General features: G+C 43.4%; 3 protein-coding genes and 1 non-coding gene across 6 annotated transcripts; 3 read left to right on the top strand and 1 right to left on the bottom strand.

The window, feature by feature from the left end:
• The first annotated feature begins 38,453 nt into the window (after positions 1-38,453).
• On the top strand, positions 38,454-86,627 carry FBXO28 (F-box protein 28). Of its 2 annotated transcripts, XM_063708326.1 has the most exons (6): positions 38,637-38,938; positions 55,020-55,129; positions 58,630-58,768; positions 77,721-77,916; positions 80,374-80,452; positions 81,934-86,627. In XM_063708326.1, exons 1-6 carry the CDS (start codon positions 38,672-38,674, stop codon positions 82,025-82,027), a joined length of 885 nt encoding a protein of 294 aa, XP_063564396.1. In that variant the 5' UTR covers positions 38,637-38,671; the 3' UTR covers positions 82,028-86,627. The 2 variants fall into 2 exon arrangements, with proteins under 2 accessions (XP_018886460.1, XP_063564396.1); XM_019030915.3 differs by lacking the exon at positions 80,374-80,452 and having other exon boundaries at positions 38,454-38,938.
• Positions 86,628-99,675: 13,048 nt separating this feature from the next.
• On the bottom strand, positions 99,676-100,294 carry LOC101150651 (zinc finger protein 706-like). Its single transcript, XM_055372280.2, has one exon. It carries the CDS (start codon positions 100,229-100,231, stop codon positions 100,001-100,003), a length of 231 nt encoding a protein of 76 aa, XP_055228255.1. The 5' UTR covers positions 100,232-100,294; the 3' UTR covers positions 99,676-100,000.
• Positions 100,295-104,134: 3,840 nt separating this feature from the next.
• On the top strand, positions 104,135-104,260 carry LOC115932309 (small nucleolar RNA SNORA72). The gene has a single exon (XR_004068599.3). It is a non-coding gene; the product is annotated as a small nucleolar RNA SNORA72 (small nucleolar RNA).
• Positions 104,261-107,375: 3,115 nt separating this feature from the next.
• DEGS1 (delta 4-desaturase, sphingolipid 1) lies at positions 107,376-117,965 on the top strand. 2 transcript variants are annotated; one of them, XM_031001778.3, is made up of 3 exons: positions 107,376-107,981; positions 114,115-114,857; positions 116,859-117,965. In XM_031001778.3, exons 1-3 carry the CDS (start codon positions 107,900-107,902, stop codon positions 117,003-117,005), a joined length of 972 nt encoding a protein of 323 aa, XP_030857638.1. In that variant the 5' UTR covers positions 107,376-107,899; the 3' UTR covers positions 117,006-117,965. The 2 variants fall into 2 exon arrangements, with proteins under 2 accessions (XP_030857638.1, XP_030857639.1); XM_031001779.3 differs by lacking the exon at positions 107,376-107,981 and adding an exon at positions 108,329-108,345.
• The last annotated feature ends 26,214 nt before the right edge of the window (positions 117,966-144,179 follow it).

Here is a 144,179-nt window from a genome sequence, read left to right on the forward strand (position 1 = left end):
ACTTCGGCCCTCCCTTTGCCTACTGCTGTGATTGGAAGCTTCCTAAGGCCTCATCAGGAGCCAAGCAGATGCTGGCATCATGCTTCCTGTACAGTCTGCAGAACCACAAGCCAATAGAACCTCTTTTCTTTATAAATTACACAATCGCGGGTACTTCTTTATGGCAACACAAATGGACTAACACAAATGGTGATAGAAATAAAAACTAATTTGAAACCACAATGAAGAAATGAATGAAGAAAGCAAGTAGGAAAGCCATGTACCCTCCCTAAGAAAACCGCTTGATGATGAATAAAGAGAAAATAGAACTCATCCAACACATCAAAGCCAAGTGGGAAGGGGACCAGAAGTGAAGCCAGGGAAGAAAGACCAGCACTTGAACATATAATTAGATTTGTGAGGAAGAAGCATGGGTCAGTCACCAAGGACTGTCAATTTCATCATCTTCTGGATGTTTCTTGATTTTATTTACTTTTCTCCAACTTTATTCCTGCTATCTCAATTATGGCAACCAGCATCACCCTCCTGTGATCCCTCTGATAAAATACCGTTGTGGTTTTTCATTGCTGTTAGCATAAAACCAAGTAATTTATCAGGAAAATGATATGACTTATTTCCTTCCTTCCTTCCTTCCTTCCTTCCTTCCTTCCTTCCTTCTTTCTTTCTTTTCAGAAAAAAAAAATTCCACCCTGTCGTCCAGGGTGGAATGCAGTGGCACAATCTTGGCTCATTGCAACCTCCACCTCCCGAGTTCAAGCAATTCTCTTGCCTCAGCCTCCCGAGTAGCTGGGATTACAGGCACCTGCCACCACAACCAGCTAATTTTTGTATTTTTAGTAGAGACAGGATTTCACCATGTTGGTCAGGCTGGTGTCAAACTCCTGACCTCAAGTGATCCACCCGCCTCAGTCTCCCAAGATTTCTATTTTAGAAAGGGAATCTGGCTGCTGTGGAGAGTGGATTGAAAGAATAAAGCTAGAGCAGGGTGACTGTTGCAGTAACATAGGAGAGTGCCACATTCACCTCATATGCTCAGCATCCAGTGAGTGGCTGACGCGGCAGATGTTCAATGACTATTTGTTGATCAGAGCCACTTATGCCCTGAGTGCATGATACTATATCTATTGCTGGGAATAATTTAGTAAAAACATGTGATTGCTATAGCCAATTAGAAGAAAATAATGATAATAATTGCAAACATTTACGTAACTTTTCATGACACTACACTAAGGGCTTTACGTACATTAACTCAATCTTAAAACTCTATGAGGTAAATACTATTATTAACGTTGTTGAAATTGGGATTGTATTTAAAGCATTTCATCTGGAGGGGCTAGCAACAACAACAGATACTAACTGGTAATTTCGAAGCCATGGAGGTGGAAGGAGCGGGTAACTGTTGACACCAAAACTAAGTCCCACCAAAGAACTGACTGACCTCATTCTGAAGATGTTGCTGGACTCTTTAGTAGCTACACTGTCCCGGAGAGATTCTAAGAGGGTAATAACTGCTAAAACCATGGCCATATGTCATACCAGGGCCTTGCTTCATAGAAACCATGTCTCCACCTCCTTGAGAACGATATTCTTACTGCACCCTTTATTCTTCCCTGTCTTGACAAACACTTTGCTCTGAGTTACAGAGGAGCTGCAGATAAGGGTTCCTCAAACTGAACCCCTCTCCACTCTCCTAACCAAGGTCATAGGAAAAGTGGAGACAGACACACAAATGAAGAGAGGGAGATTAGAATAAATAGTGGACCGGACACAGTGGCTCACTCCTGTAATCCCAGCACTTTGGGAGGCCAAGGCAAGCAGATCACTTGAGGTCAGGAGTTTGAGACCAGCCTGGCCAATATGGTGAAACTACTATATGGTCTCTACTAAAAAACACAAAAATTAGCCAGTTTTGGTGGCCAGCGCCTGTAATCCCAGCTACTCAGGAGGCTGAGGCAGGAGAATCGCTTGAACCCAGGAGGCGGAAGTGGCAGTGAGCCAAGATCATGCCACTGCACTCCAGCCTTGGCGACAGAGTGAGACTCTGTCTCAAAAAAAAAAAAAAATAGTGAATTAAAATAAACCAATTAAATTCCATTTATCATTATGACCAATAGATACCATTACTTTATTCACTATGCACAGGCACTGAAACAGGCCCTAGTGAAACAGCAATGTTAAGGTAGCACTGTCCTCAATAAACCCAATCTGTTGGGAGTTTGCTGTCTTCATTTGATTTTTCTTCAGAATACAGCTCTTTTAGAAATGGGGAACAAAGAGACCGATGGAGGATGGAGTGCTAAAATGCCTAGGGTGCTCTGCTGGCTCACACTAAACTCTGCTGAACTTTGCTTTGACAGCTTATCAGGTACACTATTACATGTACTTGATAACTGCAGGTACACTACCATGTGTGCCTGTAGTTTCTAGCACATCACCTTTTCTCCAAGAAGTTTAAGCCATACTCAAATGGCTAGTGATAAAATTTAGCACAGCATAACCTCAAGCTGGGACCAGGGACAGCCAAAACTCGACCTGAGAAACTCTAATTCCAAGAACATTTGGGGGAATTCCTGATCATGTTAAGGGAAAAAGAAATGGTTTCTGAAAAGAAAGAGAAAAATAAAAGCCCAAAATCAATAGTAAATGGGGAAACATAACTTCAGTAACTGCCTAAGCAATCTTTCATTGGCTTATAATACCGTAGCTCTAGGGTTACTCAGAAATAGAATGATGGCATGTTCCTATGGGTTCCTTGAGGAGTTCATTCTTTCATGTAATTAGTTTGCTTACTTATTTGTTTGGGTGTGCATTTAGAACCTGTCTTAGTCTAAAAAAGATTTAAGGTAACATGCTACTATAATATCTTCGGAGAGAAATTGAACAATCTATGTGGTTCTCTTTGCCCTCATTAAAAGAGATTTCTACTGACTGGAGAAAAAGATTATCTAAGTAGGAAAGTAGTACAATACTCTGGTATGCCAAAATAACATTAAGAAATTCTCTGCATCGAAACAATGCCATTTGGCCGGGCACAGTGGCTCATGCCTGTAATCCCAGCACTTTAAGAGGTCGAGGCAGGAGGATCACTGGAAGTCAGAAGTTCAAAACCAGCCTGGCCAACATGGTGAAACCCCATCTCTACTAAAAATACAAAAATTAGCTGGGCTTGCTGGCACACGCCTATAATCCCAGCAACTTGGAAGGCTAAGGCAGGAGAATCTCTTGTACCTGGGAGGCAGAGGTTGCAGTGAGCTGAGATCGTACCTCTGCACTCTAGCCTGGGCAACAGAGCGAGACTCTGTTTCAAAAAAAAAGAGAAAAAATGACATTCAAAATATGCATTTTGAAGCCAATATTTTGCAGAGGAAAGAATATTATGCGCTATATAAATACTTAGAGGAAGTCAGATTATTATTTTTATAAGCTACAGAGATGAAGGTGATACTGTCAAGATGCCTTTTTGGTATAATGACATGTGAAGCTTTGTGATAGGAGCTGTTTATTGCAAGAATTTAGAATGTGGCCATAAAATAACCCACTAATGGCAAACTACAGATATGTCAAGAAGACATTATTTTTCACTAGAAAAAAAAAGGGTGAGCCCTTTCTAGCCTGTTAAGTGTATTGATGGCTTTTTGGCAGAACTTTATTATTGTGAATCTCTTTCACTTGAAAAGCGTATTTCCGACATTTGTCACCTTGACTCCTTGGGGAGATTATTACACTGGTGGATTTTTAAGCTTGCTTTACAGGATATAAAAGTGTAGAGGATTAAACCATTTTTCCTTGGTCACTGCTAAGGGGACAGGCTAGGAACCATGAACTTAGATGGCGGCAGCCCTTTGCTGCCACCTCAAATTTCAAGCTTCAATGACATTTCAGAAAGCCTAGGAAGCTTTTAAATGTAAATGGGAAGAGAAATCGATTTTTGGCATTCCTAAGCCTATAGCAGGTCCTTCTAGATTCTAATAGAAATCTCAGTTTCAATTTTCAACATTTTGGTTTTGTTTAAAACTAATGCTGCACATATTTTCACTAACCATTAGTATAAGTAAGGTTTGGTGGAGAGTAAGCGGTCTCCATCAACTTGTACAGGTGGAAATGGACCTGAAGATCGTTCATCCAGTCCACGAATATTTACAGAGCAACAGTTGTGTAGTGCCCTCCTAAATTCCAGCATAATCAAGTGCCAGCTGTTAAGCAGCCTTCAGGCCAGTGGGGAAATAAGATAATCACATACAAAAAACGAAATAAGAACATAGGTCTGTGCATTCTTAAATGATCAATGAATGGGGCAGCCATTAAGTAGCCATCAACTGGTTCATTCTTTTCTTTTTCGTTCTTTTTTTTTTTTTTTTTTTTTCCTGAGACGGAGTCTGGCTCTTGTTGCCCAGGCTGGAGTGCAATGGCATGATCTTGGCTCACTGCAAACTCTGCCTCCTGAGTTCAAGCGATTCTCCTGCCTCAGCCTCCTGAGTAGTTGGAATTACAGGCGCCCGCCACCATGCCTGGCTAATTTTTGTATTTTTAGTAGAGACGGGGTTTCATCATGTTGGCTAGGCTGGTCTTGAACTCCTGACCTCAGGTGATCCACCCACCTCAGCCTCCTACTTTTCTTTTTTCTTTTTTTTTTTTTTTGAGACAGGATCTCATTCTGACACCTAGGCTGAAATGCAGTGCCACTATAGTGGCTCACTGCAGCCTCAACCTCCCATGCTCAAGCAATACTTCTGCCTCAGCCTCCTGAGTAGCTGGGACTACAGGTGCACACCAACATGCTTAGCATTTTTTGTTTGTTTGTTTGTTTGTGTTTTTGTTTTGTAGAGAAGGGATCTCCCTATGTTGCCAAGGCTGAGCCACTAACTTTCTGAGAAGGGAGGTATCATTAGAGGATAGAGAGACATCATTACTCAGTGGAACCCGGCTTCCTGTATTCAAATCTTGGCTCAGCCATTTGCCAGCCCTATGACCTGAAGCAAGTCACTTTACCTACCTCTGCCTTGGTTTCTGATCTGTAAAGAGCCGAGGTAAGGGTGGGGATAATGTAGAAGCAAAAACTGACACTTTGCATTGTCTCCAATAAGATCAAATGTCTTACATTCCATAGTGAGGGAAAAAAAAACCAGAATGCTTTGAATATGAGATAAACCAAAAATAAGTCACCCTGTCTCATTCTGATCCCCAAAATAAAATCTTGAATATCTCCACAAACTCCTTAAAAAAAAAAAAGAATCTCTTGTTTTTGCTATGTTGGTATCTGAAGACGATGTCATGACTTTCATGAACAGAATGATCATGTGAGAAAGTTGTTCCTTTTCCACCATAAGCAGATATGTAAACTTTGTACCTTTGTTAATTTTGTAGGTTTTATTACTTTAAATGCCTGTATTTTGTATTTGGTAAGCCCGAACTTCTGAAGTCTCACTCTGTTATATTCTTTGCAAGTGAACTTTCTTTTTTCCTTTTTCTTTCTTTTTTTCTTTTTTCTTTTTCTTTTTTTTTTTTTTTTTTTTTGAGATGGAGTCTCGCTCTTGTCACCCAGGCTGGAGTGCAATGGCGTGATCTTCGCTCACTGCAACCTCCGCCTCCCAGGTTCAAGCGATTCTCCTGCCTCAGCCTCCCGAGTAGCTGGGATTACAGGCGCCCACACCCGACTAATTTTTGTGTTTTTAGTAGAGATGGGATTTTGCCATGTTGGCCAGGCTGGTCTTGAACTCCTGACCTCAGGTGATCTGACTACCTCGGCCTCCCAAAATGCTGGGATTACAGACATGAGCCACCGTAACCGGCCTTTTCTTTCCTTTTCTAAATGCTTCTGCCTCTGAGTCTTCCCTTAAGTTATGACAGTACCTACCTCCTAAAGCTATTGTAAGGATTGAATGACTAAACGTTTATAAAACACACAGCACAGGTGCAAGGGTTTTGTTAAATAATAAAGTGGAGGCCAGGGGCAGTGACTCACGCCTGTAATCCTAGCACTTTGGGAGGCCGAGGTGGGCGGATCACTTGAGGTCAGGAGTTCAAAACCAGCCTGGCCAACATGGTGAAACTCCGTCTCTAATAAAAATACAAAAAAATGAGACAGGCATGGTGACAGGCGCTTGTAATCCCAGCTACTCAGGAGGCTGAGGCAGGAGAGTTGCTTGAACCTGAGAGGCGGAGGTTGCAGAGACCCGACGTCATCGTTGCGCCACTGCACTCCAGCCTGGGTGACAGAGTGAGACTCTGTCTCAAAATAATAATAATAATAATAAAGTGGAGAAAATTAGAAGGCTTCCCGGAGAAGAGTAGATTTTACTTGGTCCAGAAAAATGAGTAAGATTTAGATGGGATGAGGAAATGGCATGATGACGAGGATGTGACAGCGTGACTAAGGAACACTGAGTAACCTCGTTGGAACGGAACAAAGGACTCACTTTGAGTGTGATGAGAGAGATACCATTGATGGGAGTTTCCAGTTTTGAATTACACATTGAAGGGCCTGTTCTTGTTGGTGAAGATAATAGGGAGTCAGTGACATATTTCTACTCAGTGACATGACTTGGCCACGACTCCGCTGTAAGCAGAGTTTTCTTCCACAAATGCCTCTGGAAGCCAGAGCTTCCAGAAATCACAGAAATTTAACTTTATTTTGCATGCTGCCTGCTGCCTTTGCTGAAAATGAAGCACAGCACTGCTTGCTGCCTGCTCCCTCCAACCTCCATAATGTCAGTGGCTGCTGTTTCCTGCAATCTGCTTAGAGGCCACAATTGAAGTTATTTTGTAAACTAATTAGAGAAGCCACAATTAGCTTCTTGCTTATGTTCTAGCAGCATTTTTTTCTGCCCATTGTATTTGAGGTCAAATCACTTCAGCTCATGATACAATTTCTGTTAGCACATTGAGTGCTGCGCAACCTTCACTGAGAACTAGTTCCAGAACTCTACTGCCACTGATCACAACACTAACCAAGAAGAGAAATTCATTTATGGGCCAGTCTAGACAGCATTGCTAATTCTCTGTAAAGTATTGGTGTGAAGCTTGCTTTTGTTTTGCTTCTTCACTTTGTTTTCTAGCATCTGAAATTCTATACTTCCTTTTTGATTTCTAATTTTTAACAAAAATCGACCAGACGTGGTAGCTCATGCCTGTAATCTTAGCATTTTGGAATGCTGAAGTGGGAGGATCGTTTGAGATCAGGACTTTGAGACCATCCTGGGCAACATAGCAAGACCTTGTGTCTACTAAAAATTAATAAAATACAAAAACAAGAAATTTAAAAATTCAATGCAACAGAAGACAAAGAGCCTTTCACAATTTTCTGCCAGTCAAAATATTTGTTGCCAAAATCTTTGACCCTACCTGAATCTTCCAATCCTTGGTGTTTTTCTGTCTCTGCAAGGGAGTCCAGAAGCTCTATGGGTGTGTTTCAGGGAATGTAACTATTCACCTGTCGCAATTCCAATTTACTTGGTAGCTAGATTAAATCATTTAGTCAGCATGGTATTGGGAAAAGAGCACTGGGTTCCTGTCCTGACCATGATACTCACACGTTACATGTTCTCAAACAATACACCTACATTCACTAAGCCTGATTTTTCTCATCTGTAAAACAAGAGGGTTGAACTAGACTAGACAACACCTAACATCCTTTCCACTATTAAAATTCTACAATCCATGATCTCATATGTATTAATTAATCAAGATTCCCTAAGTCAAGTCATCACACTCTGGGATACACTGATTGTGATAGAAAACTTCTGACATAGCTCCCAATGTTCCATGACTCCTGATGTTCATTCCCTTATGTAATCCCCTGCCCTTCGGTGTGGGCTGGACCTGGCAACTTACTTCCAATCAGTAGAATACAGCAAACATAATGTGATGTCACTTTCATGAGTAAGTACAATACTACAATGCCAACTGATGCTAATCTGATGCTAACCACCTGGGGTTAGAGCAGACTCCACAGATGTAAAAGCACAGTCCCCAGACTGCCAGCATGTCAGGCACCAGCTACAAGTTTAGGGGTCCCCAGGCCACCGTCACTTTTGAACAATGAGCTACAAGTATGGGGAGATTTCACTCTCCCCACCACCAGGGTCAATAATTTACTAGAGCAACTCACAGAATTCAGGAAAGTGCTACACTTACAATTACAATTTTGTTAGAAAGGATACAAATCAGAACCAGCCAAATGAAGAGACACACAAAGCAAGGTCAGGAAGGGTCCCACACAGAGTTCCTGCGTCTGCTGTCTGTGGGATCAAGACACATTACCTTCCTGGTACATCAATGTGTTCACCGGCCAGAAAGCATACCCAAACTTCAGTGTCCAGAGTTTTTTATTGGCATTCCATTATGTAGGCATGATTAACTGAATCACTGGTCATGTGATGTGATTAAACTCAATCTCCACACTTCTCTGCTCCCTGGGGTTTATGCTGAAAGTTTCAACCCTATAATCACATAATTGGCAGTGCTAGAATGGCCAATCCCTATGCTGAAACTATATGAGGACCCATCATGAGTTATCTCATTAGCATAAATTGAGGTGTGGTTGAGGGGCCCACCATGAGTAACAAAGACATTCCGAGAACTCAGGAAATTCCAAGGATTTAGAGGTTTTCTCCCAGGAACCAGGAGCAAAGACAAGACTAACTTTTTATCAAACAACATTAGGTCCCAAAATATTGTGACTTTTGTCTTGCTAGTAGAACAACTCTTTAACTGGCTTTGATGAAGCAAATGGCAAGGTATTGAGGGAAGCCTCAGTCAGTGATGCTGGAGAAACTGAATCTCATCAACTGTGTGAGTGAGGTCGTGAGTCTATCGTTCCCCAGCTGAGCCTTCAGATGAGGCCCTTGTAAATGAAAAATAAAATGCTAAGCGCCCCAGCTGACTGAATGGACCCCTCCTCTCAGCCAAGGAGATTTCAAAGAAACCTTTAAAAAACTAGTTTGGGCCATGATGGGAAGTTGGGGGTCAGATACGCCTCATTATACTCTCCTTTCTTTGGAATTCAGGCACAACTGACCATCATTAATATTAAAGCAGAGATCTTAAGACTGACAAAACAGACTCTTTGTAGCAAGAAGATGCCAAATTCCAACCTGACTCTAGGATAGCATCGTGACAGCAGGCCCTGAAAGTATTTTACCCTAAAGTATATTTCCCTGACTTTTTTTTTTTTTTTTTTTTTTGAGACAGAGTGTCACTCTGTCACCCAGGCTGGAGTGCAGTGGCATGGTATCTCAGCTCACTTTAACCTCCGCCTCCTGGGTTCAAGCAATTCTTCCACCTAGGCCTCCAGAGTAGTTGGGATTACAGGCGTGTGTCACTATGCCTAATTTTGTATTAGGCATATTAGCTAATTTTGTATTTTTAGTAGAGACAGGGTTTCACCATGTTGGCCAGGCTGGTCTCGAACTCCTGACCTTGTGATCCACCGACCTCAGCCTCCCAAAGTGCTGGGATTACAGGCATGAGCCACTGTGCCCGGCCACCCTGATATGTTTTCAATGGCCCTGCAAAGTTAACTTGTGTAGGGGAAATCTACATTCTGTAGAGAATCCTCTTCTCTTTCCAGGTCTGTTTCTGATCCTGAAGAGATTAGCTGGGCGTTTAGCACCTTTTGAAAGTCTGAATAGAAAAATATTTGGCTGGGTGCGGTGGTTCATGCCTATAATCCCAGCACTTTGGAAGGCTGAGGCAGGCAGATCATTTAAGGTCAGGAGTTCAAGACCAGCCTGGCCAACATGGTGAAACCCCGTCTCTACTAAAAATATAAAGATTAGCCAGGCATGGTGACACATGCCTGTAATCTCAGCTACTTGGGAGGCCAAAGCAGGAGAATCACTTGAACCTGGGAGGCAGAGTTTGCAGTGAGCTGAGATCACGCCATTACACTCCAGCCTGGGCAACTTAGCAAGATTCTGTCTCAAAAAAAAAAAAAAAAGAAAAAAAAAGTTTGCCATCTATTTCTTGTAATGGTGGCCACCTATGAGACTTCTTCTATGTAATAAGAACCTTGGTCTTCACAGCCCATTGTCTTAACCCAGACACTCCTTTCTATTAATTCCTAGTCTTTAGATATTAATTTAACTCTTTCAATTTATTGCCAATGAGAAAATCTTTGAATCCTCTTACGACCTGTAAACTCCCACTTTGAGTTGTCCCACTTTTCCAGATTAACCAATACACACCTTACATGTATTGATTTATGTCTCCTTAAAATATATAAAACCAAGCTGTAACCTAACAACCTTGGGTACATGTTCTCTGGACCTCCTGGAGCTGCGTCACAGGTCATGGTCCTCATATTTAGCTCAGAATAAATCTCTTCAAATATTTTACAGAGTTTGGCTTTTTCATCGACACCCTTGATTTCAGTCTTGTGAGAACTCCTGAAGCAGAGGACCCGGCTAAACCCTTCCCAGTTTCCTGATTCATGGTAACTGTGAAATAATAATTATGTGTTGTTTTAATCTGCCAAATTTTGAAATAATTTGTTATACAATACACATAACTACTACACTGGCTCTATTATGACTAAAAGCCAGTGATGTCCTGAACACAGAGAATGGGAAAATTAAAGAAATAGATTTTCTATGCTAATGCTAAGTGAATGATAAAATGAGATGGATTTGTTTAAGCAGACAACTACCAGGATTCTGAACTTCTTATCTTAGAAACAAAGTTGGAAAAGCTTGGCAATAAATCCTAATGTTAACAATGTTCATCTTAAACTGTATGCCAGGCATGGTTCTAAGTACTTTATAGTAATTATCTCATTTAATTCTCAAAATAATTCTATGAGGGAGTTACATTTATCATTCCTATTGCAGATAGGAAAACTGAGGCATGGAGAGACTGAATGACTTACCTTAGATCAAATAGGAAGTAAGCTGTAAAGTGAAGATTTGAACCTCTAGTGGCCAGAATTCAGAACTATTGCACTAAAATACTACATTACACTGCCTCCAATAAAAAAAACTGCAGGCTGGGCACTGTGGCTCACACCTGTAATCCCAGCACTTTGGGAGGCCAAAGTAGGTGGATTGCCTGAGCTCAGGAGTTCAAGATCAGCTCTACAGGAGATGAAACCCCAGCTCTACAAAAAATACAAAAATTAGTCAGGTGTGGTGGCATGCACCTGTAGTCTCAGCTACTCAGGAGGCTGAGGCAGGAGGATTGCTTGAGCCTGGGAGGTCAAGGCTGCAGTAAACAGAGATTGCGACACTGCACTCCAGCCTCAGAGTGAGATCCCATCTCTACAAAAAAAAAACCCAAAAAACGAAAAACCTCACACTGCAAAGCCTCACATTAATTTCCCAAAGTTCCACTTTCAAAGAGTTGCTTCCCCTAAGGTTTAACTACTATTCATATGTCATTGTTACAAAAGAGGATATAAAGTATCTCAATAATTCTACAGTACATCATAATTAAAATAAAATCAATTGAGTAAATTGGAACAAGGAGAATATAAAAATTAAAAAAATAGAATGAAGCTCAGAGCAAAATGAAAGCTATGAGGGTTTATTCACTGGAGAGATAGAAATTACAAAGTTAACTCTGAATGTTCAAGATTCCAGGCAAAGAAAAAATATATATGATCAATTACATGGTCCACAGTGCTCTCAAAAGATTAAAGAAAGTAGTTGCACAGGAAAAAAAATATATTATCCCTAGTTGAAACCAGAAGAAAATTTTTCCTGTAGGCTCCCACAAAGGAGACACTGTGTAATACAGTCATCAACCACCTCAAAAATATCTATAGCATGCTGAAACAATGCTATCCAGCTTCCTGCTGATGGTCCAACACATGCACAGATTTTAGAATCATTAGAAATATTGATGAAATGCCTAACTTATCTTTTTTTCTTTTTAAATTTTATTTCTCAATTTTTTTATTCCTCCTACTCTCTGATACCTGCTCTTTTGTGGTTTGAACATTAGTGGAAAATCTGTAAAATTTGGGGCTGAAAATGAAGACCAGGTATAAAATCACCATAGCCACTAAAATGGCTACAACGAAGCAGAAAAGGAGGGGGAATAAAAGGAGGGTGTGGTTCCCTCAGTAAAGAAACTGCTTCCTTCATGCTGACAAACTAACCCTCATCTCTCTCTCTATATATATATGTTCTGCATTCTGTTATCCCCCCAGTCAAATTTATTATTTTTTTTTTAATTTTTTTTTGAGACGGAGTTTCACTCTTGTTGCCCAGGCTGGAGTGCAGTGGTGAGATCTTGGCTCACCGCAACCTCTGCCTCCCGGGTTCAAGCGATTCTCCTGCCTCAGCCTCCCGAGTGGCTGGGATTACAGGCAAGCCTCACCACACCTGGCTAAGTCTGTATTTTTAGTAGAGACGGTGTTTCTTCATGTTGATCAGGCTGGTCTCGAACTCCCGACCTCAGTGATCCACCCGCCTCGACCTTCCAAAGCTCACGCCTGTAATCCCAGCACTTTGGAAGGTCAAGGTGGGCGGATCACCTGAAGTTGGGAGTTCGAGACTAGCCTGACCAACATGGAGAAACGCTGTCTCTACTAAAAATACAAACTTAGCCAGGTGTGGTGCCGCATGCCTGTAGTCTCAGCCACTCGGGAGGCTGAGACAGAAGAATCACTTGAACCCGGGAGGCAGAGGTTGCAGCGAGCAGAGATCACGCCACTGCACTCCAGCCTGGGCGACAGAGCGAGACTCCACCTTGTTAGATATGAGTTCTAAATTTCTTTTCAAATAATTAATATGTCAGTATGTTCAATTCTTTGCCTTCTACTTTTAAACTTAACTTCCTCGTAAAGCAACCTTTTTCGATTACCCTCCACCCTGACTCCTTCCAATTACCTACTCCACCCTGACTCATTCCAATCACCTGCTCCACCCTAACTCATTCCAATTACCTGCTACCTGCTCTGCCCTGACTCCTGCCAAAGCACTCACCCTGTCATTCTCTTTAAATTAGCCAATCCGAATTAGTTTAGCCTGTGTGGTCTAACCCTAGCCAACAGGGGAACGACACAGCAGCAGGGGCCACATGTGTCAGGGATAAAAACCCCTTCCCCTCCCTTGTCCAAGTGTGTGCTCACCATTGTTCCATCTATAAGGGTGCACCCTTCTATATAGAAGTACCTTGCCTTGCTGAGAATTAAAAAGAAAATTTTATACTCGAGTGTTATTCCTTTTGTGGCACCAAAACTTTATATATAACACACGTCAAAAAAAAGAAGACAAACAGGGTCCCACTCTATTGCACAGACTGGAGTGCGATGGTGTCATCATAGCTCACTACAGCCTTGAACTCCCAGCCTCAAGTGATCCTCCCGCCTTATCCTCTCAAGTAGCTGGGACTACAGGTGTGTGCCACCACAGCTGGCTAATGTTTGTATTTTTTGTAGAGGTAGGGTTCTCACTGTGCTGCCCAGTCTGCCTCAACTCCTTGGCTTCAAGTGATCCTCCCTCCCTGACCTCCCAAAGTGCTGGATTACAGGCATAATTGCATCTGGCCCTAGTCAAATTGTAAATATGCTATTCAGACACACTAGATTCAAACACTTATAGCTTCTTATTTTGAAGTTGCAATATGATACTTATTCTTTGCTGTGAAATCTAAATCCTATAAAACCACCCTCCACAGCCCAGCAGGAGAATGTCCTGCCACACGTAGCTATTTGAAGTCTCTGGCTCGCCTATTTGAGTGCTCATTATTTCCTAGATTCAAATGGCCTTATAAATGCACCTATTGTATGATTACGGAAGAACTATTAAAAATAATTCAGGAAGCCAAAGGTTATAAAACAGAGACATGAGTAATTGCTTTGGTCTGTGATCTTTAAATGGCATCCATAAAAGACCAAGCATTTAAAGTGGGGCAGGATAAGGCAAAACACAGCACAACTTCCCAGAATGTCCTTTAGCAGATCAATGCTTATGGCTGTCTAATTTCATGTATTATTAGAATAGACAAGTGAAGGCCGGGCGCGGTGGTTCATGCCTGTAATCCCAGCACTTTTGGAGGCCGAGGCGGGCGGATTCCTTGAGCTCAGGAGACCAGCCTGGCAACATGGTGAAACCCTATCTCTACTAAAAACACAAAAAATTAGCCAGGTATGGTGGCATGTGCCTGTAGTCCCAGCTACTCAGGAGGCTGAGGTGGGAGAATCACCTGAGCCCAGGAGGTCAAGGCTACAGTGAGCCGAGATCATGCCGCTGCATTCCCACCTGGGCAAATGGAGTGAGACCCTGTTTCAAAAAAAAAAAAAAGACAAGTGAGTCTCAAAGGAAAGAACTAACCATGAAGGGGACTTCTCAGAACCTGGAGAAGTGGACTATGTACATTGAAATCACATTATAATGTTATACTATTATTTATATTGGTTAAAGGAAAAATGCATATTTTCATTGTAAAAACTTCTTCTTCCTCTTTTCTTTTTTTTTTTTTTTAGATGGAGGAAGTCTCCCTCTGTGGCCCAGGCTGGAGTGCAGTGGCATGATCTTGGGTCACTGCAACCTCCGCCTCCTGGGTTCAAGCAATTCTCCTCCCTCAGTCTCCCGAGTAGCTGAGACTGCAGGTGTGCACCACCACACCCGGCTAATTTTTGTATTTTCAGTAGAGACAGGGTTTCGCCAGGTTGGTCAGGCTGGTCTCAAATTCCTGAGTTCAAGTAATCTGCCCACCTCAGCCTCCCAAAATGCTGGGAAAGGTGTGAGCCACCATACCTAGCCCTGTAAAAATTTCTAAAAGTAACATTTGCAAAAAAATAATCTTGGCTGCTGAGAATACAAAGAAACAATGATTCTCAGAGTCACAAGAAAGCAGGGGAAATGAGGGTGTGCCTCTCTATGGATACACTCAGCACCTCAGGACAGGACCTGAGATATCTATGATTATGAAAGATAACAGGGGCCATGCACAGTGGCTCACAAACACTTTGGGAGGCCAAGGCAGGAGGATCAGTCGAGCCCAGGAGTTCAAGACCAGCTTGAGCAACATCACAAGACCTCATTTCTACAAAAACAAATTTTAAGTTAGCTGGGCTTGGTGGTGTGCACCTGTAGTCCCACCTACTCCAGAGGCTGAGGCAGGAGGTTTGCTTGAGCCCAGGAGTTTGAGGTTGCAGTGAGCTATGATCACAACACTGCACTCCAGCTCTGACACCACAGGTGACAGAGTGCAACCCTGTCTCAAAAAAAAGATAATGAAGAAGGTATAAAAGAAGACATGGACTTAAAAGTTGAGAAAATTGGCCGGGCGTGGTGGCTCACATCTGTAATCCCAGGACTTTGGGAGGCCGAGGCAGGAAGATCACGAGGTCAGGAGTTCAAGACCAGCCTGACCAACATGGTGATAACCTGTCTCTACTAAAAATACAAAAATTAGCCGGGCATAGTGGCGGGCGCCTGTAATCCCAGCTACTCAGTAGGCTGAGGCAGGAGAATCGCTTAAACCCAGAAGGCAGAAGTTGCAGTGAGCCAAGATCATGCCACCGCAGTCCAGCCTGGGTGACAGAGACTCCGTCTCAAAAAAAAAAAAGAAAAAAAAAAAAGTTGAGAAACATTGTACCAGCCAGTGGGCCATGTCTAACTCATCTTCCTTTCCCCCAAGCCTATAATTCCATTTAACAAAACTCTAGGACAAATAAATCTAATCTATGGTGATGGAGTGAATATCAGCGGTTGCTTGGGGCAGTGGCTGTGGGAAATGGAAACTGATTGGAAAGGGGCACAAGGAAACCTTTCGGGGTAATGAAAATGTCCTATATCTTGAGTATGGTGGTGGTTGTATGAGGATATATATTTATTATTCATCAAACTGTACCAATAAGTGTGTACACTTTATTATATGCAAATTATACCATTATTAAAGTTTTTTTAAGACTATGTTGCCCAAGGTGAACTTGAACACCTGGGCTCAATCAATCCTCCAGCCTCACCCTCCTGAGTAGCTGGGACTACAGGCACATGACACCACGCCCATCTATTAAGTTGATTTTAAAAGGAACCACAACATGTTCAAAAGAGAACCCTTGCCCTAAACCTGCTCCTCAAGTCTTCCCCATCTCAGGAAATGTCAACTCCGTTCTTTCATTTATTTAGATCTTGGAGTCATCTTTGACTGCTCTGTCTATTTAATCTACATTTTCTTTATTTCCATTCACATTTGAAGGACACCCAGACTCTGATCTCTTCTTAGTACTTTTCCCTCTTCCATCCTGGTGCAAGCCACTGTCCTCTCACTGATGCAGGAACCTCTGAACTGGTCTCCTGCTTTCATAGCCTCCTGGCTTCTCCACTATTCTCCCTGCCATGACCAGAGTGATCCATTTGCAATATTTTTGCTCACATGACTCCTATGCTCAACACCCCCCGTAGTTTCCTTTCTAATTCAGTACAAATTCCAGAGTGCTTACATGGCCTGCAAAACAACCTACGTGATCTGTCCCCAACCCTCTCCCTCACATTCACATATTCTCTCCCACCCTCAGCGCACACACCTCTACGCTTCTCATTACAATTCTCTGTGCTCACTAGGCTCACTGCCCTCTACGCTGTTTTTCAAACACACCAAGCACACTTCCGCCTCAGGACCTTTGACTTGTGCCTTTGCCTTCAATAACATTGACATCCTCCCAGATATCCCGAGGCCTCATCAGAGAAGCCGTCACTGACTGGCCCATATAATAGCATTCCTTCTCTCTCTCTATCCCTCAGTCCTGCTTTATCTTTCTTCATTTAACTTGTCTTACATATTGTATGTGTTTTTTCTCTCCCCTAACTAGAATGTATTTTGTATGTTTTGTTTGCTGCTGTATCCCAAGAGCCTAGAGCAATACCTGGCACATTAAAGATGATCAACACATTTTTGCTAAATGAATTAATGAGTCCATTTTTCTTTCCTTTCAAGTCCTGACCATGAATATTTTAAAATTGGCCTGACTAAAATGTAACTCTTGGCTGGGCGTGCTGGCTCACACCTGTAATCCCAGCACTTTGGGAGATCAAGGCGGGCAGATCACCTGAGGTCAGGAGTTAGAGACCAGCCTGACCTATATGGTGAAACCCTGTCTCTACTAAAAATACAAAAATTCCCCAGGTGTGGTGGTGGACACCTGTAGTCCCAGCTACTCAGGAGGCTGAGGCAAGAGAAAGAGAATCACTTGAACCCGGGAGGCGGAGGTTGCAGTGAGCTGAGATACTGCCACTGCACCCACCCTGGGTAACAGAGTGAGACTCTGTCTCAAAAAAATAAAAAATAAAATAAAAAATAAAAATAAAATGTAACTTTTGATTATTCTCATTGTGCTGAAACCTGTGCCTCCTTTAGTCTCTTTTTCCCATTTAAAGGCCTCATCCTTCACCTTCGTGCTCAAAAGACTGGAAATCATCCTTGATTCCTCTCCTTACCTCATCTACCGCATTCAATCCATCAAAGATGTTTTTATTAACAGATCTATCTCCAAAATACATCCTAATCCAACTATTTCCTTATATCTCTACTGCCACCATCCTAGTGCAAGCCAACATTGTCTCTGCCCTGGACTATTAAAATAGATTCCTGACTATTCTACCGATATCCTCTTCCAATTCAATATCCACACAGAAGCTGGTGACATTTTCTTTTAGTGGTTGTTGTTTTTTTGTGGGTTTTTTTTTTTTTTTTTTTTTGAGATGGAGTGTCCCTCTGTCACCCAGGCTGGAATATAGTGGCGCAATCTTGGCTTACTGCAACCCTCGCCTCCCAGGTTCAAGCAATTCTCCTGTCTCAGCTTCCCCAGTAGCTGGGATTAAACATGTATGCCACCACACTCGGCTAATTTTTGTATTTTTAGTAGAGACAGGGTTTCACTGTGTTGGCCAGGCTGGTCTCAAATTCCTGACCTCAGGTGATCCACCTACCTTGGCCTCCTAAAGTGCTGGAATTACAGGTGTGAGCCTCCATGCCCAGCCGCTGGTGACATTTTCAACTCAGAATGTGTTATTTCCTGATGAAAAGACCACAAACTTCAGTGTCCAGAGTTTTTACTGGCATTTCATTATGTAGGCATGATTGATGTAGGTCATGTGCTGTGGTTAAACTCAACCTCCAAACTCCTTGCTCCCTGAAAGTTGAGCTGAAAGTTCCAACCCTCTAATCACATAGTTGGTCATTCCAGCATGGCCAATCCCTATACTAAAACTATACAGGGGTCCATCATGAGTCATCTCATTAGCATAAATTCAGGTGTGGTTGAGGGGCCCACCAAGAGGAACAAAGACACTGGTATAACTCAGGAAATTCCAAGGATTTAAAGGTCATCTCTCAGGAACCAGGACCAAAGACCAGAAAAATTCTGTATTATACAACAGACCAACTGTTCTGGTCTGAATGTTCAGCTGCCTTGAGCCCTTAGAATAAAATGTAATCATCTTCCTATGACCTAGAAGACCCTATGTAATCTATCTCTTGCCTATTACCTCCCTCTCATTATCCTCCACCCCCCTGGCTTTCTTTCAGAAGCACCAAATTCATTCTGACCTGGTATTCTCTTGCTTGAATCCTGTGATGGTTAATTTTATGTGTCAACCTGACAGGGCTACGGGGTGAAATGGCCTTTTGAAGACTCAGTGACTCAAATGTCCATGGTCTGCCCTCCTACAACTAAAGGAAAATGCACTTATAAATATAAAGAGATGGAGGAGATGTATTAGAGAAGGTTTGCAAGTATTCCTATTGCAAGTAAACATGAAACTACTTTACCAATTTCTACCAATGTTGAAATATCTTATGTTCCAGTATTAGCCACTCTGACCTTAAAATATTCAAACTCTTTAATTCATTAATGTCTGATATAGTTTGGACATTTGTCCCCTCCAAAATTCATGTTGAAATGTAATCCCCAATGTTGGAGGTAGGGCATGGTAGGAGGTGTTTGGGTCATGTGGGCAGATCCCTCATGAATGTCTTGGTCCTGTCCTCATGACAGTGAGTGAGTTCTCACAAGATCTGGCTGTCTAAAAGTCTGTGACACATCCTGCCCCCCTTGCTGCCTCTCACTCTTGCCATGTGACGAGGCTGCTCCTACTTCACCTTCCACTATGATTGTAAGCTTCCTAAGGCTTCACTAGAAACAGATGCTAGAGCCATGCTTGTACAGCCTGCAGAACTGTAAGCCAGTTAAATCTCTCCTCTTTTCTTTATAAGTTACCCAACCTCAGTTTTTTCTTTATAGCAATGCAAGAACAGCCTAACACAATATCACTCCTGAGAAATTATTCTAAAATAGTTTTAATTTTTAATTTTAATCTATAATGTAAGTAAAAAATTAGAAACAACCAAAGTGTCCAATATTTGGTAAATGGATGGGTTAACTGTAGACATTTTTTTTTTTTTTTTGAGATGGAGTCTCGCTCTGTCACCCAAGCTGGAGTGCAGTGGTGCCATCTCGGCTCACTGCAACCTCTGCCTCCCAGGTTCAAGCAATTCTCCTCCCTCAGCCTCCCGAGTAGCTGGGATTACAGGCACATGCCACCACACCCAGCTAATTTTTGTATTTTTAGTAGAGACGGGGTTTCTCCATGTTGGCCAGGCTGGTCTCATACTCCTGACTTCAAATGATCTGCCTGCCTCGGCCTCCCAAAGTGCTGAGATTACAGACATGAGCCACCATGCCCAGCCTAGACATTTAACATTATAATTACCAATTGCTGTGGTCTGAATGTCTATGCTCCCCCAAAATTCATATGTTGAAACCTATTCCCTAATGTGATAGTATTAAGAGGTGGGGGTTTGGGGGGGTGATTAGGTTATAAGGGTGGAGCCCTTAGGAATGAGATGAGTGCCCTTATAAAAGAGGTCCAAGGAAACTTATTCATCCTTCCCACCAGGTGAGGACACAGCAAGAAGGCATCATCTATGAAATAGAATGAGCCCTCACTAGACATGAAATCTGGTGGCACTTTGATCTTGGACTTTGCAGCCTCTAGAACTGTAAGAAAGAAATTTAAATTGTTTATAAGCCACCTCCTAGTTCATGGTATTTTTATTACAGCAGTTTGAATGAACTAAGTCACCAACCTTATACAACATCAAGGAAAAAAATATTTCTAATATGTTATATATTTTTTAAAAACCCACCAAAATGTATTTATTTACTTTTTTTTTTTTTTTAGACAGGGTCTTGCTGTGTCACCCAGGCTGAAGTGCACAGGCACAATCATGACTCACTGCAGCCTCAATCTCCTGGACTCAACTGATCCTCTTGCCTCAGCCTCCTAAATAACTGGGACCACAGGTGCTCGCCATAATGCCTAGTTATTTTATTTTATTTTTTTTTTAGTAGAGACAAGGTCTTGCTATGTTGCTCAGGCTGGTCTTGAACTCCTGGGCTCAAGCAATTCTCCCACCTCAGTCTCCCGAAGTGCAGCTGAAATTTATAAATTTTTGGCCGGGCCCACGGGCTCAGGTCTGTATTCCCAGCATTTTGGGAGGCCGAGGCAGGTAGATCACTTGAGGTCGGGAGTTCATGACCAGCCTGGCCAACATGGTGAAACCCTGTCTCTACAAAAAATACAAAAATGGTACCATGCACCAGTATCCCCAGCTACTCAGGAGATTAAGGCTGAGAACTGCTTGAACTCAGGAAGCAGAGGTAACAGTGAGCCGAGATTGTGCCACTGCACTCCAGCCTGGGTGACAGAGTGAGACTTTGTCTTAAAAAATAAATAAATAAATAAATTTGTAAATGTTTATGTTAAAAATATGTAAAATGAAAGTATAGTATACAAGGAAGTGCAGAGAAGTGAAACTACTGTATTAGAACAGCAAAAATAGAGGTAGTTTATGTTTTTTAATTTTTTCTTTAATGCTGGTTCAATAAATTTTTACAAGAAAAATTTTATACAAAACACAATGATGTTTACTCTCAGATCTTGTGGGTACTATTCAGCAATGTATGCCTGAAGACTGGGTTTTCGAAACCTGCTGAACCTAAGAACTTCCTGAAGTTCTTGTTAATATAGGTTCCCTGGATGCACCCCAGATGCATTGAATCCACGTCTCCAGAGAAGGTACCCAAGAATCTTTGTTTTTAATAAGCACTGATGATTTGGCAACCACTAATTTCGGGCAGCAAATGACATCATTGTGACTTGAAAGAGCCAGTGTCTACCAATTGACTTGCACCCATAAGTATATGTTTCTCATGCCTCCTTATTCCCTCTTATTAAAGAACCTCAACCTTGTTCTTTTATGAGCTCAAAGGATAGCAATGTTCTCAAGTAATACATGCTAACAGAAAAAAAAAATTAGAGCCTGCCTTGGGTTACTCAATGAATTACAGGTAGAGAGCAGACCAAGATATTGTTTATGCAATCTGCAGGCAGAAAAAAAGAAGCTATTTTTTTAGTGGCATTAAAATGATTGCAATGATAGACTGGGAAGAGGGTAATAACAGAAGAAGGAAGTAGATAGGAACACAAAATCAAGCTTCCTATAGTCAGAGGGAAAGATGCCCCTGTTCCTTCATTTTCCTTCCCACCCTCAGCCCAAGTTAAGGGTGAGTGGCTACATAGTCAGAGTCTGTCCAGGAGCCCAGCTCAAGTTTTGTTAGGCTAAATGCTGTGAAGAAGCTCCCAGGGGGAAATGGTGGCCATATATTCATTTCCAATATGTGACAAGGTGGAAGGGTGTTTCCAGAACCCGTCAAATGAACTGTGAAGATATGTACTGGGAGAGTCAAGAGAAAGAACAAAGTACAAAACAGGTCAAGTGACTCAGTGGTTTGGTTCTTGAGTGCATACCCCCTTTTTTAGGCAACAGCCAAACTGATGATGAGAGCAGCCAAGTTACTTAGCGCCCCTATATTAGTCTGTTCTCACACTGCTATAAAGAACTGCCTGAGACTGGGTAATTTATAAAAGAAAGAGTTTTAATTGACTCATAGTTCCACATGGCTGGGGAGGCCTCAGGAAACTTTAATCATGGCAGAAGGAGAAGCAAATAAGTTCTTCTTCACACAGCGGGAGGAGAGAGAAGAATGAGAACCAAGCAAAAAGAGAAGCCCCTTATAAAACCATCAGATCTTGTGAGAGCTTACTATCACAAGAATAGCAGGGGGGAACCACCCCCATGATTCAATTACCTCCCACCAGGTCCCTCTCACCACACATGCGGATTATGGAAACTACAACTCATGAAGAGATTTGGGTGGGGACACAGCCAAACCATATCAGCCCTCCACTGTACTGGACAAGAGCCTCCCCCTACTATGCATCTTGCTGGCCCAGCCCATAAGATTAAGAACCTGCCTGCCCTGGTTTTCCACTTAACTCTGCAAGTTCACACTTAATCCAGCCCAGAACATTACTAGCTCACCTAGGAATTCTCATGCATGCCTTTTTCTCATCAGCCTCTCCCCATTCACCTCCTGCTCTCTGAGATGATTTCTTAAACCATAGTTCTGCCAAATATTGCTCCAACCCACCAGACAAAATGTCCTTTGATAAGAATATCATGGTCCATGTACCACTGCACCCCAGCCTGGGTAACAAAATAAGAACACTGTCTCAAAAAAAAAAAAAAAGAAAGAAAAAGAAAAAAATAATGGTCCAGTTCGTGAAACCCCTGGGTTAATGGACTGCTGGCTCCTCCATCCTAAGGAGCAGTTTCTCCCACTCTGGTTCCACCCAGTGCCTTAACCCGAACCCTTGACATTATACTCAAGCCACCATAAGAGATGACTGATACACAAAGGACATCAGAATGATGCTCAATGATCGTAACTGCATGCATGCATCTGAAATTTTGTAATAGTGCTGAGGATAAAGACACCTTTACAAGGTAACAATTGTTTATTTCCTTCAGAGACAATAATGCCTCAAGAATCTCAGAACCCAAGCAGAAAGGCAGGCATGTGGCTCTTTAAAAGTTCTTCTCCCCAGTCTCCTACTTCCTGAGATGCATTCAAATCTGGTGAATGGGGTCTGAACCACAATTATTAGTTCAGAACCCATCATTTAAATTCAGAAATATTCCTGACACCCCCAAGTCTTCAGCCTTTGCCATCCAGTTTTATCCTATAATATTAGTTCTCCCATTCCATGCCTCCAAATCTGTAATCCACCCTTCTCAGTTCTTGGCATCTTCTGTTCTGACATGCGACAAGTTGGCTTTGCCCCTTGACTCTGTCCTCACTTCCTAATCTGGCTCTGATGTACTTCTGCTGCACCTGCTTCCACTACTGATACCCTAAAACATGCCTCCTCCAATGGGCACAAGACAATGACCAGGGGACAGTAAAGACATCAGAAATGCTGTGTGGTGTGTTTCTATGCAAAGTTTGCAGACTTTTCTTCTTTTGAAAGCTGCAGAATCATTCTGGCTTATTGTTTATGGCTTAGGACTCCAAACCATGGTGTCATATTTAAATGAAACCTAGAAAAAAAATGAAGCAGTTACTAATGAGAGTTGTCATCTCCAGGACCATAATTGCTGTCAAAGACTCCATAGACAGGAATCTCCAGTTAGTCTTAAATCAGAAACACTTGATCCTGAAACTGCACAGATTAGGATTTCATTTGTGGAAAAGTATCCTTCACAGTGCTCTGTGAAGGGCTCTGGCTCACACAGCTGACAGCTGCTCTATCCACAAATGCCCAACCCCTGAAGATGGCAGGCAGTGATGCTGAACCCTCATTGTTAAAGAGCTGAACAAACACCTCACCCCCATTCCAGACCAATGGCTAATTAACTTTGAACACTGCCCATTGTGCATCATTATAGTTTTATCTAATTCATTAGATATTTGCAAGCCTCTACTATGCCAATGTACCATGCCAGGTACTTGAGGCATACAAAGATAAATGGGACAAGTTCTCGGCTGGGCGCGGTGGCTAACACCTGTAATCCCAGCACTTTGGGAGGCCAAGGCAGGCGGATCACTTGAGGTCAGGAGTTTGAAACCAGCCTGGCCAACATAACCTGGTGAAACCCCGTCTCTACTAAAAATACAAAAATTAGCCAGGTGTGGTGGGCCCCTGTAATCCCAGCTACTCAGGAGGCAGAGGCAGGAGAATCACTTGAACCTGGGAGGCAGAGGTTGCAGTGAGCCGAGATCGTGCCACTGCACTCCAGCCTGGGCAGGAAAAAAAAAAAAAAAAAGAGAGAAACAAGTTCTGTCTTGAGAAGAATTATAAATCCAAACCTAGATTTTAAAAATCAAACATTTATCCATTAGAAAAAGTCAAATGATGACCTATCTCCCTCAAAGCTTTATGAAAATCACTTAAGTAGAGGCCAGTGTCTGAAAGTAAGAGGAAAACGGCAAAAAAAAAAAAAAGTAAAAAGAGTTCTGAAATATTTACTGCTCAGAAAATCTGAATTACAATGGTACTATGAATTTGATTACACAATTACGCAATTACCACAGCTTTTTTACAGATTTGGGGGTAAAACATAAATACAAACAGAGCCTACAGTATGCCTGAGAAACAGGTGTGGAGCTTATTTACCATGAGATTCTCAGAGTTTCTGATTTGGTAGATCTTGGGTACGGTGCAAAAACCTTAACTTTTTTTTTTAAACAAGATCTTGCTGTGTTGCTCAGGCTTACCTCAAACTCCTGGGCTCAAGGGATCCTCCCACCTCAACCTCCTGAGTAGCTAGGACCACAGGTGTGTGTCACTGCACCTGGTTAGAACCTTATTTATTATTATTATTATCATTTGTATTTTCTGTAGAGACGTGGTTTTGCCACGTTGGCTAGACTGGTCTTCAACTCCTTTCCTCAAGTGATTGCCCACTTCAGCCTCCCAAAGTGCTGAGATTACAGGCATGAGCCACCACACCCAGCCTAGAACCTTAATTTTTAACAAATGCTCCAGATGTTTCTGATCCAAGTTTCTCACCAGAATTTTGAGAAATACTGACCTTTAGCAACAAGAGATGGACAGATAATGCCCAGCTGGCTCAAGACTAAATTGGTATATTGAGATTCAAATATCCAAATGCCCTGCTGTCTACCAACTCCTCAGCCCTTATTATGCTCCATTAAAATGTTCTCTGACTAAAGGCCATTACCCTAAGTGAAATAAATCAGAAACAGAAAGTCAAATACTACATGTTCTTACTTGTAAGTAGCAGCTAAACAATGGGTACACATGGGCATACAGAGGAGAATAATGGACACTGGAGACTCCACAAGGTCGCAAGGTGGAGACGGGACAAGGGTTGAAAAATTACCTATTGTGTGCAATGTTCTCTATTTGGGTGATGGGTACACTAAACGCCAGAGTTCACCACTATACAATATATGCATAAGAAATCTGCACTTGTACCCCCTAAATCTATAAAAAAATAAAAAATAGTTAATTTTTTAAAAATAAAATAAAATGTTCTCAGAAAGTGAGAGAAGGGTCCTGTAGCAAGTGAAAGATGCCGACACTCAAGATGCATTTGCTTTATGAAGCTGGGCATGGTGGCTCATGCCTGTAATCCCAGCACTTTGGTAGGCCGAGGCAGGTGGATTGCTTGAGCTCAGGAGTTCGAGACCAGCCTGGGAAACATGGCAAAACCCAGTATCTACAAAAAAATACAAAAATTAGTCAGGCGTGTGGCATGCACCTGTAGTCCCAGCTATGCAGGAGGCTGAGGTGGGAGGATGGCTTGAGCCTGAGAGGGGGAGATTGCAGTGAGCCAAGATCGCACCAACTGCTCTCCAGCCTGGGCAACAGAGCCAGACCCTGTCTCAAAAAAAAGAAAAAAGAAAAAAAAAAGATTCATTTGCTTTATGGAAAATCCAATTCTGCAAAAAAGTGAGCCATGGAAATATTTGGGTAAAGGACTTTCCAGGCCAAAAGAATGATGCTGAGGAGGGAGAAAGTTTGGTGTGAGAAGGAAAGAAAGACAGTGAGACTGAAGCAAAAGAGAGATGAGGCATAAACTATGAGGTCAGAGCAAACCCAGAAGACAGACCTTGTCAAGTTTTACGTGTCTTTGTGAGGACGTTGGGCTTTTATTGGGTGGAATGGGAACCACTGAGCAAAGAGATGTGATCAGACTCATATTACAATAGGATCATTCTAGCTGCTGGATTGAGAATAGATTGAAAGGGGGTCAGGGAGGATGCAGGGACATCAGCTAAGAGGCTGTTACAATAACCCAGGCACTAGATGATGGCAACTTGGTCAAGCAGCAGAGATGGTAAGAAGTGGTAAGATTCCCAATGTGTTCCCGAAAGTTGAGCCTATGGGATTTGCTGACGGACTGGATGTGGGATGTGAAAGAGAGGAGTCAAGAATGACTTCAACTAAGGAGGATGGGGTTTCCTTGTGGGGTAATGAAAATGTTCTAAAATGGATTGTGGTAATGGTTGCATCACTGTGAATATACTAAAAGCCAGTGAATTGAACACTTCAAGTGGGCAAACTGTTTGATACATATTATATCTCAATAAAACTGTTTTTTTTTTTTAAAAGAATGACTTCAAGATTTTTGGTCTGAGCAACAGGAAGAGTGAAGTTACCCCTCTACTGAAATAAGGAACATTTTGAAATGAGCCAGTTTAATGGAGCTCGGTTGGGGATACAGCAAGTTGGGAGATGCTAAATTTGAGATGCCTATTAAATATCTAAATAGAGAAACTCCTTAGACAGTTGGATATTTGAATCTCAAATTCACAAGAATGGTCTGGGCTGGAGATATGTTTGTTTTAAAAGCCAAGCACGGTGGTTCCCACTTGTAATCCCAGCACTTTGGGAGACCAAGGTGGGAGGACTGCTTGACCTCAGGAGTTTGAGACCAGCCTGAGCAACATAGCAAGACCTCATCTCTACTTAAAAAAAAAAAAAAAAAAACAAATTTGGTGGCACATGCCACGTGCCTGTAGTCTCACAGTCTCTGCTATTTGGGAGGCTGAGGCGAGAGGATCACTTCAACCTAGGGCATAAAGGCTGCAGTGAACTATGATCAAGCCACTGTTCTCCAGCCTGGGTGACAGGGCAAGACCCTGTCTCAAAAATAAATAAATAAATATTTTTAAAAATTATAATAAATAAAAATTAAAAGGACTAGATGAGATCACCTAGAGAGTCAATGAAGGCAATAAAGAGAAGAGGTCCTTCTGGGCATGGTGGTTCATGCCTGTAACCCCAGCACTTTGGGAGCCTGAGGTGGGTGGATCACAAGGTCAGGAGTTTCAGACCAGCCTGACCAACGTGGTGAAACCCTGTATCTACTAAAAATGCAAAAATTAGCTGGGTGTGGTGGCGTGCGCCTGTAATCCCAGCTACTCAGGAGGCTGAGGCAGGAAAATCGCTGGAACCTGGGAGGCGGAGGTTGCAGTGAGCCCAGATCACACCACTGAACCCCAGCCTGGGTGACAGAGCAAGACTCCGTCTCAAAAAAAAAAAAAAAAAAAGAGAGAGAGAAAGAAAGAAGAAGCCCAAGGACTGGACCCTGGGGCACAGCAATATTAAGAAGGAGGGAGATGTTTTGGTTGCTATAGGCTTGTAGTATGATTTGAAGTCAGATAATGTGATGCCTCTAGATTTGTTCTTTTTGCTTAGGATTGCTTTGGCTTTTCAGGCTCTTTTTTGATTCCATATGAATTTTAGGGTTGCTTTTTCTAATTCTGCGAAAAATGACATAGTACTGGTATAAAAGTAGAAACACAGACCAATGGAATGAAACAGAGAACCCAGAAATAAAGCCAAATGCCTACAACCAACAGATCTTCAACAAAGCAGACAAAAACACACACTAGAGAAAGGACACCCTATTCAATACATGGTGCTGCGATAAATGGATAGCCACATGCCAAAGAATGAAACTGGATCCGTATCTCTCCCCACATACAAAAATTAACTCAAAATAGATTAAAGACGTAAATGTAAGACCTGAAACCATTAAAATTCTAGAAGAAAACATAGGAAAAATTCTTCTGGACATTGGCCTAAGCAAATAATTTATGACTAAGAAAACAAAAGCAAAAGCAAGAAAACCAAAAATAAATAAATGAGACTTAATTAAACTAAAAAAGTGTCTGCCCAACAAAAGAAATAATTGACAAAGTAAATAACCTACATCTGACAAAGGACTAATATCAAGAATCCACAAAGAATTCAAAAAACATCAAGAAAAAATCCCATTAAAAAGCAGGCAAACGACACAAACAGACATTTTTCAAAATAAGATATGCAAATGGCCAAGAGGTTGGGCGGGGTGGCTCACACCTGTAATCCCAGCATTTTGGGAGGCCAAGGCAGGCAGATCTCTTGAGGTTAAGAGTTCAAGACCAGCCTGGCCAACATGGTGAAACCCCATCTCTACTTAAAACACAAAAATTAGCCAGCGTGCTGATGCACGCTTGTCATCCCAGCTACTTGGGAGGCTGAGGTGGGTGGATCACTTGAACCCAGGAGGCAGAGGTTGCAGTGAGCCAAGATCGTGCCACTGCACTCTAACCTGGGCGACAGAGCAAGATTCCATCTCAAAAACAACCAAACAAACAAATGGCCAAGAAATATATGAAAAAATGTACAGCATCACTACTCATCAGGGAAATGCAAATTAAAACCACAATGAGATACTACCTTACCTCAGTCAGAATGGCCATCATTAAAAAATCCATGGCCAGGCAAGGTGGCTTATGCCTGTAATCCCAGCACTTTGGGAGGCTGAGGCGGGCATATCACTTGAGGTCAGGAGTTTGAGACCAGCCTGGTCAACATGGTGAGACCCTGTCTCTATTAAAAATACAAAAATTAGCCAGGCACAGTGGCGAGTGCCTGTGGTCCCAGCTACTCAGGAGGCTGAGGCAGGAGAATCACTTGAACCCAGGAGGCAAAGGTTGCAGTAAGCTGAGATCGTGCCACTGCACTCCAGCCTGGGTGACAGAGCAAGACCCTGTCTCAATAAATAAATAAATAAATAAATAAGTCCAAAAATGATAGATGTTGGTGTGAATGCATTGAAAAGTGAACATTTATACACTGTTGGTGGGAATGTAAATTAGTATAGCCTCTGTGGAAAATAGTGTGGAGATTTCTCAAAGAACTAAAAGTAGATCTACCATTCAATCCAGCAATCCCACTACTGGGTATCTACTCAAAGTACAAGAAGTCATTATATCAAAAAGACACCTAAACCCATATGTTTATTGCAGCACAATTTACAACTGCATAGATATAGAATCAAACTAAGTGTCCATCAACCAATGAGTGGATAAGTGTATACTACATTTATATCCCATGGAATACTACTCAATCATAAAAAAATGAAATAATGTATTTTGCAGCAACTTAGATGGAACTGAAGGCCATTATCCTAAGTGAAGTAACTTAGGAATGGAAAACCAAATACTGCATGTTCTCACTTATAAGTGGGAGCTAAGCTATGGGTACACAGCAGTGTAATGGACATTGGAGACTCAGAAGCAGGGAGGGAGGTGAGAGATGAAAACTTACCGGCTGGGTACAATGTACACTATTTAGGTGATGGGTACACTAAAAGCCCTGACTTCACCATTATGTAATTCATTCATGTAACCAAAAACCACTTGTACCCTAAAGCTATTGAAATTAAATAGTAATAATTTTAAAAGATGCAATTGATTGATAAAGTATAAGATTGTCTTGAAAACTTACATTTGTTACAATAATTTCAGTCTTGTGTAAAGCTGCTAGAGCTAGTCCACTGATTAAAGACTCTCTAGGAAGTGTTACCATATCAACAAATGCAATCAGATCTAAAAAGAAAAAAAAAAAGAATGAGGGAGATGAAGAGAGGTAGAGGAACGGCCAGTGGAATAGAAGGAAAATCAGGATGGCATATTGACCTAAAAGCCAAGTGCAGGAAGTGTTTTAAAGAGGGTAGAATCATCAACTGTGTCAAATGCTCCTGACAAGTCAAGTAAGATGAGTACTAAGAATTGACCCTTAGATTTAGCAATGTGGAGGTCCTCAGAGAACTTAATAAGAGCCATTTTGATGATATGGTCAGAGTAAAAGCCTGATTGAAATGGGATCAAGAGAGAATATGAGAAGAGAAATCGGAGGCAGCAGCAAGAATGGCCAACTCTTTCAAGACGTTTGGCTGCGAAGAGAAGGAGAGAGATGGGGTAGTAGCTAGAAGAGTAGATGAAGCAAAGAGATGTTTTCCTAAGATGGGAGAACTAATGGCATGTGTATATGTGGAAGAGAAATAGAAGCAATCAGAAGAAACATCCACAGACTCTTACATTTACCCATCAGTCTGCACCTACCTATGTGCTCTGCCTCCTCTTCTGTTACTTCAGATGAACTTTTTCAGTTCCCAGCTAACACCCGCGTTTCCACTTGCATAAAAGATCCTGTCCTCTCTACTCAAGAAATCAGCAATTCCTTCTCTCCCACTAAAGTTTCCTTGTCTCCCACTAAAATTTCTCTCTTTACCTACTATTTTGACATTGAAATAAAAAGTCAGGTCAATAGTAGGATGGGGGATTGAAGGTTTGAGAAGAGAGGAGAAGATGTAAAATAATCATTTAGAAAAAGAGTAGAGGAAGTGAACTTGGAAAATATGCAGTGACTTCAGGGTAGCAGTAGAACCCACTGGAGGGTCACAATTACAAAGTTAAAGTGAAAACAGTCATCAAGGTTGCATATATTTTGGTAGCCACTCTCAGCTCTCTAATGCAGGAAGGAGTAAGTAGAGAGTTGGATTTAACAATATTCTTACCTGGCCGGGCACGATGGCTCACACCTGTAATCCCAGCACTTTGGGAGGCTGAGGCAGGCAGATCACCTGAGGTCAGGAGTTCAACATGGTGAAACCCCCTCTCTACTAAAAATACAAAAATTAGTCAGGCGTGGCGGTGGACGCCTGTAGTCCTAGCTACTCGGGAGGCTGAGGCAGGAGAATTGCTTGAACCCAGGAGGCAGAGGTTGCAGTAACTGAGATCGCCCCACTACACTCCAGCCTGGGCAACAGAGTGAGTGAGACTCTTTAAAAAAAAAAAAAAGACTTAATAACTGTAGCAGGGAATTGGAACAGTGAGGGACTGGCTAGTAAGAAGTAAAGAAAACTCTAAAGAATAAAAGAATAACAAATAAAGTAGCAGCCATATTCTTTGAGCTGGGATAGAGTATCCAAGGAAAAGGCTCCCCAGGCCCAGGACCCAGATCTTGGAGGGCACAGGTATGGCTCACTAGGCAGCAGAGAAGTTCCTGTGGTTCTGTGCTGGCAGAACTGGCTGGAAATCTGCCCTTTGGAATTTACCAGAAATCTGTCCTCTAGGATGTCAGGGAAAGCAGGTCATGGAGAGGTGTCGCACCAGACACTTTACTACAAAGCCATTCAAGGGAGAAGGTGATGCCAAGGGAAGCTGCTGGTCAATGGGTGCTACTGACTACCCTGCCAGGCAGGACATGGTGCTGGAGAATCTGCCCGTGTGCTGCAGGAGCTGCCAAGCAAGCACACCGTAGCCAGGAAGCAAAACTCTTTGCTCTTGCAATGTCTGCCCAGAGCCCTCTACTGACATAGCTTCACACTGCGCCAGCTGATAAAGAAAAAAACATTTAATGGGCCCGTTAGTATTTTCACAAAGCAAGCAAAAAAGGGTGAATTTAGAGCTCAGAGGCAATTAAATGATAATTGACACAAACATTTTTTAAATAATTAAAAGCAAAAACAATCACCGCTGGTCTACAGAATTAAAGTCCAAAATCCTGTGCACACATGCACTTCTCTCATCTTTTGGATGTTTACCTAATTCATGCTATTTGCTTTTACTGTTACCTTTGTTTGAAATGTCCTCACACCCTTTTTCAACTTTTAATTAACAAAACCACTGCAAGTATCCCAACATCATCATCCTTCTAAGTCAAGCTGAAAAAGAACCTTCTCCATGAACCTTTCCCTGGTGTTCCCATAAGTTTTGTTTACACACCTTTCCAATGGCAGAACAGAGGCAGCTGAATCACATGTCCAGAATAGTCCAGGAAATTAAGCTTTTCTTCCTGAATATACAACTTTAGGAAAACTGCACATGAGAAAATAAGGAAACACCAGTCCAGTCTGCCAGGTCAATGGAATAAATTCGGGCCATCAATGTGGTGACTGGTACTGCAGCCAGATTCATATCATCCCCAGGGTGGGAAATGTTGTTTATATCTTAGTATCTTCCTAGAGTTACCCATGTAGCAATCAATAAACACTTGCTGAATTGAAAGTCTAGTGGACTACCTTTTTCTGGAGTCAAACTTTAAATTTTAAAAAATTTATCTAATCATAAAATTTCATATATTAGTCATGATAGAAAATGTCTTATCTAGTCAAAAGATGGATCTTTAGGCTGGGTGCAGTGGCTCATGCTTGTAATCCCAGCATTTTGGGAGGCCAAGGCAAGCAGATCACTTGAGGCCAGGAGTTCTAGACCAGCCTGGCCAACATGGTGAAACCCCGTCTCTACTAAAAATATAAAAACCAGCCGGGCACGGTGGCTTGTGCCTGTAGTCCCAGCTACTTGGGAGGCTGAGGCACGAGAATCTTTTGAATCTGAGAGGTGGACGTTCCAGTGAGCCAAGATCACACCACTGCACTCCAGCCTGGGTGACAGGGCAAGACTCTGTCTTAAATAAATAAATAAATATTTAAAAAGATGGATCTTTAAAAACACAGTTAATTGCAATCCATAGAAACTTCAAATCTCTTTTTAGTTAGGATATGAGCTCTTCCTTCATTCTTTCTAAATATATTACAAATCTGCTAGCAAATAGAAAAATAATATCTAGTTTTAGCTTCTTTTTTAATATATAAAGCCCATCTTCCTATGGAGGTACCATTGAATAGGCTAGATCACCCCTCACCATGCCCCACCACACCCAACACCCCCCATCTCCTCAACACACACCCTAACCAGGGAAGCAGAAGAATAAGAGAGTCCTCATTGTAGTAAATTGATTTTAACACCTTTAATCAGACGCATTCAAAACCCCACCCATTTGCAGTCTCAGTTCATCCTCATTTCAACTGTGTGATATAAGAGAGGTAATATTCTCCCCTTTTACAAATATGAAACTAGAAACACACAGATCTTAAGAAGCATGTGTCCATCTCATACCCGAGACCACTGTCTTGCAAAGGTCCTATTGTAGTCTGTTGGCATAAAACTATATTTAGAACCTAGAACTACTCTTGAATTCAAATATTTGTATTAGTTACAAATAATTGTTGTGATTGGAAAGCATATCCAAAACAAGCACTGATTTTAATAATTGAAACAAATCCAGAACAAACATTGATTTTAATAATTGAAACAAAGCAACCATTTGCTTTGAAATTCTGTTATTAAAAATATGTACAGGCTCACACCTGTAATCCCAGCACTTTGGGAGGCTGAGGCAGGCAGATCGCTTGAGCTCAAGAGTTCCAGACCAGCCTAGGCAACATGGTGAAACCCTATCTCTACAAAAATACAAAAATTAGCCAGTTATGGTGGTATGCACCTGTAGTCCCAGCTACTTGGGAGGCTGAGGTGGAAAGATGGCTTGAGCCCAGGAGGTGGAATTTGCAGTGAGCTGAGATCATGCCACTGCACTTTAGCCTGGGTGAAGAGTCAGACCCTGTCTCAGATAAATAAATAAATAAATATAAACTTAAATAAATTTTAAAATGTAGGAGATATAAGGGCACAAATCCAATATACATAAACAGAACCATTTGAATGAGCTACTGGCAGGAACTGGTTTAAATTGTTCCCTACATTGTATTTACTCTATTGTTAGATCAATATTATTCTATTCAATGTATTCTATTGTTAGGTCACCTAATCTGGATGTTAACTAGCTGTCCGCCAGTGGAGAGTTAAGGGAGTGGGAAGGCTTTTCATGTGTCCACTTCAAGCAAACAAGTAATGATTGGATTTACAAAATAAAGTTAGAGAGTGATGATTCATATTTTAAAGGATTTCCTATGGGTTTCCTTTAAATGAGTTTCCATAATGAATTTAAAGCATGATTCTATTTACAAAAATTATATTTCAACCTAACCTATCAAGAAGCCATCTAGTTTTAATTAAAAAGGTAGAAAATGAATTTAATTAAGACTAAGTTGTAATGGGTTCTATGAAGAGATAGCAATATCATAGAAGAAAAGTAAAATTACAATCTATTAGTGGAGTTAAAACTAACATATTATAAATATGCAAACATGTCAGAAAGAGTCAATAATAAAGCATATGTTGAATGCTAAACAACCCAAACTAGGAGAATCAAAGGAACAACTTCAAAACTTTTGCAACAATCGTAGGTAAAATGATAATTGTTCACATGCCAAGTGAATGGGGAAAGGATGCCAATTCTGACAAGCTCAACACCACCAATTAATTTCTTTGCTTCAGTTGCCCCCACTTCCCTTAACCTTTAGTCATACTTAGTTTTTTCTGCAGTTTTCACATCTACTGTGCAAAAATTAGATTCCAAAAGAAAGCTACAAAAGAAAGGACATATTGGAAGCTTTAAGAATAAGACCAAAGCACCAGGGAGAAGAAAGCTTCAAAATTTAATGATTTGGCAGGCATGGTGGCTCATGTCTGTATCCCAGCACTTTGGGAAGCTGAAGTGAGAAGATTGCTTGAGCACAGGAGTTCAAGACCAGCCTGAACAATATAGTAAGACCTCATCTCTACAAAAATTTTAAAAAGTAGCCAGGCATGGTAGTGCACACCTGTAGTCCCTACTTGGTAGGCTGAGGTAGGAACATTCCTTGAGCCCAGGAGGTCAAGGCTGCAGTAAGCCATGATCATGCCACTGCACTACAGCCTGGGCAACACAGTGAGACCCTGTCTAAAAAAAATAGTGACTTGTATACCTTTATCTTTGTCATAGGATAATATAAGTATACAAAGATACAGAAAGTTTAGGCAACCTTTAAATTTTTTTTCTGAAATAATTACAAGATAGTACAAGGAAGACTCTGGTATACCCTTCAACCAAACTCATCAATTAATAACATTTGCTGTATTTGCTATATTAACCTCATTCTCTATCTATTTACTTGAACCATTTGAAAGTAATTTGAGGCATCATTTCCCTCTACCCATAAATACAGAAATACCTCTGAGATATTAAGAGACCACACAGGCCACCATAATAAAGCAAGTAGTGCAATAAACCCAGTGACACAAGTAAGTTTTGGTTCCCAGTGCATATAAAAGTTATGTTTATATAAAACTGTAGTCTATTAAGTGTGCAATAGCATTATGTCTAAAAAAGATATACTTTAATTTTAAAATATTTTATTGCTAAAAAATGCTAATCATCTGAGCCTTTGGTGAATCATAATCTTTTTGCTGGTAGAGGGTCTTACCTCAATTTAACAGCTGCTGATCGATCAGGATGGTAGTTACTGAAGGTTAGGGTGGCTGTGGCAATTTTCTAAAATAAGATAGCAATGAAGTTTGATACACTGATTGACTCTTTCACAAAGATTTTTCCACAGCATATGATGCTGTTTGATAACATCTTGCCACAGTAGAACTTTTTTCAAAATTGGAGTCAATCTTCTCAAACTCTGCCATTGCTTTGTCAACTAAGTTTATGTAATATTCTAAATCCTTTGTTGTCTTTTAATAATGATCACAGCATCTTCACCAGGAACAGATTCCATATGAAGAAATCACTTGCTTTGCTCATTCATAAGAAGCAACTCCTCATCCATTCAATCCATTCAAGTTTGGCTTTTTTTCTTTTCTTTTTTGAGCTGGAATCTCGCTCTGTTGCCCAGGCTGGAGTGCAGTGGCACGATCTCAGCTCACTGCAACCTCTGCCTCCCAGGTTCCAGCAATTCTCCTGCCTCAGCCTCCCGAGTAGCTGGGATTATAGGTGCACGCCACCACGCCTGGCTAATTTTTGTACTTTTAGTAGAGACGGGGTTTTGCCACATTGGCCAGGCTGGTCTCGAACTCCTGACCTCAGGTGATCCACCCACCTCGGGCTCCCAAAGTGCTGGGATTACAGGTGTGAGCCACCGCACCCGGCCTCCATTCAAGTTTTATCATGAGATTGCAGCAACAATTTAGTCACATCTTCAGGCTTCACTTCTAATTCCAGTTCTCTTGCTATTTCCACCATAGCTGCAGGAGAGGAAGAGAGATGGGGAAACAGCAGCCAGTCAGAACACCTACATATATTGATTAAATTTGCCGTCTTATATGGGTATGATTGGTGGCACCTCAAAACAATTACAATAGTAACATAAAGATTACTGATCTGCCAGGCATGGTGGCTCACTCTCGTAATCTCAACACTTTGGGAGGCCAAAGCAGGCAGACTGCTTGAGCACAAGAGTTCAAGACCAGCCTGGGCAACGTGGCAAAACCCTGTTTCTACAAAAAAAAATCAAAAATTAGCCAGGTGTGGTGGCACACACCTGTAGTCCCAGCTACTCAGTAGGCCAAGGTTGGGGGATTGCTTGAACCCAGGCGGTGGAGGCTACAGTGAGCCATCATCCTGTCATTGCACCCTAGTCTGGGCAACAGAGCAAGATGCTGCCTCAATAAACAAAAAAAATTACTGATCACAGCTCACCGTAACAGATATAACAATAATAAAAAGTTTTAAATATCAGAGGAATTATCAAAATGTGACAGAAAGAAACAAGGTGAACACATGCTGTTGGAAAAATGGCACCAAGAGACTTGCTCAAGGGTTGCCACAAACCTTCAATTCATTTTTAAAAACGCAATATCTGAGAAGCACAAGAAAGCAAAGTGTAATAATACAAAGCATGCGGCCGGGCGCCGTGGCTGCCTGTAATCCCAGCACTTTGGGAGGCCGAGGTGGGTGGATCACGAGGTCAGGAGTTCGAGAGCAGCCTGGCCAAGACAGTGAAATCCCGTCTCTACTAAAATACAAAAATTAGCCGGACGCGATGGTGGGCTCCTGTAATCCCAGCTACTCAGGAGGCTGAGGCAGGAGAATTGCTTGAACCAGCTGACATCGCACCACTGCACTCTAGCCTGGGTGACAGAGCAAGACTCCATCTCAAAAAAATAAATAAATAAATAAAGGAAAATAATAGAAGCATGCTTATCATTCAACGTGTATTTCCTAAAGACAAAGACATTGTCTTATATGACCATAATACAATTACCCAAATCGAAAAATTTAATGATTACAGTATCATCTAATATACTGTCCATTTTTAAATTTTGCCAGTTGTCACAATAACGTTCTTCATAGTTATTTCTTCCTTAATCCAGGATCCCATCCAGGATCACCCATAGATTTAGTTGCCCTGTCTCTTTAGTCTCCTTTAATCTGCCACAAACCCTTAGTCTTTGTCTTTTGTAACGTTAACACTTTTGAATAATTTATGGGCCAGTCATCTAGCGATGTCTACTTCAAACGCAACTCATGTGCTTTTTTTGCATGAATACTACATTATGCTGTGTCCTTTTCAGGGTATTATATTAATAGGCATATGACATTGGCTCCTCCTATAACTGTGATGTTAGTCTTGATCATTTGGTTATGATGGTGTCCACCAAATTTCTCTATTGTAAACTTTTTTTTTTTTCTCGCTCTGTTGCCCAGGCTGGAGTGCAGTGGCAGGCTGACGGTTCACTGCAGCCTCGAACTCCTGTGGCTCAAGCAATCCTCCCATCTCAGCCTCATGAGTAGCTAGGACCATAGGACCTAGCCACCACATTTGGCTAATTTTTTGTATTTTTTGTAGAGATGGGGTTTCTCCACATCTCCACTTCTCCAGAAGTCTCCAACTTCTGGGCTAAAGTGATTCTCCCGCTTCAGCCTTCCAAAGTGCTGGATTACAGGCGTGAGTCAACACGCCCAGCCTTGTAAACTATTTCTTTTCATCTTTGTAAATAATACATAATTTATGGGGAGTTATTTTGAGACTATGTAAATATCATGTTCCTCATCACGTTTACCTCCTAGTTTTAGTACCTTTTGATGATTCTTGCCTAAATCAGTTATTAGAATACGATTCATATATGATAAAATTCATTAAAGTATATAGTAATTCAGTGGTTTTTGTATATTCATACGGTTGTGTAACCATCACCGCTAATTCCAGAGCATTTTTATCACCCCGAAAATGAAACCCTTCACCCATTAGCAGTCATTTCCCCATTTCCCCCAGCCTCTGGCGACCACTAATCTACTTTTTATCTCTATGGATTTGCCTATTTAAGACATCCTATATAAATGCAATCATACAATATGTGGTCCTTTGTGTTTAACTTATTTCACTTAATATGTTCTCACGGTTCTTTCATGTTGTAGTTCTTATTGATATTTCATACCTTTTTATTTGCCTAAATCAATCATTTCTATGATTCCTAAAAAATGGTGATAGTCTAACTACATTATTTCCATCTACACTTACTAGGCAACATCTTTATCATCCATTGTCGGGAAGCCCTTTAAGAAAACTGCACAGTGAAGTTCATTTTAATAAATAGGGTTTCCTTGCTCTCAAGTAGTTACTAATCTTAGACAAAAGGGTCTAGGATGACCACCTTTCTTGAGGTTTACATGATCTTCCCTGACTTCCACTTGAAAGGTACCCTGTGAGTCTCTCTCCGCGTGTTATCCCACAGGCTCCTCCCCACTCCTCCAGGTACCCCGTCCCCAGCGGCTGCAGGAGGAGGAAGTGACGCACCGGAAGTGTCCCTGTTCCCCTTGCTGTGGGGGTAAGGAATCAAACCCCCAAGATGGCGGCGGCGGCGGAGGAGCGGATGGCAGAGGAAGGAGGCGGCGGCCAAGGCGACGGCGGCTCCTCTTTGGCCTCCGGCTCTACCCAGCGACAGCCCCCACCGCCCGCGCCACAGCACCCGCAGCCGGGGTCCCAGGCGCTCCCAGCCCCCGCACTGGCTCCGGACCAGCTGCCTCAAAACAACACGCTTGTGGCGCTGCCCATCGTAGCCATCGAGAACATCCTCAGCTTTATGTCCTACGACGAAATTAGCCAGCTCCGCCTGGTGAGGCCCCCGCAGAACTCCTGCCTCCCTCTCCCCCGGCCGAGGTCTGGGAGAGGAGGAGAAGGGAGCGCGTTCCCCGGGAAGGGAGCCCCCCGCGAGCCCCAGCCGGCTACAGATCCGGGAGGGAGCCGCTCCCGTCCCGAACTCTCCCTTGGCGTCAGTCAGCAGGAGTGGGCTGGTTCCCGATTGCGTCCTAGCTGCGGAGCTGGGGTTACTTCCTGAGGGGACTTCGCCTTGGGGGCTCCTTGCCCCCCGCCCGGAAGCGGGCCCTCTACGGGAGGGGTAGCGGAGTTGGTCTTCCCACCTTCCGCCTGGCCTGAGAGTAGACCCGGAGAGGTCATGTCGCCTGCCTTTTGTATGCCGCTTCCAGCCCCCGGCCTGGGTTTGGGGAGAAAACTCAGAAGTAGGCAGATGATCCCAGCCAGGTTTGGTTTATCTTGCAAGAATAACGAATTGTTCCCCACCCCAACCACCCAAGTTTTCTTGTTCGAGAAGATTGAGTAGAGTAAGGTGGCTCAGTGACCCCAAACCAGGTAGAGGTTCCGAAGAATTCGAACGTGTTTACTTAGCCTTAGCCCCAGCGCCCTAATTGACCACTAAAGTAGAGCCTTGGGAAATGACCATTCCTGCTTTGCCTCATCCTACCGCTTCCCACCGTAGAGAAGCAACTTACATCTTGACGGTTTTTTTCTCTTTTGCAATTTATTTTTAACTAGTGATTTACGCCCACCCACCTGCTTTAGGAGAGGTTTCTTTATACCTTAAAATCACAATAGGTCAGTCCATGATTTTTAAAAATAATAAATTTGCCATTGGGGTTTTACTTCACTCCAGAGGTTTGAAGATGTGGTGGTTGTTAGTTCAGTTAGATATTTTGCTGCCTTTCAATGAAATTATCTTTAAGTGGTAAAGAAATTGAAGGAGGTGGACATTTTGAAGTGATTGCAAACCGATTCTATGGAGAAGCTAAATCTGTGCTGGGAATTGTTTTTAAGAGGACAAAGACATATTTCTGAATGTGCTGTGTATAACATCTTTTTATTACTCAATATGCTATATTGTAGGCATACACCTCCAGTTTCAAGTGGATTATAATTACATTTTTAAAGGAAATCATAACATTTTTAAAAGAGAACTTATAAATATTAATTCAAACTGATGGCCAATTTTTTTTCTAGTCAACACAGCAGTTCAACCATGCCAGTCTGCAGGATGGAAAATTTCTTCAGCTGAAAATAGATATTTCACAATTGATTGCCTCTGAATTTCCAAAACGTTTTCATTCTAGAATTTCATGTAGAATCTTAAATATTCCTTCAGATTTTTACAAACGATGGCGTTTAATCAAAATTCGCGCTGTACATATACGGTGTTTGGAAAATTGGGCATATAACATTTGATTGAATTGAACCATTCAACCAGACAATGGCTTTGTAAATCTTGGAATATTCACAGTTCTGTTTTGTAAGTGTTGAGAAAAACTGAGTTTTATAGGTTTGTTGATCATTTTACTATTTTAAAAAAATGTAGTGGGGAGGGGGGAACCAGCCTGTCCTAACTAGAGTTAAAACACATCCCACAATTTATGAATAAATGACATCTCTGTCAGGTGAGATATTCAGCTGCATTGTTAATTTTTAAGCAGATTTCTGGCCTTTTAAGGTTATAAATTTATAATTTCAAACTCAGATTTTTCATAAGGAGTCCCTTCAGTACAACTGCCCACCCCCAGGAAAAGATTCTGCCCCGTTTTACATGTGCAAATATGATTTTTAAGTAATGGGGAACTATTTTTCTTTACTTAAGGCTAATGGGTAATTCTTGAATAGATTAAATGGATAATCTTTTATGGGGAGTTGGAAGTGTCTTTGCTTGGAAGGTACAATTCAAGTAACGTTATAAAAGAAAGATGTTCTTTCTTGCCACTAGGTGTCAGCATTAATTTAATTATGATCTTTTCTGAAATTGGCAGTCAAGAGAGTGCCTAGGTGAGCTGTACATGCCTTCTTAAGTAGCCATTTATACCTAAAGAATCGTTTGCAAAAAATCAAGGGACTTTAGTATATGCTGCTATCTGACATATAAGTTACATAGTTCTCTTCATTGTAAGCATATTTTTGAGTGGAATTAAGGCTGGATATGCTTTGAAGGGGGTAATATTAAGAACAGAATTAGTTTTCATAAAGCTAAATGTCAGTTGTTAGGTAGCTGGTGAGTTAGTTTATGTATTGTTCAGGGACTTTTTTTCTTCCTTCTCAGTTTGCTTGTCTTATTGGAACCTCAGTTACAACTATGCTTAGCATCTAATGTAGACAATAGGTACACAATCCATATACTTACTACTCTGCATTTTCTTTAAAAGATTTGCTCTAGGTTGAAATTGCTACAATAACATTCTTCAGTTATTTGTACTGTTTAGTTGATAATAGTCTTTGCTTCCTCTTACCATGAATAACTGATTTCCAAGGGACTGTGTGAATGCCTTATTAAATTGGATTTTTGGCTGGTCGCGGTGGCTTACACCTGTAATGCCACCACTTTGGGAGGCCGAGGTGGGCAGATCACCTGAGGTCAGGAGTTCAAGACCAGCTGACCAACATGGTGAAACCCCATCTTTATAAAAATACAAAAATTAGCCAGGCATAGTGGTGGGTGCCTGTAATCCCAGCTACTCGGGAGACTGAGGTGGGAGAATTGCTTGAACCTGGGAGGCGGGGGTTGCTCAACGTGAGCCGAGATCGCCGTCTCAAAAATAAAAATAAAAATAAATTGGATTTTTTTTTTTTTTTTTTTGAGATGGAGTCTCGCTCTGTCACCCAGGCTGGAGTGCAGTGGCGCCATCTTGGCTCACTGCAGCCTCCACCTCCTGGGGTTCAAGCGATTCTCCTGTCTCAGCTTCCTGAGTAGCTGGAACTACAGGCACACGCCACCATGCCCAGCTAATTTTTCGTATTTTAGTAGAGACGGGGTTTCACCATGTTGCCCAGGCTGGTCTCGAACTCCTGAGCTCAGGCAATCCACCCACCTAGGCCTGAATTTATTTATTTTATTTTATTTTTTGGCCATTGACTATTGATCAAAAGATGTATCCTGAGTCTGGTGGTTTCACAGAAATTACTCCTTAAATATTTAACTCCTCCAATGTAAAATTATTTGGCTGAACACAACCTTTGAAATGACAAAACATGTACTTTGAGTTGTTTTTCCAGTAAAACAGACAAATTTGTGCTGATGCAGCATTAGTATGTCACCCAGGCCCCCTTGGCAGGTGGGTGAGAGACTTTGAAACAAGTGGCAAAGGTTAAGAAGTGAGATCCTGGCCGAGTGCGGTGGCTCACGCCTGTAATCCCAGCACTTTGGGAGGCCAGGGTGGGCGGATCACTTGAGGTCAGGAGTTCGATACCAGCCTGGCCAACATGGTGAAACCCCATCTCTACCAAAAATATAAAAAATTAGCCAGGCGTGGTGGCACACGCCTGTAATCCCAGCTGCTTGGGAGGCTGAGGCTTTGAACCTGTGTAACTTTGGGTTATGAGCATTATATTCTTACCTACTGAAAAACAAGTATAGGGAGCTTTTTAAATTATTTATTTATTTATTTTTAATTTTTGAGACAGGGTCTCCCTCTGTCGCCCAGGCTGGAGTGCAGCGGCGTGATCACAGCTCACTGAAGCCTTGATTTCCTGTATTTTTTGTGGAGATGTGATTTCTCCATGTTGCCCAGGCTGGTCTTAAGTTTAAACTCCTAGGCTCAAGTGGTCTGCCCACCTCAGCCTTCCAAAGTGCTGGGATTACAGACGTGAGCCACCGCACAGTATAAAAAGGGTAAAAATTTTTTTTTCTATTTATTTAAAGTACAATATAAAAAGGGAAAAAAATTTATCCTGTTTCAAACACTGCATTATATAATTTTACCTGCCCTACCGGAGGCTTTTAAAAGATGTTTTAGAGAGATACTATCAATTTTTTTCCTCTGCGATTCAACTGGAGCTCTTATCATTTTAATTGGAATCATATTAGTGGTTCAGAACATGAATTTGACTAAAGGTTAAGTTGAGAATTCTTGCCTATTTTCTGGAATGAAATTTTCCAGTCAGCAACAAAATACATAAATACGTGCTTTTGTCTCAAGATATTTCTCTAGAGCACTTTAGCTAATTAAATCTATTACCTATTTATAGTTCCTTTCACATCTTTTCTTCAAATATGTTAGAAAATTTTAGTTATGGAGTGGGTTGGTTGGTAGGAAATATGAAGGAAAATGAAGAACCATTACTTCTTTTTTTGTTTTTGTTTTTAAGTAGGCAAGCTGTCTTCCTTGTATCTCTCACTCTGCACAAGAGTTCTCAGTTTTTTTGGTCTGAAGACACCTTTACACTTTTAAAAGTTATTGAAGACCCATAGAACTTACCTTGGAAAATTCTAGAAAACACAAGAATACACATAACATATTCCATTAGCTGTCAGAACGATAATGTCAGCACATGTCATATTGCTTCTGGAAAATTCCACTGGATACTCGTGAGAGAATGAGTGGAAAAGGCAAATAACTTCTTGGTACTCTGAGAATAGTTTGGCCTTGCAAACCTCCTGAAAGGGTCTCCAGGACCCTGGGGATCTCCCACTGCCCAGACCACACTTTGAGGACCACTGCTCTGTATTGCTCTATTCCAGAGAATACACTCTGTTGCTGATTTTTTCTTTTTTTTCTTTTTTTTTTTTCTTTTTTGACGGAATCTCGCTCTGTCGCCCAGGCTGGAGTGCAGTGGCGCGATCTCGGCTCACTGCAAGCTCCGCCTCCCAGGTTCATGCCATTTTCCTGCCTCAGCCTCCCAAGTAGCTGGGACTACAGGCACCCGCCACCACGCCCAGCTAATTTTTTTTATTTTTATTTTTAGTAGAGACGGGGTTTCACCGTGTTAGCCAGGATGGTCTCGATCTCCCAACCTCATGATCTGCCTGCTTCGGCCTACCAAAGTACTGGGATTACAGGCATGAGCCACTGTGCCCAGCCCCACTGATTTTTTCTTGTATTTTTCTCCCACCGTCTCTTCAGGCTGTTGATTTTATTAATGAGTGCATAAGTACAGGTAAGAAATTATAATCTCTTGGGGGCAGTTCGTTCTTCCTGTTCTCACAAAGTAAAGAGGTTCAGTCAGTAACTCTGTCCACTGTATCGTCATCAAGAGAAAATATACATACCTTCCTTGAGCACACTTACACAGCATCAGGATAACAAATGCAAAGATGGTAAATATGAGTGTTGAGGTTAATTAGGACTTAATCAGGAAAGACCTCCTCAAGATAATAAGTTTTTATCCAGTTAATAAAGGTAGAAGAGCATTCCCAGCAGAAAAAAACGATGTGTAAGGTATTGAAGTGATTGGAGAAGAATGACTTAGAGGGATTCAGATAAACTTGAATTTGGATATGTGAAATTGTTAATGTTCTAGATGAGTGGTCAACCGTCCTCTTATCTCCCCAGCTTTTTTATTTCACAGACGAGTCAGATTTAAGAAACTGTTTTTGAGAACCTCCAGGGTTGACATCTTTTGGTGGGTGGAGCAAATAAGGGCATTTTAAAAAACAAAACAACTTCCGTCTCATATCATCATCATTTCTTAAAAGACACCAGATATATCTGCATACCTTGATAAACTGAGTAGTATGAATTCTTACAAAACTGAAGAAGATACTATGTTAAAAGGATGACCTGTGCATATAAATCCAATTTCATAATTTTTGAGACTGGGAGCAAAAGATAACCTTTAATAGAGGTTTCCCTTAAACACCTACTTCTAGCATCTTGTACTTAAGATTGATTGAAACAAACATCAAGCTCTTCAGTTTCCCAAATATCTTGGGCCTCTGCAAACACATGCTTTTTCCTGTTTTCCCTCTCCTAGAAAATATTTGTACCTTTGGCATATACCTCATTCTATAATTCTTCTCTGAACTTTATGTAGGTAATATTTCTAAGTTTCCATTGCATCATTATTGCACTTACTACATTGGAATTATCTTTGGAGGAGCGTGTTTTCCAATTACCTTAGTCTGTGATGCAATATAAGTACTCAGTAATTATTGAATAAATGAAGTAGCTCTTAAAAACCATTCCACTGCTCTGAATAAACAATAGAAAATATATGTCATTGTAGGGCTGGGCGTGGTGGCTCACGCCTGTAATCCCAGCACTTTGGGAGGCTGAGGCAGGTGAATTACCTGAGGTCAGGAGTTCGAGACCAGCCTTACCAACATGGTGAAACCCCGTCTATACCGAAAATACAAAAATTAGCTGGGCATGGTGGCGGGCACTTGTAATCCCAGCTACTCAGGAGGCTGAGGCAGGAGAATCACTCGGACCCGGGAGCCAAAGGTTGCAGTGAGCCGAGATCATGCCATTGCACGCCAGCCTGGGCAACAAGAGCGAAACTCCATCTCAAAAAAAAAAAAAAAAGAAAGAAAAGAAAATGTATGTCATTGTAAGGTAGATGTTTTCTATATAAACTATAATAGTGTTACAAAATCAGTTGCTTAATATTTACTTCCAAGAGAGGAGATTAGAACTTTTCTTTTTTACATTTTTCATTCACCCTAGAATGTCTTTAACATTTTACAAGACCATTTTAAGAAAATGAGTGACTAAAGAAAACTCTGAGGAGTTATTAAAATTGATTGATACACTGATCTGAAGCCAGTATGTAATTAACAAGATAGCCATTTACAATAGTGCATCAGGGTTCCTTTGTTTTAGTCAACATTTAATTGATTTATTAATGAGAAAAATAATGGTACAGATAATCAAAAACTGAGAACAATCCAAAAGGCTTTTTTATGTGGTGGTTAGGATGCATTATAGGAATCCTAAGAAGAAATTCTTCCTAATTGTTATACTTAGACTGAAATTAAAATGAATTTATATTTTCTTTCCAAGTGAATATCTAGGGTATATACACAGAGAATCTAAAATTTGTTGTAATTCTACCAGCAGATAATTGAGAATTTCATATACATATATATGTGTAGTATATTCACAACACACACAATGTAGTAATACAAGTGGTGTGATCTTAGGCAGTCTGTAGAAGAGAGTTGCTCTGTCACCCATGCTGGAGTGCAGTGGTGAGATCACAGCTCACTGCAGCCTCAAACTCTTGGCCTCAAGCAGTCCTCCTGCCTTGGCCTCTCTAGGTGTTGGGATTGCAGACGTGAGCCACCACACTTGGGCAAATAGAACTTTTTTTTTTCTTTGAGACAGTCTCAAGGCTGGAGTGCGATCTTGGCACACTGCATCCTCCACCTCCCAGGTTCAAGTGATTCTCCTGCCTCAGCTCCAAATAGAATTTTTTTTTTTTAGACTGAGTCTCGCTCGCTCTGTCGCCCAGGCTGGAGTGCAGTGGCACGATCTCGGCCCATTGCAACCTCTGCCTCCTGGGTTCAAGTGATTCTCCAGCCCCAGCCTCCCGAGTAGCTGGGATTACAGGCCTGCACCACCACGCCTGGCCAATGTTTGTATTTTTGGTAGAGACAGGGTTTCACCATCTTGGCCAGGCTGGTCTTGAACTCCCGACCTCGTGATCCACCTGCCTTGGCCTTGCAAAGTGCTGGGATTACAGGCGTGAGCCACTGTGCCTGGCCCCAAATAGAATTTTTTTTAAAGATTAAAGTATTCTTTTGGAAGAGGTGGCAAGTTGTATCCATATTTAGGTGAGGGAAATTAAGATGAGTTCACTGAAAACACAAACAGGACAAGAGAAGAGCCAGAATGGTTGTGATTCGTTCATTATTCATTTTTTAAATGATTTTTTCGTCCATCATTAACTTTTTGCCACATTTGCTTTAGCTGTTTCACTTTTGTGCTCATTTTCTCTCTCCTGAATGTGTGTATGTGTGCATCTATCCCATGAACATACTTATTTTACCAAACCATTTGAAAGTAAGATGAAAATACTGATATTTTGCCCCAAGTACTTTTCTTAATGTGATCACAATATCCTCATTTCCAGGGGATTTAACATTACAGTTTGTATTCAGATTTCTCAGTTGTCCCCAAAATGTTCTTTATAGCTCTTTGAGGCGGGTTTATTCAGTCAAATTAAGGTTGGTCTCTAATCTAGAACATTGTCCCCACTTTTTTCATTCTTTCATGCCATTGACTTTTCTTTTTTTTACAGCCCCCCTCCCCCCCAACACACACAATGAATGCCATTGACTTTTTGAAGACTAGGCCAGATGGCTTGTAATGGTTCTGTAATTCACATTTGTCTAATTTTTCCTTGTGATTGACTTCAGGATTTTGAACTTTGGAAGGATTATAGGAAGGTCTTGCGCTAGCTCCATCTGTCTAACCTTTAGCAGTGTGGTGAGAATGCCTGTTAATGTCCTTAAAAATCCCTTATTACCTCAAGAAGTCCTACCTTTTAGAGTAGTGCCAGCAGTTCTATAACAGCACAGTATCAGCTGGGACTCTAATCAATTTGAAATAGGATAATTATTTCAGGTTATATAGCTGTGGGTCACCAAGTTTAAAATGGCACAAATTAGAAGACCTGGATTCTTAGTTTCCCTTTTGCTGCTGAATAGCTGGATGACCTTGGACAAATCACATAATTTCTTAAGGCCTCAGCTTTCTCACTTTAAAAAAAAAGGATAGGTTCTGATGTCTTTAAGTTCCTTTCAGTTCCGGAGTCTTAACAAGAAGCCTAACCAGCTTGTGATCATTTAAGAACTGTAGAGTACCAAATTAATACATTTTATTTATTTATTTTGGTTCTCTGTTTATCTTACACAATGATGAATACATTTTAAAACTGGTTCCAGCTGGGCGCGGTGGTTCATGCCTGTAATCCTAACACTTTGGGAGACCGAGGTGGGTGGATCACTTGAGCCCAGGAGGCTGAGGTGGGAGGATTGCCTGAGCCCCAGGGAGGTGGAAGCCTCAGTAAGCCATGATCATGCCACTGCACTCCAGCCTGGGCAACAGAGGGAGACCCTGTCTCAAAAAAAAAAAAAAATTGGGTTCCATTACAATATTTCCATGATTCTAAGATATAAGGGTCTCATATTTAACATTTTTGAAATCAGTGCATCTTGATCAATTTGTATGTATATTATCGTGGTGGTGCCTTTTTTTTCCCAGAAAAGTTTTTACTAAGTTGGTAACGTGTCTCAAAGTCTCTACAGCATCTTAAAATCGAAGGAGTTGAGCATACCATATTTCAAGGCATCTAAGAAAAAAATGCTGCCAATTATAATTCTAAGACATTATATATCGTAGGTCTATTCCACTGTCAAATGTTTAAAAATGTGCATCTTAGAATCAGTTAAGACTTAAATAAATAAAAATTTTTTTAAAACAATCAGTTAAGACTTGAGGCCGGGCATGATGGCCCATGCCTGTAATCCCAGCACTTTGGGAGGCTGAGGCGAGTGGATCACCTGAGGTCAAGAGTTCTAGACCAGCCTGATCAACATGGTGAAACCCTGTCTCTACTAAAAACACAAAAAATTAGCCGGCCGTGGTGGGAGGTACCTATAATGCCAACTACTTGGGAGACTGAGGCAGGAGAATCACTTGAACCCGGGAGGCAAAGGTTGCAGTGAGTGGAGATTGCACCACTGCATTCCAGCCTGGGCAACGAGAGCAAAACTCCATCTCAAACAAAAAAGACTTGATATTAAAGATTAAACAGGAAAATCACATTTCACAAATGTATAGCCTGTGTGTCTTGCATTATTAAGAAGGACCATGGTAGCACAACAAATCTAAAAACAAAGAAAATTTTTCATTACTGACCACAACTAAGAAAACTACATTTATTCTCTTACAGTAGAACAGTGAGTAACAGGAGCCCAAGCTATATCTTTGTTCTTCAGTGATTTATTCTATTCATTCCCTTTTGTTTTTATAGTATATACTTTTCCTAATCTTTCAGTGCCCTGGTAGTTTTTGACATAGTCATCATCTTTAGGCTCCATATATTAGGCTTCAGGATTTTATTTTACTGTCTTGGGTAAATTGCCAAATTGTTAGGATTTTTGTTTGGTTGTAGTTACTAGGGAAATAAAATTTCTTCCCTTTAGCTTTGGGAAATTATTAAAATACTCCTAAATTTAGAGTTACACTTTAAATGAGATAATTTGAGTTACAAGTTAGCATACGTTATCAGCAGCTGTCATTAAACTGCTTGTCCTGGGGAAATTTAGTATATTTCTTTTTTCCAGATGTGACTTCTTTCTGAATCCTAAACAAAAGTTATATGGTCTCTTTTGTTGTTTTGTTTCGTTTTTGAGATGGAGTCTCGCTCTGTCACCCAGGCTGGATGGAGTGCAGTGGCGCGATCTTGGCTCTCTGCAACCTTCACCTCAGGTTCAAGTGACCCTCCTGCCTCAGCCTCCCAAGTAGCTGGGATTGCAGGCGCCCGCTACCATGGCTGGCAAATTTTTGTATTTTTAGTAGAGATGGGGTTTCACCCTGTTGACCAGGTGGTCTTGAACTCCTAACCTCAGCTGATGCGCCCAGCCGAAAGATGTATGATCTCTTGTGTTTTTGTGCTGTTGGTTAGTCAGTGCTTCTTGAACATTTGAACATACAGGAAAACTACCACATTAAATACTGTTCTTTCCTTACAATATTGCCTAATGTTTAAAATAATTTTTCTTTTTTTTTTTCTTTTGAGAGGAGGTCTTGCTATGTTGCCCAGGCTGGAGTAGTGCAGGTGTGATCATCATACACTGCAGCCTCAAACTCCTGGGCCCAAGTGATCCTCCCACCTCAGCTTCCCAAGTAGCTGGGAAGCTGGAACTACAGGCTCATGCCTCTGCACCTGGCTGTGCTTAAAATCTTTTTGATGTTGGCTTGTGTAGTGTCATTCTAATTTGTCCATCTTTGTGACCTCCTATTCTCTAATCTTTTTATCAGCTTTTAATTATAAATGTCAGTTGAGGCTCCATTTATAGGCCTTTTTTTCTTATCTTTCACTTCATTTGGGGTTCATGTACATTTATTTCACTATCTCCAGTGAAATTTCCAGAACCACGTCTTTAGTCCTGGTATGATAGCGCTTGCAGAAAATGACCAGCCAGCTCTCCCAATACCAGATCTTTCAAAAGATGGGTGGTCTTTTCCTTTTCTTTTCTTCTTTTTTGTTTATTAAGTCCAACTTCTGCAGAAGGGTACTCATTCTCTTTTTTTTTTTTTTTTTTTCTGACACGGAGTCTCGTTCTGTCATCCAGGCTGGAGTGCATTGGTGCAGTCTCGGCCCACTGTAATCTCCACCTTCCGGGTTCAAGCGATTCTCCTGCTTTAGGCTCCCAAGTAGCTGGAATTACAGGTGCCTGCCACCACACCCAGCTACTTTTTATTTGGGGGTTCACCATGTTGGCCAGGCTGGTCTCAAACTCCTCACCTCAAGTGATCTGCCCACCTCAGCCTCCCAAAGTGCTGGGATTACAGGCGTGAGCCACTGCTCCCGGCCATTCATTCTCTTTTTAAAGTTATTTATCTGATTTCTAGACTCAAAACATGGGAAATTTTATTCCTCTCAGCTTGGCCCACACATCTCATCTGTCTTCGGAAGTAGTTTGCTTGCTAATGGTTTGTTCATTCCAGACTTTGTGCCTTTGCATACACCATTACATCTAACTTAGCAATCTTTGCCCTCTCCTCCTTCAAAGCCTAATTCAAATCTTTTGTCATGTGAGATCTTCTTAATTGGGCCTATCTGGTTATTCTTATTCTCATCATCCAGCCAGTACTTAAATACTTACACTAGCCAGCACTCGTATTCGAGTTTATAGATTATTGAAAGATATCTAAACCCTAGAAGTTAGCTAGATTCAGTGCAGCAAAACTAGTAAAATAATTTTGACTGAACCTTGAAAATTGTTACAGCAGTAATTGACCTTAATTTTTGTCTTTGTAAATATATTGCTGCTAAAAATTACTTCTTCTCAGAAATTATCAACAAGGTTGTAGAGTCTACAGAGACAAGAAGTGTTTTTCTACAAGGTTGTGTTAGAGGGTACTTCAGTTTATTTTTAAGTCCACTATCTACTCATCTGATGATTTAACATATCAAATAGGCTGGGTGCAGTGCTCAACACCTGTGAACCTAGCACTTTGGGAGACGAAGGCAGGAGATCACTTGAGGTCAGGAGTTCAAGACCAGCCTAACCAACATAGTGAAGCCCCGTCTCTATTACGAAAAATTAGCCAGGTGTGGTGGCAAGCGCCTGTAATCCTAGCTACTTGGGAGGCTGAGGCAGGAGAATCGCTTGAACCCAGGAGATGGAGGTGGCAGTGAGCCGAGATCACGCCACTGCACCCCAGCCTGGGCAACAGAGCAAGACTCCCTCTAAAAATAAATAAATAAGTAAAATAAAATATCAAATAGTTTTAATAACAAAACATAGTTTTTATAGTCCCCAGTTTTTATTCCCCAGAGGCACCACTTTCAAGTCTTCTGGCTGATTTTCTTCTATTTGATATTATCTGTTAACTTCCTAATAAGTTGAGAAGTTAGCCCTGTTGCCCTCATTTCACACACACAGACACTCCCTTTTCTTTCCTTCAATAACATAAAAGTTTTTTTTTTTCCCCACATGAAGTTCAGTACTGGTGTTTGTGGTCATGTGATTATTCAGGACTGGGGCACTGGTTCTCAAAGTGTGGTCCAGAAACCCCAGAGAGGTTTCCAGGATCCTGTCACAGGGTCCATAAGATCTAAAGTATTTGTGTGTGTGTGTGTGTGTGTGTGTGTTTTTTTTTTTTTTTTTTTTTTTTTTTTTTTTTTTACAGTACTAAGGTTTTATTTATGTTTGGCACGCTTATTTTTTCCACAAGTATACATGGAGTTTTCCAGTAGCCACATGACGTTTGATGACATGATGGCATCACACTGATAGCTAATGAAACGTGCACTTGTGTGTTCTTGTGTTTTCCAGAATTTTCTGAGGTAAGAATACCTCAGTCGATTGAATGCAGAGACAGGTATGAAAATTGACCTGTGTTCTGTTAAACCGCATATCAAAAAGCCTTTCAGAAATGTAAAATAAGGCCAATCACTAAATGTTTTGTTTTGGAAAAAAGTTACTTTTCGTTAAAAGCAGTTACATATATTGATATGTATTGTGTTTATGTCTTTGTTTTTTTCAGTAGACACTGAACAAATACTGATAACTGGTTTAGTTTAGTTAGAAATAGATTCTACCATATTTTAACATATTATTGGCCAAGCAGGGTGGCTCACCTGTAATCCCCGCACTTTGGGGGGCCAAGACAGGCAAATCACCTGAGGCCAGGAGTTCAAGACCAGCCTGGCCAACATGGTGAAACCCCATCTCTACTTAGAATGCAAAAATTAGCTGGGCGTGGTGGCACGCAACTGTAATCCCAGCTACTCGGGAGGCTGAGGCAGGAGAATGGCTTGAACCTGGTAGAGGGAGGTTGCAGTGAACCGAGATCACGCCACTGCACTTCAACCTGGGTGACAACGAAACTCTGTCTGAAAACAAACAAACAAACATTATTTATTAGAAATTACTTCGTACTTAAAGTTTATTGTGCTTTAATTTTGAAATTGAAACGAACAGTTTTCCTTAATACCCTTTTAGGAAGTTATCTGATTTTTAATATTAGAATATTAAAGCCTTCTTGAGCTTCAACCCAGTTTGCCAGGATTTTTGTCAGGCCTGTGTTCTCAGGAGAAAACAAACTTACATCAAGAGTTTCATCAGCATTTCGTTTCAACAAATATTTGTTGATCGTTTGTGCTTGGGTGCTGTGAGAGATGGAAAGAAGCATAAGACAGATCCTAACTGTCCATGTCTTTTTTTTATTTTTTTATTTTTTTATTTTTTTATTTTTTATTTTTTTAACTGTCCATGTCTTGTACTGCAACATCTACCCCATATGGTGAGAATTAACCTTCAGGTTGATGACTCAGTTGCTGCAGAATTCTTAGAGATCAAATCACAAATGAATTCTGTATACTAGATCTAATTAAGATAAGAAAGATGCTAGGATATCTCAGAAATATAACAAATGAAACAAAGTTTTCAAATTAGTACTAAGATAAACAAAGTTTATTTAACAATTTTATATAGCACTTTAGAGTTTACCAAGTGATTTAGTGTGTGTTTCGTTTAATCCTAATGATATCCTATGGGTTAGGTATTATCCGTGTCTTACAGGTAGCTGACTCAGGTTTTCAAATGTAAGATGACTTGGACAAGAATGCATATAAGTTGTACTCAAATTTAGCTGTTCTGACTTCTGATCCTGTGCTTTTACTGTATAAAAACACCATATCTGGCTGGGCATGGTGGCTCATACCTATAACCATAGCACTTTGGCAGGCCAAAGCAGAGGATTGCTTGAGCCCAGGAATTTAAGACCAGCCTGGGCAACGTAGACCCCCATCTCTACAAAATTTTTTTTAAAAATTAGCTGTGCGTGGTGGTGCATACCTGTTGTCTCAGCTACTTGGGAGGCTGAGACAGGAGGATTGCTTGTGTCCAGGGATAGGATGCTGCAGTGAGCTGTGATCGTGGCACTGCACTTCAGCCTAGACAACAGAGCAAGACCCTGTCAAAAAAAAAAAAAAAAAACTATATTAAGGATTCAAAGTAGTTGGTGTTCTGCTACACATGCTAAGATATTTTGGGCCGAGCGCAGTGGCTCACACCTGTAATCCCAACCCTTTGGGAGGCCAAGGCCGATGGATTACTTGAGGTCAGGAGTTCGAGACCAGTCTGACCAACATGGTGAAACCCTGTCTCTACTAAAAATACAAAATTAGCTGGGCGTGGTGGCACATGCCTGTAATCCTAGCTACTCAGGAGGCTGAGGCAGGATAATCACTTGAACCTGGGAGGCACAGGTTGCAGTGAGCTGAGATCACACCATTGCACTACAGCCTGGGTGACAAGAGTGAAACTCCATCTCAAAAAGATATTTTGGAGGATATACAGTGTCTAATATAAAGGCCTTGGCCATCATAAGCTCTCCATAGTTAAGCCAGATCACTAGAAGAAATAAGTAATAATTCTCATTCTGGTTATAGATCATATAAACTTTGTAAGAGGTTAGACTCAAATGGATACATTTCTGACTAAAAAGGAATTTTTTTTGTTTCAAACTATTAAAAAACCTTTAAATGTATTGTTTTACTGATCTTCAGGACTATAGTCTGTGACCATAATAATGGGAATACATTCAGAACATCCAACAAACACCTAAAGTAAATGATACTTTTTTTGCCTGCACATAGTATTAATTTCTTAATGAGGTATTTCAGAAATTACATGGTGTGAGGCCGGGCGCGGTGGCTCACACCTGTAATCCCAGCACTTTGGGAGGCCGAGGCAGGCGGATCACAAGGTCAGGAGATCGAGACCATCCTGGCTAACACAGTGGAACCCCGTCTCTACTAAAAATACAAAAAAATTAGCTGGGCGTGGTGGTGGGCACCTGTAGTGCCAGCTACTTGGGAGGCTGAGGCAGGAGAATGGCGTGAACCCAGTAGGTGGAGCTTGCAGTGAGCCGAGATCGCACCACTGCACTCCAGCCTGTGCGACAGGGTGAGACTCCATCTCAAAAAAAAAAAGAAATTACATGGTGTGAGAGATTCACCCACAGATACTGAATCAGAGTTACATACAGCAGGCCAGCTGTGGTGGCTCACTCCTGTAATCCCAATATTCCGGGAGGCCAAGGTGGGCAGATCACTTGAGGTCAGAAGTTTGAGACCAGCCTGGCCAGCATGGTGAAACTCTGTCTCTACTAAAAATACAAAAATTAGCCAGGCATGATGGCACACACCTGTATTTCCAGCTACTGGGGAGGCTGAGGCAGGAGAATCGCTTGAACCTGGGAGGCGGAGGTTGTGCTGAGCTGAGATCGCGCCACTGCACTCCAGCCTGGGCGACACAGTGAGACTTCGTCTCAAAAAAAAAGATATATACAGCAAACTGAGGAATAATAGTGGGATACAGAGAGCTTTAAGCCATCAGTTATGAGTCTCAGTTGTCTCTTATTAATTTGGTTATTGATTTTTGTTGTTCTTTTTTCTCCCTGAAGGTTTGTAAAAGAATGGACTTGGTCTGCCAGAGAATGTTGAATCAGGGATTTCTGAAAGTGGAGAGGTACCATAATCTATGTCAGAAACAAGTTAAAGCACAACTCCCAAGGTATGTTGTGGGTGGCAATGACAATGATGTACTGTTGGTTTTGTTTGTTTCTTGACTTCTTTTTTTCAGTCTCATGGTTTACATATTGCTTCCCAAGTTTTTATACCAAAGGGCACAAAGATCACAATGTGATTTCTGCAGTGGTTTGTCCATTCTCACCGTTAGTGATCAACATTTTACTGGAGGTTCTAGCCAGAGAAATTAGGCAAGAAAATGAAATATGAGGCATCCAAATGGGAAAAGAAGAAATAGAACTCTCTGTTCACAGATGATATGATCTTGTGGATAAGGAGTGCACTAATTGATTATTAAAGCTAGTAAACCAATTCAGCAAGGATATGGGATATAAGAATAATATACAGAAATCAATTATATTTATATACACTAGCAATGAACAATCCAAAAAGGAAATTCAAAACATTTTATCATAGTTTCAAAAAGAATAGAATACTTAGTAATACATATAACAAAAGCACAAGACTTGTATACTAAAAACTACAAAACACCATTGAAAGAAATTAAAGAAGACTTAAATAAGTGGAAAGGCATTCTGTGTTCATGGATTCGAAGACTTCATGTTGTTAAGATGACAGTACTCCCCAGATTAATCTACACATTCAGTGTGATAGGGGTTGACAATAAGGTACAATATGTTTTGTTTGTTTCTTGACTTCTTTTTTTTTTGTAACCCCTGTCAAAAATTCAGCTGTCTTTTTTTTTTTCCCAAAACTTGATACACTGATCCTAAAATTCCTGTGGAAATACAAGAGTCTGACAATAACCAAAGCAATTTTGAAAAAGGAGAGCAGTATTGGAAGACGCACACTTCCCACTTTCAAAACTTAGTACAAAGCTATAGTAATCAAAACAGTATGACACTGGCATAAGGATAGACCTGTAGATCAAAGAAGCAGAAGCAAGAGTCTGGATAATAAACCTTATATTTTTAATCAGTTGATTTTAACAAAGATGTCAAGATAATTCAATGCAGTAAGAATAGTATTTTCAACAAATGATGCTGGGACAACTAGTTATCTTGAAAATGAATGAAGTTGGACCTCTTCCTCATACTGTATATAAAAGTTAACTCAAAAGGGATCATAGACCTAAGTGTAAATGTCAGCACTATACTATATAACCCTTAGAAGAAAACATAGTAGTAAGTCTTCATGAACTTGGATTAGGCAGTGACACCAAAAGCACAAGTAGCAAAAGAAAAAATTAAGCAAATTGGAGTTAAAATGTAAAACTTTTGTGGCTCAAAAGACACCGTTAAGAAAATGAAAAGACACCCCACAAAATGGGAGAAAACCTGCGTAAATCATGTATCCAGATTATATGAGGAACTCTTACAACTCAACAATAAAACCTATTTTAAAAGTGGGTAAAGGGGCCAGGTGCGGTGGCTCACACCTGTAATCCCAGCATGTTGGGGGACTGAGGTGGGTGGATCACCTGAGGTCAGGAGTTCAAGACCAGCCTGGGCAGCATAGTAAAACCCTGTCTCTACTAAAAATACAAAAACTACCTGGGCGTGGTGGCGGGTGCCTGTAATCCCAACTACTCAGGAGGCTTAGGCAGGAGAATAACTTGAACCCGTTGGCGGAAGTTTCAGTGAGCCAAGATCGCGCCACAGCACTCCAATCTGGGCGACAGAGCAAGACTCTGTCTCCAAAAAAAAGGACAAAGGATTTGAATAGACACTTCTCCAAAGAAGATAAGTAATAGCCAACAAGCACATGAAAGGTGCTCAACATCATTATTCATCAGGGGAATGCAAATCAAAACCACTACGAGATTTATATCCACTAGCGCTTTATATCCACTAGGATGGCTACAATGGAAAAATGTTGGGGAGGATGTGGACGAATTGGAACCTTCATATATCAATGTTGGGAATGTAAAATGGTGCAGTCACTTTAGAAAACAGTTTGGCTGTTCTCAGGCCGGACGTGATGGCTCATGCCTGTAATGCCAGCACTTTGGGAGGCCAAGGCAGGTAGATCACCTGAGGTCAGGAGTTCAAGACCAGCCTAGGCAACATGGTGAAACCCAGTCTCTATAAAAATATGAAAATTAGCCAGGCATGATGTCGAGTGCCTATAATCCCAGCTTCTTAGGAGGCTGAGGCAGGAGAATTGCTTGAACCTGGGAGACGGAGGTTGCAGTGAGCCAAGATCGTGCCATTGCACTGCAGCCTGGGCAACAGAGTGAGCCCGTCTCAAAAAAAAAAAAAAAAAAAAAGAAAAAGAAAACAATTTGGCTGTTCTCAAAAAGTTAAACAGAGAGTTATTGTCTGAGCCACCAATTTCATTCCTAGATAAGTACCCAAAAGAAATGAAAACATAATGTTTGCACAAAAACTTGTACACAAACGTTTTTAGCAGCATTATTCATAATAGCCAAAAAGTGGAGACAATCCAAATGTCTGTCAGCTGATGAGCAAACAAAGTATGATATATCTGCATGATGGAATATTATTGGGCAATAAAAAGGTACATGCTACAACAAGAACGAACCTGGAAAACTATGCTAAATGAAAGAAGCCAGAAACATAAGGCCACTGTATGATTCCATTTATCTGAAATGTTCAGAATAGGTGGATCCAGAGAAACAGAAAGTAGATTAGTATTGCCAGGGGCTGGGAGAATGGGAGTGGCTGATAATGGTTACAGGAGTTAATTTTGTGGTAATGAAAATATTCTGAAATTAGATAGTGGTGATAGTTGTACAATCCTGTGAGTATACTAAACACTAAATTTAGTCCTCTTTAAGATCATTTTATTATGTCTGAGTTATTTCTTAAATTGTTAAAAAGTTTAAAGGAGTTAAATTTTATCATCAAAAGCATATCATCTCCTGCCTATATTTCCATGTGTAATCCATTCATTTATCTAATTTCTTTGGTTCTAATAGCCACTAGATTTGATAACCAAAAAGCTTTATTTTTATTTTTGAGATGGAGTCTTGCTCTATCACCCAGGCTGGAGTGCAGTGGTGCAGTCTTGGTTCACTGCAACCTCCGATGCCCGGGTTCAAGCGAGTCTCCTGCCTCAGCCTCCCTAGTAGCTGGGACTATAGGCATGCACCATCACGCCTGGCTAATTTTTTAGTAGAGACGGGGTTTCACCATGTTGCCCAGCCTGGTCTCCAACTCCTGACCTCAGGTGATCTACCCGCCTCAGCCTCCTAAAGTGCTGGGATTACAGGCGTGAGCCTCCAAGCCCGGCCCCAAAAAACCTAATTAAAAAATATATATATATATATATAATTTGTTTTGTTTGTTTGTTTTCAAATATTTTGTCAATGAGTACCAGTCTTTGGTAAGGATTTCTAGGCATAGTGATTCATTCATCATTACAGTTAAATTATGACCCAACTGTAGATTTCTAAATTAACATGTAAAAGACTGTTTCATTAAGCCATCTTGATTGCTTAATATTTTAGTCCACAATACTGCTTTAATGGTTGCCTTGCTTTTATTATTATTATTATTATAGGAGAGAGTCAGAAAGGAGAAACCATTCATTAGCTCGTCATGCAGACATTCTTGCTGCTGTTGAAACAAGGCTGTCACTATTAAATATGACTTTCATGAAATACGTGGATTCCAATCTCTGTTGCTTCATCCCAGGAAAGGTAAAATAGAATTGCTTGCCTAGAACAGCTGGACTGCCCTACATAAACTTATTATACAGTTATGAATTTTTGATTTTAGAAATGTTAGAATTGTTTCTACTTCTCTGAATGAGTTTCTACTAATGAATTTGTTTGGTTTCTGTAGTTATCAATATAAATATGTATCATTTGTATGATCTTTATATTTAAAATTCTAATTATGAAATAGTCGAAACCCTAATATTCTTTAGAGAAGTTTGTTAAGAGTTCATACTCAAGAATAAAATTTGAGGTTTTACTGGTGGTTATGATGCCAGAGATACAGCAATGAACAACATACATATTGTCCCTGCCTTCAAGACTATTATAATTTTGGGGAGGTAGAAAAGGAGGGACAAGCTGGTTTTTGTTTTGTTTGAGAAATGTTTCATAAAGACAACTTTATAAACTTTCAGATTTGACAAGAATAAACAATTGCTATTTACCAATATTCCCAGAACTAAATAACAGTCCTTTTTAACACAGAAATAACTATATTGTGGCATATTTACCATTACTAAGTTAATAAAAACTCCAACATTCAACATACTACTTATACCTTCAGTAGTACCCTACTCCTTGAATTAAGTGTAAATTGACATATGTCTGTATCTTTTTATATGGAAATGGTAGAGATATAATTAAAGGTCATTTTGCTACTTGGTTGATGCTGGCAAAAGTTTCCCATAACATGGTTGGAAATAATTAATATCTAGTAAAATTTGAATGTTTGCTTTTTGTTATTTCCAAGGATAATTTACATTGGCAATATTTAATATGTACTTTGTCCATTTTTAGTCTTCTTTGACATTTATTTTTGGGGGGAATCCCATTTCTTATGATTGTATTTGAAATACTTTGGTATATCTCACTTTCTTTGCATTATATACATTTTCTTTAAAAGATCTTGTTGCATACCAACACATTACCTGCTAATGCTTTTTGTAGGGTGCTGTAAGAGGATGACCAGTTAGAAACTTCAGAGTGATTCTTATGCCAGATTTTTCTGAATCTGACTTAAAGGCCTTAACTTTTAAGTGTTCCTGAGTTCTTTGAACTTAGCTTGTTTCATATAGCATCATAGTTTTTATTGCATATCTCGTTAGAAAGATGAATATCTAAGAAACATCTCACAGTTATCATAACTTCAAAGAGAGTTCAGTCAGTTGTTAAGTAACAGAGTTGAATAGTTTGTGACAGAGTTCATGTGGCCTACAAAGATTAAAATATTTATGATCCAGGCCGGCTGTAGTGGCTTGCACCTCTAATCCCAGATACTTGCGAGGCTGAGGCAGAAGAATCGCTTGAACCCGGGAGGTGGAGGTTGCAGTGAGCCAAGATCACACCACTGCACTCCAACCTGGGCAACAGAGCAAGACTCTGTCTCAAAAAAAAAAAAAAGAAAAAGAAAAAGAAAAATTTAGTATCTGGCCTGTACAGAAGAAGTTACCAATTTCTGTGCTAGTTGATCAGGCTCACGTGTTTGGAATGGTGATGTTTACAGTCTAAACAAATAATGTTGCCAGGTGCAGTGGCTCACACCTGTAATCCCCACACTTTGGGAGGCCGAGGCGGGCAGATCACAAGGTCAGGAGATCAAGACCAGCCTGGCCAACATGGCGAAACCCTGTCTCTACTAAAAATACGAAAATTAGCTGGGCATGGTGGCATGTGCCTGTAATCCCAGCTACTCAGGAGTCTCAGGCAGGTGAGTCACTTGAACCAGGCAGTCGGAGGTTGCAGTGAGCCGAGATCATGCCACTGCACTCCAGCCTGGTGACAAAGCAAGACTCTATCTCAAAAACAAACAAATAATGTTAAATCCACTGGAGTCCTGTCATTTTTGGAAACCATTTGTTGACTTCAGTTTTTTGTTTTTTTCGTTTTTTTTTTTTTTTTTTGAGATGGAGTCGTGCTGTGTCACCCAGGCTGGAGTGCAGTGGGGCAATCTCAGCTAACAGCAACCTCTGCCTCCCGGTACAGGTGCATTATTTGGATTGTTTTATGAGTGTTCCCTTTTTTATACTTCTCATGCTTAAACTTTTCACATCCTGTCTGCAAAATATAAGGATGTGGCATTTAATTTCCACATGCTGAAGTAAGAACATTATACAAAATAATTTTCAGTCTAACATATAATCTTCATTTAATATATGGTGTTTATGATAAGTTGTTCTTGTTTTCCCTGAGATCTTGCTTCTGGGATATACTTAAAAGTTTAGGCCGGGCGCGGTAGCTCACACCTGTAATCCCAGCACTTTGGGAGGCCAAGGTGGGCGGATCACGAGGTCAGGAGGTCCAGACCATCCTTGCTAACATGGTGAAACCCCATCTCTACTAAAAATACAAAAAAAAACAAACTAGCTGGGCATGGTGGCGGGCGCCTATAGTCCCAGCTACTCGGGAGGCTGAGGCAGGAGAATGGCATGAACCTGGGAGGCAGAGCTTGCAGTGAGCCAAGATCATGCCACTGCACTCCAGCCTGGGCGACAGAGCAAGACTCTGTCTCCAGAAAAAAAAAAAAGTTCAGAAGCTTTTTTGTTTTTGTTTTTGAGATGGAGTCTCGTTCTATCGCCCAGGCTGGAGTCCATTGGTGCAATCTTGGCTCACCGCAACCTCTGCCACCCAGGTTTAGGCGATTCTCATGCCTCAGCCTCCCAAGTAGCTGAGACTACAGGTGCACACCACCACAGCCAGGTAATTTTTGTATTTTTAGTAGAGACGAGGTTTCACCATGTTGGCCCAGGCTGGCCTTGAACTCCTGATCTCAAGTGATCCGCCTGCCTTGGCCTCCCAAAGTGCTGGGATTACAGGTGTGAACCACTGTGCCTGGCCACAGAAGCTTTTATACTTTGTTAAGAAAACTAACTTTTGTGGTTTTATATAGACTACATTCATTTTGTCAAACTTAAGGTCTACAGTAAGCATTTCATTCACTTAAGTGAATCTGAGTAGTAGCAACATTATAGTTTAAATTAGATAGCCAAATATGTACCAAAATTTTGGACCTTTAAAGTAATAGTTGGGACTGGGCACGGTGGCTCATGCCTGTAATCCCAGCACTTTGGGAGGCCAAGGCGGGTAGATCACGAGGTCAAGAGATCGAGACCATCCTGGCCAACAAGGTGAAACCCCATCTCTACTAAAAATACAAAAATTAGCTGGGCGTGGTGTTGTGCACCTGTAGACCCAGTTACTCAGGAGACTGAGGCAGGAGAATCGCTTGAACCTGGGAGGCAGAGGTTGCAGTGAGCCAAGATCATGCCACTGCACTCCAGCCTGGCAACAGAGCGAGACTCTGTCTCAGCAAAAAAAAAGAAAAAAGAAAAAGAAAGACAGAAATCCACAAGAATGGTAAGATTAGGAGAGAAGACAGTAGCAATAAAATTTTGAAAGCTATAAAGTAGAGAAACAAGTGGTAACTGATTTAGCAGAACTGAGAAAGTTAAATCCTACACTGACAGTGGGGAAAGCCAAGAGGAACTCCTTGCACAAAAGAAAGCTCTAGAGTTAAAAGCTCCAGCCAGACACCTGTAAGAGTGGGACTGATAACAGGAAGGTTGGTTGAGAATCTGTAGTTAAGAATGATTCAAACCTACAGGTTACCTCTCCAATTGCAGGCAAGCGAGATCATTGCCCTTCTACTCAGTGAAAACCAAAGGCTTATTCACTAGAGGGGTTAAAATGGAGTCCATTGACAGGGGGACTATATTGATAGGGCATTAAAAGCTGTCTAAAGAATTCAGACAACCTGTAATCCCAGCACTTTGGGAGGCTGAGGCGGGCAAATCACTTGAGATCAGGAGTTCAAGACCAGCCTGGCCAACATGGTGAAACCCTGTCTATACTAAAAATACAAAAATTAGGTGGGCGTGGTGGCAGGCACCTATAGTCCCAGCTACTCAGGAGACTGAGGCAGGAGAATCGCTTGAACCTGGGAGGCAGAGGTTGCAGTGAGCCGAGATCACACTGATGCACTCCAGCCTGGGCTACAGAGTGAGACCCTGCCACAAAAAAAAAGAATTTAGACAGGTTACAAGTTTGCTATTATCTAGGACAGGAATCAGCAAACTTTTTTTGGTAAAAGGCCAGATCATAAATATTTTTGGCCTTGTGAACCTTGTGCTCGCTGTGACAGCTATGCAATTCTGAGAAACAGCCGTGTGCAATATGTGGTAAATGAATGCTTGTGCCTGCGTTCCAGTAAAACTTTATTTACAAAACCAGGCCTAGGCTAAATAGGGGTATAGTTGGCCAACCCTAAGTACCACATTGATATTCTCTTTATCTTCTCTCAGAACTAAGATGTTATAGAATGTTGGCTTACTCCTGTATACATTTCTCAAATCTTCTATCTAACACATGGAAGTTACACTTTTTACAGTAAGCTCATATTAGTATCAGCAGTTCACATATACTGACACATAACCGTATGTGAGCATTGAGCAACCAACCATTCATAGAGATGATAATGAAAAAATAAAACATGTGGATAGTCTCTGCTCTTCTTTTTTATTTTTTGTTTTTTCTTTTTTTTTATATTTTTAGAGACGGGGTCTCACCATGTTGGCCAGGCTGTCTTGAACGCCTAGACTCAAGCAATCCACCCACCTCAGCCTCCAGCTGGAGTCTCGGCTTACTGCAACCTCCGCCTCCTGGGTTCAAGCAATTCTCCTGCCTCAGCCTCCTGAGTAGCTGGGACTACAGGCACGTGCCACCATGCCCAGCTAAGTTTTTTTGTATTTTTAATAGAGACGGGGTTTGACCGTGTTAGCCAGGATGGCCTCGATCTCCTGACCTTGTGATGCGCCCGCCTTAGCCTCCCAAAGTGCTGGGATTACAGGTGTGAGCCACTGCGCCCGGCCGAGTCTCTGCTCTTAACTGTCACTAGTAGCCCTGGTAAACCTTTTGTTCTTATTGAAACACAGTGGTCCCCAAAAATTAGGGTTTTTACAGTATAATTGACTACATAAGGCCATGAAGCTATATTTCCCTGAACAGATGTAAAAATCTATATATTAGGCATTATTGGCTTGTATTTATTTTTCTGGGAAAGAAAATTGGTGGTGGTAAATTTTTTTATTCTTTTTTTTGTGTGTGTAAATTTTTATTCTCTTGTAATTTCAAGTTTACACAAAAATTACAAGACTAGTACAAGGAGCTCCCATATAGCTTATTTGCAAATCTAGCAGTTATTTACCTTTCATCCTGTTTGCTTTTATTTTCTCTTCATAAATACATTTTGGCCGAGCACGGTGGCTCACACCTGTAATCCCAGCACTTTGGGAGGCCAAGGCGGGCAGATCACAAGATCAAGAGATCGAGACCAGCCTGGCCAACATGGTGAAACCCCGTCTCTACTAAAAATATAAAAATTAGCTGGGCTGATGGCACGCCTGTAGTCCCAGCCACTTGGGAGGCTGAGGCAGGAGAATCACTTGAACCCAGGAGGCGGAGGTTGCAGTGAGCCGAGATTGCGCCACTGTACTCCAGCCTGGTGACAGAGTGAGACTTCGTCTGAAATACATACATACATGCATGCATACATACATACATACATACATACATTTTGGCCAGGCGTGGTGGCTCATGCCTGTAATCCTAATACTTTGGGAGGCTGAGACGGGCAGATGGCTTGAAGCCGCCAGGAGTTCGAGACCAACCTGGGCTGCAAAGTAAGACCCCCGTCTCTAAAAAAAAATTAATTAGCTGGGTGTGGTGGCATGCACCTGTAGCCCCAGCTACTTGGGCGGCTGAGGTGGGATGATTGCTTGAGCCTGGGCAGTCAAGGCTGCAATGAGCTATGATCATTCCACTGCACTCCAGCCTGGGTGACAGAGCCAGATCTTGTCTCAAGAAAATAAAATATAAATACTTTTTTTTCCTGAACCACTTGAAAATAAGTTGGAGATACTGTGCTCCTTAGTTCCTAAATATTTCATTGTATTTCCTAAAAGCTAGGATACTCTTACTTAACCACAGTACAGAGAGCAAAATCAGAAATTTGTAACACTGATGTAATACTGTTCTGTAGTTGACAGTTCATATTCAAGTTTCATCACATATTCCAATAATACTCTTCCTAGCAATTTTTTTTGTTAATACAGAATGTAATCGAGAACCATGCATGGACTGTAATCTTATATCTGGAACAGTTCCCTAGGCTCTCTTTGTGTCACTTGATCATCACATTTTTGAAGAACGTAGGTCAGTTATTTTGAGGGATATGCTTCCATTTAAGTTTAATGCTTACAGAATGTTTTTGTTTCTTTTAAAGTTGATTTTAATGTGGCGATACTCTTAAAAATCAAGATTAGTTGGGAACATTTCTCCTTTTACTATGCTTGTCCCAAAATAAATATATACAGCCATGAGCCTTTAAAAAAAATAAAAGTCTGCTTTCATATTAAAGAGAATATAACAGGCCGGGCAGGATTGCTCATGCCTGTAATCCCATCATTTTGGGAGGCTGAGGTGGGCGGATCACCTGAGGTCAAGAGTTCTAGACCAGCCTAGCCAACATGGTGAAACCCCATCTCTACTAAAAATACAAAAAATTAGCCGGGCATGGTGGCACGTGCCTGTAATTCCAGCTACTCAGAAGGCTGAGGCAGGAGAATCGCTTGAACCTGGGAGGTGGAGGTTGCAGTGAGCCGAGATCGTACCACTGCACTCCAGCCTGGGCAACAGAATGAGATTCTGTCTCAAAAAAAAAAAAAAAATATTCTGAGAAATAAGAAAAGATATGCCAGCCTGGCCAACATGGTGAAACCCTTTCTCTACTAAAAATGCAAAATTAGCCAAGTGTAGTGGCAAACACCTGTAGTCCCAGCTACTCAGGAGGCTGAGATAGGAGAATCGCTTGAACCTGGGAGGTGGAGGCTGCAGTGAGCCGAGATCAAGCCACTGCACTCCAGCCTGGGCGAGACATAGTGGGGAAAAAAAGATACAATCGGCCTGGCACGGTGGCTCACGCCTGTAATCCCAGCACTTTGGGAGGTCGAGGTGGGCGGATCATGAGGTCAGGAGATGGAGACCATCCTGGCTAACAGGTGAAACCCTGTCTCTAATTAAAATACAAAAAATTAGCCGGGCATGGTGGCGGGTGCCTGTAGTCCTAGCTACTTGGGAGGCTGAGGCAGGAGAATGGCGTGAACCCGGGAGGTGGAGCTTGCAGTGAGCCAAGATTGCGCCACTGCACTCCAGCCTGGGCGACAGAGCAAGACTCTGTCTCAAAAAAAAAAAAAAAAGATGCAATCATGCGTCATTTAGCAAAGAGGATCCATCCCAAGAGATGCATTGTTAGGTCACTTTGTCATGTGAACATGCATCATAGAGTGTATTTACACAAACCTAGACGGTTCTTACACACATAGGCTATATGGTATAGTCTATTGCTCCTGAACTACAAACCTGTACAGCATGTTACCGTACTGACTATTGTAGGTGATTATAACACAATCATATTTGTATATCTAAACATAGAAAAGGTACAGTAAAAGTAGGGTATAAAAAAATGGTACACCTGTATAGGGCATTTATCATGAATGAAACTCAGTTTCTCTGGGTAAGTCAGTGAGTGAGTGGTGAGTGAATGTGAAAGCCTAGGACATTACTGTACACTTTGTAAACACTGCATACTGAGGCTACATTAATTTTTTTTTTTTTTTTTTTTTTTTTGGATACTGGGTCTTGCTGAATCACCTAGGCTAGAGTGCAGTGGCATGACCACAGTTCATTGTAGTCGTGACCTCCTAGGCTCAAGACAATCCTCCCACCTCAACCTCCCAAGTACCTGGGACTCTACAGGCACATTAAATTTTTTTTTTTTTTTAAGTTTTTGGGGCCAGGCATGGTGGCTCACGCCTGTAATCCCAGCACTTTGGGAGGCCGAGGCAGGCGGATCACCTGAGGTCAGGAGTTCGAGACCAGCCTAGCCAACATGGCAAAACCCAGTCTCTGCTAAAAATGCAAAAATTAGCCAGGCGTGGTGGCGTGCACCTGTAGTCCCAGCTACTCAGGAGGCTGAGGCAGGAGAATCGCTTGAACCCAGGAGGTAGAGGTTGCAGTGAGCTGAGATTATGCCATTGCACTCCAGCTTGGGCGACAGAGCAAGACGCTGCCTCAAAAAAAAAAAAAAATGGGGAGGCAGGCACGGTGGCTTATGCCTGTAATCAATCCCAACACGTAGGCCAAGGTGGGAGGATCATTTGAGCTCAGGAGTTCTTTAAGTTTTAACTTCTTGACTTTTTTGTAATAACACTTAGCTTAAATGTCGTTTTGTTATAATATTGATGAGAAAAAAAAATCAGGCTGGGCTCAGTGGCTCACGCCTGTGATCCCAGCACTTTGGGAGGCTGAGGTGGGTGGATCACCTGAGGTCAGGAGTTCAAGACCAGCCTGGCCAACGTGGTGAAGCCCTGTCTCTACTAAAAATAAAAAAATTGCCAGGCACGGTGGCTCCCACCTGTAATCCTAGCACTTCGGGAGGCCAAGGCAGGTGGATTGCCTGTGCTTAAGAGTTTGAACCGGCCTGGGCAACATGGTGAAACCCTGTCTCTACTAAAAGTACAAAAAGCCAGGCTTGGTGGTGTGCGCCCGTAATCCCAGCCACTCGGGAGGCTGAGGCATGAGAATCGCTTCAACCCAGGAGGCAGAGGTTGCAGTGAGCCAAGATCTTGCCACTGAACTCCAGCCTGGGGGACAGAAAGACACTCTGTCATAAATAAATAATCGTGCCACTGAACTCCAGCCTGGGGGACAGAAAGAGACTCTGAAATAAATAAATAAATAAATAAGTAAATAACAGAATGAGACTCTGTCTTAAATAAATAAGCAACCAAGCAAGCGTGCGGTGGTGCAGGCCTGTAGTCCCAGCTAAATAAATACATATATTAGCCGGGTGCAGTGGTGTGGAACCCAGGAGATGGAGGTTGCAGTGAGCCAACATCGTGCCACTGCACTCCAGCCTGGGTGACAGAGTGAGACTCTGTCTCAAAAAAAAAAAAAAGAGAAAGAGAAAAAAAAAATCAGTTCCCGGCCAGGGCCACTGTCTGTTGAGTTTGTGCATTCTCCATGTATCTGCATGAGTTTTCTCTGGGCACTCTGATTTCCTCCGACATCTCAGAGCTGTGCCTGTTAGGTTCATTGACATGTCTTAGTGGTCCCAGTCTGAGTGAGTGTGGGTGTGAGGGTGCCCTGCAATGAGATGGCATCCTGGCCAGGGTGGATAACGACCTGGTGCCCTGAGCTGCTAGGATGGGCTCCAGCCACCTGCAACCCTGAACTAGAATAAGCAGATTGAAAAATGAATGAATAGGACGGGCGTGGTGGCTCACGCCTGTAATCCCGACACTTTGGGAGGCCGAGGCGGGCAGATCACGAGGTCAGGAGATCGAGACCATCCTAGCTAACACGGTAAAACCCCATTTCTACTAAAAATACAAAAAATAAATAAATTAGCCAGGTGTGATGGCGGGCACCTGTAGTCCCAGCTACTTGGGAGGCTGAGGCAGGAGAACAGCATGAACCCGGGAGGCGGAGCTTGCAGTGAGCCGAGATCGCGCCACTGCACTCCAGCCTGGGCGACAGAGCAAGACTCCATCTCAAAAAAAAGAAAAAGAAAAAGAAAAATGAATGAATAGCCAGGCATGGTGGCTCACACAGTAATCCCAGCACTTTGGGAGGCTGAGGCGGGTGGATCACTTGAGGTAAGGAGTTTGAGACCAGCCTGGCCAGTAGAGACAGTGAAACCCCATCTCTACTAAAAATACAAAATTTAGCCAGGCATGGTGGCATGCACCTGTAATCCCAGCTACTCGGGAGGTTGAAGCACAAGAACCACTTGGACCCAGAGATGGAGGTTGCAGTGAGCTGAGGTTGCGCCACCGTACTCCAGCCTGGGAAACAGAATGAAACTATGTCTCAAAAGAAAAAAAGGAATGAATGAATGGGCCAGGTGTGGTGGTTCATGCTTGTAATCCCAGCACTTTGGGAGGCCAAGATAGGAGGATCACTTGAGACCAGGAGTTCAAGACCAGCCTGAGCAACATAGGGAGACCTCGTCTCTACAGAAAAAAAAAAATTGCCAGGCATGGTGGCACACACCTATGGTCACAGCTACACAGGATACTGAAGTGAGAGGATCGCTTTAGCCCAGGAGGTCAGGGCTGCAGCGAGATGTGGTCATGCCACTGCACTCCAGCCTGGGCAACAGGGCGAAGACCCTGTCTCAAAAAAAAAACAAGGCTAGGTGCAGTGACTCACACCTATGATTTCAGCACTTTGGGAGGCGGAGGTGTGTGGATCACGAGGTCAAGAGATCGGGACCATCCTGGCCAACATGGTGAAACCCCATCTCTACTAAAAATACCAAAATTAGCTGGGCGTGGGTGTGTGTGCCTGTAGTCCCAGCTACTTGGGAGGCTGAGGCAGGAGACTCACTTGATCCGGGAGGTGGGGGTTGCAGTGAGCCGAGATCGTGCCACCACTGCACTCCAGCCTGGTGACAGAGCAAGACTCCATCTCAAAAAACAAAAAACAAGCCCTCCTATTTGTTATTGTTTGTTTCTGAACTACATGTTGGTAGGAGGTGCTCCTTAAAATTTTTGCTTTACAAACATGTATTCCCTGAAGTAACCCACACCATGATGACTGCCATAGCTCACTGATGGACCAAAAATTGGATACATTATCTTATTTGTTTTTATTAATCTTTCTTAAATGTGTGTATAGTTCACATTTATTTCAGTGTTTGATATGAGAAGTGTTTTAGGGGCCGGGCGCGGTGGCTCACACCTATAATCCTAGCACTTTGGGAGGCTGAGTCGAGTGGATCGCTTGAGGTCAGGCGTTCAAGACCAGCCTGGCCAACATGGTGAAACCCCATCTCTACTAAAAAATAGATAAATAAATACTAAAAGTAGCCGGGCGTGATGGCGGGCATCTGTAGTTCCAGCTACTCGGAGGCTGAGGCAGGAGAATCGCTTGAACCAGCGAGGCAGAGGTTTCAGTGAGCTGAGATCGCGCCACTGCACTCCAGCCTGGGCAACAGAGCAAGACTACATCTCAAAAAAAAAAAAAAAAAAGGAAGTGTTTTAGGTCTTCATTTAGAGGTTTGGTGGTTTTCATGACCAGAACTATGCCTTAGGAACTTAACACTTGTTTATATTAATTAGCCTATGATAAAATTGGTTTCATTACATGTCATTTCACTTAAAGTCTGGATTTTCAAGAACCTATCAACATTAAAATGAGGACTTCTGTATAATATAGTAAATACTAGGCGATGGGAATTTTCCAACTCCATTATAATCTTACAGAATGACCCTCATATATGGTTGGTCATTGACCATAACATCATGATGCAGCACATAACCGTATTCAAACATACATGCCATATAAAGAATATTGAGGCCAGGCCTGGTAGCTCACACCTGTAATCCCAGCACTTTGGAAGGCTGATGCGGGCAGATCACCTGAGGTCATGAGTTCGAGACCAGCCTGGCCAACATAGTGAAACCCCATCTCTACTAAAAGTACAAAAATTATCCGGGCATGGGCCAGGCTCAGTGACTCACACCTGTAATCCCAGCACTTGGAAGGCCAAGGCAGGTGGATCACCTGAGGTCGGGAGTTTGAGACCAGCCTGACCAACATGGAGAAACCCGTCGCTACTAAAAATACAAAATTGTCCAGGTGTGGTGGTGCAAGCCTGTAATCCCAGCTACTCAGGAGGCTGAGGCAGGAGAACTGCTTGTACCCGGGAGGTGGAGGTTGCGGTGAGCTGAGATTGTGCCATTGCCCTCCAGCCTGGGTAACAATAGCTAAACTCCTTCTCAAAAAAAAAAAAAAAAAATTATCCGGGCGTGGTGGCACTCGCCTGTATTCCCAGCTACTCAGGAGGCTGAGGCAGGAGGATCACTTGAACCTGGGAAGCGGAGGTTGCAGTGAGCCGGGATCACACCACCACACTCCAGCCTGGGCAATAGAGTGAGACTCTGTCTCCAAAAAAAAAAAAAAAATTAAAAATAATATTTAGAAAATTTTAGATGCACTTAAGTTTTTAAAATATGGAGGAAATTTTTTTTTTAAATAAAAGGGGTGGAAGGGAAAGTTAAGGAAATCTCAAGTACAACAAAAAGACAGATGAAAAATGAGAAAAAAATGAGCATTTATGAGGTTCAATATTCTAGCAGGAGCTTTGTTTGCTAAACAGCAGATTAAAAAATTATTTCTCACCCACAGTAGTCTAAAGGCCTAAATGATATTCATCGTATATAATTTGTTACTGTATCATTTTAGACATAAGCGTGGTACTTCTACTGTGTGTTAGAAATGTGATGGTGTACTTTTTAATTTTTGTAGAGACTGTTTCTAGCTATGTTGCTCTTGAACTCCTGCCTCCCTTGGCCTCTCAAAGTGCTGAGATTACAGGCATAAGCCACCAGCCACAGCCTGTACTGTACTTTTATAAAACTAAAAAAAAATTTTTTTTTTTTTTTTTGGGAGACTGAGTCTTGCTGTGTCACGCAGGCTGGAGTACAGTGGCACGATCTGGGTTCACTGCAACCTCTGCCTCCTGGGTTCAAGCGATTCTTCTGCTTCAGCCTCCCGAGTAGCTGGGACTATAGGCATGTGCCACCATGCATGGCTAATTTTTGTATTTTTAGTAGAGACAGGGTTTCACCATATTGGCCAGGCTGGTCTCGAACTCCTGACCTCGTGATCCGCCCTCGGCCTCCCAAAGTGCTGGGATTACAGGTGTGAGCCACTGCGCCTGGCCAAAAATATTTTTTATAACCTGTAGTCAGCTCTGTATTCGTGGGTTCCACATTCATGGATTCAACCAACCGTGGATAGAAAATATTTAGTGAGACTCTGTCAAAAAATATATATGTATATTTAGAGAAGAAAAACAATTGCCGGGCACGGTGGCTCACGCCTATAATCCCAGCACTTTGGCAGGTCGAGGCAGGCGGATCACAAGGCCAAGAGTTGAAGACCAGCCTGACCAATATGGTGAAACCGCGTCTCTACTAAAAATACAAAAATTAGCTGGGCGTGGTGGCAAGCGCCTGTAGTCCCAGCTACTCGGGAGGCTGAGGCAGGAGAATCACTTGAACCCAGGAGGCAGAGGTTGCAGTGAGCCGAGATCATGCCACTGCACTCCAGCCTGGGCGACAGAGCGAGACTGTGTCAAAAAAAAAAAAAAAAAAAGAAGAAGAAGAAAAACAATTTTTAAAACCACAGCTGTTTTTAAAATATGGATTTTAAAATAGTACAATGTAACTACCATTTACAAAGCTTTGACATGGTATTAGGTAGTGTAGGTAATCTAGAGGTGATCTAGGTTATATGCAAATACTATGCCATTTTATATAAAGGACTTGAGCACACACACATTTTGGCAATGTGGGTCCTGGACCCAAACCCCTGAGGATGCGGAGGGACTGACTATTTTACTTCTTACAGCCTGGGTAAGGTTCAACATGTGGTATATCATTTGAAAGGTGTAGAAACAGCCATTAAGAGTTTAAGTGACCTTCCTAAGGCCTGTGGTCTTTCCACTAGACCTCAAAACTCATACCATTACATTCTTGTTAATGTAATTTGCCAAAAAAAAAAGATTAAATCTACTCAGAAAATGAACTGTTTTGAAAATTTGTTAAATACCTTGCTTTCTTAATATATACCTCTAAAGCCATGGCAGCCACTTAAAACTCTGAATGGTAGAAGCAGTATGGTTCTCACACACATACTTTCCTTCACCTTATCCTCTGCTTAAAGCTTTTGGACAAAGAAAAGAAACTATTTTGAATTTTATTGAAAACATAGATTATCCCATTTGACTAAAATAATCTCTATACAGTAAGATTTTTAAATGTTCTTTTTTAATGGAAGACTGGGGCAAATGGAAAGAGTGAACTTGCTTTTACACTACATTTAGAAGACTACAGTAAAGATAATATTTCACGAATTATAGATGTATTTTCACATTACTTTTAATGGCAAAACACAGTTACTTTGGAACCGATCTAATAATTTACTGTCAGTTAGCAATCCCTGTAGGATATCTTGATATGAAAGTTATTCTGAAGAATAAGTATCATGGAAAAAGACTAATTTTATAATATATGTTAAGAAACGGCCAGGCACGGCGGCTCACGCCTGCAATCCCAGCACTTTGGGAGGCCGAGGCAGGCGGATCATGAGGTCAGGAGATCAAGACCATCCTGCCTAACACGGTGAAACCCTGTCTCTACTAAAAATACAAAAAAAAAAAAAGAAAAAAATTAGCCAGGTGTGGTGGCGGGTGCCTGTAGTCCTAGCTACTCAGGAGGCTGAGGCAGAAGAATGTCATGAACCTGGGAGGCGGAGCTTGCAGTGAGCCAAGATCGCACCACTGCACTCCAGCCTGGGCGACAGAGCAAGACTCCGTCTCAAAAAAAGAAAAAAAAAAAAAAAAAAGAAAAGAAACACCCTAGAGTAAATGCTTGGTACATGATAGTACTGCATAACTACTGTATAAATGTTGAATTGCTATCCTATCACCTATCCATCCACATCATCCCTGTGCTCAACTCCACACTGTTTAGCCAGGTGTACCTTCCTCCTGCTCTAACTTCCCTTACCTGTTGAAATTTTACTTATTCCTCATTACCATGTCCTTCATTAGACCTACCCAGTTCTCTCAACTGGATCTTAATCTCTACTCTGTTTTCACACAGCACTTTGCTTATACATTGAACTTATTACAGTCGGAGTTTTGCTTTGCTGTTTATGGGTCTTTCGTGGAGTCATCTTTCACTGGATAGGATCTATGTCTTATGCCTATACCATTACAACAGTCCTATTCTAGCTCAAATACACTATAAATATTCTTCTGTCTACCAGTATTTATAAACATATAATATCTAGAGGTATATTAATAAGGCTGTGGGTATTTTATTAAACATATAAGTACTATTTTAAGTATTATGTATTTTTACAAGTCCGTCTCAATAGAGATCTTGTTTACTATGACCTTTGTGTTCAAAACATAATGATCTGACTTCTCAAAAACCATATAATGTTTTTTTTTTTTTTTTTTTTTTTTGAGACAGTCTTGCCCCATCACCTGGACTGATCACAGCTCGTGGGACTATAGGCATGTGCACAGCTAATTTTCTAATTTTTTGTAGCGACAGAGCTCACAGTGTTGCCCAGGCTGGTCTCAAACTCCTGTCCCCAGACAGTCTTCCCACCTCGGCCTCCCAAAGTGCTGGCACCGTAGGTATGAGCCACCACGCCCAGCCAAAAAACAAATTCTTGTGTTGAATTAACCCTGTCATTTGCCCTTAAACAGTTTTGTTTAGATGTATCAATTAATGTTAAACAATTAATATACTTAACCATCTTTACCCCTTATTTACTGAGTATCTGCCATGTGCCAGATGCTGCTAGGCTCTGGGGATCTGACAGTGAAACATGGTATGATCTCTTCTGTCATAGAGTTTACTACATTATAGGGAAGATAGAAATTACAAAAAGATGTACTTACAAATTGTAATGTGTATTCTGAAGGGGAATAAAGGGTTGAATGAAGATGTTAACATGATTTAAACTGGAGGAGGGTTCAGAAAAGACTTCTGAGAAAGTACAGTGTTACTGTGACCTCGTGTATAACTAAGGAATTTGAAGTGAGGGAGATACACAGGGATGGCATTCCAGGAAAGGGATCAGCATGTGCAAAAGCCCTGGGGCAAAAAGGTGGGGGACTTGATTTAGTTCAAAGGGCTGATGGCCAGTTTGTATCTATAGATGCAACATATTAGCCTTTGGGGACAACATTTAAAAATTATGGAAGGCCAGGTGCAGTGGCTTATGCCTGTAATCCCAGCACTTTGGGAGGCCAAGGCAGGCAGATCACCTGAGGTCAGGAGTTTGAGACCAGCCTGGCCAACATGGTGAAACCCTGTCTCTACTAAAAATACAAAAATTAGCCAGGCTTGGTGGTGGGTGCCTGTAATCCCAGCTACTTGGGAGGCTGAGGCAGGAGAATTGCTTGAACCCAGGAGGTGGAGGTTACAGTGAACCAATACCATGTCATTTCCAGCCTGGGCAACAAAAGCGAAGCTCCGTCTCAAAAAATTATGGAGTACTGTGGTACTTTTCCTATATATAACCCATATGTAAAACGTTGATAAACACAAAACTACTATGGGTCAATTAATATCCTAGCACTATACATAAAATATCAGTCAGTATGAAGGACCCTTTAAATACTGGTTTTCTACTTTGGCTTATATTTTTAATTTTATTAACTATTTCTTAATTATGTATAAATATTATATAACTTTTAAGCTTTGAGTAGCTAGCTTCCACAAATATTTACTCTTTGGAGATATACATGTATATATAAAATTTGTCTATTTCTAGTCCTTGAACTCCTTGAACAAGCCAAGCTGACACTGACCTTGGGGCCACTGTCATTACTATTTCTACCTGAAAGACTTTTCTCCCCATATCTTCAATTGATCAGTTCTTCCTCATCCTTCAGTCTTACCTTACAAATGGCAAAGAATCCTTTCCCAACCACCCATCTCATGTTATTCCTGCCTTTCCTGATAGAAACTGTCACATTACCCTCTTTTTTCCATGTGGCACTCCTTTAAATTATTTTCCTGTTTAGCTTCATGAGAATGATAATCTTGTCATCCTTATTTACTGTTTTTTACTCCAGTACTTTGAAAAGTGACAAGTACATAATAAGAACTCAATTAATACTTGAATAATGTTTATCTTACAAGTTATGATAGGCTTACGTAATTAAATTGTAAGTCCAAGGGAAAGTACTCCATTTTTCATTTCTTTGTATATATAGTTCCTAACATAGTAGTTCAGTAAGTTTTTATTGGGGAAAGGGGTTATCTTCTTCTAAAGTGAGCTCATAATATAGTAATATTGCCAGAAATAAATGTGTTTTCTCCTTTGGCAATCAGCCATCATCCAAAATTCCTCTCCTGAACTCCCATCCTGTGTCTCAAGCCACCTGCTAGCAAATATCACCTACATGTCCCATGTGATTCAAAATCACACATCTCATCTCCCATTGCATCTGCCTACGTACACCACCTCAGCCCAAGCCATTTCCTGTTCAGTTCTCCAAGCCCACAAACCTGGCCTCTCCTATGATGTCTTCTCAGGCTTATAAGGACACATCCTAAGGTTAGATTTTGCTGACATTTATTAAGCATACATCATGCTCCATTAACAATGATCATCATATTATGCTGAGAGTCTAGAAAACGTGAAGGGCTATGAATTTGTCCTGATACGATTCTGCAAGATTGTTTCTCTGGCTGTGATCAGCAGCCTAAATAAGTAAAGGAGAAGGGAAGATGGATTATAAGATTGATCCAGAGTTGGGAGCAAGCTAGATAAATGCAGTGGGAGGAATATGTGGGATGCCAGGTTGTTTGAGATTTTGGTGACAGAATGGTTTGGTTGATTAACCCTCAGTTCTTATGAGGTTAAGGGCCCATAGATGTCATCCAGATTGGGGTCTTTAGAAATAGGAATTTTAGGTCGGGCATGGTGGCTTACACCTGTAATCCCAGCACTTTGGGAGGCCAAGGAGGGTGGATCACCTAAAGTTAGGAGTTCAAGACCAGCCTGGCCAACATGGTGAAACCCCATCTCTACTAAAAATTCAAAATTAGCCAGGTGTGGTGGCACATGTCTGTAATCCCAGCTACTTAGGAGACTGAGGCAGGAGAATCACTTGAACCCTATGGTTGGAGGTGACAGTGAGCCAGGATTGTGCCACTGCACTCCAGCCTGGACAACACAGTGAGACTCCATCCTAAAAAAAAAAAAAAGGAATTTTATCTTCAGGTCTATGCTGAAGCCACAGGGAAGAATTAAGGATAACCTCACCGAGATGAAAGCTAATATCACAAATGCCTAAGGAAGGTTGACTTACTGTTCCAGCAAGATAGTTAGGTGTTCTCCCCATTACAATTATCATTAAAACAAAAAAGGATCTTCTGCTACCTTTTGGTGGTGACAAGGAAGTGACAAGACTTCATTCCAATCCGTAACAAGTCTCAGAGAAACAAAACTTAAAGGGATAGAGCACATGGGGGCAGTATTAAAAAGAGCAGAGAAATCACACTGAGTCCCTGCAGCTTAGGGGAACAGATTCAGGTTTGGAGGATTAATAAAATGGGTTTGGGCAATCTCCAGCCCTACCCCAGCTCCCATACAGGATTTAATTTCTTAGTTTAGTCCTCTAGTGTCTATAGCAATTTGTATACCTGTTTGTATCACTTATGTACACACATATCTTCCCCAGTTACACTGTGATTTCCTTCAGGGTTAGAAGCTTTATTTTATTCATCCTGATTCCTCAGTCCCAACATAGTACCTGATACATAAAAGGTGCTTAATAAATGCAAGTATGAAGTATGTAACAGGCCGGGCACAGTGGTTCACACCTGTAATCCTTGCACTTTGGGAGGCTGAGGTGGGTGGATCCTGAGGTCAAGAGTTTGAGACCAACCTGGACAACATGATGAAACCCGTCTCTACTAAAAATACAAAAAATTAGCCACGCGTGATGGCGGGTGACTGTAATCCCAGCTACTTAGGAGGCTGAGGCAGAGAATTGCTTGAACCCAAGAGGCAGAGGTTGCAATGAGCTGAGATGGCACCACTGCACTCCAGCTTGGGCAACGAGTGAAACTCTGTCTCAAAAAAAAAAAGTACTGTAACAAGCCCAAAAGCCATGTGTTGTAAATAGCAATATTCATCAGTGGCCAGTACATCACTTAAATCACCCTACAGGTCTTTACCGGAATTGCAAAACAAGCAGTTACTTCTCTGCCTGTTTAGCTATTTTCTTTATTAAAAAAGAAAAATCTAAAGTGCTAATGAGAATTCATTATTTTAGGTGATTGATGAGATTTATCGTGTGTTGAGATATGTCAATTCTACCAGAGCCCCTCAGCGAGCTCATGAAGTACTTCAAGAATTAAGGGATATATCCTCTATGGCAATGGAGTACTTTGATGAAAAGATTGTTCCAATTTTAAAGAGGAAATTACCAGGATCAGATGTTTCTGGAAGACTCATGGGCTCTCCTCCAGGTATCTCTACTTTATAATCATGCTTGTACATAATTTTGTAACTTGCTTCCAGTTTTTTTCTACTTAACAAGTGTCTTGAACTTTTCTGTGTTAGTAGTTGTTTATTGGCAGCATCATTTTTAATGAGATTGGATTATCAACCATAACTTACACAACTAATCCACTAGTTAGGCTCATTTCTTGTTTCTAGCTTTTCAGTACTTATACTCTGAAGAACAATCTGAGCGGTCTTGTGACTAAATCTTTGCACATATCCATATTGACTTACAATAAACTTATTAGAAATAGAATAGCTGGGCCCGGCCAGGCGCAGTGGGTCACACCTGTAATCCCAGCACTTTGGGAGGGCAAAGTTGGTGGATCACCTGAGGTCGGTAGTTCAAGACCACCCTGGCCAACATGGTGAAACCCCGTATCTACTAAAAATACAAAAATGTGCTGGGCATGGTGGCGCACACCTGTAATCCTAGCTACTCTGGAGGCTGAGGCAGGAGAACCACTTGAACCTGGGAGGCAGAGGTTGCAGTGAGCCAGATTCACGCCATTGCACTCCAGCCTGAGCAACAAGAGCAAAACTCCATCTCAAAAAAAAAAAAAAAAGGAAATAGGATTGCTGGACAAGGCGCAGTGGCCCACGCCTGTGGTCCCAGCACTTTGGGAGACTGAGGCGGGAGGATCGTTTCAGCCCAGGAGTTCAAGGTGAAAAGTTACATACAGATGCTCCTTAATTTACGATGGGGTTACATCCTGATAAACCCATCATAAGTAGAAAATATTGTAAGTCAAAAAATGCACTTAATACACGAACCTATCAAACATCATAGCTTAGCCTAACCTACCTTAAACATGCTCAGAACACTTCCTTAGGTTACAGTTGGGCAAAATTATCTAGCAAAGCCTATTTTATAATAAAGCATCCTTGTGTAATTTACTGAATTCATTTTCTATTGTACTGAAAGTGAAAAACGGAATGGTTCTGTGGATACCTGAAGTACAGTTTCTACTAAATGTCTATCACTTCCATACCATCGTAAAGTCAAAAAATCATTAAGTTGGCTGGGCGCGGTGGCTCACGCCTGTAATCCCAGAACTTTGGGAGGCCAAGGCAGGCCGATCACCTGAGGTCAGGAGTTCAAGACCAGCCTGGCCAACATGGTAAAACCGTGTCTCTACTAAAAAATACCAAAAAATTGGCCAGGCACAGTGGCTCATGCCTGTAATCCCAGCACTTTGGGAGGCCAAGGCGGGCGGATCACGAGGTCAGGAGATGGAGATCTTCCTGGCTAACATGGTGAAACCCCATCTCTACTAAAAATACAAAAAATTAGCTGGGCGCGGTGGCGGGTGTCTGTAGTTCCAGCTACTCAGGAGGCTGAGGCAGGAGAATGGCATGAACCCAGGAGGTGGAGCTTGCAGTGAGCCGAGATCGATCGTGCCACTGCACTCCAGCCTGGGTGACAGTGCGAGACTCCGTCTCAAAAAAAAAAAAAAAAATTAGCCAGGCGTGGTGGCGCATGTCTGTAGTCCCAGCTACTAGGGAGGCTGAGGCATGAGAATCACTTGAACCCAAGAGGCGGAGGTTGGGGTGAGCCAAGATCACGCCACTGCACTCCAGCCTGGGTAACAGAGTGAGACTCCGTCTCAAAAAAAAAAAAAAAATCATTAAACCATTGTAATTTGAGGACCATCTATATTTTTTTATGTTTCTGATGAATTAATATTCATTTTTTAAAAAACAAATATACCAGATAAAATGCCAAAAACTCTTCAGGGACATATTTGGTGAATTATTTCAGCCCCCAAAGTGTCTGCCTGCTACTTTATTTTTTATTTTTTATTTTTTATTTTTTTTGAGAGGGAGTCTCACTCTGTCGCCCAGGCTGGAGTGCAATGGCATGACCTCTGCTCACTGCAACCTCCGCCTCCCAAGTTCAAGCAATTCTTCCGCCTCAGCCTCCTGAGTAGCTGGGATTACAGGCGTGTGCCACCACGCCCGGCTAATTTTTGTATTTTTTAGTAGAAACAGGGTTTCACCATGTTGTTCAGGCTGGTCTTGAACTCCTGACCTCGTGATCCGCCTGCCTCGGCCTCCCAAAGTGCTGGGATTACAGGCATGAGCCACCACACCCGGCTGCTACTTTAAAAGAAAGGGTTCATAAGGCTATTTTGAACAGTATCACTTCATCTGTGCTAAATAACTGTTTTTGCAAAAGTATATTGGCTCCTAGAGATTTGTGCCTTTATCTACTGAAAGACTAAATTATTTAATGTCCCTAACTCTGGCAAGTACTTTAAATTAGGAAAGAATTTAGTAAAACTTTTTGTTTTGTTCAGATTAGTTAGCTCCCTGTAGTACTCAGTGAGGCAACCGAGTGGCTTTCTGTAATTGAGTAATAAAGCCTACACATCTCAGCATTAATGTATCTGTTATTTATTGAGTACCTATTATGTGCACAGCACTGTACTGTGTCCTGTGGAGACTAAAAAGAAGTGTAATACGTGGTGTCTGCTCTCAAGGATCTTACTATTTCAAAAGGTAAGATATACCCAGACTTGAAGTTAAATTATCATAGGCAAAACAAATAAGGCAATGTGCAATTAAATGTCAAATGAGAGCAGAGAAACAATTTTAAGGTAGATAAGATCAGTGTTGGCTGGTCTGATGGAAACATCACAGGAAGTAACGATTGATTTAAGCCTTGGTGAATAAGTAGAAGTTGGATATGGATAAGCAGAGAGGGAAAGAAGAATGCATCCATAAAGGAAATACAGTTATTTAGATGTGCAAGGAGAAGATTAACATTATGGGTTTAGGATAGTAATGGACCCATCTGGTTCTTTTAGAAAACCTTCAGTAGATGAGTTTAAAAGGAAGTAGGTTCTTTGTTTAAAATAGTTATTTTTATGCTTGTGTTACATTCTAATTATTCCTAAAAGAATAGGTCCAAGGCCTTCCTACACCATGTCAGGAATTCTCTGTGGTCATAATGTATGATGTAACCCACTGTTTAATGGAGTCCCTATCATTTGCCTAAAGTTGAAGCCTTTGTATATAACTTAAGTGCAGAGTGAACTTAAGAACACGATACAGGCTGAGTATCCCTTATCCGAATTTCTTAGGACCAGAAGTGTTTCAGATTTCGGCTTTTTTTCAGATTTTGGAATATTTGCATTATACTTACTGGCTGCACAATCTCTTATCCGCATACCCACAATCCAAAATGCTCCAATGAGCATTTCCTTGAGCATCATGTTGGTGCTCAAGAAGTTGCAGATTTTGGATTTCAGATTTCTGGATTAGAAACGTGCAACCTGTAGGTGTGTACTTCTAACTTGAAAGTTTATAGTTTGTTATGTGAATTAGATAGAAAATAATTATTTTCTGGCTGGGCGCAGTGGCTCATGCCTGTAATCCCAGCACTTTGGGAGGCCGAGGCGGGCAGATCACGAGGTCAGGAGATCCACACCATCCTGGCTAACATGATGAAACCCCGTCTCTACTAAAAATACGAAAAGAAATTAGCCGGGCGTGGTGGCGGGCGCCTGTAGTCCCAGCTACTTGGGAGGCTGAGGCAGGAGAATGGCGTGAACCCAGGAGGCGGAGCTTGCAGTGAGCCGAGATCACGCCACTGCACTCCAGCCTGGGCAATAGAGTGAGACTCTGTCTCAAAAAAAAAAAAAATTATTATTTTCTGATTTTACTGCTTGTATTTTGTTACTAGGTTCTAAAAATATTGTACAGTATTTTAAATTCAAGTTTATGCCATTAAATGCCCTTCTCCGTTTCCTGGCAGTCTACCTACTGCCACATGAGCAGGAGAATCAGAATTTAAACTCATTTATACTTAAAATAAGGTGTTAAATTATGATGATTAACCCAATTGACCAAATGGATTGCAAAGAAGAAGAAATTATCAGAAGTGACATAATAAGGGTATTCCGTTTTTAAATAAGTGTAAGTATTACTGGTAGAGAAACATTTTAAGTGACTGACCCTTTTGAATTATTCCTCCACAGTTCCAGGACCGTCTGCAGCCCTAACAACAATGCAGCTCTTCTCCAAGCAAAATCCTTCAAGACAAGAGGTTACCAAACTCCAGCAGCAGGTTAAAACAAATGGTGCTGGCGTGACTGTTCTCAGGCGTGAAATTTCTGAGCTTCGCACCAAAGTGCAAGAACAGCAAAAACAGCTTCAAGACCAGGACCAGAAACTGCTAGAGCAGACCCAGATCATAGGTGAACAAAATGCACGGTTGGCAGAGCTAGAACGCAAACTACGAGAAGTAATGGAAAGTGCTGTAGGAAATTCCTCAGGGTCCGGGCAGAATGAGGAGTCTCCTCGGAAACGAAAAAAGGCCACGGAAGCCATAGACTCTCTTAGGAAATCTAAACGTCTTCGGAATAGAAAGTAAATTGGAATGTGGTTCTAGTTCCAGAGGAAGACACAGCTTAGTAGCTTAAGCAGTTATGCATATCAGGATACTGTGAGCAACATGGTGTCCCTTAAGCTTCTAGGCTTTCAGAACACAACTTAAACTTGAACTCTTATGGTTGGGACATTGTTTTCCTGCTTCTCCTGATTGAACTGATGCACAGAATCTTTTTACTTTGCAATAGATTTGTACTAACCAGACCTGTTCTATCATGTTTTGAGGAGTTAACTTTTTTCTGTGCAGATAATGTTGAAAGTAAGTTAATTTGTTTCTGCATATATGCACATACATACGTAAGGATCTTAAACCCAGTCTTGACAGACTAGAAGTTAAGTTTAATACAGAAAATGTCCTGTTCACTTGAAAGAAAAGACCTACTTTCTAAATGGACACTATCTTGGTTCTTTTTTTTTTAAGTCGTCTTTTTGTTATAAGTGACCTTTGTCTGGAATGTCTGAAAAGTAGTTAATGCTTTTTGGTATTGAAGTAATGGGTAACTAAAATGGACTTCCATAGTATTGACTGTAGAAGGAGCCTCTACAGTATTGACTATATATTTTTATAAACTACTGGCAAGGAACTTACCCAGCTGTTATACATGTTTTCAATTCTCTTTGGGGGCCATGTCCTACATTTGCATGGATGGATGCATGCATTGCCTAGTCAACTCACTTAAAAAGCTCTTGCACTGGTATTGATCTTGAACCTCTATACTTCTCCACTTTTTAGAGCGGCGTCTTAGTTTATTTAAACGCTTAACATCTTCCACCGCAACAGCTTGCCTCTAGAGGGGGAATTGTTCATCCATTTGTCCTCCAGTTTTATAGGAACAAGAGACTATTAAAGCCCATTGCTTTATCTGTTCTCTGTAGGGTTCAGGTACACTGGCTAAGGCAGAACCCCAAATTTCAAGGCTCTTTCTATCAATATTGGACCTCTGGGAGCTAATACTCCTCTTTGCTCACCACCATGTGATCATTGATCAGATGTGGTGAGTGAGTAGGGGACTCGACTTGCGGGATGCAGTTTTGCCATTGCAGCAAAGTTCATTGAGGAAAATTGTACCATGAAAAAGCATTTTGATTATTTCATTTCTGGAGGATGACCTTGAGGGAAGCTTTTTAATATTAGTTTCAAGCTTTCCTTACCCTACGACTTTAAACAAAAGCTTTAATTTTGTTTGCACTCCTATTTTGAGCTTGTAACTGGAAAAGCATGTCTTGCACTGTTCAACCTCGTGAGTGGTCACTTTAACAACCTCCAAATTGTGTGCAGTGGTTATTTTCCCCAGTTGTATAGTTTTGAGACATTCAATTATCACTGTCTTAGTTGTATTTTAATTTACTAAATTATGTAGCTATTTGACTGTTAAGTTCTTTTAAACAACTGTTGCCTTGGGCTTCAGTTATTTAAAGTAAATTTAGGTGTAATATAGAAAACTGTCCCTTTCCAGGTGGGAGCTTAACACCTGTATAAAACCTAAGGTTTTGGTAAGTACCTTAGTTGAATAAAAGCACAAGGTTATCACCTTTTTTATCCGTCCACCATGACATGGTTATGCATCCTTTAGATTAACCTCACCAAATGAAGCTTTTTCTATCCATTTTTAATATTGTCCTTACATAATATTGTCCTTAGATTTTGATCAATTCTATGTCTGACTTTGAAATTCCATTTACAATGTAGTATGTTTTCAATGAAAAACCATAAAGTAACATCCAAGTGTTTCATGGTTTGTTGGGAAGGTAATTTTAAAATAAAACAATTTCCAAAAAACATTTGTCAGCCAAGGTCATCCATAAAAGTCCCCGTCTGGAACTCGTTTTCTCAGCACTTCTCATTTTTATAATCATAGTATTTAGCCATATTAGCATATCTTTAGAGGAGGCCTGGTGGAATACCCGGGGCCTCTACTAGTCTGCTTTTCCAGTCATAGGAAGACTTTTTTTTTTTACGTATTGAAGTATGTGTTTACAGATTTACAGAGTGTGATCCGTATGCATCAAAGGGATACAGCCCCAGACTGTTTCTTTAATGGTCATTCATGAACTATTGAAAGTTTCCTGAATTTCTTTTTAAACTACATCTAGATAGCCTAAACATCCGTGTAGTCTTCCATTAGTTAACGTGTATAGGGCTTTCGTAATAAGTAGTCACACTGTTAGAAGGTAAATTTTCTATTACAAAATCCAAATTTCTATTGCATACACTTATAATCATCTATTCATAAAGCTAATTCATTGTACTTGTTAATGCATGAATGTTCCATACAGTAGGAGAATAAAGCACTACAGTTCGGTTGTTCAAATCTTAAATCTTAGGCTATTTAGCTAAAACATGTTAGGATATTGCCTTCACCACTTGTTAGGACAGTTATTTGATAGCCATTATGCTTACCTATGGATAGCATAATGGTATTTAAGGTTCAACAAACCGCAGATTATTTTGATCAGCTAGAACTGACATATGTTACAAGAAAACTGTAAATTAACCTCCTGAGAGAACCATTCTGCCCTGCATTTTAAGTCAGGTATTTAAATACTGTGTGTTGCTAATATTGCGTTGTCTTAGTGCAACATTTCTTAAAGTATTCCCGTCATCTTCCTTGGCTGTTTTTCAGAGGAGACGTCTCCATGTTAATGGGTCCTTCCCACATAGAAATGTATTCTGGTACAGCGCTACCCACATGGATAGCAATGTGAAAAGGCATGCCTAAGAGACAGAAACGGCTGACCTTACCCCCACCCCAGCCGGATCCTCTGCTTATCTCCCACATGCACTTGGCTTAACTGGTTTTCACAGATTCTGAGGTTATAGAACCTGTTGTTTTTCAAACTCCTGTACAGAGCCTGGAAATAATGGAGCAAACGCAAATGTATTGAGAGTCATTATACTTTAAAATAGTTTTAAAGACTATTGGGGTACCATCAGGTCAAAAGCCACTGATTTGGGAAGCAATTTTTTTGTAAAACACTTTTTGGAGTACTGAACTTTACAGGGGCTTGCCTTAATCTCTATTTAGTAGTTTCAAGATGTATGCGCAATTATTCTACGTGTTAAAAATGTTAAAATATTCTATGTAGCCCCAAAGGTGGGTAAAACAGTATAAGTAATGCCTAAATTAATAAGCTAAAAGGTGTCACTACAGCTGGATTTTTGAGAGAAAATGGACATAAAACTAGGCTATGTGTAATAAAAATAATGGCACCTTAAGATTGCACTATTTTACGCATTATTTTATATGCCATTTCATAGCCTGCACTTTAATCTCCAAAGAAACGATGTATGATGTCCCACTTGTTCCTTATTCTTAATAAACTTTTTCCTGAGACAGGGCACTTAATTCTATTTTACTATACTGAATTAGTTTCTTGGAGGTAGATTCCTTTCTTGAGTTCTCTGTTTCCTTAGCCATAATATTTTCTAGGATCCGGGAACTCCCTATATTGTCTATTTCCAACATTATATAATTTTAATTTAATGTAATGTAAATCTCATACTTGGTGATCAGCACATTCTTATATCCTGCTCTAGCAATGAGTACCCATTTGTTACACTTACCAAACTCTCTAAAAACATATACTGTGAGTAAGATTTGAAGCCAGGAATAAAAGGCAGTCTGAAAGAAAACGTCCTATACGATGCAGTTGTTTGGAAATGGCTGATTTCTGATATGAAACCCAACTTGATACACTGTTCGGTTCTTTGACTTGGGATCTATCTGAATTGCTTTCACTAGTACACAAAAGGTTAAGTTAAAACTACTTTAAACTTGTATAGCCTGCCATCTGAGGTGAATTATTTTCAAAAAATACTAAATCTATGAACTGAGACTAGCAATTAGTTGGCTGCTCCCTACCATGATTTTACTTTTAATAGCAATACAGTTATATTGGTGATAAATATGACAGGCTTAAGTACTGCCGTCCTTTTGCATCTTCCTAAGCATCTTGGTTAAATTTCTGAAGTTTAAAAATTAGATCCAGATTTCTTCTGTTGTGTCTGAAGAGAACCATGACATTTAGAAGTATATTGGTAATCTATTAGGTCCATTGGCAAAGTATATTGGTCCATATTCAAACCTATTCCAAAAGGTTAGAAGTGTTTAAGATTCCTTTATTGTGGTACCATGTCTGTTTACCTATGCTTATGAGCAACAATAAATTACTAGTTTACCTTCTGGAATTTTAATTGTTATAACCGAATCAATTATTGGAAAGTGAAAAACACCTCCCGGTCACACAACAGGGTACGTAAATAAATGTGTTGTTACCAGTGCTACTTGTTTTCTTTGTATTTCATGCACAAAAGAATATGGAGCTCTATTGCTAACATACCATATTAATAGCTACTATCTTTTGGAGCACTGTACTGTGTGTTTTACAGATGTTACAGTGGTCCTCACAGCTACCTTATAAAGTAGGTTTTACTCTACATGGGGAAGTTGAACTCAGGCTAAGCAACATGTCCACAGTGTTATGCAAGTAAGTGGCATAAGTGGGATTTGACCCATGAGCTCTGAAGTTTATAAACTTGCTACTACACTATACTACATCCTAGAAACCTGAGAACAATGAGACTCTGAACTTAATATAAGCAAGACCATCCCACACATCCACTAGAAGCAGTCAATGCCCAAATCACTAATGCTAACAGTAGTATATAGAACTGAGATCAAGAAAAGGCTGGGCTAGGCCGGGCACGGTGGCTCACACCTGTAATCCTAGCACTTTGGGAGGCCGAGGCAGGGCAGATCACGAGGTCAGGAGTTCGAGACCAGCCTGACCAACATGGTGAAACCTCATCTCTACTAAAAATACAAAAATTCGCCGGGCGTGGTGGCAGGTGCCTCTAATCCTAGCTACTTGGGAGGCTGAGGCAGGAGAATTGCTTGAACCTGGGAGGCAGAGGTTGCAGTGAGCCAAGATTGTGCCACTGCACTCTAGCCTGGGTGACAGAGTGAGACTCCATCTCAAAAAAAAAAAAAAGCTGGGCTTGGAGGAGGCAACTTTTAAGGTTATTTGCACACAAGGGGTTCACCCTAGGTGTGCAAGTAAAAGAGAATGTTTTAAAGGCTTCCAGAACCTGTAATCTTAAAATCAGAGAAGTCCTGGCAGTAGATGTGCGCTAAGGCTACTGACATGTCTAAAGTCACCTTCTGGCCAGGTGCGGTAGCTCACACCTGTCACTGCAGCATTTTGGGAGGCCAAGGCGGGTGGGTCATTTGAGGCCAGGAGTTTGAGACCAGCCTGGCCAATGTGGCAAAACCCCATCTCTATTAAAAATACAAAAATTAGCCAGGCATGGTGTCGCACACCTGTAGTCTCAGCTACTAGGGAGGCTGAGGCATGAGATTCGCATGAGCTGGGGAGGTGGAGCTTACAGCGAGCCGAGGTCACGCCACTGCACTCCAGCCTGGGCAACAGAGCAAGACTGTTTCAAAAAAGTCACCTTCCTATATAATATATGCTGCTGGTCAGTAGAAAAGTAGCAACTACCAATTCTTTCACCCTGCGAGGGCAGGGTACTAGTTCTCTTTTCAAGACTACGTCCAGTTCCAAAACTAAATGGTTAGAATTTCAACAAAATAAAATCATATAAATCAGTTTAACCTGTTCCTTAAAGGTGTAACTGATAGGGAATTGCTGAAGACGATTCTCTGAAGAAGAGAAAACTTATCTAAGTGCTTTAACCCCAGCCTGTAGACAGCTTAAGATTTTCAGAAAAGAGATCACAGATAACTTTATACTGTGGATGAGGGTGACAGCAGTGGTGTCAATGGTCCTAGCACCATTACTGCATTCTAGTCATCCAGATAGCCTAGAAAGATAAAGGTGGCTACTGTGTATCCCAGTCTTCAGAAGGTAGATGAGGGTGGAAATTTGAATTTTCATATTCTCCAGGTGGCTCAATTGCTGTGTAATAGATTCACATTATTAGAAACCAAGGATCTTCACCAGTATTCTTGCTTTTTTGCTTTACTTTAAAAACTTTTTTTAAAAGATCTCACCTGTATGAACTTTCCCATGTTAATTGCTGAACCAATGCTTACAGAATTCATTAAAGATGATGTTCTTTCCAAAAAGATGTATCTCAACTCACTGGTATACATTCCTCTGGTTTTTTTGTTTGTTTGTATGGAGTCTCTGTCGCCCAGGCTGGAGTGCAGTGGTGTGATCTAGACTCACTGCAACCTCCGCCTCCTGGGTTCAAGTGATTCTCCCGCCTCAGCTTCCCAAGTAGCTGGGATTACAGGCGTGCGCCACCATTCCCACCTAATTTTTGTATTTTTAGTAGAGATGGGGGTTTCACCATGTTGGCCAGGCTGGTCTCGAACTCCCGACCTCAGGTGATATGCCCGCCTCGGCCTCCCAAAGTGCTGGGATTACAGGCGTGAGCCACCGCACCCGGCCTACATCCCTCTGGTTTCTGATTAATCATTTCCTCAAAGCAAAATTAGAGTAAATCGTACGCAGAAGAAATATGAGCAGTTGGGTGTTTGAGCAAAATGTACAACTGATAACTGGAAAGGAAATACAAATCAAAGATAAACTTCCCCTAATTCAATAAATTCTGTTCAAAGAGACGCAACTAAATAGCTTTCAACTTTCTCAGCTTTTGTGTTTTTAAGCTCTTTTTTCCTCTTGTCCTTTGGATTGTACAAAAGTCAAATTCAAATTAACTGATTTGTTAGGAATCTGTGATGCAGCAATGTAAATAGCAAAACTGACTCCAGAATGCAACACCTAAGATGTACTTTCCTGTGATAAGACAATGGGAACACGCTTCCCTTCTCAAGGCCAAGCCAAAGAGAATTAGCTGGGGTGGGGTAAAGAAGAGAGGGCTAAACTGCTTGTTCTTTCTTTGGAGAGTTGGAGCAAGCTTACAAGAAAGTGCTCTTTAGATAAACAGTTTCTGTAACTCTAAGAGGACACTGCCTGTTACAGTGTAGCCCATGGATCAACAGCCTCAATCACCTAGGAGCTTCTGTGAAATGTAGAATCTCAGGCCCCATTCCAGAATCAAATCTGCATTTTAACAAGATCACCTGGTGATGAGTTTGCACATTAAACTTTGAGAAATGCCACTGTAAGGCACATTTGTCATTTTGAATCTAAATGCTAAACAACCCTTAGCTCCCTATATTTAGCAATAACAAAGAAAATGGAGACAGAGAAGAGAGGAAGGAGAGTAAAAGGGAGGAGAAAGCAGGAAGAAAATACAAAAGTTAGTATTGGTCAGGGACAGTTCTTGAAACCAGTAGAGGTCATGACCATCAGCCATCCCAAACAGAAAACAGTTTCATCGCCTTTGGTGTCATTTTTTTTTTTTTTTTTTTTTTTTTTTTGAGACGGGGTCTCCCTCTGTCTCCCAGGCTGGAGTGCAGTGGCGCGATTTCAGCTCACTGCAAGCTCCGCCTCCCAGGTTCACGCCATTCTCCTGCCTCAGCCTCCCGAGTAGCTGGGACTACAGGCACCCACCACCTCGCCTGGCTAATTTTTTGTATTTTTAGTAGAGATGGGGTTTCACCACGTTAGCCAGGATGGTCTTGATCTCTTGACCTCGTGTTCTGCCCGCCTCTGCCTCCCAAAGTGCTGGGATTACAGGCTTGAGCCACCGTGCCCGGCCAGGAAATTTATATCACAATTCCCACCAGTATCAATCCAGTCACTACCATTTGAGAATAAAGAAATTATTTTTTAAAATACACTTTGGGAGGCCAGGGTGGGAGGATTGCTTGCATCTAGGAGTTCACAACCAGCCTGGGCAACATACCAAGACTTCGTCTCTACCAAAAACAAAAATTTTAAATTTAAAAATTAAAAAAAAAAAATTAGCCAGGCTTGGTGGCATACACCTGCAGTCCCAACTACTTGGGAGGCTGAGAAAGGAGGATTGCTTAAGCCCAGGAGGTCAAGGCTGCAGCGAGCTGCCACTGCACTCAGCCTGAGTGACAGTAAGACCCTGTCTCAAAAAATAATAATAAAATATCCATCAATAGGAGACAGGGTTAATAAATTGGGATATATCCTTACAATAGAATACTAGGCACCAGTAAAAATAAGAAAATTATCTATATGCTAAGAAATATTTCTGGCTGGGCGTGGTGGCTCATGCCTGTAATCCCAGCACTTTGGGAGGCCAAGGTGGGCAGATCACTTGAGGTCAGGAGTTCAAAACCAGCCTGGCCAACATGGTGAAACCCCATCTCTACTAAAAATACAAAAAGTATCTGGGCATGGTGTTAGGTACCTGTAATTCCAGCTACTCAGGAGGCTGAGGCAGGAGAATCGCTTGAACCCGGGAGGCAAAGGTTGCAGTGAGCTGAGATCATGCCACTGCACTCCAGCCTGGGAGACAGAGCGAGACTATGTCTCAAAATGAAAAAAAAAAAAAAAAAAAAGAGGCCAGCGTGGTGGCTCATGCCTATAATCCCAGCACTCTGGGAGGCTGAGGTGGGTGGATCACCTGAGGTCAGGAGTTCGAGGCCAGCCTGGCCAGTGTGGTGAAACCCTGTCTCTACTAAAAAATCCAAAAAGTAGCCAGGCATGGTGGCGTGTGTCTGTAATCTCAGCTACTCAGGAGGCTGAGGCAGGAGAATCACTTGAACCCGGGAGGTGGAGGTTGCAGTGAGCTGAGATTGTGCCACTGCACCCTAGCCTGGGAGACAGAGTGAGACTCTGTCTCTAAAAGAAAAAAATATATATGTATTTCCGAGACTGCTAAGGAAATAACAAAATACAGAACAATATTACAGTATACTAACTTTTGTGAAAAATAAAGAGGGAAATAATATAGAGTCGTGCTGAATAACGACATTTCAGTCAACATGCAGCAGCATATTTTATGACAGTCCCATAAGATTATACTACCATATTTTTACTGCTTCTTTTCTATGTTTATGTGTTTAGATACACAAATACCACTGTGCTACAAGTGCCTACAGTATTCAGAACAGTAACATGCCATACAGTTTTGTAGTCTAGCATCAATAGGCTGTACCATATAGCCTAGGTGTATATAGTAGGCTAAACCATCTAGGTTTGTGTAAGTAAACTCTGTTATATTCATACAACAAAATCACTTAATGATGCATTTCTGAGAGCACATCCCCATCTTTAAGCAGTTCGTGACTGCACTGCTAAGTAGTGCCATGCATATGCATAAAGAAACTCTAGGCCAGGCACGGTGGCTCACGCCTGTAATCCCAGCACTTTGGGAGGCTGAGGGGGGCAGATCACTTGAGGTCAGGAGTTTGAGACCAGCCTGGCCAACATGGCGAAATCCCACCTCTACTAAAAATACAAAAATTAGGCAGGCATAGTGGTCTGTGCCTGTAGTCCCAGATGCTCAGGAGGCTGAGGCAGGAGAATCACTTGAATCTGGGAGTCAGAGGTTGCAGTGAGCTGAGATTACACCACTGCACTCCAGGCTGGGAGAAAGAGTGAGACTCCATGTCAAAAAAAAAAGAAAGAAAAGAAAAAAAAATTCTAGAAAAATGCACAGGGAATCAACAACAGTGGTTATATTTTGGGGTTTGACAACATAACAACAGGAACAGGAGCTGGGAGGAGCTTATCACTAGACACCTTCTGTATGTTTTTCTATTTTTTTTTTTGAGACGGAGTCTCGCGCTGTCGCCCAGGCTGGAGTGCAGTGGCGCAATCTTGGCTCACTGCAAGCTCCGCCCCTCGGGGTTCACGCCATTCTCCTGCCTCAGCCTCCCGAGTAGCTGGGACTTCAGGCGCCCGCCGCTACACCCGGCTAATTTTTTGTATTTTTAGTAGAGACAGGGTTTTACCATGTTAGCCAGGATGGTCTCGATCTGCTGACCACGTGATCCGCCCGCCTCGGCCTCCCAAAGTGCTGGGATTACAGGTGTGAGCCACCGCGCCCGGCCATGTTTTTCTATTTTTAAACCATGGAAGTGTATTCAACAATTAAACCAGCTGCTATAGACTGAAAGTTTGTGTCCCCGCAAAATGTATGCCTTGAAGCCTAATCCTCAAGGGGAGGAGACTAGGAGGTTGGGCTTTGGGGAGGTGATTATGTTCATGAGGGTGAAGTCTTCATGAATGGGGTTAGTGTTCTTTTGAAAGAGACACCAGGCTGGGTGGGGTGGCTCACGCCTGTAATCCCAGCACTTTGGGAAGCCGAAGCAGGCTGGTCACCTGAGGTCAGCAGTTTGAGACCACCCTGGCCAACATGTGAAACCCCATCTCTACTAAAAATACAAAAATTAGCCAGGCATGGTGGTGTGCACCTGTAGTCCCAGCTACTTGGGAGGCTGAGGCAGAAAAATTTCTTGAACCCAGGAAGCAGAGGTTGCAGTGAGCTGAGATCATACCATTGCACTCCAGCCTGGGTGACACAGCGAGACTCCATCTCAAAAAATTAATTAATTAATTAATTAAATAAAAGGGACCTCAGAAAACTCCTTCACCTCTTCTGCCATGTGAGGTTATAGCCGGAAGATGGCCATCCACGAACAAGGAAGCAGCCCCTCACCGGATACTGAATATGCCAGTGCCTTGATCTTGGACTTCCCAGGCTCCAGAATTTTTTTTTTTTTTTTTTTGAGATGGAGTCTCTGTCACCCAGGCTGGAGTGCAATGGCACGATCTGGGCTCACTGCAACCTCTACCTCCCGAGTTCAAGCGATTCTCCCACCTCAGCCTCCCGAGTGGCTGGGATTACAGGCATGTGCCCCCATGCCTGGCTAATTTTGTATTTTTAGTAGAGATGAGGTTTCTCCATGTTGCTCAGGTTGGTCTCAAACTCCCGACCTCAGGTGATCCACCCACCTCAGCCTCCCAAAGTGCTGGGATTACAGGCGTGAGCCACCACGCCCGGCCTAATTTTTGTATTCTTAGTAGAGACGGGGTTTCACCATGTTGGCCAGGCTGGTTTCGAACTCTTGACCTTGTGGCCTCCCAAAGTGCTGGGATTATAGGCGTGAGCTACTGCTCCTGGCCAAACTGTTTTCTTAAAAACCAAAAGCCTGGGGAAAAAAAACAAAATATCTTGCAAATGTATTCTCAATCCCAGTCAATCCCCTGCAAAACTCAGACTCTGGAAGAATGAAAGCTATGCGCTCTTTTCTCCACTCATTCATATCGTTGGCTTCACACAGATAGAAAAAGCTACTTCATCCTGCAGAACTGCTCTATCAGTTCATGGTGTTTTCCTGGATCCTGGACCCCCGCCTTCCCCACCATGAGTCACCTCTGGATCGAGTCCATCTTCTATTTGGGATTTGGAACCAGACAACCTTTGTCCCTTTTTAGCCTCTGCTGCACTCTAAGCTGTGTGATCTAACGCACGTCACTCACATTCTGGAAGTATTTGCTTCCTCATACATGAAATGGGGGAAATTTCTCTAACCATAAGCCTGCGGTTTTGATTTCAGTGCTCACTAGTTCAAGACTTTTCTTCTTGCCTATGCTCCTTCACCCTCTTCCTTTGTCAATTTCCTTTTTCATAAGCTGTGGCTGCTGGTGAGTAAAATAGTCATCTGAGTACAACTGCTTTTGCATGAGCTAGACTTGGAAGGGTGCAAATGGAAGCAGATTCATTTCTTCTCAGTAACTGCTCTTTTAGACTGTCCTGTTGCATTGTTCTGCCCTGATCCCAGAAGGAATCTCGGGCAGATCCCAGAGCCTTGTAGACTCTCCTGGTCACTAACAAATTAATCACCTTTATCCAGTTATTAAAAAATCCAGCCCGACCCGAAGAAAGACTTTATTGTCTCAATTGATTAAAGCTTCTTTCCTCTTTTTTTTCTCTTTTTTTGAGACGGAGTCTTGCTCTGTCACACAGGCTGGAGTGCAGTGGTGCGATCTTGGCTCACTGCAGCTTCCACCTCCTGGGTTCAAGCGATTTTCCTGCCTCAGCCTCCCAAGTAGCTGGGATTACAGGTGCCTGCCACCACGCCCAGCTAATTTTTGCATTTTTAGTAGAGACGGGGTTTCGCCATGTTGGACAGGCTGGTCTTGAACTCCTGACCTCAGGTGATCTGCCCGCCTCGGCCTCCCAAAATTCTGGGATTACAGGCATGAGCCACTGTGCCCTCCTGCTTCTTTCTTCTTTCTGTAAGTCAGGCCTGAGTTGGACTTCGGAGAAGCTTTGAGTTGGGCTTCTCCTTTTCAGTGGAGAAAGGCAGGAAGGAGGATGTCTTCCATTTCTTCTCTTTGCTTTTCCTCCTCCCCCTCCTGCAAGACTCTCTGCTGTCTAACTCAGTGGGGAGGAGAGACAGAATAAAGAAAAAAAAAATCTGCATTACTGGTATGGTTGGAATCTGTCATGTGTGTCTCTTGGTTGAGGCAGAGATCACACTTTGGGGCTGTTTTCCCCAAGGCATTTTCCACTGTTGTTGTTGCTTTCTTTTTCTTTTTTTAAGAGATAAGGTCTTGCCCTATCACTCACTACAGTCTTGAACTCCTGAGCTCAAGTGATCCTCCTGCCTCAGCTTCCTGAGTAGCTGGGACTACCATGCCTGGCTAATTATTTTTATTTTTGATAGAGGCAGAGTCTTGCTACATTGCCCAGGCTGGCCTCAAACTCCTGGCCACAAGCGATCTTCCTGTCTTAGCCTCCCAAAGTTCTGGAATTACAGGCATGAGCCACTGCTGTCAGCCCTCCATTGGTTTTTAAATAATCTCCTCACAGGTTACCTTCACCATGAATTTTTCTTCCGAGTTACCATACAGCTGACTCATAGGAACCCCTCCTTAGCCCTAGGCACCTGGTGGTAAATGTTCTCTCAAAAAGAAGCATTAGGATGCCTGACTTACGAGGCCATAGACAGCAACCAAATCTAGCCCTTGTCAAATGGTTACACATCTGGTCCACCTATACCTGATCAACCTGGCAGAAAAGCTATTATCAGCAGAGACCCTCTGTCCATACTCAGTGACCACGGACAGCTTCTGATTTCCCCTCACCTTTAGGCATGCTCAAGTCCAAGTCAGGTACCAGTCCCTGTGTCTCTCCAAACACAAAAGTCAAGTTGGAGGAATGGTTCTGAGTAACTCTTCACTTGGCTGTAATTAACAAAGCAACAGTTCCTTCTGCCACCAGAGGGTGTGCAGCAAGGATGGGCAGCACAACCTGCTACCAACTCTCTCTAAGAAATTCTTTTCTCTTTTTTTTTTTTTTTTGAGACGGAGTTTCACTCTTGATGCCCAGGCTGGAGTGCAATGGCGCAATCTCGGCTCACTGCAACCTCCGCCTCCCAAGTTCCAGTGATTCTCTTGCCTCAGTCTCCTGAGTAGCTGGGACTATAGGTGCGCACCACTGCGCCTGGCAAATTTTTGTATTTTTTTTAGAGACAGGGTTTCACCATGTTGGTCAGGCTGGTCTCAAACTCCTGACCTCATGATCCGCCCTCCTCAGCCTCCCAAAGTGCTGGGATTACAGGCATGAGCCACCACACTCAGACCCCTTGCCCTCATTTTTGACAGATAATTTTGCTAGACACAGATCCTTGGTTGATAAGTTTTTTCTTTCAGCACTTTGAATACGCCATCCCACTGCCTTCTGGCCTCCACCTGTTCATCATATCAGGGTCTCCTTTTCGGTGATGAGTCATTCTCCTCTTGCTGTTTCAAGATTTTCTCTTTGGCTTTCAGAATTTTATTATAATGCATCTGGGTGTGGATCTCTGTCTTGTGTTCATTCTACTGGGGTTCTTTTTTTTTTTTTTTTTTTTTGAGATGGAGTCACGTTCTGTCGGCCAGGCTGGAGTGCAGTAGCACAATCTCGGCTCACTGCAACCTCTGCCTCCCAGGTTCACGTCATTCTCCTGCCTCAGCCTCCTGAGTAGCTGGGACTACAGGCGCCCACCAACACACCCGGCTAATTTTTTATATTTTTAGTAGAGATGGGGTTTCACCGTGTTAGCCAGGATGGTCTTGATCTCCTGACCTCGTGATCCGCCCACCTCAGCCTCCCAAAGTGCTGGGATTACAGGCGTGAGCCACCGCACCCGGCCTCTACTTGGGTTCACTGCATCTCTTGGATGTGTAGATTAATGTTTCCATCAGATTTAGATCATTTTAGATATATTTTTCCTTTTTTTTTTTTTTGCCCTTTTCTCTCCTCTCCTCTGGTATTCCCATCAGCTGTATTTTGATGAGCTCAATGATGTCCCAAATTTCTCTGAGGCTCTGTTCATTTTTTATCATGGTAAATACACATAACAAAATTTACCATTTTAACCACTTTTACACGTACAATTCAGCAGCATTAAGTATATTCACAAAGTTGTTCAATCATCACCACTATCCATTCACAGAAATTTTTCATCATCCCAAACAGAAACTCTATACTCATTAAAGACTGGCTCCCCACTCCCCTTTTCCCCAACCCCTGTTAATCTCTATTATTCTTTCTGTCTCTAACTTTTATAGTTTGATCATAACAATCCCCTTTTCATCAGGTTTTCATGGAGGATAGGAGGGGTAATTCTTTGACTTAAAAATATAATTTGAAGAAAATGACTGCTTAGGAGAGAGAGGCAGAGAAAGAAAGTGAGAGAGAGAGAAAGAGAGAGAGAGAAAAGAGAGAAAGAAAAGAAAGAGAATAAGAAAGAAAAGGAAGGAAGGAAAGAAAAAAAGAAGGAAGGAAGAAAGGTGGGAAGGAGGACGGAAGGAAGGAAGGAGGGAAGGAAGAAGTAAGGAAGGAGGGAGGGAGGGAAGGAAAGAAGGAAGGAAAAGGAGGAATGAAGGAGGGAGGAAAGTAGAGAGGGAAGAAGGGAGGGAAAAAGAAAGCTATGAAAGCCATTGACCACAGGTCGGGATGGGAATGGGGATAATTCATCAATTTTTCTACTCTGACATAACTCCCGAGAGTTCTAGACTATTCATTGGCTTTCACAGATTTGCCAAGAGGACAAATCTCAGCTTAATTAGCAAAGGATAAAATCATGAAATTAGTGGATTCCCTAATCTGGGCATGCCACATAGATGAATATGATTGCAAGGGCAGGTTTGGAAAAGGGAATGATGCCTGAATATACTGGAATTCCCAAATATTTTGGACCTCAAAGTTTGGGCTTTTAAGGAGCTACCATTTAAATCTGCAGTTTGCTGTAAAGATGGTTAAAAGAGTTCTGGGCCAGGCACGGTGGCTCATGCCTGTAATCCCAGCACTTTGGGAGGCTGAGGCGGGCGGATCACCCGAGGTCAGGGATTTGAGACAGCCTGGCCAACGTGGTGAAAACCCGTCTCTACTAAAAATACAAAAATTAGCCAGGCGTGGTGGCACGTGCCTGTAATCCCAGCTACTCAGGAGGCTGAGGCCAGAGAATTGCTTGAACCTGGGAGGCGGAGGTTGCAGTGAGCCACTGCTCTCCAGCCTGGCCAAAAAGAGCGGAAACTCTGTATCAAAAAAAAAAAAAAAAAAAAGTTCATTGTGCAGAATTGAACACATTTGTCAAATAATAGGCTGGCCAGCCATGGAGAGAAGCTCCTATTATAGTCAAAACCGATTCAAAAATATTAATGTTGGTGGGGGGCAGTGGCTCCTGTAATCCTAGCACTTTGGGAGGCAGAGGTGGGTGGATCACTTGAGGCCAGGAGTTCAAGACCAGCCTGGCCAGCATGGCGAAACCCCATCTCTACTAAAAATACAAAAATTAGTCGAGTGTGGTGGCACATGCCTGTAATCCCAGCTACTTGGGAGGCTGAGGCAGGAGAATCACTTGAACCAGGGAGGCAGAGGTTGCAGTGAGCCAAGATCACGCTACTGCACTCCGGCCTGGACGTAGAGTGAGATTCCATCTCAAAAAAAGAAAAAAATTATAGTGCATTTGAAGTGCATTCAAAAACTATGAGAACACGATTTTAGCTGTGAGCTTGTAAAAACAAAAACAAACAAAACTTATGAGAACACTTGTACCTCCCTAGCCTGAGGGGCATGATGTATAGCCTCTTTCAGGACTGATGGTACATGTCCCTTTGAATATTCACTGTGGAGAATCTTTTTTAGCAAGCGTAGCTAAATTGTATCTGCTCCTCTAAACATTTGCCAGAAGAAGAAATAGTTTATTTTCAGGTTCAGGCTCTACACATTCTCTCTCTTTTCTTTTCTTTTCTTTTTTTTTTTTTTTTTTGACAGAGTCTCACTCCTTCACCCAGGCTGGAGTACAGTAGCGTGATCTCGGCTCACCGCAACCTCTGTCTCCCAGGTTCAAGCAATCCTCCGGCCTCAGCCTCCCAAGTAGCTGGGATTACAGGAGCCTGCCACCATGACCAACTAATTTTTGTATTTTTTAGTAGAGATGAAGTTTCACCATGTTGGCCAGGCTGGTCTTGAACACCTGACCGCAGGTGATCCACCTGTCTCCGCCTCCCAAAGTGCTGGGATTACAGGTGTGAGCCACCGCACCGGGCCCTCTTCTCCCTCCCTTTCCCTTTCCCTTTCTTTTTTTTTTTTTCTTTGACAGAGTCTCACTCTGTCGCCCAGGCTGGAGTGCAGAGGCGTGAGCTTGGCTCACTGCAACCTCCACATCCTGGGTTCAAGAGATTCTTGTGCCTCAGCCTCCCAAGTAGCTGGGATTACAGATGCGCGCCACCACATCCGACTAATTTTTTGTATTTTTAGTAGAGATGGGGTTTAGCCATGTTGGCCAGGCTGGTCTTGAACCCCTGCCCTCAAGTGATCAGCTCACGTTGGCCTCCCAAAGTGTTGGGATTACAGGCATGAGCCACCACACCTGGCTTCTACACATTTTATGAGCAATAAATAATGTTGATAATCCCTCAGTTTTCTTCTTTCTTCCTGTCTCTCCCTCCCCAGTGGTCCTGCAGCAGTTCTAATCCCATTCCCATCACCAGTTGATCAGAAACCTAGTATTTTTAGGAAAGTAGCAGCCTTTATTTATTTTTTATATTTATATTTATATTTTTACTTATTTATTTTTGAGACAGAGTTTCACTCTTGTTGCCCAGGCTACAGTGCAATGGCGCAATCTCGGCTCACTGCAACCTCCGCCTCCTGCGTTCAAGTGATTCTCCCACCTCAGCCTCCAGAGTAGCTGGGATTACAGGCATGTGCCACCACGCCCGGCTAATTTTGTATTTTTAGTAGATCTGGGGTTTCTCCATGTTGGTCATTTTTAGTAAATCTGGGGTTTCTCCATGTTGGTCAGTTTCCATGTGGAGACAGAATTTTGCCATGTTGCCCAGGCTGGGCTTGAACTCCTGGGCTCAAGTGATCTGTCTGCCTCAGCCTTCCAAAGTGCTGGGACTACAGGTGGGAGCCACCATGTCCAGCCTGCATACTTTTTATGTTATCAGAAATGCTATCTTTCTCTTTGGTTACATTTTTTTTTTTCGTAAATCAAAGTACTATTTTATTAAATGAGTTATTTTACACAATATGAACATCAATATAATTACAATTGTAAAAAAATTTTTTATAACAAGGATGGACTGATTTTCATATTTCCAAATCAGAGTCAACTGTACATTTACACAGAATTGTCTTTGCATGAAGCCCAAAAGGGAAGAGCATAAAAAATGAGTGTTTCTGTAGCCCCTTTATTTTTGCTGATCAACAGTTTGTTAGAAAAGCAGCTGCAGGTATGTTACCTAAGGTCTGAGACAGTAGAAGAGTCAAAGGTGTCGTGAATTCACCTGTAAACAACCTTATGCCTGAACATCAGCTAATTCTGGAGGAAGTGGAGTCTTAGGATGCTTGCTCTCAAAGTGCTGCTTGAAGGTTTTAGGGTCTGGCATTCGTGTCCTACAGACAGTGCAGGTATATATTAAGGCAGCTTTGGCAGCAGCCTTTTGGTCATGTCCTTGTTTCTTCTTTTGCCCAGCTTGCTTTTTGGCATTTTTCTGCTGAGACTGAATTTTCTGCTGTCCACGAGCCATATCCGGGCCAGGAGAGTCTTGCGTCGGAGAGACAGTGCAGCGCGAGAGGGCCCAGCATCGCTTGGGCCTCCTCCACCCGCTCAGGAGGGGAAGGAAACAGGAGAGCCGGGAGCACAACAGCCTCGCACGCCCGCCGCCGCCGCCTCAGCCTTAGGGGAGGCCACTACGCCTCTGGTTACATTTCTTGATCATGGTATCTCCCCAGCCAGGTAAGTATCTCTTTGATTACATTTCTTTTTTTTTTTTTGAGATGGAGTCTCACTCTTGCTGCTCAGGCTGCAGTGCAATGGCGCTTTCTCAGCTCACTGCAACCTTTGCCTCCCGAGTTCAAGCGATTCTCCTGCCTCAGCCTCCCGAGTAGCTGGGATTACAGGCACCCGACACTACACCCAGCTAATTTTTTGTAAAGCCACCATGCCCCCCTGATTACATTTCTTTTTCTTTTGAGACGGAGTCTTGCTCTGTCGCCCGGGCTGGAGTGCAGTGGCGTGATCTGGGCTCACTGCAAGTTCCGCTTCCCGGGTTTACGCCATTCTCCTGCCTCAGCCTCCCGAGTAGCTGGGACTATAGGCGCCCGCCACCACGCCCAGCTAATTTTTTGTATTTTTAGTAGAGACGGGGTTTCACCATGTTAGCCAGAATGGTCTCAATGTCCTGACCTCGTGATCCACCCGCCTCAGCCCCCCAAAGTGCTGGGATTACAGGCGTGAACCACCATGCCTGGCCTATTACATTTCTTAACTGGCTGTTGCTGGTGTATAAAAATACAAAACATTGGCTGGGCACGGTGGCTCATGTCTGTATTCCCAGCACTTTGGGAGGCCAAGACAGGCAGATCACTTCAGGTCAGGAGTTTAAGACCAGCCTGGCCAACAGGACAAAACCCTGTCTCTACTAAAAATACCAAAATTAGGCCGGTTGTGGTGGCTCACATCTGTAATCCCAGCACTTTGGGAGGCCGAGGCGGGAGGATCACCTGAGGTCAGGAGTTCGAGACCAGCCTGGCCAACATGGTGAAACCCTGTCTCTACAACAAATACAAAAATTAGCTGGGTGTGGTGGTAGGCGCCTGTAATCCCAGCTACTTGGGAGGCTGAGGCAGGAGAATTGCTTGAACCTGGGAGGCGGAAGTTGCAGTGAGCCAAGAATGCACCACTGTACTCCAGCCTGGGCAACAAGAGTGAAACTCTGTCTCAAAAAAAAAAAAAAAAAAAAGCCCAATAATTAGCTGGGTGTGGTGGCACATACCTGTAGGCCCAGCTATTCGGGAGGCTGAGGCGGGAGAATCCCTTGAACCCGAGAGACAGAGGTTGCAGTGAGCTGAGATTGTGCCACAGCACCCCAGCCTGGGTGATAGAGTGAGACTCCGTGTCAATAATAAAAATAAAAATAGGGGGGAGGGGGGAGGGATAGCATTAGGAGATATACCTAATGTTAAATGACGAGTTAATGGGTGCAGCACACCAACATGGCACATGTATACATATGTAACTAACCTGCACGTTGTGCACATGTACCCTAAAACTTAAAGTGTAATTTTAAAAAAGTAAATAAAAAATATATATATAAATAAAAAATATTTTTGTACATTAAGGTTTTTTATTTGTTTTTAAGATGGAGTCTCACTCTGTTGCCCAAGCTGGCGTGCATTGGCATAATCTTTGCTCATTGCAACCTCAACCTCTCGTGTTCAGGAGATTCTCTGCCTCAGCCTCCTGAGTAGCTGGGACTACAGGTGCTCGCCACCATGCCTGGCTAATTTTTGTATTTTTAGTAGGGACAGGGTTTCACCATGTTGGCCAAGCTGGTCTCGAACTCCTAGCCTCAAGTGATCCGCCTGCCTCAGCCTCCCAAAGTGCTGGGATTATAGGCATGAGCCACCGCACCCAGGCCCTGCTTTCAACATGATGTGTATGCAATAGATTAGCACTCTTTAAGGGAAGCGTCTAACCTGATGGGCCTGAGGACAAACACACAGAATCCTGTACATCCCTTCATGGACGAGGCAATCAGCTGAGAGAGATCATCCCTCCACAGGAGTGAGACCCAGAAGCCCAGAGAAGGCTATGGACTGGGAGAAACTTGCGCAGGGTCCAAGGGAAGACAGGTCTGGTGTATAGATCACGAGACTGGAGGTCACTGTGGTACTAAAGATAACAGGAGTAAATGGCAGCACATTATGCCCCCAAACTGGCCAGGACTAGCTACACTGAGTGAGGCCAGCATGGCAGAAGACAAAACAGGCAAGGGATTATTTCCCCTGCCACACTAAGTCAGCTTTAGTTATGAACAAATTCGCGAATTTTTTTTTTTTTTTTAGACAGAGTTTTGCTCTTGTTGCCCAGGCTGGAGTGCAATGGTGCAATCTCAGCTTACTGCAACCTCTGCCTCCCGGGTTCAAGCGATTCTCCTGCCTCAGCCTCCCAAGTAGCTGGGATTACAGGCATGTGCCACCAAGCCCAGCTAATTTTCTGGTTTTAGTAGAGACGGGGTTTCACCATGTTGGCCAGGCTGGTCTCAAACTCTTGACCTCAGGTGATCCACCTGCCTCAGCCTCCCAAAGTGCTGGGATTACAGGCATCAGCCACCGCGTCCAGCCTTATGTCATCTATTTCTTGACACCAATAACAGACAACTACTCTAGTCAGTAATTAGTTGTCAATAAATATTTTTCTTACTTAAAATGTATTATTTAAATATAAAATTAGCACATGTAAATTTATAGTTAAAACATTCATGAATTTGGGCCGGGCGCTGTGGCTCATGCCTGTAATCCCAGCACTTTGGGAGGCTGAGGCAGGTGGATCACCTGAGGTCAGGAGTTTCGAGACCAGCCTGACCAATATGGTGAAACTAAAGCACAAAAATTAGCCAGGCGTGGTGACATGAATCTGTAATCCCAGCTACTCGGGAGGCTGAGGCAGGAGAATCACCAGAACTCAGGAGGCGGAGATTGCAGTGAGCCAAGATTGGGCCATTGTACTCCAGCCTGGGCGACAGAGCGAGACTCCATCTCAAAAATAAAATAAAAAGAAAAGAAAAGAAATAGATAACATAAAATTCTTACGATTATTTGCTTGCAGTGAATAAAGAATGTTTTCTGTATTACTCTTCTATGAATTACAGTAGTCAATACCATTCAATCTCAACTGTTATCGCTATTGAAATGGCCTCAAAAATAAACTGCCCTTTCAAAAATCAAGCAAATGGAAAAGGAAAAATCCATATTGATTTCAAAAGTACAGCTGCCCTCATCTGAAAACTACTTCATCTTAAATTTCCTAATATGATCATGGCTGGCTGCGATTCACCACAGCTTCCAACAGCCGACTGGAGAGCGTTTTTCCAGAATAACTAGTATGTTTGCTTCAAGACAAATTATTTGACAACGTTAAGGAAAAGATGTGAAAGCTAGATAATCCATTAAGAATCTTTTTTTAAAACTTCAAGACATTTTATTTATACTGCTTTTTTTTTTTTTTTTTTTGAGACAGTCTCACTCTGTCGCCCAGGCTAGTGTGCAGTGGTGCAATCTCAGCTCACTGCAACCTCCGCCTCCCGGGTTCAAGCTATTTTCTGCCTCAGCTTCCCGAGTAGCTGGGATTACAAGCACCCACCACCATGCCCAGCTAATTTTTGTATTTTTAGTAAAGACGGGGTTTCACCATCTTGGCCAGGCTGGTCGTGAACTCCTGACCTTGTGATCCACCCGCCTCGGCCTCCCAAAGTGCTGGAATTACAGGCGTGAGCCACCGTGCCCGGCTATACTTCTTAGCTTACTTTTTTGTTACGTGTATATATTAAGAACTTTTAAAAGTCCAAATTAAAGAAGCATGCCTAGACATCATTAAAATAGCTATCAATGCCCATGACAATCTTGTAGCTCAAATAGTTTACTTTAGAATGTCAAAATTGATTTTGTAATAGTCAGGACAGGATAGGCTAAACAGTCGCTATATTAAGACCATGCAAGTGTCCCTAGACCTAGTTCTTTCCCTATGTCTGTTTTTATAAATGCTGGTGATAAACCAGGTCTGATTAATATATAATCATTTTGTGTGATTATGTAAAGGCTGTAATTCTAGGTTATCTTTGGTCAACCTTAAGAAAAATGGCAGTATATGTAATGACTTTTGCAAATGATCAGTGCTAATTTGCAGACTTTTGTTTAAAGAGGGTTTAAACAAAATAAGAAAATTTCATGATTACCAGTTGCTATTAAATGAATTGTAACTTTTTTTAAAAAAAAGAATGTCCAAGCCAGGTGTGGTGCTCATGCCTGTAATCCCAGCACTTTGGGAAGCCAAGGAGGGCAGATCACTTAAGGTCAGGAGTTCAAGACCAGCCTGGCCAACATGGTGAAACCTCGTCTCTAGTAAAAATACAAAAAGTAGCTGGACGTGGTGGCACACACCTGTAATCCCAGCTACTCAGGAGGGTGAGGCAGGAGAATCGCTTGAACCCAGGAGGCAGAGGTTGCAGTGAGCCAAGATCTTGACACTGCACTCCAGCCTGGGCAACAGAGCGCAACTCCATGTCAAAAAAAAAAAAAAAAATTGTATATCCAGATTCACTTTTTTTTTTCAAACTCTGCATTTTTCTTTCTTTCTTTTATTTTTTAATGTTTTTGAGACAAAGCCTCACTCTGTCACACAGGCTAGAGTGCAGTGCCACAATCTCAGCTCATTTCTCAGCTCATTGAAGCCTCGACCTCCTGGGCTCAAGCAATCTTCCCACCTCAGCCTCAGCAATAGGTGGGACCACAAGCATGGGCCACCACGCCCAGTTAAATTTTTTTTTTTTTTTTTTTTTTTGAGACGGAGTCTCGCTCTGTCGCCCAGTCTGGAGTGCAGTGGTGCGATCTCGGCTCACTGCAAGCTCCGCCTCCCGGGTTCATGCCATTCTCCTGCCTCAGCCCCCCAAGTAGCTGGGACTACAGGCGCCCCCCCACCATGCCTGGCTAATTTTTTTGTATTTTTAGTAGAGATGGGGTTTCACCGTGTTAGCCAGGATGGTCTGGATCTCCTGACCTTGGAGACCGCCTCGGCCTCCCAAAGTGCTGGTATTACAGGCATGAGCCACCACACCCGGCATAATTTTTGTATTTTTTATAGAGGTGGGTTTTTGCCATGTTGCCCAGGCTTGTCCCGAACCCCTGCCCTCAAGCGATCCCCCTACCTCGGCCTCCCAAAGTGCTCAGACTACAGACGTAAGCCTCCGCACCTGGCCTGCTTTTGGACTGGTGTGCCAGTTCACACATGCCTGTGATAGCAACTGCGTTCTGAACTGCAGGGATACATTTACTTGTCAGCACCTGAAAACTTCCTCCTGAGTTGAGTCCAATTATCAGCTTCATGTGCCATCTGCCAATCCAGATGAAACTTGGCAAATACAAAGCTGTCCTTTTCCAGGTGACACTCCCCACCTTCTTTTTCCTCCACCATTTCATTAACAACTAAAAAGCTCCTGCATGATCAGACTAAAAAGCTCCTGCATGATCAGACCTGTGTATCTATCCATCATCAAATCCTACTGCTTTTTCGAGACTGGGACCCTCTGGAGGCTGACCCAGCCCCGCATTTGCTAGCACACCCTGCAGACATGACCCTCACTGGGCTCTGATCAGCCTTCAGGCCTCCACTCCAGGTGTCACTGTTCTGTCTCCCCTCTGCTCTCACAGCCTTCTCTGCTAGATGTCTCAGCCGTGCTGGCCCTATTTCAGAAGTGAATGTACTGAGAGGGTCTTAGGGATTTATTAATAATGCTCCTGGGGTCAGATGTAGTAGCTCATGCCTGTGATCCCAATACTTTGAGATCACTTGAGCCCAAGCGTTTGAGACCAGCCTGGGCAACAAGGTGAGGCCCCATCTCTATCAAAAATTTAAAAAAGTAGCCAAGCATGGTGGTGCATGCCTGTGATCCCAGCTCCTCAGGAGACTGGGGTGGGAGGATGGCTTAAGCTCAGGTCAAGGCTGAAGTGAGACATGAGGCCACCACTGCACTCCAGCCTGGGCAACAGAGCAGGACTCTGTCTGAAAAAAAACAAAACCCACTATAACCATAATACTATTATCACACTTAAGAAATTCATAATTCCTTAATATCACATATCCAATTGATATTTGAGTTCAATTATTTCATGTAATGTTTTTAAACTATTTCAATCAGAATCTAAATGAGGTCAACACGTTGCAATTGGTTGGTATGTCTTTTAAACTCCTTTTAATCTACAGGTTTCTCTTCTCTTTTTTTTCCTTGAGTTTCATTTATTAGAGAACCCAGACATTGTCCCATATAGTCTCCCAGAGTTGGATCTTGCTAGTTTCATCCCCACGGCCTAGTTTAACACATTCCTCTGTCCTATTTTCTTTCTTTCTTTCTTTTTTCTTGAGAGGGAGTCTCCGTCTGTCCCCCAGGCTGGAGTGCAGTGGCTCCATCTCAGCTCACTGCAACCTCTGCCTCCCAGTTCGAGTGATTCCCCTGCCTCAGCCTCCTGAGTAGCTGGGATTACAGGCGACTGCCACTACGCCCAGCTAATTTTTTTTATATTTTTAGTAGAGACGGGGTTTCACCATCCTGATCAGGCTGGTCTCGAACTCCCGACCTCAGGTGATGGACCCGCCTCTGCCTCCCAGAGTGCAGGGATTACAGACGTGAGCCACCGCACCCGGCCAAATGTCCTTTCTATTTTCTATAAATTAACAGTCAGATCTAGGGGCTCGATCAGATTTGTGTGTGTGTGTGCCGTGTGCGCGTGCACAGCATGTTCTTTGACTAGGAGGCACACCCGCTTTGGTTATCTTCTTTTTGTAATCTTTAAGTTGCTCTTTGATGTAGACGTGGTAACTAATGTTGAAACAAAATTAGTTTCGTTTCAAAACCTTTCTTTCAGGAAGAGGTTGTGGTTGATTACTTCTGCGACAGGTAGATGCAAGGTTGAGCAATCATCTCTTAACAGAAGTGGTCACACTAGAATAATTCAAGCACAACAACAAATCCCATATCATCACCCCCTCTTAATAATGGTGTTTTCTTTTTACTTGATTAGCTTTTAATTGTCACGCACTCTGCATTTTTTCCCTGAGGTATTATTTCCAGAAGGCAGCGAAATATGACTCAATGGCTAATTTGCTTTTTAAAAATTAAACAAAACTTAGGCCAGCTGCCATTTAAGAAGGGCTCCGGGGCCTCCAGACTCGGTGTGACCGTAGCCGTGTTCGGTGTGACCGTAGCCGTGTTCGGTGTGACCGTAGCCGTGTCCGGTGCTCCCCTCGCGGAGGCGTTAAGGCGGCAGGTTTATCTCACTTGAGACCATTCCTTCCTTTTTCATCTTCTCCGGGCTCCGGTACAGCAGGCCGCAGAGGCGGGGACTCGCAAGAACGCGGCATCCTGGATGGTGGCCGAGTCACCGAAGCTCAGAACCCCGCGTCCCAGAATCGCTGAGAGCCGGCCCCGCACGGGGGCCTGGGAGCGCCACGCGCCCTCCACCCAGAGAGGCAGGCGGGCAGGCGGGCGGGGCCTCGGGACTCCGCCCACGCCTCCGTCTCCTCCGCCCTCCGCCACAGCCGGCCGACACCACACCAGCCGGGGTGCTGCCGCTGCCGCCACCTCTGAGCAGCCGGCTGGGAGCGAGAGCCGACAGCTAGTCTGCAAGCCACCGCTGTCGCCATGGGGAGCCGCGTCTCGCGGGAAGACTTCGAGTGGGTCTACACCGACCAGCCCCACGCCGACCGGCGCCGGGAGATCCTGGGTGAGGGCCAGCGGGCGCCCCGTTATGTGCGTGCGTGGCCTCCCGGCGCCGGGGCGCGCTCTCCCCTCGCGGGCCCTGCGCGGTCGTCGGCGCCGGAGGCCCGTTAGCAGCCTGCTCCCCGTCGCGTCCCGCCGCCGCTCGGGCCGCCAGCCCGCGGGTCAGCGCGGGAGAGGCTGGGCGAGGCGCGGGGGGAGGGACGGGTCCTCGGGGCCGCGCAGCTCCGACCCTTCCGCGAAGAGGCGCAGGCGCGTCCCCGAGCGCGGGAGTCCCCGCCAGGCCCACGCCGGCCGGTTGGGGCGAAGGGTGTCCCCGGCTGCGCCAGCCTTGAGTAGATCTTTTCGCTAGAAGATTCCTGTGCCCTCAGGTGGGCGCGCTTTCCTCTCCCCTCTCCCTCTCCTCCGGAGCGGGCCGAGGTGAGCGGGTGCCGGCCCCGGGGCTGCCCGAGTGCTAGGCAGGGTGTGGTCCTGGGCATCCCTGGGCCTACCAGCGAGCCCTGCTCAGGGTGTCGGGCGCCGGCGGGCAGTACTGGCGGGGGCGGCCGCAGTCCCGGCCTTGGGCCCGTTAGGGGGGCCGGCGTCCCTCCATATGCCCCCCGGGGCTTCTCGGACTTGATGGTCCCTGGTCGGTTCACGCCGCCTGTCCTATTGATCCTCACGACAAGCCTGGGACGTAAGAACGGCGGATTCGTAGGCATTTTTCATCCATCTCGGTTTTGTGGATGAAAAGACTGAAAATGGAAGACTTGCCAAATAAGGAAAATATGTGGCGTGGCCTGCTGGTCCCCTGACAGCTAATTGAGAGGCCTTAACTCTCCAGAGGATTCGGGCCTTCTGTGTTACATAGAGAATGCTCATCTCTCCCAGGCTACTCCTAATATGCTAGGGATTGTGTGGAATGCTTTACAAACATTACCCAATTTCATCCTCTTGGTAATTCTACTTGGTTGGTATTATCGCTGTTTTAAAAAATGAAATAAGAACGCGTGACTAAATGCTAGGGGGATTCTAATGCGCATTCGGTTGCCTCTTCCAGAGCACGTGTTTGTTTTTTGTTTTTTGTTTTTTGAGACTGAGTCTCACTCTGTTGCTCATGCTGGAGTGCAGTGGCGCGATCTCCACTCGCTGCAACCTCTGCCTCCTGGGTTCAAGCGATTCTTCTATCTCAGCCTCCCGAGTAGCTGGGATTACAGGTTCCCACCACTACGCCTGGCTAATGTTTGTATTTTTTTTAGTTAGAGACGGGGTTTCACCATGTTGGCCAGGCTTATCTCGAACTCCTGACCTCAGGTGATCCGCCCGCCTTGGCCTCCCGAAGTCTTGGGATTACAGGCGTGAACCACCGTGCCCGGCCAGAGCACGAGCTTTTTAACCTCTGCTGTTTCTTCAAAAATTGAGGAAACGGGGACCGGTCACGGTAGCTCAGGCCTGTAATCCTAGCACTTCGGGAGGCCGAGGCGGGAGGATCGCTTCAGCCCAGAAGTTCGAGACCATCCTGAGTAACATAGTGAGACCCCCACGTTTACACACACACACACACACACACTTTTTTTAAATTGAGGAAACAGATGGTGAGTTGAACATGAGCAATTATTCCTTATATATAGTATTTCCTTAGTTTTTCTTCTCAACATTCATTTGCCCAGTGAAAAGAAAAAGCAAGTAGCTGGGACCACAAGCTTACACCACCATGCCTGGTTGATTTTTCTATTTTTTTGTAGAGATGGGTTTCTCCGTGTTGCCCAGGCTGGTCTTGAACTCCTGGGCTCAAGCAATCCGTCCGCTTTGGCCTCCCAAAGTGCTGGGATTTTAAAGGCGTAAGCCACTGCACCCGGTAACTTTGGGTTCTTGAATTCCCTTCCTCCTCTTCTTCCTCCTCCCCTACACTCCATTAGAGAAAGGGTCTTGCTTTGTTGCCCAAGCTGGAGTGCAGTGGTTGTTCACAGGCATGATGATCACTGCAGCCTGGGCTCCAGTGGTCCGCATACCTCAGCCTGCCAGTAGTAATTTGTTTGGCAAATCACTTACACATACTTGATATGAGATAGCATGATACTTTTTTGAGACGGAGCCGCACTCTGTCACCCAGACTGGAGTGCAGTGGCCCAGTCTCGGCTCACTGCAACCTCTCCCTCCTGGGTTCAAGCAGTTCTGCCTGCCCCAGTCTCCCGAGTAGCTGGGATTACAGACGTCCGCCACCATGCCTGGCTAAGTTTTTCTATTTTTATTTTTAGTAGAGACAGGGTTTTGCCACATTGGCCAGGCTGGTCTCAGATGATGCGCCTGCCATGGCCTCCCAAAGTCCTGGGATTACAGGCGTGAGCCACCCCGCCAGGCCACATATGATATATTTTATCAATGCCTTATCTACATGTTACATAGGAATAATCTAGCGTCCTACCTGTGTAAAAACCAACTCTGGAATACTGAAACTGAGCTACTTAATATTCTGAAAATCAGGACGGGTGTGGTGGCTTTTTTTTTGCCTGTAATCCGAGCACTTTGAGAAGCTGAGGCAAGAAGATCGCTTGAGGTCAGTTCAGAACAGCCCCATCTGCACGAGAAATTAAAAAATTAGCTAGGCGTGCATGCCTGTCCTGCTACTCAGAAGGCTGAGGCGAGAGGAACACTTGAACTCAGGAGTTCGAGGCCAACCTGGGCAACATGGCAAAACCCCATCTCTACCAAAAAAAAAAAAAATTTAATTAGTGGGGCATGGTGGCATGTGCCTGTGGTCCCAGCTACACAGAAGGCTGAGGTGGGAGGATTGCTTGAGCTGGGGAGGTAGAGGCTGCAGTGAGCCGTGATTGCCCCACCGCGTTCCAGCCTGGGCAACAGAGTGAGACTGTCTCAAGCAAAAGAGATGAAGGAAGTAAGAAGGTGCTGATTGATTCTTACCTCACACTGAGCCTTTTTTCCCCCACAGACTTATCACTGAACCATTTCACTGGGAAAGTAAAAGGACCACATATTTCTTGGCCGGGCATGGTGGCTCACGCCTGTAATCCCAGCACTTTAGGAGGCTAAGGCGGGCGGATCATGAGGTCAGGAGATCGAGACCATCCTGGCTAACACGGTGAAACCCCATCTCTACTAAAAATACAAAAAATTAGCCGGGCGTGGCGGCAGCCACCTGTAGTCCCAACTACTCAGGAGGCTGAGGCAGGAGAATGGCGTGAACCCGGGAGGCAGAGCTTGCAGTGAGCTGAGATTTAGCCACTGCACTCCAGCCTGGGCGACAGAGTGAGCCTCCGTCTCAAAAAAAAAAAAAAAAGGACTACATATTTCTCAATGAAAATACAATGTACAGTGTTTTCCATGCAGGTGTAAATACTAACTCATGTTCTGTTTCAGGGTGGGAGATGGAATAACCTGTAGAAAGAATCTTTAGATTTGTTTAAATTATACACAAATGATAAGAGATCTTTCTGAAAGTATTGACTTTTTGGCGGGGGAGGGAAGGGGCCTGATAGAACAACCAACAATTGTACACTTTAAGTTTACATTTAGAGTTCACATTAAAAGTTCATTTACAAGGCATCTGTTTGAAATTCGTGAGGATGAGCTGGGCTGGGTGGCTCATGGCTGTAATCCCAGCCCTTGGGTGGCTGAGGTGGACAGGTCACCTGAGGTCAGGAGTTCAAGACCAGTCTGGCCAACATGGTGAAACCCCGTCTCTACTAAAAATACAAAAATTAGCTCGGTGTGGTGGTGGGCACCTGTAATCCCAGCTACTGGGAAGGCTGAGGCAGGAGAATTGCTTGAACCCAGGAGGCAGAGGGTGCAGTGAGCTGAGATCTCACCATTGCACTCCAGCCTGAGCAACAGAGCGAGACTCCGTCTCAAAAAAAAAAAAAGAATAAATCACAAGAAATGCTTCCTTCGCTGTTATACTTTAACATGATACAGCTTTTTAATGTTTTATTTTTTGAGAGAGAGTCTCACTCTGTTGCCCAGGCTGGAGTGCAGTGGTGTGATCATAAATTCTTGGGCTCAAGTGATGCTCCCGCTTCAGCATCCTAAGTAGCTGGGACTACAGGCTTGTGCCACCTCACCTGGCTAATTTTTTTTTATTTTTGGTAGAAATAGAATCTGTTTGCCCAGGCTGGTCTTAAACACTGGGCCTCAGGCAGTCTTTGTGCCTCAGCCTCCCAAAGTGCTGGATTAATGGTGTGAGCCACAGCACCTGGCCAATAGCTTTATTGAGATTATAATTCAACTATCATGATTTATTCATTTAAAGTGTACAGTTCAGTATTTTTTAGTGTATTCACAGAGTTTTGCAGCTGTCACCACCATATAACTTTAGAACATTTCATCATCACCAAAAGAAACCCTATACTCATTAGCAGTCCCTCATATCCCCTGCTTCTACCTAGGTAACCACTAATCTACTTTGTGGCCTATAGATTTGCTTATTCTGGACATTTCATATACATGAAATCATAAAATACCTGATCTTTTATGATTGGCTTTCACTTAGCATAATATAAATTTTTTTTTCTTTAAATTTGTAGAGACAGGGTCCTGTTATGTTGCCCAGGCTGATCTTGAATTCCTGGGCTCAAGTGACCCTCCTGCCTTGGCCTCTCAGAGTGCTGGCATTATAGGTGTGAGCCACTGCACCCAGCCATTAGCATAATATTTTAGCTGGGCACAGTGGCATGCTCCTGTAGTCCCAGCTACTAGGGTGACTGAGGCAGGAGGATCACTTGAGTCCAGGAGTTTGAGGCTGTAGTGAGCTATGATGGCATCACTGTACTTCAGCCTGAGTGACAGAGGTAGACCCCGTCTCTAAATATTTTAAGGTTCATTAAAATAATATATTTTCAATAAAATATTTCAATAAAATAAATATTTTAAGGTTCATTCATGTTATAGCATGTGTCAGTGTATGATTCCTTGTAGCATGTGTCAGTGTATGATTCCTTTTTCTGGCTGAATAATATTCCTTTGTATGGATATACCAGGTGTTTCATTTTGAGGAACTGCTCTACAGTTTTCCAAAGCAGCTGCACCATTTTATATTCCCACTAGCAAAGTATGAGGGTTCTAATTTCTCCATATCCTTGTTTTTACCTACCTTTTTTTATTATAGTCATCCTAGTGAGTGTGAGGTGGTATCTATGGTTTCAGTTTGCACTTTCCTAATAACTAACGGTGTTGAGCCTCTTTCATGTGTTTCTTGACTGTTTCCGTATCTTTTGGAGAAAAGTGTGTTCAGATCCTTTGCCCATTTTTTAATTGGATTATTAGTTGTAAGAGTTCTTCATATATTCTGGATATAGGTCCCTTATGAGATACATGATTTGCAAACATAACCCCGCTTCTGTGGATTGTCTTTTTACTTTCTTGACAGTATCATGTGCAACAGAAAGTTTTTGATGCAGTCCAATTTCTCTGTTTTCTTTTGTCACTTGTACTTGTTATAGTATCTAAGAAACCACAAAGGCCATGAAGATTTATTTCTATGTTTTCTTATCAGAGTTTTATAATTTTCTTATAAATTTGGGTCTGTGATCTGTTTTGAGTTCATTTTTGTGTATGGTGTAAGGTAGGGGTCTGAATCCATTATTTTGCCTGTTGGTAACAAGTCAGTCTAGCACCATTTGTTGAAAGGACTGTTCTTTCCCTGATTATATTGGTAGCCTGTAGTATTGGTTTTTATATACTATTACAATTTTGGGAAAATTCAGTACAGAATTACTTGGAGCATGTTGATTTGTCTGAGAAAACTGTGAATACCAGTTTCATGATTTTAGGGTAACTACAAAATGTATATTATATTCTATCCTTTGTCAGATGTGTTAATTTAATCGTTTTATATAAGATAAGAATGGTGTACCTCTGTCTAAACACAGAAATAACACATATTTTAATATAAAGAATGTGGAACTTCTAAACTTTGAGGCTAATTTTTCTTGCATAAATTCTCAAATTATTGTGACATGATATTTCATAACTTTACTAGTAGAATCCTTCCCTGTGTTATTAAATATCCACTAAAGTCTCTAGTAAAGGGAATATGATTTACAGAACAAATTTAATGTGTTAGTTTAATTGGTGTTAATTTAATTATAATTGCTGAACTATTACATATTTTTCTTAGTTCCTGTTTTTTTGTTTTTTCTTTACAGCAAAGTATCCAGAGATAAAGTCCTTGATGAAACCTGATCCCAATTTGATATGGATTATAATTATGATGGTTCTCACCCAGTTGGCTGCATTTTACATAGTAAAAGACTTGGACTGGAAATGGGTCATATTTGGGGCCTATGCGTTTGGCAGTTGCATTAACCACTCAATGACTCTGGCTATTCATGAGATTGCCCACAATGCTGCCTTTGGCAACTGCAAAGCAATGTGGAATCGCTGGTTTGGAATGTTTGCTAATCTTCCTATTGGGATTCCATATTCAATTTCCTTTAAGAGGTATCACATGGATCATCATCGGTACCTTGGAGCTGATGGCGTCGATGTAGATATTCCTACCGATTTTGAGGGCTGGTTCTTCTGTACCGCTTTCAGAAAGTTTATATGGGTTATTCTTCAGCCTCTCTTTTATGCCTTTCGACCTCTGTTCATCAACCCCAAGCCAATTACTTATCTGGAAGTTATCAATACTGTGGCACAGGTCACTTTTGACATTTTAATTTATTACTTTTTGGGAATTAAATCCTTAGTCTACATGTTGGCAGCATCTTTACTTGGCCTGGGTTTGCACCCAATTTCTGGACATTTTATAGCTGAGCATTACATGTTCTTAAAGGGTCATGAAACTTACTCATATTATGGGCCTCTGAATTTACTTACCTTCAATGTGGGTTATCATAATGAACATCATGATTTCCCCAACATTCCTGGAAAAAGTCTTCCACTGGTAAGTAAAGGATTTGATACATATTCTAATTTTGTTTTTTTTGTTTGTTTTTTGAGACGGTGTCTCACTCAGTCACCCAGGCTGGCGGGCAGTGGCACGATCTCGGCTCACTGTGACCTCCACCTCCCAGGTTCAAACGATTCTCATGCCTCAGTCTCCCAAGTAGTTGGGATTACAGGCGCATGCTAACACGCCCAGCTAATTTTTGTATTTTTAGTAGAGATGGGGTTTCGCCATGTTGGCCAGGCTAGTATTTTGTCAGTCCAAGCAGCTCATTAAAAAAAAAAAAAAAGGAGCAAGAATATAAATACTGCATCTTCCAGCCTACTTTTACAAAGGGTTCACTCTTGGGTCCTTAAGCTTAGTGGTTACACTTAGGATTTATTTTTAATTTTATTTTTTTTAGAGACAGGGTCTTGCCCTGTCACCTAGTCTAGAGTGCAGTGGCATGATAGTTCACTGCAGCCTCAACTCCTGGGTTTAAGCGATCCTCCCACCTCAGCCTCCTGAGTAGGCAGGATTATAGGCATGTGCCACCATGCCTGGCTAATTTTTTATTTTTTTGTAGAGGCAGGGTCTTGCTGTGTTGCTCAGGCTGGTCTCAAACTCCTGGATTCAAGTGATCCTCCTGCCTCAGCCTCCCAAGTAGCTAGGACTACAGGCACATGCTATGACAGGCTGATTTTTTAAATAATTTCTTTTAATCCTCCAAATGGTTTGTTAAAATTTTTAACATTTTTAACATTTTTGTAGAGATGGGGTTTCCTGGATGGGTGCAGTGGCTCACGCCTGTAATCCCAGCACTTTGGGAGGCCTAGGTGAGTGGATCATCTGAGGTCAGGAGTTCGAGACCAGCCTGGCCAACATAGTGAAAGCCTGTCTCTACTAAAAATACAAAAAACTTAGCTGGGCATGGTGGCGGGTGCCTATAGTCCCAGCTACTCGGGAGGCTGAGGCGGGAGAATCGTTTGAACTCGGGCAGTGGAGGTTGCAGTGAGCCGAGATTGTGCCACTGCACTCCAGCCTGGGTGACAGAGCAAAACTCCGTCTCAAAAAAAAAAAAAAAAGAGAGAGAGAGAGATGGGTTTACCTGTGTTGCCCAGGCTGGTCTCAAATTTCTGGGCTCAAGTGATTCTCTTGCCTTCCAAAATGCTGGGATTATACATACGAGCCACTGTGCCCATCCAGATAGTTTTTTAACTTGAGATGAAAAGACATTTTTAACTTGAGATGGCAGAATTGCACACTTGATAAGTGCTTAATTTTTTTTTTTTTTTTTTTTGAGATGGAGTCTCTCTCTCACCCAGGCTGGAGTGCAGTGGCACAATCTCGGCTCACTGCAACCTCCGCCTCCCGAGGTCAAGCAATTCTCCTATCTCAGCCTCCTGAGTTGCTGGGACTACAGGTGCACGCCACCATGTCTGGCTAATTTTTTTGTATTTTTAGTAGAGATGGGGTTTCACCATATTGGTCAGGCTGGTCTCGAACTCCTGACCTCAGGTGATCCACCCGCCTCAGCTTCCCAAAGTCCTGGGATTACAGGTGTGAGCCACTGCACCCAGCCAAGTGCTTAATTTCTATCTAATTAGCATGCCACAATTTATTAGTATTTGTAAGTTCCTGGATGGCAGGGATCAGATGTTGCCTTTATATTCTATGGCGTCATCCATGCAGTACATTCTTTAATAATATCAAGTTAATCTAATTGTATGTATTTGTTGTTAATTTTACAAATAAGCCAGATATTTAGTCCCTTGGAATGTGATGGGAGAGAGTCCTAGAGGGTCGAGTGTATTCAACTGCTGCTGAAATGTAGACTGCTTTTTGTTTAGAATTCCCGCAGCTGCTGCTGCTGCTGCTTTTTTTTTTTTTTTAAGAGAGAGGAGGGAGGCAGGTCTCATGGTTTCCCTTCTCAGTGTTTGTGTCAACCATTCATCAGTCATCTTTGAAAGAACCTAGTAACACTCATTTTTCATCTTGCTGTATTTTTTTCCCTTCTAGGTGAGGAAAATAGCAGCTGAATACTATGACAACCTCCCTCACTACAATTCCTGGATAAAAGTACTGTATGATTTTGTGATGGATGATACAATAAGTCCCTACTCAAGAATGAAGAGGCACCAAAAAGGAGAGATGGTGCTGGAGTAAATATCATTAGTGCCAAAGGGATTCCTCTCCAAAACTTTAGATGATAAAATGGAATTTTTGCATTATTAAACTTGAGACCAGTGATGCTCAGAAGCTCCCCTGGCACAATTTCAGAGTAAGAGCTCGGTGATATCAAGAAGTGAATCTGGCTTTTAAACAGTCAGCCTGACTCTGTACTGCTCAGTTTCACTCACAGGAAACTTGTGACTTGTGTATTATCGTCATTGAGGATGTTTCACTCATGTCTGTCATTTTATAAGCATATCATTTAAAAAGCTTCTAAAAAGCTATTTCGCCAGGCACGGTGGCTCATGCCTGTAATCCCAGCACTTTGGGAGGCCAAGATGGGTGGATCAACTGAGGTCAGGAGTTCGAGACCAGCCTGGCCAACATGGTGAAACCCCATCTCTACTAAAAATGCAAAAATTAGCCGGGCGTGGTGGCACATGCCTGTAATCCCAGCTACATGGGAGGCTGAGGTGGGAGAATTGCTTGAACCCAGGAGGCGGAGGCAGAGGCTGCAGTGACCCAAGATTGTGCCACTGCACTCCACCCTGGGCAACAGAGCAAAACCCCATCTCAAAAATAGATATATATAAAAAATAAAAAGCTATTTCTAGTTTATTTCACTATAAAGTTTTGCTTTATTAAAAAGCTAATAAACAGCTATTAATCAACAGTGTATTAGTATTTGTTACATTTTTGTATTTCACTATCTTTATACTATATAATATGGTAACCTGGGTACCGGGGGAACTTTAAAATTTCATCTCAAAAATAATTTTTAAAAAGCCTGAGGTATGATATAGCATAAAACATTGAGATGAAAATATATTTCCCTGTAAGCTGAATTACTCATTTAAAAATTTTAACTTCTATATGGGACCTGAATTAGACACTGCTGAATCCTGTACAGCCTTACTCATAAATAAAGTACTTACTGAATTTCCACCATCCAAATTCATTTTTCAGGTGTGTTGACTCTCACATTAGAAACTGCTCAACTGATAAAGACTTTCATGTTATTTCACTGCAGTGGGAACTGGCTGTGGTCTGATGGTAGATCGTTGGTCTCAAGTAGCTGGTAGCATGGGCTGTTATGTCAGCAGTCTTGCTTACCTCAAATATGTCACTTGGATACGTTTAGTGTAATATGGTGAATTATTTTAAAAATACATCAGCAGCTGGGTGTGGTGGTTCACACCTGTAATTCCATACTTTGGAAAGCTGAGGCAGGAGGATCGCTTGAGACCAGGAGTTTGAGACCAGCCTGGGCAACATAGTGAGACCCCATCTTTTTTTATTTTTTATTTTTTGAAATGGAGTCTTGCTCTGTTGCCCAGGCTGGAGTGCAGTGGCGCAATCTTGGCTTACCACAACCTCTGCCTCCTGGGTTCAAGCGATTTTCCTGCCTCAGCTTCCTGAGTAACTGGGATCACAGGCGTGCACAGCCATGCCCAGCTAATTTTTTTTTTTTTTTTTTTTTTTTTTTTTTTTTGTATTTTTAGTAGAGACAGGTTTTCACTATGTTGGCCAGGCTGGTCTCAAACTCCTGATCTCAGGTGATCTGCCTGCCTTGGCCTCCCAGAGTGCTGGGATTACAGGCATGAGCCACTGTGTCTGGACCCCATCTTTCAAAAAATGAGTGGTGTGGTGGTGTGCACCTGTAGTCCCAGTTACTTGGGAGGCTGAAATTGAGGCTACAATGAGCCATGATCGCACTACTACACTCCAGCTTGGGTGACAAACACCTTCTTAAAAAAAAAAAAAGTTGGCTACATTGCAGTTTCATAAAGAATAAAACAACAACCAGACTGCTGAGGGTGGGGTGAGGAGTAGAATCCTCTGTGGGACCGCCAGGCCTGCCTCACAGACCTCATTTCATCCCCAAAATACTTTGCTTTCCCTTCCTGACCCCCTTGCCTAGGAAAATTCCTAGTATCTTCTAATCTTTTACTCAAAGAACAATCAAAGAGTGACAATAGAACCAAGTTTACAATTCAGATTTTACTCAGTCATTAAATTATCTGCAAAACATACCCCTGGATTTGATGCTAGATCATAGAGATCATGTACTCCCATCAAGTCTATAGAACTCTGGCCAATGGCACCGGGCGTGGTGCCTGTAATCCCAGCACTTCTTCGGGAGGCTAAGGCAGGTGGATCACGAGGTCAGGAGTTCAAGACTAGCCTGACCAATATGGTGAAACCCTGTCTCTACTAAAAAACAATACAAAATTATCTGGGCGTGGTGGCATGTGCCTGTAGTCCTGGCTACTCGAGAAGCTGAGGCAGGAGAATCGCTTGAACCCAGGAGGAAAAGGTTGCAGTGAGCCGAGATCACGCCCTGCACTCCAGTCTGGGCGACAGAGCAAGACAACGTCTCCAAAAAAAAAAAAAAAAAAAAAAAAAAGGCCAGGCGCGGTGCCTCACGCCTGTAATCCCAGCACTTTGGGAGGCCGAGGTGGGCGGATCACGAGGTCAGGAGATCAAGACCATCCTGGCCAATACGGTGAAACCCCATCTCTAGTAAAAAATACAAAAAATTAGCCAGGCGTAGTGGCGCGTGCCTGTAGTCCCAGCTACTCGGGAGGCTGAGGCAGGAGAATGGCCTGAACCCAGGAGGCGGAGCTTGCAGTCAGCCGAGCTCGAGCCACTGCACTCCAGCCGGGGCGACAAAGTGATACTACGTCTCAAAACAACAACAACAACAACAAAAAGAACTCTAGCCAATGGCTGCAGCTGCCCTGTAAATGCTGAAAACCTCCAAATCTATCACTTCAGACCTCTTACTACCTGCTGGATGCACAGAGTGGGTTGTCATCCCTCTCCAAAACTCCAGTCTCCACTTACATAACCACTTCTTTCCTGAATGGAAGTTTCAGTCTTCGTAGCAGGCATCCCGATTATTCTGGCTCTCATCTGCCAACTCGATCCATTCTTTAAGAGATCTACCAATCTGGGCAGTAAGAAGGCTGGACCCCATAACCTCTAAAGAATAACTCCAAACAAAATTTATCCGGGCCTGGTGTTGTGTGCATCTGTGGTCCTAAGCTACTCAGGAGGCTGAGGTAGGAGTTTCGCTTCTTTTTTTCTTTTTTCTTGAGATGGAGTCTTGCTGTGTCACCCAGGCTGGAGTGCAGTGGCTCGATCTGGCTCACTGCAAGCTCCGCCTCCCGGGTTCACGCCATTCTCCTGCCTCAGCCTCCCGAGTAGCTGGGACTACAGGCGCCCGCCACCACGCCCGGCTAATTTTTTGTATTTTTAGTAGAGATGGGGTTTCACCGTGTTAGCCAGGATGGTCTCAATCTCCTGACCTCGTGATCCGCCCGCCTTGGCCTCCCAAAGTGCTGGGATTACAGGCCTGAGCCACCGCCCACGGCTGGAGTTTCGCTTCTTGAACCCAGAAGGCGGAGGTTGCAGTGAACTGAAATTGCACGCCATTACACTCCAGCCTCGGTGACAGAGCGAGACCCCGTCTCAGACAGTCCTAAGAAATCACTCAGTAGCTTTGCATGAGTTCTCCCTTCTGTGTAAACTCCTTTCTCCGTTTCTCTTCTGGTTCAAAGTTTCACACCAGCCTTGTTACCCACCCCCACTCCCCAGCAGGTCAGGTGTCAATTTTTTTTGACTTTGAGAACCAATGATTATCTCTTCATGGCCCTAATCATACCATTGTGTAAATAGGCACTGTTTCTCCATAAGTTGTAACTCCTTAAGAGCAGGACACATCTTTTATTTCTGTTTCCCAAACCTAGCAGGGTGTTTGACTTAAAGTAAGTGCTTGATAAATGGAGAGAGACCAGCAGGGAGAGTCCTTGAACTTGAGAAGCTTTTTCTAAAACAAAAACACAGCCAAAGACAGGGCACTTGTATAATCTTTAGGTAAAAGTATTTTATGCTACAAATAATGGACATTCAATGAGAATCCTTACTTTTCACTGAGTCCTGTACCAAGTGTTTTACATGAACTATTGTACTTTTTTGTTGTTGTTCCTTTTTTTTGAGACAGAGTCTTGCTCTGTGGCCCAGGCTGGAGTGCAGTGTTGCAATCTCAGCTCACTGCAACCTCCGCCTCCCAGGGTCAAGCAATCCTCCCACATCAGCCTCCCAAGGAGCTGGGACTGACTACAGGTGTACACCACCACACCTAGTTAATTTTTGTATTTTTTGTAGAGATGGGGTTTCGCTATGGTTGCCCAGGCTGGTCTCAAACTCCTGAGCTCAAGTGATCCAACCACCTCAGCCTCCCAAAGTGCCGGGATTACAGGTATGAACCACAATTTATTGTATTTAAGTCTCAACATTTATATGCTATAAGCAGTACTATTAATATCTTCATTTTGTAGATGACAGAAAAGGCTTAGAGAGATTAAGTAACTGGCCGAAGGTCACACTTAGTAAACTGCAGAAACTGAATCTGAAATGCAGACTCTGTGGACTCCAGACCCAAAACCCTTAACCATACTCCATTTGGCTTACATTATGAGCCTAGTCCTGAAACAGTAATGAGAATGAAAAACACATGTTCCTATTACTACATACATACTCTACTGCCTCATTAACCATTTCCTGTATGCCAGCATTTTGGCTAGGTCTCTGTTTTTTTTCCAACTCTTGAATCTAAAATTCAAATATGAAACATTAATGTTTAAATCCATGCAAAAAATGCATTTATGTATTCATTTATTCATTCTACAGATGCTTTTGGCAGGCTTGCACTAGGCAGTGAGGATACAAAGACAAAATGTTGCCCCAAATTAAGGAGCTAATGCTCTAGCGCTGGGAGGTACATGTTAAGAAAGAAAGGACTTAAAACAGGAGAATTAGGATGTGGCTGGGACTGAGTAGAGGGCACACATTGCTATCGCTGATCAGGGTGAGTGCTCTGCCAGGCTGTACTTGCAAATATTGTGCTAATCCACGGCAGCCTGGGAAGGTAGGTATTGTCTCCCACACTTTTCACAGGAAGAAACAGGGTTAGGCAAGTAACTAGCCTGAGGTCACACAACATGGGCCAGGGCCTGAAGCTATGTGTGTTAAAGCCAATGCTTTATGCTATTCCTCTTGGAAGCTCTTTGGACAAGTTCATGTATTTCTTGTTAGGAAAATCTTCTAGAAGCCTTAGCCATTTGGAAGGAAGCAAGAACAGTTTGATGACCTAGGGCTAGGAAGGCTCTGAAAAACTGTGCCCTTGAAATCCAAGAACATTATTATTATTATTATTATTATTTTGAAACAGGGTCTGGCTCTGTCACCCAGGCTGAAGTGCAGTGGTGGGAGCATGTCTCACTGCAGCCTTGACCACCTAGGTTCAAGCAATCCTCCCATTTCAGCCTCGAGTAGCTGGGACCACAGGCGTGCACCACCATGCTTGGCTTTTTTTTTTTTTTTTTTTTTTTGAGATGGAGTCTGCTTCTATCACCTACGCTGGAGTGCAGTGGTGTGATCTCAGCTCACTGCAACCTCCACCTCCCGGGTTCAAGCGATTCTCCTGCCTCAGCCTTCCCAGTAGCTGGGATTACAGACACCTGCCACTATGCCCGGCTAATTTTTTTTTTTTTAATATTTTTAGTAGAGGTAGGGTTTCACCATGTTGGTCAGGCTGGTCTCGAACTCCTGACCTTATGACCCGCCTGCCTCAGCCTCCCAAAGTGCTGGGATTACAGATGTGAGCCACTGCACCCGGCCCCTATTTTTATTTTGTATAGGGACAGAGTCTCACTGTGTTCCCCAGGCTGGTCCTAAACTCAAGTGGTCCTCCTGTCTCAGCCTCCCAAAGTGTTGGGATCACAGGCGTTAGCCACTGCCTCCAGCCCCAGGAGCATCATTAATAAATCCCTAAGACCTGCTCAGTACATTGACTTCTGAGACAGAGGGCCAGCATGGCTGAGGCGCCTGGCAGAGGAGGCTCTGAGAGCAGAGGGGAGACAGAGCAGTGACACCTGGAGTGGAGGCCTGAAGGCTGATCAGAGCCCAGCGAGGGTCATGCCTGCAGGGCGTGCTAGCAAACGCAGGGCTGGGACAGCCTCAGGAGGGTCCCAGTGTTGAAAAAGGAGTAGGATTTGATGATGGATAGATACACAGGTCTGATCATGCAGGAGCTTTTCAGTTAATGAAACGGTGGAGGAAAAATAAGGTGGGGAGCGTCACCTGGAAATGAACAGCTTTGTATTTGCCAAGTTTCATCTGGATTGGCAGATGGCACATGAAGCTGATAATTGGACTCAACTCAGGAGGAAGGTTTCAGGTGCTGACAAGTAAATGCATCCCTGCAGTTCAGAATGCAGTTGCTATCACAGGCATGTATGAACTGGTACACCAGTCCAAAAGCAGGCCAGGTGTGGAGGCTCATGTCTGTAGTCTCAGCTATTCAGGAAACTGAGGTAGGAGGATTGCTTGAGCCCAGAGGTTCGGGACAAGCCTGGGCAAAATGGCAAAAACCCACCTCTATAAAAAATACAAAGGCCAGGCATGGTGGCCCACACTTTGGGAGGCCAAGGCGGGCGGATCATGAGGTCAGGAAATGGAGACCATCCTGGCTAACACGGCGAAACCCCGTCTCTACTAAAAATACAAAATATTAGCTGGGCGTGGTGGCGGGCGCCTGTAGTCCCAGCTACTCGGGAGGCTGAGGCAGGAGAATGGCGTGAACCCAGGAGGCGGAGCTTGCGGTGAACCGAGATCGCGCCACTGCACTCCAGCCTGGGTGACAGAGCGGGACTCTGTTTCAAAAAAAAAAAATACAAAAATTCAAAAATTGGCCAGGCACGGTGGCTCAAGCCTGTAATCTCAGAACTTTGGGAGGCTGAGGCGGGTGGATCACCTGAGGTCAGGAGTTCGAGACCAGCCTAGCCAACATGGTGAAACCCTGTCTCTACTCAAAATACAAAAATCAGGTAGGTGTGATGGCACACACCTGTAATCCCAGCTACTTGGGAGGCTGAGGCAGGAGAATCACTTGAACCTGGGAGTTGGAGGTTGCAGTGAGCAAAGGTTGTGCCACTGCACCCTAGCCTGGGCAACAAGATCGAAACTCCTTCTCAAAAAAAAAAAAAAAAATTAGCCAGGTGTGGTGGCATGCACCTGTGATTCCAGCTACTTGGGAGGCTGAGGTGGGAAGATCCTTTGAGCCCAAGAGATAGAGGCTGCAGTGAGCTGAGATCACGCCACTGCCCTCCAGCCTGGGTGATAGAGCAAGACCCTGTCTCAAAAACAAAAACAAAAAGCAAGGGTGAGGACAGTGTCCTGGGGAGTTCTCTGTAACCCTGGCTGCATGAGAGTGTTTGAACAGACAGCACCGTCTGGGAAGAAAGGTGGAACCCAAAGAAACATAAGTCACTTTTTTTATGGAGTCAAGAGTGGATCTCCCGGTTACTAGGTACACTTCCCTGTATTAGTAATCCCTGAGAAAGAAATACAATAGATGCTTTGTGGAAAAGGCCTGGAGGAATTGAGCTGCCCTCAATGTTGTGTTCTAAATCCTTGCAGGTCAGCAATTTGCTAACCCAAGGAGGGCCTGTATAATCTCCCTCCCCTATTAGTGTATTACCAAGGGCTGCTCTCACAGTCTTCACAGAGGGGCCAGTAACACCCAGAATAGCCCTTCATTTCTCTACTTGGTGGTTTAAGCCTTACATTCCCCTCCCATTAGGTAGCTGAGATGTATATATATTTTTTGGCACAAGGGATTGTCCCATTCCCTTCTTACTTTGAACTGTAGTCTCCCCTCCTTAGCCACCATAAACACAGGTTAAGAAATCTGCTTTTCGGCCGGGCGCGGTGGCTCACGCCTGTAATCCCAGCACTTTGGGAGGCCAAGACGGGAGGATCACGAGGTCAGGAGATCGAGACCATCCTGGATAACACAGTGAAACCCCGTCTCTACTAAAAATACAAAAAAATTAGCCGGGCGTAGTGGCGGGCGCCTGTAGTCCCAGATACTCGGGAGGCTGAGGCAGAAGAATGGCGTGAACCCGGGAGGCGGAGCTTGCAGTGAGCCGAGATGACGCCACTGCACTCCAGCCTGGGCGACAGAGCGAGACTCCGTCTCAAAAAAAAAAAAAAAAAAAAAGAAATCTGCTTTTCTCCTCTATGCTGGCTGTTAAATAGGCTAGAGAGTGTAGAAAGTGGGTTCTTTTAAGGCCGGGGGTGGTGGCTCATGCCTATAATCCCAGCACTTTGGGAGGCCGAGGCAGGTGGATCACTTGAGCCCAAGAGTTTGAGACCAGCCTGGTCAACACGGTGAAACCCTGTCTCTAGTAAAAATACAAAAATTAGCCAGGTGTGATGGCGGGCGCCTGTAATCCCAGCTACTTGGGAGGCTGAGGCAGGAGAATCACTTGAACCTGGGAGGCAGAGGTTGCAGTGAGCCAAGATCGCACCATCGCACTACAGCCTGGGTGACAAGAGCAAAAATTCTGTCTCACAAAAAAAAAAAAAAAAAAGTTGTGTTTTTTTTTTTTTTTTTTTTTGAGACAGGGTCTTGGTGGCGCATACCTGTCTTGGTGGCACACACCTGTCATCCCAGCTACTCAGGAGGCCTGAAGTGCAAGAATCGCTTGAACCCGGGAGGCAGAGGTTGCAGTGAGCAGAGACTGCGCCAGAACTACATTCCAGCCTGGGAGACAGAGTGAGACTCCATCCCCCCCACCCCCCCCCAAAAAAAGGATCAGAGACAAGTGTAAGCAAATATTAGGAAAATGACACTCCCTATTTTAATCAAAATATGATCTCCTTGTAACGCACACAATGTAAAGTAGATAATCTTATCCTCATTTTAGGGAGGAGGAAACCGAGAATCAAGGATGTTAGGTAACTTGCATCAAGCTGGCCAGCTTGATCTCTGAGTAGTGGCAGAACCAGAACCCGATTTGAACCAGCCTCACTCTAAGCCCCAGCCCTTGCCACACCACCACCACCCATCAATTACATATCCACAAAGAACCTCCGTCTGGTCACGTATGAAATGAGGGATTGCTGCCGTCCAGTTGGGAATCCTGGAGTCTGAATGCCCCACCACAGACGGCAGTGATCAGAAAGATATTCTTCTCTGGGGAGGGCTGGGCCCCATCCACTCCCCAATCAACTCCCCACATTCCAGGGAGATGCAGTGAGCTCTTCTCTGCAGCCAGCTCAGGCTCATGACTGCACTGCCAGGGAAGAGAGTAACATTGCTCCAGACCCATTTGTACCTGACTGCTCGAAAGGTTACCTTGGCTCTGGGAAAGTTTGCTGAGTAAATTAATAACATAAGCAAGGGTGTAAGAAGAACTTTAACCTACCTCACAGAATTCTATACTAAGAGGCCAAACTGTTTTTGAGAACCAAAGGACAATGCATACAACGAGTCTGGTTATTCCTAGAGAATCCTAACTGGGGGCTGACAATATTGATGGGGCTCCTGCCAAGTGCCAGGGCCTGTGCTCATCTCTTTATGGTCTGTTTCATCCTTACATTGGTATTATCCTCATTTTGCAGCCAAGAAAATAAACTAATAGGAAGGAATAAGTAACTTGTCTAAAGTCATACAGCCAAAATTCTAACCCAATGTCTACATTCAAAGTCCATGACATTGCATTTTTCTTTTTCTTTTTTTAATTAAAAAGAGACCGGGCCGGGAGTGGTGGCTCATGCCTGTAATCCCAGCACTTTGGGAGGCCAAGGTGAGTTGATCACTTGAGGCCAGGAGTTCAAGACCAGCCTGGCCAACACGGTGAAACCCCATCTCTAGTAAAAATACAAAAAATTAACTGGGTATGATAGTGTGCACCTGTAATCCCAGCTACTTGGGAGGCTGAGGCAGGATAATTGCTTGAACCTGGTAGGAGGAGGTTGCAGGGAGCCGAGATTGCGCCCCTGCACTCCAGCCTGGGTGACACAGGGAGACTGTGTCTCAAAAAAAAAAAAAAAAAAAGAGACTGGGTCCGGGCTCACTATGTTGCCCAGACTGTTCGTGAACTCTTTGTTGTTGTTGTTGAGACAGAGTTTCCTTTAGCTCTTGTCGCCCAGGCTGAAGTGCAATGGCACGATCTCGGCTCACTGCAACCTCTGCCTCCCGGGTTCAAGCAATTCTCCTCCCTCAGCCTCCCGAGTAGCTGGGATTACAGGCACCCACCACCACACCTGGCTAATTTTTGTATTTTTAGTAGAGACAGGTTTCACCATGTTGACCAGGCTGGTCTCGAACTCCTGACCTCAAGTGATCTACCTGCCTCGGCCTCCCAAAGTGCTGGGATTACAGGTGTGAGCCACTGCGCCCGGCTAAGAGAAAGGCCTTGAACTCTTAAATTCCTGGCCTCAAGCAGTCCTCCCATCTCAGCCTCCCAAGTGCTGGGATTACAGGAATGAGCCACTACACCTGGCCAATATTTGTATTTTTTTTTTTTTTTTTGAGATGGAGTCTCACTCAATAGCCCAGGCTGGAGTGTAGTGGCGCGATCTCTGCTCATTGCAGCCTCCATCTCCCGGGTTCAAGCGATTCTCCCACCTCAGCCTCCCGAGTAGCTGGGACTACAGATGCACGCCAACACGCCTGTCTAGTTTTTGTATTTTTAGTAGAGATGGGGTTTCATGACGTTGGCCTCGAACTTCTGATCTCAGGTGATCTGCCCACCTCAACCTCCCAAAGTGCTGGGATTACAGGCGTGAACCACTATGCCCGGCCCAAAGTTTGTATTTCTTAAAAAGGATTTTACAATGATAATTTTCCTCAAATTCAGAGCCCGCTTTCTACTTAGTATAACCGATGGGTTTTTCTAATGATAATATGAACCCTCCCACTCCCAGGAACACAGGCAGCAGGCCAAGCAGTGGCTTTCAGTGAGGGTCGGGGTGGGGGTTGGGGGAGGGGCAGCCCATGAACACCCCAAGCTACTTCCACACTCCAGTGGTCAGAAGAATGCAGAATTGAAAGCAGGAACAGGAGTCTGTGGCCTGGAGCTCACATTTAACCAAATCGTTTTCAGAGCTGGCTCAGAAACAGTTCTCCAAACCACAGCACTCTGCAAAGCCCAGCTGAGATCATCAGATGGCCATCCCAGGACAAGCAAGCAGAACTCCTTGGCCTGGGGTCCTGTTTGCCAACAAGAATCTGGATGTTGTGAGTGCCTCAAGTCACTGACTCCCCCTCCTCATGACCAGGAGATGATGAGCAGCTGTTTAATAAGCCACCAGTGTCAAACCCGGTGGCTGGGGGCCCAGGAAGAACCCTGACTTGGGAGTGCAGCCCCTTAGGCATCTCAGAGCCAGGGACAGGAAAGAAAGACAGGTTGTGTTGCCAGTGTGACTGAAGCAAATTACCTTCCCTAGGCTGGTTTCCTTTATCTATCTTGTCTATCTTTTCTTACCTCCCTCCCGGGACCTTGAGATGCCTTGGAAATCAGATGGGAAAAGCACTGTCACTCACTGCAGGGGTTGTGGTTATGCTGGTTACTGATGCCACTGGGAACACCAAGCTACTGGAGTCAGTCATTTGGGACAGTGCCAGCAGTCAGAGCACAGGTCACACTTGTTCCAAACCATGGCAGTCGGTGCTTGCTGCCCAAACTATTGTCTGAGTTTATTTTTTAAGAAATAAAAAAAAAAAATTATCATAGAATACAAAGAACATAAAATATACCATTGTTACCATTTTTTTTTTCTCTTTTTGAGACAGAGTCTCACTCTGTTGCCCAGGCTGGAGTGCAATGGCGCAATCTCAGCTCACTGCAACCTCTGCCTCCCGGGTTCAAGCAATTCTCCTGCCTCAGCCTCCCAAGTAGATGGGATTACAGGCGCCCACCACTGCACCTGGCTAATTTTTTTTTGTATTTTTAGTAGAGATGGGGTTTCACCATATATGGTCAGGCTGGTCTCAAACTCCTGACCTCAGGTGATCCACCCGCCTCGGCCTCCCAAAGTGCTGGGATTACAGGCATTAGCCACCGCACCCAGCCCATTGTTACCATTTTTACATGTCCAGTTCAGGAGTATTACATACATTCACATTGTTATGCAACCTATCTCCAGAACTTTTCATCTTGAAAATCTGAAATTCAAAAAATAAAAATAAAAAATGAAAGAAAAAGAAAAAAAAAAATAAGAAGGAAAAAAGAAAAACCGAAATTCCATGCTAATTAAATAGCTCCCTATTTTCCCTCCCCCAGCCCCTGGCAACTAGCACTTTACTTTCTGTTTCTATAAATTTGACTTGAGTATTTTTTTTTAATTCACAAAACTCTTAACTTGCACTGTCAATATATTCCAAATATTCCAATATATTCCAAAATATTCCACAGCAGGCCTGGGTCATGCGGGATTAGCAAAGACAAGGACTGGCCTAGATAGAGTCACACCCTCCCCAGCCTTGGGTTTGGGTAATTCTCAACACCCTAATTCATTCTCCCTGGCAGCTGGAGAGACCCGTGGGACAGCCACTCACTGCAGAAGGGGCTGGTGAGAGACATGCTCGTCATCTCCGAGGGCCTGGCTCTGCGCCAGCCACACACTTATCTGCCTGCTCCATCTCCGGAGTTTCTGGCTCTGAGCTTTGGCAATGGAAGTTGTGCTTCCACTATTAGCCAACACCGAGCTGGACTCTGGTAACTGACACAGCTGTGCATCTAGTGTAGCTCGGGTTGAGATGACTTGGCTTTTTAAATTGCCTTCTCTGAATATATATTTATCCTAAGACTGGACTGGCCGCATGAAATCGGGTTTTCAAAACGTAACTGCCTGTGAGGGTGTGTGAGTGTTGATGTCAGGTGGCACGGGGCTGAGAAGGAAAGTGCAAGGGGGCCTCCCATCCCACGACTCACACGTTGCTCACGTACCCACACCCAGCCCCCACCACCAACCCCAACACACACACGCAGGGCTGTAAACCATATGATTAGGCTCCTGCCTGACTCTCCCAGGCCATCTCTCCCTGTGGTCCAGCCACCATGGGCTGCTTTCTGCTCCAAACACACTCAGGATTGCTGTGTCCCAGGGCCTGCTTGGTGTCCTCTGCGTAGACACTAGACCAGAGCTCACAGAGCCGCCTCCCTCTCAACAATCAGCTCTCAGCTCAAATGCCACCTCTTTAAAGAAGACTTCCTTAGAAACGGCCTGATTTCTAGTTTCACCAAAAACTGATGCTGAGATGAGAATTTGGGTATATGGCTTATTTGGAAGGTGATCCTGAAATGAGTGAGAAAAGGAAATCCAAAAAAGCAGGCCAGTAAAGCGTGTGTCACTTAAGGAGCAGGTAACCACTGTAGGCAACTGGAGCTCGTTCCCCAGGACTCCTGAGAGCTCTCGCAACATCCCACCAATGGTTACAGAGGTGTTTGCCTTGGAGTAATTCATTAAGCTGCACGTTTGCTCTGTGTATTTTTCTGTATCTGGATTTTACAATACAAGATTTTTTGTTTTGTGTTTTGTGTTTTTTGAGACAGAGTCTCGCTCCGTCACCCAGGCTGGAGTGCAATGGTACGATCTCGGCTCACTGCAACCTCCGCCTCCCAGGTTCCAGCGATTCTCCTGCCTCAGCCTCCTGAGTAGCTGGGATTACAGGCACCTGCCACCAGGCCTGGCTAATTCTGGTATTTTTTTTAGTAGAGATGGGGTTTTACCATGTTGGCCAGGCTGGTCTCAAACTCCCAACCCCAGGTGATCCGCCTGTCTTGGCCTCCCAAAGGACTGGGATTACAGGTGAGAGCCACCATGCCTGGCCATTTTTTGTTTTTTGAGAGAGTCTCACTCTGTCACCCAGGCTGGTGTGCAATAGCGTAATCACTAAGTGCAGCCTTGACCTCCCATGCTCCAACGATCCTCCTACCTCAGCTGATACTACAGGCATATGCCACTGTGAAAGAAAAATAAACCTTGGAGCCCTAAAAGCACTAAGCTAAAGGGAAAAGTCAAGATGGGAACTGCTAGGACAAACCTACCTCCCATTCTGTTGAAAGTCATTTCTCTGCTCAGCTGGGCAGGTGGCTCATGCCTGTAATCCCAGCACTTTGGGAGCCCAAGGCAGGCAGATCACGAGGTAAGGAGATTGAGACCATCCTGGCTAACATGGTGAAACCCCATCTCTACTAAAAATACAAAAAATTAGCCGGGCATGGTGGCAGGTGCCTGTAGTCCCAGCTACTCGGGAGGCTGAGACAGGAGAATGGCGTGAACCCAGGAGGCGGAGCTTGCAGTGAGCGGAGAGCATACCACTGCACTCCAGCCCGGGTGATAGAGCAAGAGTCTGTCTCAAAAAAAAAAAAAAAAAAAAAAAAAAAAAAAAAATTAGGAAGTCATTCCTCTGCTTACTGAGATAGATGCATATCTGATTGCCTCCTTTGGAAAGGCTAATCAGAAAGTCAAAAGAATGCAACCCTTTGTCTCTCACCTACCTGTCACCTGGAAACCCTCTCCCTGCTTGAGTTGTCCCGCCTTTCCGGACAGAACCAATGTACATCTTACATTGATTGATTTCTCATGTCTCCCTAAAATGTATAAAACCAAGCTGTTGGCTGGCGTGGTGGCTCATGCCTGTAATCCTAGCACTTTGAGAGACCGAGGCAGATGGATCACCTGAGGTCAGGAGTTTGAGACCAGCCTGGCCAATGTGGCGAAACCCCGTCTGTACTAAAAATACAAAAATTAGCCAGGTGTGGTGGCGGGCACCTGTTATCACAGCTACTCCGGAGGCTGAGGGAGGAGAATCGCTTGAGCCTGGGGGGCAGAGGTTGCAGTGAGCTGAGATCACGCCACTTCATTCCAGCCTGGGTGAAAGAGCGAAACTCCGTCTCAAAAAAACAAACAAACAAACAAACAAAAAAAACCACCAAGCTGTGTGGCCCGGCGTGGTGGCTCACACCTGTAATCCCAGCACTTTGGGAGGCCAAGTCAGGCAGATCACCTGAGGTCAGGAGTTCAAGACCAGCCTGACCAACATGGTGAAAACCTATCTCTACTAAAAAATACAAAAATTAGACGGGTGTGGTGTCATGTGCCTGTAATCCCAGCTACCTGGGAGGCTGAGGCAGGAGGATCGCTTGAACCCAGGAGGTGGAGGTTGCAGTGAGCCATGATCATGCTACTACACTCCAGCCTGGATGACAGAGCAAGGCTCCGTCTCAAAAAAATAATAATAATTAAAAAAGTAAAAAATAAAAATAAAACCAAGCTGTGCCCCCACTACCTGGGCACATGTCATCAGGACCTCCTGAGGCTGTCATGAACTGGTCTCAAGTGATCCGCCTGCCTCAGTCTCCCAAAGTGTTGGGATTACAGGTGTGCTGCTGCTCCCGGCCAAAAATTAACTTTCTAAATTAACTGAGACCTTTCTTAGATTTTTACGGTTCCCACCACCAAGCCTGGCTAATTTTAAAATTTTCTGTAGAGATGGGGGTGTTGGCGGGTTGGGCCGAGGGAAGAGGGAGGTCTCACTATGTTCCTAGGCCTGGTTGTGAACTCATAGGCTCAAGCAATCCCCCCATCTCTGCCATGCAGCCAATACAAGATTTTTTTAAAGTTCCTCGGAGAGGTGAGGAGGCTGAGGTGCATGTTCACCGACTCCTGTCCCTCTTTGGTTGAAGGTTGCTCGTGGGGACGCTTCGGGTTGGTCTGGGGTAGAGGAGCAGAGAAAGCCCTCAGGCAGAGAGCCAGGACAGCCTCTGCACAAATGGGCACTGTCTGGAGTGTACAGAGGACAGGAGAGGCCCTGAAGGGTGTCCAATGCCACCTCACCAATGTCACACGCACCTTCACCATGACTTTCTCTATCCAAATCCCAGGGGCCTAAGCTTCAGGACCCCTCACTGGCATGCCCCGTCCAGGCCCTAGGAGAGAGGTGTTGTTACTATTATCCTGTGTTTACAGATGAAGAAAATGACACACAGTGAGTGGAAGGAACTTGCCCACGGCTAGAGAGCAGCAGAAGAGGGCAAGTCTTATCCGCTGACAATCCCTTTCCTAATCTTTAAGGAAACAAAGCACAATGATGAAAAATTTAAAGGTTTAAGGTTTTAATAATGCTCCAGGTAGGCCGGGCATGGTGGCTCACACCTGTAATCTTAGCACTTTGGGAGGCTGAGGTGGGTGGATCACAATGTCAGGAGTTCAAGACTAGCCTGGCCAACATGGTGAAATCTCGTCTCTACTAAAAATACAAAATTAGCTGGGTGTGGCAGGAGAATCACTTGAACCCAGGAGGCAGAATTTGTGGTGAGCCAAGATCACGCCACTGCATTCTAGCCTGGGCAACAGAGCAAGACTCCATCTAAAAATAAATAAATAAATAAATAAATAAATAATAAAATTTTTCCAAGTATAGTCACAAGACAAAAAGGAGTGACTCATGAAAGGAGAGAGGACTTAAATACTCTTAAGTACTGGCTGTGGGTTAGCACAAGAAAGGAGTAAATGCAAGGAACTGGATAGAATGACTGATTTAGTGGCCGGGTGCAGTGGCTCGCGCCTGTAATCCCAGCACTTTGGGAGGCCGAGGAGGGCGCATCACCTGAGATTGGGAGTTTGAGACCAGCCTGACCAACATGGAGAAACCCCATCTCTACTAAAAATACAAAATTAGCCGGGCATGGCAGGAGAATCACTTGAACCCAGGAGGCGGAAGTTGTGGTGAGCAGAGATCGTGCCATTGCACTCCAGCCTGGGCAACAAGAGTGAAACTCTGTCTCAAAAAAAGGAATGACTGATTTAGGTACAGGAGAGCAGTTTGTTAATACACTTGTGCATAACTTTGCTCACTTTCTTTTTCTGTTGCTAAAGTAATTTGTAGGCCAGGTACAGTGGCTCATGCCTGTTATCCCAGCACTTTGGGAGGCCGAGGCAGGTGGATCACTTGCAGTCGGGAGTTCAAGACCAGCCTGGCCAACATAGCGAAACCCCATCTCTACTAAAAATAGAAAAATTAGCCAGGCGTGGTGGAGCACACCTGTTGTCCCAGATACTTGGGAGGCTGAGGCAGGAGGATTGCTTGAACCCAGGAGGGTTTAGTGAACAGAGATCGTGCCCCTGTACTCCAGCCTGGGCGACAGAGCCAGACCCTGTCTCGAAAAGAAAAAAAAAGTAATTTGTAGAAATTTACATAAAAGTAGCAAAAAGGTATATAAGTTATCCATAATCCCAGCTCTCAAAGGCCCCCATTATGAATGCTTTTGTAAGTTATGAATGAATGCTTTTGTAAGTCATTATGAGTGCTGGGGTTACAGGCTTGAGCCACCCATGCCCGGCCAAAGCAGATCTGTGTTCCCTGTTGTGTCCTTCCCAGTCTACTTACCTTCATTTGTCCAATCACAGACCCCAAGACCCACAGACCACAGTAAAACATCCTAAGGTAGAAAAGCCAGACCAGAAGCCGAGCGCTGGGCTTTTCCCCCACCATGTGCCACTGTCCCCTAACATTTGTACCAGCTGCTTCATCATAACCACACAGAAAATGGTACCTGGCCAGCCTCTTCCTAGGTTAGCGTGCAGCTCCCTGACATACTTGCAAGTCTCGTTCCAGGTCAGGTCTGTGGTCCTGTAAATCCAGCTCTGTCTATCTCTCAACTAGAGGTGTCTGGGTCAGGGGCATTACCTCTGACTGATGGACACTGAAGTTCTGCAGCTCCTGAAGGTCACAGGAAAGAGGCGTTGAGGGGTGGAGGGTGAATGTTACCCTCTATTTGTAACCTTGGAATGCAGAGACGTAGCCTTTGCTCTTCCCTCTGCCCAGCACTATCTTCCTCCCAAAAGCTGCACCACTTACTCTCACTTCCTTCAGAGGTCATCTTACCAGAGGCCTTTCCTGGCCAATCTCTTTTTTTTTTCTTTTTTTTTTTTTGAGAGGGAGTTTCACTCTTATTGCCCAGGCTGGAGTGCAATGGCACGATCTCGGCTCACAGCAACCTCTGCCTCCCGGGTTCAAGCCATTCTCCTGCCTCAGCCTCCCGAGTAGCTGGGATTACAGGTATGCACCACCACGCTCGGCTAATTTTGTATTTTTAGTAGAGATGGGGTTTCTCCATGTTGGTCAGGCTGGTCTCGAACTCCAGACCTCAGGTGATCCGCCCACCTCGGCCTCCCAAAGTGCTGGGATTACAGGCGTGAGCCACCGCACCCGGCGTGGCCAATCTCTATACAGTAACCACCCCACTCACGCACACCCTTGGCCCTTTCCAGAGCCTTACCCTACTTTTTCTTCACAGCACATTCCACTTGTTTTATATATATATCTGTGTGCATACATAAATATATATATTTGGATTTATTGACTGTACCCTGTACCCTCTTCCCACTGGAAAGAAAGGCCCATAGGGGAGGAACTTTGGTTTGGCTCTTAGCTGTATTATTGTTACCCACTAGCACAGCTGCAGTCAATAAATATTTGTTGATGGGATTAATGAAATCTCTCCTCCCACTTATATTACTGTCCTTGCAGTTTCTAATTTCAACTTACAAGTGGACTATGAACTGCAAATTACTACATTGTGCACTGATGCTAATTAAAAAATCATTAGGATGGCCCGGAATGAACTTGGCTTAATTTTAATCTGCCACCTGAATGTGGTCCAGGTTCCAGGTGAAAACAAATACAGGATCCTTCAGGATTTGAGACCTGCAGTACAGTAATTCCAGCAGAGATAAGCAGGGCTCCCGGAATTTGTCCCTTATCCCCTTCACTGCTTAATCACACATTGTTCCCTGCCCAGGCCAACTGGCATTACCTCCAGACTTCAAAATGCCCTTCTGCAGCTCCTGTGCTGGTTAAAGAAAGAAAAAAACACAGTGAAGTCCACTGGAGCACATTTTAGTTTTAATGTGCCAAGTCACCAAAGAGCCAGCTGATTCGACTTGGCTGCCGAGGAAGGAACGGTGAAAAGTATGTGGACAAAAGAGATCATTTGTTGTTTTTACCCCAAACAATTCTCAAAACATATTTCATATTGAGAATGAGACAGGCACAAATGCACGTCTGGACTGTACATATTGTTGAAGGTAAATTCATTTGCTCAGTGAGTCAAGGTTGGCAGGAAGCCAAAATGTTCAGCCCTTGCTTCTGATGCTGAGGCTTCAGCCAGTCATAAAATTATCTAGATCATTTAAGACATAATTACTTCTATCTCAGCCAATTATTTCAGTAGAAAGTTTTTTTATTTTCCAGAACAATCCTTAATCAAAAGTGCTTATTTTGAAATATTTTATAGAGAAGGGGGTTTAGAATGTGTATGTACAGGCCAGGCGCAGTGGCTCACGCCTGTAATCCCAGCACTTTGGGAGGCCGAGGCAGGCAGATCACTTGAGGTCAGGAGTTTGAGACCAGCCTGGCCAACATGGTGAAACCCTGTCTCTACTAAAAATACAAAAATTAGCCAGGCGTGGTGGCACACGTCTGTAGTCCCAGCTACTCAGGAGGCTGAGGCAGGAGAATCACTTGAATCTGGGAGGTGGAGGTTGCAGTGAGCAGAGATCACGCCATTGCACTCCAGCCTGGGTGACAGAGTGAGCTCCATCTCAGAAAAAAAAAAAAGTGTAGGTACAGATTAAAGAATAAAGTGAACCTCACGTGACTACACTGGAGACACGAGCACCTCCAGAGACCCCTGAGCACTCTGCCATTCCATCCCCTTTCCTCTCCAGAGGTAACCAATATCCCCACCTTTGTGTTAACCACCCCCTGGCATTTATTCTTAATTGCTTTTATCTCTCTGTGAATCTCTCAAAAACATTGTTTAGTTTGGAAAAAAACTGAGCAGTAAGCACAGACCTAGCTTTGAAAGGGGAGGGCAATGATGCTCCCACGGCTCCCTGAAGATGACCTGAGTGGAGCTTCCGGGCAGAGCCTGGCTTCCACGTCCCCCTGAGTTCTCCAGAGTCCATCTGGGGTTGTGTCACAGGGCGTAGTGTGAGTGAGGTGCTGGCTGACCAGCAGAAACATGGTCAAAGGGCATGGGCTGCTCTGAATTTTCTGCCTCTAGACTCACCACAGCTGCAGTGGGTGGAAACAGACCTGGAAGAGATCATAAGTGCCCCCGGGCGCTCTGGGAAGCAGGGCCTTTCATCTTCTTCAACCTGGGCACACCTGAGCATTTTTATCTTCATGTACAAGGACCATCGTTGCTCTGTGATCATAACCCTCCGCATGTCTATCTTCTGAGTCACGGCGGCAGTCTGGACCAGCTGCTTGCTATTGCTAGGCGGGAGCACAGCTGTCCTCCCAGGAGCTCCCTTGTCCTCCCCCGGCTTCAGGATTCCTGTATCCCGCGTCTCCTTTTTCCTAGGACTACTTCTTCATCTGGGGGAGCACATCGTCTGATAGTTTCCTGAGAAAGGGTGAAAGGATGTAAATAGACAAGCCTACCTGACGCTACTCGGGGGAGGTGGACTGTGTCCAGGTGCCCCCTATGCACCGCTCCTCTCCGAGGGCTTCCTGGGAGACAGCCCACCAGCTGGGATGTTCTAATTTGGACTCAGTAGAAACTATCAAAGTGGATGCAGTCTCAGAAAACTAGGAAGGTCAGGAATTGAGTCTGTTCTTAGCTGATCTCATCCCTGACAAAAAAAAAAAAAAAGAGAGAGAGAGAGAATTGAGCCTGTTGTAGCGCACAGCATTCCAGCCTGGGCAACACAGTGACACCCTCTGTAATTTAAAAAAAAAAAAAAAAAAATCAGCCTGGAGGAACTTAAATTAACATTGTCCTGGCCTTGGAATGCCTTTAGAAAACAATCGGAAAACCCCTAGGCCTTAACTCCCGTGCAAGCGGGAGATAAGGGGAGCCTGTCAAGCGCTGGTGCACCAAGAATTCAAGGCCTGGGCCCCACAGCTCCCTGGCAGCAGCATTTCAGCCTTATAAGGCAGTGTAAGTTGTTTCTAGGTGCTGAGGAGACTGGGGATATGGGCGGCAGCAAGTCCACATCTCTCCTCCCCTACCTGGGAGTCCCCTCCCCATCCAGGCACTGATAAGATATTGCAGTCCTGACTGTGTCTCCCTGAGATTTAAGAGAGGTATCGGGAGACACACCCTATGTGTTTGGCTTCCATCCCCAGCCCTGCCCATTTGCTGCTGGGAGTAAACCAAAACAAAAGCACTCTGAAATGGAACCAAGTCACCATTCTCTCCTATCTGGAACCTGGGTGAGACTCTGTGGTCTTAGTCAAAGCATGCTGACCTGGGGGCAGGGGACTTGGGCCCCACCCCTGGGAGCCACTAGTGCATGCTCCTGGACAGTCATTATCTGGGCCCTGGGTTAGTTCCTCTTCTTTAAACTGGAGGTTGGGTGTCAGAGGTTCTCCTCTCATGGAACATCAGAATCACCTGGAGAGATTTAACTAGCTGCAGCCGCACAGGCCCCACCTGGAGACTCTGATATACTTGGCCTGTAGGGAGGCCCAGGTAACATATTTTTGAAAACCCTTAGTTGATTCTTGCGTCATCCAGCTGAGAAACACTCACAGATGACTCTAGGGACTTTTGTAGCATTATGATTCGGTAATTCTGATAAGAAACTGTAGGTTTTTTTTTATTTTTTACAGAGTCTCGCTCTGTCACCCAGGCTGGAGTGCAGTGGTGCGATCTCAGCTCACTGCAAACTCTGCCTCCCGGGCTCAAGTGGTTCTCGTGTCTCAGCCACGGAGTAGCTGAGATTACAGGCAAGCGCCACCATGTGTGGCTAATGTAGGTAATATTTTGCAACATAAAATCCAAGGGTAGGCCAGAAGCAGTGGCTCATGCCTGTAATCCCAGCACCTTGGGAGACTGAGGTGGGCGAATTGCTTGAGCTCAGGATTCGAGACCACCCTGGGCAACACAGTGAAACCCTGTCTCTACTAAAAATACAAAAATTAGCTGGGCATGGTGGTACACACCTGTAGTCCCAGCTATTTGGGAGGCTGAGGTGAGAGAATCACCTGGCCTGGGGAAGTCAATGCTGCAGTGAGCTGAGATCACACCACTGCACTCCGGCCTGGGTGACAGAGTGAGACCTTGTCTCGGGAAACAAAACAAAACAAAACAAAACAAAAAACGGCCGGATGCAGTGGCTCACATCTGTAATCCCAGCACTTTGGGAGGCCGAGGCAGGCAGATCGCGAGGTCAGGAGTTCGAGACCAGCCTGGCCAACCTGGTGAAACCCCGTCTCTACTAAAAATACAAAAATTAGCCAGGCATGGTGGCACACACTTATACTCCCAGTTACTCGGGAGGCTGAGGCAGAAGAATCGCTTGAACCCGGGAGGCAGAGGTTGCAGTGAGCCGGGATCGCGCCATTGCACTCCAGGCTGGGCAACAAAGTGAGACTCTGTCTCAAAAAAAAAAAAAAAAAAAAATCGAAGGGTAACCTCAGATCTCCTGACAGGTAGTCCTGTAAAAGAAATGTCCATTGTTATCTAGTATTCAACAGGACTTAAAAACTACAATGCAAGCACTGGCTTCTAATTATGCCTAAGGAGAGACATTAGCATTCTTTAATGTCCCTAGAGTTAAACATTTGTCCACTTTCTTAAATGTTTTACTCTCTAGACTAGACAGGAGGATGGGTGTTTCCTCACTTCCATCCTATCCATTTAAAAATCACTTCTTTATTTATTTTTGAGACGGAGTCTGGTTCTGTTGCCCAGACTGGAGTGCAGTGGTGTGATCTTGGCTCACTGCAACCTCCGCCTCCCAGGTTCAAGCGATTCTCCTGCCTCAGCCTCCTGAGTAGCTGGGACTACAGGTGCCTGCCACCACGCCTGGCTAATTTTTGTATTTTTAGTAGAGACGGGGTTTCACCATGTTGGCCAGGATTGTCTCCAACTCCTGACCTGGTGATCCACCTGCCTCGGCCTTCCAAAGTGCTGGGATTACAGGTGTGAGCCACCGCGCCTGGCCACTTATTTATTTTTTATTTACTTATTTTTAAGACAGAGTCTTACTATGTCACCCAGGCTGGAGTGCAGTGGCACGATCTTGGCTCATTGCAACCTCTGCTTCCTGGGATCAAGTGATCCTGATGCCTCAGCCTCCTGCGTAGCTGGTATTACAGGCACATGCCATCATGCCTGGCTAATTTTTTGTATTTTTTGTAGAGATAGGGTTCTGCCATGTTACCCAGGCTGGTCTTGAACAACTGGACTCAAGTGATCTGCCTGCCTCGGCCTCCCAAAGTGCTGGAATTACAGACGTGAGCCGCAGTGCCCGGCCAAGCTAATGTTTCTAAGTCCACCTGTCTTTTTCCTCTATCCCATGCCACCAGGAACTATTAATAGCAAGGCCTGTGACATTTTGGCTGCTAAAGCACAGAATCTCCAAACCCGTGCCATGCAAGGTGCCAAATTAAAGTGGATACAAATAATTTCATTCTTCACAAATGAATCTAGAGTAGACTATAAACTGAGACTGGCAATAAAGGATTTAAGAATCTTTCATTGAGATTGTTGCTTCAATGTTTAAGTTCTTAGTGGGCTGAGAAAAATAAAGCAATTGTTTTTTGAGAAAGTGTCTTGCTCTGTGGCCGGGTGCGGTGGCTCATGCCTGTAATCTCAGTACTTTGGAAGGCCAAGGCAGGTGGATCACTTGAGGTCAGGAGTCTGAGACCAGCCTGGCCAACCTGGTGAAACTCTGTCTTTACCAAAAATATAAAAAATTAGCTGGGTGTGGTGGCATGTGCCTGTAATCCCAGCTACTTGGGAAGCTGAGGCAGAAGAATTGCCTGAAACCGGGAGGCAGAGTTTGCAGTGAGCCGAGATTACACCACTGCACTCCAGCCTGGGCGATGGCGCGAGACTCTATCTCAAAAAAAAAAACAAAACAAACAAAAAAGGAAAGTGTCTTGCTCTGTTGCCCAGGGCTGAGTGCAGTGACAGGATCTTGGGTTACTGCAACCTGAACCTGCCAGGCTCAAGCAATCCTTCCACCTCAGCCTCCTGAGTAGCTGGGACTATCGTCACATGCCACGATGCCTGGTTAATTTTATTTTTTTGTACAGATGTGGGTCTCACTATGTTCTTCAGGCTGGTCTCAAACTCCCGGACTCAAGTGATCCTCCTGCTTTGGCTCCTAAAGTGCTGGGATTAGAGGCATGAGCTACTGCACCTGGCCAAATGAAGCAATTTTTAAAACTCAGACATGAAGGCCAGGCGCGGTGGGTCACACGTCTAATCCCAGCACTTTGGGAGGCCGAGGCAGGCGGATCACAAGGCCAGGAGATTGAGACCATCCTGGCTAACACGGTGAAACCCTGTCTCTACTAAAAATACTAAAAATTAGCTGGGCGTGGTGGCAGGTGCCTGTGGTCCCAGCTACTCAGGAGGCTGAGGCAGGAAAATAGCGTGAACTTGGAAGGCGGAGCTTGCAGTGAGGCGAGATCGCACCACTGCACTCCATCCTGGGTGACAGAGCGAGACTCTGTCTCAAAAAAAAAAATAAAATAAAATAAATAAAAAATCAGACATGACGTAGGTCCTCAAAAAGTGTTGTTGAATTAATTTGCTTTTCATCTCCTTTTATTCATTTTTCTTTATTTTTCTCCACCTCCTATTTTAATTTTTTTAGAAACTGGCCTCACTCTGTCATGTAGGTTGGAGTGCAGTGGCACAATCACAACTCACTGCAACCTTGATCTCCTGGGCTCAAGCAATCCTCTTGCCTCAGCCTCCCGAGTAGCTGGGATACCACCATACTGGCTAATTCTTTTTCTTTTTCTTTTCTTTTTAACATTTTTTAAATTTAAATTTAAATTTTATTTTACGTATTTATTTTTTTTGAGGCAGAGTCTCGCTCTGTTGACCAGGCTGGAGTGTAGTGGCACAACCTCAGCTCACTGCAACCTCTGCCTCCTGGGTTCAAGTGATTCTCCTGCCTCAGCCTTCTGAGTAGCTGTGATTACAGGTGCATGCCACCATGCCCAGCTAATTTTTGTATTTTTAGTAGAGACAGGGTTTTACCATGTTGGTCAGGCTGGTCTCAAACTCCTGACCTCAAGTGATCCGCCCGCCTCAGCCTCCGAAAGTGCTGGGATTACAGGTGTGAGCCACTGCACCTGGCTTCTTTTTTTTTTCTTTTTCTTTTTTTAGAGATGGGGTCTTGCTATGTTGCCCAAGCTAGTCTTGAACTCCTGGCCTCAAGGGATCTTCCCCCCTTGGCCTTCCAAAGTGCTGGGATTACAGGCTGAGCCATGGCCCCTGGCCCTGATCCCCTTTTCTAATATATGGCTTTTTAATTTCAAAAACTGATTTCCTTATGCACCGTGAAACAGCATTTCTATAGCTCCCTGGACTATGCTAGTTCCCTCACCCAGTATCTCCACTTCTAAAGTCCTCAGTTACTTTATGACTGAGTGATACTCAGTGATAAATGAGTGAAACTCATTTATCTTTCTGCAACATTAATTTTGAGAAAGTTGAAGTGAGCAAAACTTCCTGGAATCTGAAAAGAAGACCCATTGTCCCCGTACCAGGCTCACAATCAGCCAAAGCGGGAAGCAGATTTTCCTGTCTGTACAAAAGAAGGTAATTAGAATTTTGGTTGTAATAAATTATCTATAATCTCCTCTTTGAAGCTGTTTTAGAGAATGCTCCTGTAGGCCAGGGTCTTAGAAAGTTTCTTTTGAATGCCTTGACCATATTCAGGGCTCCTGGGCCCCTCATCATGAGAGAAGTATTGCTAAAACGGCTTCTGACCAGCAGTAACTAAATACCAGAGGAAGCCCCACCTCCAAAGCCTTATGGCTTGTCTGCAGACAGCCATGAAATCTTAGTTTGGTGGAAATGACATCAGATCTCTTCACTGTTAACTGTGCTTTGTGCCATAGAATAAAGCGATTCAGTTATTCAATTATTATAAAAAGTCACTTGCTGGCCAGGTGCGGTGCCTCACGCCTGTAATCCCAGCACTTTGGTAGGCCGAGGAGGGTAGATCACCTGAGGTCAGGAGTTCAAGACCAGCCTGGTCAACATAGTGAAACGCCGTCTCTACTAAAAATACAAAAATTAGCCGGGCGTGGCAGTGCATGCCTGTAGTCCCACCTCCTCAGGAGACTGAGGCAGGAGAATTGCTGGAACCCGGAAGGCGAAGACTGCAGTGAGCCGAGATCGCGCCACTGCCCTCCAGCCTGGGCGACAGTGCGAGACTCTGTCTCAAAAAAAAAAAAAAAAAAAAGTAACTTGGTGCTTATTATGTGTCAAGTGCTATAGATGCCAAAATGAGGAGAGGACATGCTATTGTCAATTTTAGCCTAGCACTTAAATAGCAGATCTAGTATCAGTGCTGGTCAGTCCAGGTCAGCATAGAAGGCAGTCTGAGCTGAAAGCAGATGGAGGAGGCAAAGCTGCTCAGGAAATGGTATTGAAATCCCAAAGCAGTCCCTGTGGGTGGTAGGGAGGAGACATTCTAGGAAGGGGGAACATCATGAGCACAAACTCAGAGGTGTGATAGAACATAGCACTGGAATGGAATGGCAATCCATCCAATCAAGGAAAGAGGAGGGACAGGTAGCAAAGGTGGGTTGATGTCAGATTAAAAAGTCCGTGTGTAATTAGACTAATTAATTCATGCCCCTGAAGAATATTCCACAGAGAAGTGACATGATTTATTTTGTTTTATTTTTTTGAGACAGAGGCTGGAGTGCAATGGCGCAATCTCAGCTCACTGCCACCTCTGCCTCTCAGGTTCGAGTGATTCTTGTGCCTCAGCCTCCCAAATAGCTGGGATTCAGGCGTGCACCGACATGCCCAGCTAATATTTTGTATTTTTAGTAGAGATGGGATTTCGCCATGTTGGCTAGGCTGGATTAATTTGCATTTTGGAAAGGCAACTCTGGTTTCAGTGTACAAGAGATTTGAACAGGAGATTAACTAGGAAGCTAAAGTAATAGTTATGAAAGGTGATGAGAGCCTGAAATTAGGTCAGTGTCTATGAGAACAAAGGGGATGGATTTCAGAAACGTTTCTAAATCATAAATGACTGAACCAGAAGAACTGAAGCTGATGTCAGATTTCTCGCTTGGGTGATGAGGAACAAGGCAGGAAGAGCAGCAATGAGGATAGAGGTGGAAGGGCAGCTCGGGAATTTCCCTGGAGTTTTCCCATCTTGAGACTTCGGTCTTGGAAGACAGAATGGCTATGACATAATGTGGACTTTTTACTTCCACCTCTAGGAAAGCTTTCTTTGGAACACCTTTGCTGAGTCTCTCTCTCCTCCGCTCAAGGGTAAGGCTTACTTGGTAGTGGGACCAGA

The sequence above is a fragment of the Gorilla gorilla genome, chromosome 1 (assembly GCF_029281585.2).
Source record: "Gorilla gorilla gorilla isolate KB3781 chromosome 1, NHGRI_mGorGor1-v2.1_pri, whole genome shotgun sequence".
NCBI classification, from domain to species: domain Eukaryota; kingdom Metazoa; phylum Chordata; class Mammalia; order Primates; family Hominidae; genus Gorilla; species Gorilla gorilla.

Coding starts and splice junctions, on each gene's coding strand:
- LOC101150651 (XM_055372280.2), bottom strand. CDS start 100,231: ATGGCTCGTGGACAGCAGAAAATTCAGTCTCAGCAGAAAAATGCCAAA.
- FBXO28 (XM_019030915.3), top strand. CDS start 38,672: ATGGCGGCGGCGGCGGAGGAGCGGATGGCAGAGGAAGGAGGCGGCGGC. Junction 55,130..58,629: donor GTTAAAGCACAACTCCCAAG/GTATGTTGTGGG, acceptor TTATTATTATAG/GAGAGAGTCAGAAAGGAGAA. Junction 77,917..81,933: donor ACTCATGGGCTCTCCTCCAG/GTATCTCTACTT, acceptor ATTCCTCCACAG/TTCCAGGACCGTCTGCAGCC.
- DEGS1 (XM_031001778.3), top strand. CDS start 107,900: ATGGGGAGCCGCGTCTCGCGGGAAGACTTCGAGTGGGTCTACACCGAC. Junction 107,982..114,114: donor CCGGCGCCGGGAGATCCTGG/GTGAGGGCCAGC, acceptor TTTTCTTTACAG/CAAAGTATCCAGAGATAAAG. Junction 114,858..116,858: donor CTGGAAAAAGTCTTCCACTG/GTAAGTAAAGGA, acceptor TTTCCCTTCTAG/GTGAGGAAAATAGCAGCTGA.